Source organism: Procambarus clarkii, chromosome 10 (assembly GCF_040958095.1).
Source record: "Procambarus clarkii isolate CNS0578487 chromosome 10, FALCON_Pclarkii_2.0, whole genome shotgun sequence".
NCBI lineage: Eukaryota > Metazoa > Arthropoda > Malacostraca > Decapoda > Cambaridae > Procambarus > Procambarus clarkii.
Window position 1 is genome coordinate 44,908,451 of NC_091159.1, and position 144,179 is coordinate 45,052,629.

Here is a 144,179-nt window from a genome sequence, read left to right on the forward strand (position 1 = left end):
TCAGGTCTAGTGATGGGCTTCAGGTCTAGTGATGGGCTTCAGGTCTAGTGTTGGGCTTCAGGTCTAGTGCTGGGCTTCAGGTCTAGTGCTGGGCTTCAGGTCTAGTGTTGGGCTTCAGGTCTTGTCTTGGGCTTCAGGTCTCGTGTTGGGCTTCAGGTCTAGTGCTGGGCTTCAGGTGTAGTGCTGGGCTTCAGGTCTAGTGTTGGGCTTCAGGTCTAGTGCTGGGCTTCAGGTCTAGTGTTGGGCTTCAGGTCTAGTGTTGGGCTTCAGGTCTAGTGCTGGGCTTCAGGTCTAATGATGGGCTTCAGGTCTAGTGTTGGGCTTCAGGTCTAGTGCTGGGCTTCAGGTCTAGTGTTGGGCTTCAGGTCTAGTGCTGGGCTTCAGGTCTAGTGTTGGGCTTCTGGTCTAGTTTTGGGCTTCAGATCTAGTGTTGGGCTTCAGGTCTAATGCTGGGCTTCAGGTCTAGTGTTGGGCTTCAGGTCTAGTGATAGGCTTCAGATCTAGTGCTGGGTTTCAGGTCTAGTGTTGGGCTTCAGGTCTAGTGTTGGGCTTCAGGTCTAGAGTTGGGCTTCAGGTCTAATGCTGGGCTTCAGGTCTAGTGCTGGGCTTCAGGTCTAATGCTGGGCTTCAGGTCTAGTGCTGGGCTTCAGGTCTAATGCTGGGCTTCAGGTCTAGTGCTGGGCTTCAGGTCTAGTGTTGGGCTTCAGGTCTAATGCTGGGCTTCAGGTCTAGTGCTGGGCTTCAGGTCTAATGCTGGGCTTCAGGTCTAGTGCTGGGCTTCAGGTCTAATGCTGGGCTTCAGGTCTAGTGCTGGGCTTCAGGTCTAGGGCTGGGCTTCGGCACTTGTGTTGGGCTTCAGGTCTAGTGATGGATTTCAGGTCTAGTGCTGGGCTTCAGGTCTAGTGCTGGGCTTCGGCACTAGTGTTGGGCTTCAGGTCTAGTGCTGAGCTTCAGGTCTAGTGCTGGGCTTCAGGACTTCAGGACTTCAGGGCTTCAGGGCTTCAGGACAACCCACGTGGTCAAAAGATCCCTTGAAGTCAATAGACCTCACCCCCCTCTCTCAGGCCCGTGTAAAATATTCAAAGGGTTCGCGGAAATTCAATTTAATTTTTATTTATATTTTAGAAGACTTAAGAAAAATGTATTCCATTCTCCTGTTTTAATTTACACGCAGTTTTAACCTAGAATAACAATGCAAGACTTGTGATATGTGCGTGTATGAATCTATGGAGTTGTCGCAGCAAAGGCTATTGTGAACATTTGTAACTCGATCTGTTTTGTTCTTGGGGTCCATAGGTGAGCATGTGGTTGTATGGGTCCACAGGTGATCACGTGGTTGTAGGGGTCCACAGGTGAGAGTGTGGTTGTAGGAGTCCACAGGTGAGCACGTGGTTGTAGGGGTCCACAGGTGAGAGTGTGGTTGTAGGGGTCCACAGGTGAGAGTGTGGTTGTAGGGGTCCACAGGTGAGAGTGTGGTTGTAGGGGTCCACAGGTGAGAGTGTGGTTGTAGGGGTCCACAGGTGAGAGTGTGGTTGTAGGGGTCCACAAGAGAGAACAAGAAATCTGTTAGGCTTATCGAGGTCTCACTACACCAACTATTGACCTGCAACAAGCATGCATTCCACAACAGTTAACTTACTCCCTGGTATTTAATCACTGTTAGGTAAAATGAGGTTTCAGGTGTAATTAAACGTAGCCAAAAATCTTGACCTACGCGGGAATCGAACCCGGGATTATTTGGATGTGAGCCGATTGCATTAACCACTGCGCTTCAGGATATAGACAAATGGATCTTAGGTTAGTGTGGGGCTTAAAGCCTATGAACTTAAAGCCTATAAAGCCTTAAAGCCTAGGAAGGTTATCAATTAAGGCTAAAACAATAGCATATTGACCAACCAACAAGTTTTTTTTTGCTGTTCTCTGAAATTATCAAAAACCATTTCGTATTGTTTAAGAAAGAAACCTTATGCTCTTGTTCCATTATAGTTTCATCTCATTTACAACAAAACTAGAAGAAAGATTCGAATTTTCTTCAAAATCATTTGCAATATTAATTAATTTTTCTACAAAACTATTAGCAACGCTTCTCAGTCTCTATAAAACTGTAAACCTCGTTTCCCATTTTCTCAAGAGTTAAGGTCCCCCTTCCAATTTTTCTTTTAAACTAAGAACCATTTCTTATTTGCTCTGGAGCTAATAATATCCAGTCTGACGTGATTATCTGCACTGAAAGTCTCGGCCGCGGTTGATTACTTTCCTTGAACCAACCGCCAATGTGAGGGTATTATTTTATTGATGTTTTTCGGTCCAGTTTGCTATCCTAGGTAAGCTTGGTCAAGTGCGGCAGGTGTGGGGGGTCTGGCGGGTGTGGGGGTCTGGCGGGTGTGGGGGTCTGGCGGGTGTGGGTGTCTGGTGGGTGTGGGGGTATGGGGGGATGTCTTGCATCATCTCACCAGCGACCCCACAGATGTCTGCGTGGGGCGTGGGTGAGAATCGAAGACCTGCTGAACTAGTTCTGTAGCCGGGAGTGTCTCGGCTTCAATCCCTCCAGATAAACTCCTTCTCGGGGGCTTAGAAGGAGGAGGAGGAGAGGTGGCGAGTGAGGTGTGTGATGGTGTGTGACTGCTAGGGAATTGTGTGATGACAAAACTGAGTTTTCAGAATAGTGCTTCAGCTTCTGGGCCCCCGCCATTCTGTAATATAATGCATTACTCCCATTTGCTTCCTATGTCTGGTGTTCACACTGTGGATGGGATTAGCGTCAACTACTTCCCCTGATGGCTACTTCCACACTGGAGAAGTGTGTCTATTGATTTCTTAGTGGAGTCACTAGAGCCAGTGGTGCTCTATAGTGAGCGAGGAAGCTCTAGTGGGTCGGGAGGAGGCTGTGATCAATACGATGTCCAGATGATCCTCTTCGTTAGAGTATTAGCGGCTGAAGGCAGCGACACACACAAGGTTCTCCACTCTGCCATTGTCTCAACTGTGAGGAGTCCAGCACCTCAGTGGTGGCTCCCTGGCTGGTGGTGCTCGTCCAGCACCTCAGTGGTGGCTCCCTGGCTGGTGGTGCTCGTCCGGCACCTCAGTGGTGGCTCCCTGGCTGGTGGTGCTCATCCAGCACCTCAGTGGTGGCTCCCTGGCTGGTGGTGCTCGTCCAGCACCTCAGTGGTGGCTCCCTGGCTGGTGGTGCTCGTCCAGCACCTCAGTGGTGGCTCCCTGGCTGGTGGTGCTCGTCCGGCACCTCAGTGGTGGCTCCCTGGCTGGTGGTGCTCGTCCAGCACCTCAGTGGTGGCTCCCTGGCTGGTGGTGCTCGTCCGGCACCTCAGTGGTGGCTCCCTGGCTGGTGGTGCTCGTCCAGCACCTCAGTGGTGGCTCCCTGGCTGGTGGTGCTCGTCCAGCACCTCAGTGGTGGCTCCCTGGCTGGTGGTGCTCGTCCAGCACCTCAGTGGTGGCTCCCTGGCTGGTGGTGCTCGTCCGGCACCTCAGTGGTGGCTCCCTGGCTGGTGGTGCTCGTCCGGCACCTCAGTGGTGGCTCCCTGGCTGGTGGTGCTCGTCCAGCACCTCAGTGGTGGCTCCCTGGCTGGTGGTGCTCGTCCGGCACCTCAGTGGTGGCTCCCTGGCTGGTGGTGCTCGTCCAGCACCTCAGTGGTGGCTCCCTGGCTGGTGGTGCTCGTCCAGCACCTCAGTGGTGGCTCCCTGGCTGGTGGTGCTCGTCCAGCACCTCAGTGGTGGCTCCCTGGCTGGTGGTGCTCGTCCGGCACCTCAGTGGTGGCTCCGTGGCTGGTGGTGCTCGTCCAGCACCTCAGTGGTGGCTCCCTGGCTGGTGGTGCTCGTCCAGCACCTCAGTGGTGGCTCCCTGGCTGGTGGTGCTCGTCCAGCACCTCAGTGGTGGCTCCCTGGCTGGTGGTGCTCGTCCAGCACCTCAGTGGTGGCTCCCTGGCTGGTGGTGCTCGTCTTACGGTACTATCACCACCTTGTCTCCTCCCTCCTCGACGATACGACACAATGCACACATTGGGAGCGGGAACTGTCTTATTCTTCCTTAAGATCTTTGAGAACCATTCTTCCAGTTGTCAATCTAAATAATAATTTTACCGTTTAACACATGAATTACTAATTTATCTAATAAATTAATAATGTTAAAGTAACTTTGTTGCTTTTAGTTTACTTTTATATTAAATAATTATTTTTTTTTAATAGTATATTCATTTGGTAATACTTTTTCAATTAATTTATTGCATATATAAAACTAATGACGTCTTTTAAAGAACAGCACAATAACAAAAACTATATTTAATTTAATAGATTACCTATGATAATAATTAAAAAGTAATTCGTATTAAAATCAATGGACAATTCAATTAATGGTCGTTAACTATCGTCAGAGCTTGTTAAGGGCTTCATGACATCAAAAGCACCAGTATACCAATATAGCATCAAACACAAATGGCACCAGGACACCCACAATGGCACCAGGACACCCACAATGGCACCAGGGCATCCACAATGGCACTAGAACATCCACAATGGCACCAGGGCACCCACAATGGCACCAGGACACCCACAATGGCACCAGGGCACCCACAATGGCACCAGGACACCCACAATGGCACCAGGGCACCCACAATGGCACCAGGGCACCCACAATGGCACCAGGGCATCCACAATGGCACCAGGGCACCCACAATGGCACCAGGACACCCACAATGGCACCAGGACACCCACAATGGCACCAGGACACCCACAATGGCACCAGGATATCCGAAATCATATTGACCCATACAATGCAGGCCCTATTTATACCCGCGCAGAATTATTCGTATGGATGTCTGACCTGCGCTGGAAACACAACCCAAAGCTCTCACAACTATGCTGTTACCTGGTAATTTGTTCCCTAGAACAACAACTTTGTTTCCGAAACAGTATCTAGTCTTTGATACTCTTTTATCAATAAAACTACTTGTTGATAGATAGTTTTCTATCTTTTTTTTTCTAAAGATAGCTCTTCGACTATCTTTAGATAAATAAATTGATAGACTATATTGGTAAGATAGATCTTAAAGATCTATCTTTAGGTCTTTCTAAAGATAGGTCTTTCCTGTCTATCGAGTCTTTCCTAAATAAAACTTTCGCCGAGTTAAATTCGTTGCTTCTGGTTTTATTTTGTGTTGAAATGTATATATATATATATATATATATATATATATATATATATATATATATATATATATATATATATATATATATATATATATATATATAAAATACTACATTCTCTTTTTACATTCCCCGTTCATAACCTTCATATCTTGTTACCTCATTTTATTCCCCCTTTGTAGTAAATGGAAAATTAATATTTTTAATATCTTTTCATAAAGGAGGTTTCTTATGGCTAGTGTCTGGCGGTGATATCGTTCTCTCTGCGCGTTCGAGTATAGTTTGGTTATCTTCTCAGGTCTAGAGGTAGGTTATCTTCTTCTCGGGTCCAGAGGTAGGTTATCTTCTCGGGTCCAGAGGGAGGTTATCTTCTCGGGTCCAGAGGGAGGTTATCTTCTCAGGTCCAGAGGTAGGTTATCTTCTTCTCGGGTCCAGAGGTAGGTTATCTTCTCGGGTCCAGAGGTAGGTTATCTTCTCGGGTCCAGAGGGAGGTTATCTTCTCAGGTCCAGAGGGAGGTTATCTTCTCGGGTCCAGAGGTAGGTTATCTTCTTCTCGGGTCCAGAGGTAGGTTATCTTCTAAGGTCCAGAAGTAGGTTATCTTCTTCTCGGGTCCAGAGGTAGGTTATCTTCTCGGGTCCAGAGGGAGGTTATCTTCTCAGGTCCAGAGGTAGGTTATCTTCTTCTCGGGTCCAGAGGTAGGTTATCTTCTTCTCGGGTCCAGAGGTAGGTTATCTTCTCGGGTCCAGAGGTAGGTTATCTTCTTCTCGGGTCCAGAGGTAGGTTATCTTCTAAGGTCCAGAAGTAGGTTATCTTCTTCTCGGGTCCAGAGGTAGGTTATCTTCTCGGGTTCAGAGGTAGGTTATCTTCTCAGGTCCATAGTTAGGTTATCTTCTCAGGTCCATAGTTAGGATATCTTCTCAGGTCCATAGTTAGGTTATCTTCTCAGGTCCATAGTTAGGTTATCTTCTCAGGTCCATAGTTAGGTTATCTTCTCAGGTCCATAGTTAGGTTATCTTCTCAGCTCCATAGTTAGGTTATCTTCTCAGGTCCATAGTTAGGTTATCTTCTCACCTCCATAGTTAGGTTATCTTCTCAGGTCCATAAACCATAACTGAACTGCGTAAACTAAATGGTCAGGCCAGTTAAAAATATGTTTCAACTCAACTGAGTGTGTCTCTAACTGCGTGTCTCAGCTCACGGCCCCGGCTCCCATGATACAATGTTCTCAAAAAAACGTTAGCACTGTGATTGTAGTTACTGTAGAAGTGATTGTAGTAATCAATTGGTTGAAATAAAGCTTCCAAAAATAATCAGTTATTGCAACCCTGGAAACACAAACCGTAACTGTCTCTATTTTCCGCTTGTTACAACTTGTAATAAAGTTGTTACAACTTGGCTTAACATGTTTATGACGTATTAGAACGTTGTTACAACTTGCTATATTGGTTGTTATAACTGGTTAGGAGGTGTTACAACTTGTTCGAACGTTGTACCAACGTCGTAGTGTCGGTGTGTGTTTGGCGGGAATTTATCCCTTTATAAATACACTCGATGACTTTAACCTTTACTTCCCGGCTCCAGTAAAGCGGACAGATGTAAAAAAAATAAATAAAAAATGATCAAAGCTGATCAAAGCTCTAAATTAATAGCCATCGACATATCCTCAACTAGCACTTAGTAATATACTGTTAGGAGTATAACCTCGCTTCTCCACATCTTTATCAATGTTTCCTTATTAATCTTACACAACATCGGTGAATAAATGGGAATACAGAGGCACGGACGAACTAGCTGCATATTGCTTGCTCAAGTGCATTACGGGGTTGTGCAACACGGGTTCTGTGAGTCCGTGTCTGCGGTTCTGTGAGTCCGTGTCCGGGGTTCTGTGAGCCCGTGTCGGGGTTCTGTGAGCCCGTGTCTGGGGTTCTGTGAGCCCGTGTCTGGGGTTCTGTGAGTCCGTGTCCGGTGTTCTGTGAGTCCGTGTCCGGGGTTCTGTGAGTCCGTGTCTGGGGTTCTGTGAGCCCGTGTCTGGGGTTCTGTGAGTCCGTGTCTGGGGTTCTGTGAACCCGTGTCTGGGGTTCTGTGAGCCCGTGTCGGGGTTCTGTGAGCCCGTGTCTGGGGTTCTGTGAGTCCGTGTCTGGGGTTCTGTGAGTCCGTGTCTGGGATTCTATGAGCCCGTGTCTGGGGTTCTGTGAGTCCGTGTCTGGGGTTCTGTGAGCCCGTGTCTGGGGTTCTGTGAGTCCGTGTCCGGGGTTCTGTGAGTCCGTGTCCGGGGTTCTGTGAGTCCGTGTCTGGGGTTCTGTGAGCCCGTGTCTGGGGTTCTGTGAGCCCGTGTCTGGGGTTCTGTGAGCCCGTGTCTAGGGTTCTGTGAGTCCGTGCCTGGGGTTCTGTGAGTCCGTGCCTGGGGTTCTGTGAGCCCGTGTCTGGGGTTCTGTGAGTCCGTGTCTGGGGTTCTGTGAGTCCGTGTCTGGGGTTCTGTGAGTCCGTGTCTGGGGTTCTGTGAGCCCGTGTCTGGGGTTCTGTGAGTCCGTGTCTGGGGTTCTGTGAGTCCGTGTCTGGGGTTCTGTGAGCCCGTGTCCGGGGTTCTGTGAGTCCGTGTCCGGGGTTCTGCGAGCCCGTGTCTGGGGTTCTGTGAGTCCGTGTCTGGGGTTCTGTGAGTCCGTGTTTCGGGTTCTGTGAGTCCGTGTCCGGGGTTCTGTGAGCCCGTGTCTGGGGTTCTGTGAGCCCGTGTCTGGGGTTCTGTGAGCCCATGTCTGGGGTTCTGTGAGCCCGTGTCTGGGGTTCTGTGAGCCCGTGTCTGGGGTTCTGTGAGTCCGTGCCTGGGGTTCTGTGAGTCCGTGCCTGGGGTTCTGTGAGTCCGTGCCTGGGGTTCTGTGAGCCCGTGTCTGGGGTTCAGTGAGTCCGTGTCTGGGGTTCTGTGAGTCCGTGCCTGCAGTTCTGTGAGTCCGTGTCTGGGGTTCTGTGAGCCCATGTCTGGGGTTCTGTGAGCCCGTGTCTGGGGTTCTGTGAGCCCGTGTCTGGGGTTCTGTGAGTCCGTGCCTGGGGTTCTGTGAGTCCGTGTCCGGGGTTCTGTGAGCCCGTGTCTGGGGTTCTGTGAGTCCGTGTCTGGGGTTCTGTGAGTCCGTGCCTGCAGTTCTGTGAGTCCGTGTCTGGGGTTCTGTGAGTCCGTGTCTGGGGTTCTGTGAGTCCGTGTCTGGGGTTCTGTGAGCCCGTGTCTGGGGTTCTGTGAGCCCGTGTCTAGGGTTCTGCGAGTCCGTGTCTGGGGTTCTGTGAGTCCGTGCCTGGGGTTCTGTGAGCCCGTGTCTGGGGTTCTGTGAGTCCGTGCCTGGGGTTCTGTGAGCCCGTGTCTGGGGTTCTGTGAGCCCGTGTCTGGGGTTCTGTGAGTCCGTGTCTGGGGTTCTGTGAGCCCGTGTCTGGGGTTCTGTGAGCCCGTGTCTGGGGTTCTGTGAGTCCGTGTCTGGGGTTCTGTGAGCCCGCGTCCGGGGTTCTGTGAGCCCGTGTCTGACGTTCCGCTAGTATTTATCCGGTGTTTCGCAACAATTGCCAAAAGTCTGTGAAAAAATTACAACTTACCACTTTTTTGTAATTTAGTAAAAAATATATATATAATCATTACATTTTTATCATGACTTGGTCAATAAAACAATGAAGATACTACGAAGTTGTTGTGTTTATTAAACCAAGCCAAAGTTCCATATTCAATGAGGAGACAAATCGTATCAATACTATTCTAGTGAAATGTATTATTTTGGATCGTGAATGTATTGGCTATATAAAAATGGAATATCAACCTGTCTGTCTATTCGAGGCTGAAGCCCTAACGGCCTGGGGTCGGGGCCTCATGAGACTTTGCAGGGTGACTTGTGATTGAATGCCGAGTGTCATAGGGTGGTTGGGGTCGACCCCCCCCAATCTACTCATGCCTTTCTTTAAGAAGGAATATGTCCTATTCCCAATCCCAGCGACTCCCTTGAAGTGTGAAAGGGAAGTTGATTATCCAAAGACTGTTATACAAATTGTATGGCTGTTACTAACTCATAATGCATTCTTAATTTGCCAGTGCAGACTGTTTATCACATGCTTCTGTATGACTAACCATCCTGTGTGATGGGGAGTTTTAGCATCACGTAGCTAGTTCTTGACACACTCTGTACTTCCCTTCATATAGTCTAGGGCAGCTAGTTCTTGACACACACTGTACTTCCCTTCATATAGTCTAGGGCAGCTAGTTCTTGACACACACTGTACTCCCCTTCATATAGTCTAGGGCAGCTAGTTCTTGACACACACTGTACTTCCCTTCATATAGTCTAGGGCAGCTAGTTCTTGACACACACTGTACTTCCCTTCATATAGTCTAGGGCAGCTAGTTCTTGACACACTCTGTACTTCCCTTCATATAGTCTAGGGCAGCTAGTTCTTGACACACTCTGTACTTCCCTTCATATAGTCTAGGGTAGCTAGTTCTTGACACACTCTGTACTTCCCTTCATATAGTCTAGGGCAGCTAGTTCTTGACACACTCTGTACTCCCCTTCATATAGTCTAGGGCAGCTAGTTCTTGACACACACTGTACTCCCCTTCATATAGTCTAGGGCAGCTAGTTCTTGACACACACTGTACTTCCCTTCATATAGTCTAGGGCAGCTAGTTCTTGACACACATTGTACTCCCCTTCATATAGTCTAGGGCAGCTAGTTCTTGACACACACTGTACTTCCCTTCATATAGTCTAGGGCAGCTAGTTCTTGACACACACTGTACTTCCCTTCATATAGTCTAGGGCAGCTAGTTCTTGACACACTCTGTACTTCCCTTCATATAGTCTAGGGCAGCTAGTTCTTGACACACTCTGTACTTCCCTTCATATAGTCTAGGGCAGCTAGTTCTTGACACACTCTGTACTTCCCTTCATATAGTCTAGGGTAGCTAGTTCTTGACACACTCTGTACTTCCCTTCATATAGTCTAGGGCAGCTAGTTCTTGACACACACTGTACTCCCCTTCATATAGTCTAGGGCAGCTAGTTCTTGACACACACTGTACTTCCCTTCATATAGTCTAGGGCAGCTAGTTCTTGACACACACTGTACTCCCCTTCATATAGTCTAGGGCAGCTAGTTCTTGACACACACTGTACTTCCCTTCATATAGTCTAGGGCAGCTAGTTCTTGACACACACTGTACTTCCCTTCATATAGTCTAGGGCAGCTAGTTCTTGACACAATCTGTACTTCCCTTCATATAGTCTAGGGCAGCTAGTTCTTGACACACTCTGTACTTCCCTTCATATAGTCTAGGGTAGCTAGTTCTTGACACACTCTGTACTTCCCTTCATATAGTCTAGGGCAGCTAGTTCTTGACACACTCTGTACTCCCCTTCATATAGTCTAGGGCAGCTAGTTCTTGACACACACTGTACTCCCCTTCATATAGTCTAGGGCAGCTAGTTCTTGACACACACTGTACTTCCCTTCATATAGTCTAGGGCAGCTAGTTCTTGACACACATTGTACTCCCCTTCATATAGTCTAGGGCAGCTAGTTCTTGACACACACTGTACTTCCCTTCATATAGTCTAGGGCAGCTAGTTCTTGACACACACTGTACTTCCCTTCATATAGTCTAGGGCAGCTAGTTCTTGACACACTCTGTACTTCCCTTCATATAGTCTAGGGCAGCTAGTTCTTGACACACTCTGTATTTCCCTTCATATAGTCTAGGGCAGCTAGTTCTTGACACACTCTGTACTTCCCTTCATATAGTCTAGGGTAGCTAGTTCTTGACACACTCTGTACTTCCCTTCATATAGTCTAGGGCAGCTAGTTCTTGACACACACTGTACTCCCCTTCATATAGTCTAGGGCAGCTAGTTCTTGACACACACTGTACTTCCCTTCATATAGTCTAGGGCAGCTAGTTCTTGACACACATTGTACTCCCCTTCATATAGTCTAGGGCAGCTAGTTCTTGACACACACTGTACTTCCCTTCATATAGTCTAGGGCAGCTAGTTCTTGACACACACTGTACTTCCCTTCATATAGTCTAGGGTAGCTAGTTCTTGACACACACTGTACTCCCTTTCATATAGTCTAGGGCAGCTAGTTCTTGACACACACTGTACTCCCCTTCATATAGTCTAGGGTAGCTAGTTCTTGACACACACTGTACTTCCCTTCATATAGTCTAGGGCAGCTAGTTCTTGACACACATTGTACTCCCCTTCATATAGTCTAGGGCAGCTAGTTCTTGACACACACTGTACTTCCCTTCATATAGTCTAGGGCAGCTAGTTCTTGACACACACTGTACTTCCCTTCATATAGTCTAGGGTAGCTAGTTCTTGACACACACTGTACTCCCCTTCATATAGTCTAGGGCAGCTAGTTCTTGACACACACTGTACTTCCCTTCATATAGTCTAGGGCAGCTAGTTCTTGACACACACTGTACTTCCCTTCATATAGTCTAGGGTAGCTAGTTCTTGACACACACTGTACTCCCCTTCATATAGTCTAGGGCAGCTAGTTCTTGACACACACTGTACTCCCCTTCATATAGTCTAGGGTAGCTAGTTCTTGACACACACTGTACTTCCCTTCATATAGTCTAGGGCAGCTAGTTCTTGACACACATTGTACTCCCCTTCATATAGTCTAGGGCAGCTAGTTCTTGACACACACTGTACTTCCCTTCATATAGTCTAGGGCAGCTAGTTCTTGACACACACTGTACTTCCCTTCATATAGTCTAGGGTAGCTAGTTCTTGACACACACTGTACTCCCCTTCATATAGTCTAGGGTAGCTAGTTCTTGACACACACTGTACTTCCCTTCATATAGTCTAGGGCAGCTAGTTCTTGACACACATTGTACTCCCCTTCATATAGTCTAGGGCAGCTAGTTCTTGACACACACTGTACTCCCCTTCATATAGTCTAGGGTAGCTAGTTCTTGACACACACTGTACTTCCCTTCATATAGTCTAGGGCAGCTAGTTCTTGACACACACTGTACTTCCCTTCATATAGTCTAGGGCAGCTAGTTCTTGACACACACTGTACTTCCCTTCATATAGTCTAGGGTAGCTAGTTCTTTACACACACTGTACTCCCCTTCATATAGTCTAGGGCAGCTAGTTCTTGACACACACTGTACTCCCCTTCATATAGTCTAGGGCAGCTAGTTCTTGACACACACTGTACTCCCCTTCATATAGTCTAGGACAGCTAGTTCTTGACACACACTGTACTCCCCTTCATATAGTCTAGGACAGCTAGTTCTTGACACACACTGTACTCCCCTTCATATAGTCTAGGGCAGCTAGTTCTTGACACACACTGTACTCCCCTTCATATAGTCTAGGGCAGCTAGTTCTTGACACACACTGTACTCCCCTTCATATAGTCTAGGGTAGCTAGTTCTTGACACACACTGTACTCCCCTTCATATAGTCTAGGGTAGCTAGTTCTTGACACACACTGTACTCCCCTTCATATAGTCTAGGGCAGCTAGTTCTTGACACACACTGTACTCCCCTTCATATAGTCTAGGGTAGCTAGTTCTTGACACACACTGTACTCCCCTTCATATAGTCTAGGGTAGCTAGTTCTTGACACACACTGTACTCCCCTTCATATAGTCTAGGGCAGCTAGTTCTTGACACACACTGTACTCTCCTTCATATAGTCTAGGGCAGCTGCACAAATGCAGATGTACCTAAAATGTGTTAATAAAAAAAAGTTACTGTCATGAAAAAAGTTACTAACGTTGACTGAAAGTTACTCAAGTATCTTTTGTCTAATGGGGGAGAGAGAGAGAGAGAGAGAGAGAGAGAGAGAGAGAGAGAGAGAGAGAGAGAGAGAGAGAGAGAGAGAGAGAGAGAGAGAGAGAGAACGAGAGAGAGAACGAGAGAGAGTGTGTATGTGGTAAGGAATATGAGAAGGGATAGAAAGATGGGAAAGAAGAGAAGAGACAGTATCCGAATTTAGGAAGACAGTGAGAGAATGGAGGGGGCCTGGGCAGGAGCGAGGGGAGGGGGGGGGGAGCAGGTACTCTTCATCAATACTCTCGTTACAGGAATGTTACCTCACCTGGGCTGTTGTTGTTAAAGATTCGCTACTTGGAACAAGCAGTTCCAAGTAGCACGGGCTATGGTGAGCCCGTAGGTACTTCACCAGGGCTGCTCATGCAGTTATTGACGTGAAACATTCTCCACCTTGACCAGACCACACACTAGAAGGTGAAGGGACAATCGACTTGAGAATGGTCCAGGACGGACCGAGACGGCGTCGTCCCTTCACCTTCTAGTGTGTGGTCTGGTCAACATTCTTCAGCCACGTTATTGTGACTCATCGCTTGCATTCTCCACCTAGTTAAGGAGGTTAGGTTTGATTTTTGTTAGTTTTAATCAAAATTAAAAAATGATAACATTATATTTCATATAATGAAAGGTTAGATATCCCCGTTCTGAGCAGATTTACCATAATTAATTCCGGATTCAAATTAATCATCCAGATGTGGATGATCAAATTTAATATTAACTGCAAATATATTGTCTTTAACACCTAATTTAATCTGTAATAGGCAAGCTAAGATCCCTTGCATAACAGTATTGGTGTACTGGGCAAGTACACATTCATGTTGAAAGAATTCTATTGGGTCTTTTAATGACATGAAGTTGACATAAATATTTTATAAAAAAATCATAACATGAATTTCGGAGCAAGTTTGAAGTGGAAGTTCTGCCATATATAAGCTGAACAATTCGCGGCACTTTTATCAAAGATAATATTTTTATTAATTGCTGAACTATATACTCTTAACAACAACAGTTAAAAAAAGGACTCTGGTATTATAATATATTATTACAGGACACAAAGTATATTTAGAAAACTAAGTTTTTCTGTGTAAGCCAGTCTATCATAGACTCATGTGTAAGCCAGTCTATCATAGACTCATGTGTAAGCCATTCTATCACAGACTCATGTGTAAGCCAGTCTATCATAGAGTAATGTGTAAGCCATTCTATCACAGACTCATGTGTAAGCCAGTCTATCACAGACTCATGTGTAAGCCAGTCTATCACAGACTCATGTGTAAGCCTTCTATCATAGACTCATGTGTAAGCCATTCTATCATAGACTTGTAACGGGGGCCAGCCTTTAACCTCACTTACTGGTTAAATGCTGGTCGTTATTAAGTAAATATACCGAAACCAGAGCTCTACTGTGTAACCTTCAGTTCAACTCCTCAAGATTTAAACGTTTGATTATTTAGATATCACGGCTCAAGGATAGTGTACCTTCCGATACTACACTGCAAGCTCTGACTTACGCCGCCACCACCTGCTAAATTCTACCCCCTGAGTAATTCCCCCAATTGAAGGTGAAGCAGGATACCGCCAATGAGGTATAAACCCCGAAAATGGATCCCCAGCTATCGGAAAAGGAGGGGTAAGATTTACGTTAAAGTGTGGAAATTCAATCAAAGTAAAAAGGGATTATCTTAGGTATTAAATAAATGCTTGCTGGTTTGCAGGGGAAGCCCTAGTCTCATGCATAGAGACTAAGCCCTAGTCTTAAGCTTAAGCCCAACAACAACGTAAAATAAACGTTGGGGGAAATTTCACTAAACACCACAAAATTCTAAACAATATTTTTTATAAAATTCGTATCCTCCCTTCTAGTGAACTAAAACATTTATGTTAGATCTATGGTCTTCTGTATTACAGTTCGACTGTTACAGACTCACGTGTAAGCTATTCTATCATAGACTCATGTGTAAGCCATTCTATCATAGACTGACGTGTAAGCCATTCTATCATAGACTCATGTGTAAGCCATTCTATCATAGACTGACGTGTAAGCCATTCTATCATAGACTCATGTGTAAGCCATTCTATCATAGACTGACGTGTAAGCCATTCTATCATAGACTCATGTGTAAGCCATTCTATCATAGACTCATGTGTAAGCCATTCTATCATAGACTGACGTGTAAGCCATTCTATCATAGACTCATGTGTAAGCCATTCTATCATAGACTGACGTGTAAGCCATTCTATCATAGACTCACGTGTGAACCATTCTATCATAGATTCAAACAATTAGAATTTGAAGAAAAATACAAAGTACAGCTAATGTATGTGCCACATACGACTTCATGAAATGAGTTTTCTGAAGTCAGGGAATATAGTAATAATAAGCTCATGTTTAAGGGCCGCCATCCCAGCGTTCCCGGATCACAAAAGCAACACTGGGCTCACCAGGAGCCAGAGAGATAGGGTGCTGCGCCCCCCTCCCATTGTTATATGATTTCCTTGAGGCGCACAAACTTATTTTAATATTAACGATATTAATCTTCATTGTTGAGGAAGAAAGCCTCAACAATGAGGTTAGGTTAGAGGGATTCTGCGTGACGTGAGACATATGAATATAACCTTAATAATTATGTTATTATGGAAGTGTTTACAATTTACTGGTTGAGTTTCAGCTCCTGTGTCGCCGCTTTTAAACTTGCTGGTGGTCCGGTAGAATTACTTCCTGTTCTCTGGTCTTGGGTCGTCTATGCCCTGAAGACCAAGAAAGCAGTTGACCTCAACTTTCTATCTTGCTGCCTCGTTCCACTTCCCCACTACTCTCACACTCAAGAATTGTTTCTAAAAAAACGTTAGTTATCTGCATAATCTGCTAGTCCCTTTCATAATGTCCTTCCGCAAACTAAACTTTCTTTCATTGTAATTCTTAAATAACTCAGAAGAATCTTGAACGTCGGGATCATATCCTTTACCGTAAATCATTGTTTCCAATGAATATTCATTCTTAAGCATAGTTCATTTATTAGACACTATGCCAAACCTGTGATTTGTAGTAGACCCCATACCCAACATACGATTGGTTGTGGACCCCATACCCAAGCTATGATTGGTAGTGGACCCCATTCCTTTCCTGTGGGTGGCTGTGTACCCCCATACCCATCCTGGGCTCCAGGCCCCGCCACTGAGGCTCCAGGAGCACATCGCGGCTTTAAATGATGATATAAAGATCATCCTCTGTTGATATAGTCAGATGTGTTCTCCTTAGTATATTTACTGGAGTTCATATTCAGCTTGACAAATTGAAATTTCTATTTGAATTGTTTGTCGTCTGCAGGCATAATCCTCCTCAGGCTTTATACTGGGCCTGTGAGTAAATTGCCTCCTGCAGAGGTTAACAGGTTTATTCCCTGATATTGAGTATGGCTAATGATGAATTTGTTGTAATAGTCTGCACCTACAATGATTCGTATGTCAGTGATGTGATCAGACGTAATTTTATCTGCCTATTTTATTCATTTTCTTCTCAGGAATTTGGTAGTGGCTCCCAGACCTTGTACATGTAGGTTCATTGGAATCGTGTCCATCACGATGGCCTGTACTGGACGGACACAGCCGCCTAGACGTACTAACGGTTGCACCACCTGATAGACTTGAGGTCCTGTGTCAGTCAGGAACTACGATATATATAAATTTACCTGGGTTACAGGCTTTAATTGTAGATCATCTGCCACCTTTTGGGTGACAAATGTTCTCTGGGGACCCCAGGTCAAACAACCCTCGGGTTTGGACCCCTGGCGTCTTTAGTTTTAATGGTAAGTTAGGCAGTGGGTAAAGTCGCATTATTCTTGGTCTTTGTCGATAAGGACACTGACTTTTTGTCGCACCTTGCAGTACTGTACTGTGGTGGGAATGTTATCCTCCACCTTTGGGTTGAAGACTTTAATTTTGAATCCCCGCGCAATGCTGCGTGATGCTTACCCTTGTTACACCTATAACAGGTGTGTAATTGGATCTCACAGGTGCTGGCGTTGTGTGCTCTGAGGCACACCGCGTGCATAGTGACACGGGCATCACGATCAGGATAATTGTGGTGCAGTGGTATATTTATTGATCTTCTTGACAGAACAAACATGTCTCATAGCCTTCAGCATCTTTTGGAGTCACCGCCTTGGGTGACACAGTAACTGTAGGGTTCGAGGGTCCCACTACATATATGCCCACACTGCCATGGTTCCACTTTGGGGTGGAAGTAGTTTGTTTAGATTTTTTTGGAGTACTTGTTGTCCTCTGTGGTTTATTATTATTGGTTTCTGAAGGTTTATTTGGTGGTCTTTGTCGTGGGTGCGTAGTTGATGAATAACCCTCAGATATCTCACTTAAGGATAAAATACTTTTGCTATAGTGAGCACTCATTTGTCTCAGTATGTCCCTAGGTATTTTCTCCTGGACGATTATGTTTAAGACTCACTTAAACTCGGTTGTATAGGCCGAGTCTAAGTGAGAATTGTTCATTAGACTGAGGGCCTTGATCATGGATTCTCCCTCCAGCCTAAAGACTTGGAGTGAATCAGTTGTAGCTTCCGGAGGTGGGAAATGCAACAGGTCATGAACTTGGTGGGAAGTTTTTACTTTTGGATCAGCATAATTATCCTTAAGGAGTTGTACTGCGAGGTCATTGCCAGTGCTAGTCAACCTAAGATGGGAGAGTACTGATTTAGCTTCACGTGATAACTGACCACACATATAGGAAAATTTACTATCTTTTGGTAGTGAAGGTTTTGAGTCTACAAGGTCCACGAATTTGTTCCAAAATTTGTCCAAATCTTTCTCATCTGATCCTGAAAAAGTGGGTAAATTAATTGATGGAAGTCGAGCTTCAGCTTGACTCTGATTAGATGAAGCTGTTGAAGTTGTCTTGTTCTGCTCAATTAATTTGATGAAAGGATCCAACCTGACTTGAGTATCATCCTCATATTGAGCCAGATCTGCCATAATATATCATCTAATTCATCTGTGGGGAAATAGATTGGCAAGTTCAGCTAGATATTTTTCTAACTGGCGTTTGACTTGCTCAAATTGACTTGTTGCTCCTTGATAGTAAGTTTCCAGTTGAACATAATCAACAGGAGATTATTATGACAGATCGTGGCATTTATTGATCTGTCGAGTTAAGTGACCCGTAAATCTTATCAGGGGTACGTTTTAATTTTGTTTCTGTATCAGTCATGCTGGCTGCTGGGTTAAGCTTTGTTGAACCCATGATTTCAAAGTGGAAATAACTGGGATATTTACTCATAAATCTTCAGGAGGTTAATAATAATAGCCTAGTGTGATTTCCTTTCACAAGGCTATAAGCCTACCTCCATGGAGATTGGCAAATTAAATTGATAATTATATATAATTATATACAAACTTATTTGAGTGATAAGTATAGTGTCATTAAGGAATACCTCAAAGGTATAATAATTATAAATAAATTATATATAATAATATATGTGTAGTATAATTATGGGTACAATATAATTCGTGTTGTTATTAGTCCCACCCTATAATAAAGGTCTGCACATTAATTAAATAAGAAAGCTGTTCACTATTTAGTTCAACACTAGTCAATAGTAATATATCCTACCCTCATTCGGGTTGGCAACTAAATTAAATATATAATATTGTGCAATAAGACTAGGTGCAATATATTTTTATTTGATTTTTATTTTATATTAAATGTTTCTCTTATTTAGAGAAATATATGCATAAATTTAGTGTTGGTGGCCTTTCATTGACCTCTAGTAATGTTTGATAACGTTTATTAATTTATTAGTGACACTTCGCGAAATTAAACACCACACAATTATTTGATTACCGCTGTGAAAGTGCAGCCATTACTTGGTTGGATTTAATATATATACGTTAGCACTCCGCGAATATAATGCAAATTTGGTGATTAAACTCGGCGAAAACGCAGTAGTAAATTTTGGTGATATATTCTACTCACCTAATTTATTTCTTTAGCACGTAATTTAATTCCTTATTTCACTATTTTGTGGTTTGGAACAATAATAGTGCTGCGAAGTATTTCAATTTCAATAAAACTTGTGTGCACTCACAGATATTACTGAGGTTTAATGAGGCTACGCACCTGATTAATTTTAGCCGTCTGTTCTGACTGGCTGATTATTTATTTGATTAATTATTAATTGCACTGATGTATAATAGATCTCGTTCCTAGATCATGTAGGGTCGAATGAACATAATTTTATATAGGAAATCTAAATGATTAATTTAGTTCATTAATTAATTTAAAGTGGACTGTATTGTAACGTTATTTATTAATTATTTATAACTTTGGGCTGGACTGTATGTTTAATTTAATGTCACCAGTAAAAATTCCTTTTCCACAAATTGGAGGATATAATTATTACGTTTGGTTATACTGCAATTAAACGGTTAACATTATTAATTTCACTAAAGCATATTTAAACGGTTAGTGAATATTGATTGTTAGTATGAATGAATTATAGGTTCATCTGACTTGAAGGCTCAGACAGTCATCATGGAACCGGTGTAGTACGCGTGTAGGTCAGTCAGACACGTGGTCATGGCGTCCTTATGTGCAGGCGGGGACAAGATCGGTCACGTGGTCTCATGTCTCTGGGCGACACTCCACATAAGTAAACTCCACATCTCAGTTTACCTGCCAACGAGTTGTTACACCGTAACATCTACTACACACAACGTATTCAATTTCTATCTGAATAGATTAAATTATGAAATGAAGGATGATATTACATTTGCTCACCCTTGGTTGTTATGTATTATACGGGCATAACCACAACAACACATTAATAAATGAGAGAGCTCTAATCAACTCAAATACTGTACGGAGGCTATGCCTTCCCAGGAAACGATGGTGTCGATTTGCGCTGCATAACTCTTCGAGAATAACTTATTGACAAATACTCGGGATGACAACACGACACATTTTACCGTTCATGAAATTGAAACTGAAATTGAAATAGGTTTATTGAGGTAAAATACACACAAAGGGATGAGGTGTGTATTTTACCTCAATAAACTTATTTCAATTTCAATTTCATGAACGGTAAAATGTGTCGTGTTGTCACATTGTTTACAATGGCTACTCTCTTCCAGCCTCCCGTATCGGCGTCTTCGCCAGATACGTTTATATCAAGAAGTGGAAAGTTGGTTTACATTTAATTTATATTAGTATTGATAATTAAGTTCGTTCCTGGGGAAATGTTTTTACAATGTTTGCCGTCCAGAGACTGTTGTTTTTAAGATTAATTTACAATATTATTAGCTAGTGAATGTAATTTTACTGACGTGGCTATGCAATTCTCATTTACTAATGAATTGTCAGGTATGCAGTTTCTCCGAAGGAGAAACTTAATATTTTAATTAATAGAAAATCAGCAGCAATATTATTTTCTGCATATTGTATTAGAATTTAGTAAATGTTGTCGGAAATTTCCGACACGTGAGGCTAGCTGCAACTAACTGGCCTCCAACCACGAACAGAGACAAGTGAACATTCTCTGTTGTATATATACAGTTCTATCCTTCATTTCCCTGTTGTAATTTTTTTACAATTTATACTTACCACTATAATATATATGCAGGTATATTCAAATCACATTTCATATATATATATATATATATATATATATATATATATATATATATATATATATATATATATATATATATATATATATATATATATAGCTATACATTTATGCTGTGGCTCTCCACCCCGATCCACACCGAATACAGGTGTATTTGCGGCGAGGCAGTGGCCGACAGGTACGGACGGCATGGCTTTCTCTGCCAACGGACAGGAGGATGGTATGTAAGACACGGCGAGGTTAACGACATTATCAAGAGAAGCCTTACCACGGCCGGTTGTCCAGCAGAGAGAGAGCCCCGTTAACTAATGCCGCTCAACTCTGATGAGCCTGTCGGTCGCCCAGACGGGATCACGGTGAACCCCTGGAAGAATGGTAGACAGTTGGTGTGGGACTACACTTGCGTTTCAACTTTAACCAACACCTATGTTGCCTTCAGTGCTGCACAGGCAGTAGGTGCTGCCAATCACCGGGAAGCAGCCAAGTCACGTAAATACAGAGACCTTAATCACCACTACAATTTTGTCCCCATTGCCTCAGAGACACTTGGTGCCTGGGGTAAAAGTGCTGCTCGTTTTTGAAGGAGCTGGGGTCCAAGCTAAGTGAAACAACTAGAGACCCCTAGAGCCGCCAGTTTTCTCTTCCAGCACCTTAGTGTGGCGATCTAGAGAGGAAATGCTCACTGCATCCATGGTTCCTGCCCGCCATCTGAGGAGCTGGAGGAGCTCTACAACTTGTGACAAGTAGCCTTGTACCCTGCATGTAACCAATGTTGTAACCCTTTCTTGTGTATTGAAATTTTAAAATAAAGTTATATATATCTTTGTAAAGGTATATATTTTATTTTAAACACAATTGCAGTACAGATTTCCAATTGCAATCTAAATATTGTCTGAAAAGTTTGATAAATAATACAAAATATATTTCTGCTACACAACAAACACAGATTTAGATACATTTCACAAATATTTGTTACTTTTCAAACACCAAAATGGTTTCCTGTAGCATTTATTAACTAAAGCAACAAATCACGAGTGTACTCGCTCGTAAACCAACATTATCATGCGAATAATATTTCACTGTGATGCACGCAACTAATAATGTATTTCACGTCACACGGATACGAGGCTGCGTCAAACATGGCCGCTCGTTCTCCATCCTCACTCTTCTCCTACCATAAAATCATGTTACAGTGCCTGATGTATAGTGTTGAGGGAGGGTTATAAAATACAGTTACTTATAAAATGCTGTTGAATGAATTGTATCTGGTACTTTTTATGTCTTACTCATCTAATACATTAACTGTTAACTAGTGGTAAATATCGTTATGTGTAATTGAGTGGTTGAGTGATTAATGTCCTACTGGATTTCTCCCCAGAGTAGCAGCGAGTGAAGTGGCGCTATACGCCATGGCCCAGAGTGAAGCCGTGAGTGCAGGAGCACATCATGATGGCCAGTGTTAGAGGCTCGGCCCAGCGTGGGTGAGGCGCTCCGCCCGGCACGATGGACGACCCGGGGCCGCAGCTCGGCCTCAACGACTCCACACTCCACGACGACCTGAACCGCTTCGTGGTGGACCACCTTCCCACGGGGCCCACGGCGAGCGGCCCGGGCCAGGACTACCGCAACACGGCCCTGGCGGTGGTGGAGATCGTGGTGCTGGTGCTGATCCTGATCGTCGCCATGATCGGCAACGTGTTCGTGCTGATCGCCTTGTATCGCCACTCGCTGTTCCAGCCCATGTCGCGCTGCTACGTCTTCATGCTGCACCTCAGCTTGGCCGACCTGCTCGTCGCCCTCCTCAATATCCTGCCGCAGCTTATCTGGGAGATCACCTACCGCTTCAAGGGCTCCGACCTGCTCTGCCGCTTCGTCAAGTACGCCCAGGTGTTCGTGCTGTACGTGTCGACGTACATGCTGGTCTTCATGGCGGTGGACCGAGCCTGTGCCGTGCAGGGGAGCGGGCGGGGGTCCCTGAGGGCAGCGAAGCTGATGGTGGGCGGGGCGTGGGTGCTGGGGCTGATCCTGGCCACGCCCCAGACGCTGCTCTTCGCCGTGAGGGAGGTCAAACCCGGGGTCCACGACTGCTGGGTGGTGTTCGAGCTGGTGACCGAGCGCATGTACGTGACGTGGTTCGTGGTGTCCGTGTTCCTGGTGCCCCTGGCCATCATCGCCCTCTGCTACAGCTATATCTGCTGGGCGGTGTGGCGCAGCGCTGGCACCCCCTGGCCCCTGGCCGCCTTCGGCCGTCGGTGCCGCTGTTTCCGGTACCTGCGAGGCGGGGCCAGGGACACGGGCCTGGAGCTGGAGCCCATCCCCAGGAGAGACACCCACCTCGTCCGCCCCGCCTCGGCCTCCCTGGCCGTCGACAAGGTCTCGGCCGCTAAAATGAAGACGGTCCGCATGACCTTCACCATCGTTTTTGCCTTCACCATCTGCTGGGCGCCCTTCTGCATCGCCCAGCTCCTCAACGTCTACAACAAGCCCGAAGACCGTGAGTATTCTCTTCCCGTTCTTCTCATCTCTCCCTCTTCCTCATTCGTCCTCCTTCTCCCCTCCCCTCCCCTTTCGTCTTGACCATTAACCTCATTATTTACGACCAGCCAAAATATCACACGCTTATGCCTCGCTTCCCTAAAGCGTTGTCAAATAATGCTTGTTTTCATAAGCTACATAAATTATAAATTGTTATAAAACCATCAGCGGAACTCATCAACCTCATCCAGTTCCGATTCCTCCAGTTTATTTGATTAAAACTAAAGTCACTTATGATGCATTAGTTGTTTCACGTATTTGAGCGAGATATTTCTAACAAAAACATACCTGCCTCGAATTATGTCCAGGTTCAGTAGCCTGCGTACAACAATTAGGCTATTTCTCGTTTGTAATAGTTTGCTATTTGAAAACGCTGGGTGAAACTACGCACAGACGTGAGACAAAGGTTCAGCTCTCTTGCCATTGGCTGCCTGCCTTTTGAAATAAGCCAATAAGCCAATATGTTCAATATTTTGACTTTCCAGCCTCTAAGGCGTCGCTTTGAAATAATCCTTAGGGCTGTTATTGTTCTCACCATCACCAGACACCATAATGACCAGGGCTGTTATTGTTCTCACCATCACCAAGAAAACAATAATTATATCCTACTGTATTCCTCCTGCACAAGCCTCTTCACTCCTCCACCTTCAAGTACGTGTCCCTAACAATGTAACTGGAAACAACGACTAATATATTTTCACCTCTTGGCATCAAAATGCGCAGATTCCCCTTAGAACAAAAAACACATCTTATTACAACGAATGACGGTTCATTTCCCCCTGAAGGAGGCTCATGTCATTCCGGTAATGACATTACGCTTTGCAATGTTTGTGTAGCGCGAGTGTGAGTGTGTGTGAGCGTGTGTGAGTGTGTGTCGAGGTACTCGCACACGGAGAACACAAGTTGGCAACGTAGAGTATTGCCAGAGGGCTTAGACTTGCTCGCTCTGCTTGAAAAAGTATATATATATATTTTTTCTTTTCTTTTATATCGCTCTCCAATTACGGCACTGAAGATTACTTTTATAATACTAATTGTAAGTATTACTAGCGCTATCAACTGAGGCTTAATAACTAATAAAATTAGTACAATAATAGCGATACAAAAATAATTAACAAAAGCAATAAGAATAATATCTAATAAACACATCAATAATAATAATAATAATAATAATAATAATAATAATAATAATAATAATAATAATAATAATAATAATAATAATAATAATTGTAAACACAATTGTGTTTACAATGCCCCATCCAGCAGGTAGCATTGTTATGTTGTAAACTGTAATATTCGATGACAAATAAAATACTGAATACTGAACAATTTCCAACGTCAGACTCAACACGCACGCACCAAACTGAAAATATTTAATGCTCAAACAATTGTGAAATGTGATATTGTGTTTATCCCTTAACGCTGGAACCAGTAGCCCGGGTAGATACTTCATCGCTGGCACGGGGGGAGTCGGTATGACTCTTTCTTAGTGCTCGGGTCATACTGTGTGTACTCACCTAGTTGTGCTTGCGGGGGTTGAGCTTTGGCTCTTTGGTCCCGCCTCTCAACCGTAAATCTACTGGTGTACAGACTCTTGAGCTTCTCGAGCTCTATCATATCTACATTTGAAACTGTGTTTGGAGTCTGCCGCCACCACATCACTGCCTGATGCATTCCACCTGTTAACTACTCTGACACTGAAAAAATTCTTTCTAAAGGTCCTGTGGCTCATTTTGGTACTCAGTTTTCACCTGTGTCCCCTTGTTCGCGTCCCACCTGTGTTAAACAGTTTATCTTTATCTACCCTGTAAATTCTCTGATAATTTTGTGGGTAGTGATCATGTCTCCTCTTACTCTTCTGTCTTCCAGTGTCATGAAGTGCATTTCACGCAGCCTGTCCTCGCAACTCATGCCTCTTAGTTCTGGGACTACCCTAGTGGCATACCTTTGGACTTTTTCCAGTTTCGTCTTGTGCTTGACAAGGTACGGGCTCCATGCTGGGGCCGCATACTCCAGGATTGATCTTACATATGTGGTATACAAAGTTTTGAATAATTCCTTGCACAGGTTCCTGAAGGCTGTTCTGATGTTAGCCAGCCTTGCATACGCCGCAGATGTTATTCTTTTGATGTGGGCTTCAGGAGACAGGTTTGGTGTGATATCAACTCCTAGATCTTTCTCTCTGTTCGTTTCATGAAGGACTTCATTTCCCATTCTGTATCCTGTGTCTGGCCTCCTGTTTCCACTGCCTAGTTTCATTACCTTACATTTACTCGGGTTGGACTTTGGTAGCCATTTGTTGGACCATTTATTCAGTCTGTTTAGGTCATCTTGTAGCCTCATACTATCTTCCTCCGTCTTAATCCTCCTCATAATTTTCTCATCGTCAGCAAACAATGAGAGGAACGATTCTATACCCTCTGGTAGATCATTTACATATATCAGAAACAGTATAGGTCCAAGGACTGAACCCTGCGGGACTCCATTGGTGACGCCTCGCCAATCTGAGGCTTCACCCCTCACAGTGACACGCTGTTTTCTGTTACTTAGGTACTCCTTTATCCAATGGAGTACCTTCCCTTTCACTCCTGCCTGCATCTCCAGCTTTCGCACTAGTTTCTGGTGTGGTACTCTGTCAAAGGCTTTCTGGCAATCCAAAAATATGCAGTCTGCCCACCCCTCTCTTGCCTGATTCTTGTTGCCTGATCGTAGAATTCAATTAATCCTGTGAGGAATGACGTGCCATCCCTGAAACCATGTAGGTGTTGTGTCACAAAGTTCCTTCGCTCCAGATGTTCCACTAGCTTTTTTTCGCCCAATACTCCCCATTAGCTTGCATGGAATGCAAGTTAGGGACACTGGCCTGTAGTTCAATGCCTCCTGTATATCCCCCTTCTTGTATATCGGGACTACGTTTGCCGTCTTCGAAATTTTTGGCAGTTCACCTGTTATCAGTGATTTGTTATACACCATGGTGAGTGGCAGGCACAGTGCTTCTGCTCCTTTAGTATCCATGACGATATTCCATCCGGGCATAGAGTTGGCCTTTGTCACATCCAACTCTAGCAAAAGCTTCCTTACATCCCCACTGGTAACCTCAAACTCCTGTAATGGTACCTGTTTAACTATTCCTTCTCTTATCTCTGGAACTTCTCCTTGTTCTAATGTAAACACTTCCTGGAATTTATTACTGAGTTCCTCGTACACTTCTTTGTCGTTTGTAGTGAATCTGTCTGCCCCTATCCTTAGTTTCATTACCTGTTCCTTCACTGTTCTCTTTCTCCTGATGTGGCTGTGCAGCAATTTGGGTTGGGTCTTTGCCTTGTTTGCTATGTCGTTTTTATATTGCCCTTCTGCCTCTCTTCTCACCCTGACGTATTCATTCCTGGCTCTCTGGTATCCTTCTCTGCTCTCAAGTGTCCTCTTATTTCTATAGTTTCTCCACACTCTTTTGCTAAGTTGCTTAGCTAGCTTACATCTCTGATTAAACCATGGGTTTTTCATCTGCATGTCATTTGTTTCCTTTTGGTCCGGGATAAACTTATCTGTTGTCTCTTTACACTTCCGCGTGATGTATTCCATCATGTCTTGGGCCGTGTTTCCCCTGAGCTCTGTTTCCTATGTTATATCCGTTAGGAATTTTTCTTATCTCCTCATAGTTTCCCTTACGGAATGCCAGCTTCTTGTTTTCAGTTCCTTTCCTCGAGTACTTTAACCCTTCTTCGACAAGATACTCAAAAGTCAGTACACTGTGATCGCTCATTCCTACTTGGGGCCTCGAAGTCAATTTCCCTTATGTCGGAGTCATTCAGAGTGAAGACTAGGTCGAGTCTCGCTGGTTCATCGTTGCCCCTCATTCTTGTGGGTTCCCTGACACGCTGGCTTAAAAAGTTTTTTGTTGCAACCTCCAGTAGTTTAGCTTTCCATGTTTCCTCTCCTGCATGCGTTGCTTCGTTCTCCCAGTCTATCCTTCCGTGATTGAAGTCCTCCATGAAGAGCAGATGGGATAGAATTCTACAGGCAGCAGAGGCTGCCCTCTCAGTTATATTGTTAACTGCAATGTTGTTTCTGCTATACTCTTGCCTGGGTCTTCTGTCGTTTGTTGGAGGGATATATATCACTGCTACTACTAATCTTGGTCCTCCCATCGTCATGGTGCCTGCTTTGTAGTCTCTAAACCCTTCGTAGACTGGGAAAACCATCTCCTTGAAACTCCATTCCTTTTTCATGAGTAGGGAGACTCCGCCTCCTCCCCTACCCTCCCTCTCTTTCTTTATTACAGTGTAGTCCTGGGGGATCATCTCATTCGTTGTGTGTGTGTGTGTGTGTGTGTGTGTGTGTGTGAGTGTGTGTGTGTGTGTGTGTGTGTGTGTGTGTGTGTGTGTGTGTGTGTGTGTGTGTGTGTGTGTGTGTGTGTGCGCGCGTGTGTGTAAGTTTCTGGTGAAGAAGAGTGCAACATGGCTAACGCTGTATGATATATTTTATGACAGAACATTCTCGCTAACTGAACATGGGGTCTGGGAATTGTGGGTTTATTCCCAGTGTTTTTAAGCGTTTTTAGTGTTGGTTAAAGTCTGCGGGAAAGAGGAGCCGTGGTTCTCTACGATTATTGCCTGCTAAGATTTCCGCCTTAAACGGGCTTTGTTTATTTGTTGGAAGTAAACATAGCTGCAACCCCTTCCCATCCCCCCCCCTCATGCCTTTACGTGGCTGAGTGGGACCGTGTTCTACGGTCGCAACTTTAGTACTGTGGAATATATCTTAACTAGGATATATATTTAACTAGAGAGCCGGTAACTAGGGAGCCGGTAACTAGGGAGCCGGTAACTAGGGAGCCGGTATAACTTAATATATTTTAACTTGGGAGCCGGTCGGCCGAGAGGACAGCACGCTGGACTTGTGATCCTGTGGTCCTGGTTTCGATCCCGGGCGCCGGCGAGAAAACAATGGGCAGAGTTTCACCCTATGCCCCTGTCACCTAGCAGTAAAATAGGTACCTGGGTGTTAGTCAGCTGTCACGGGCTGCTTCCTGGGGGTGGAGGCCTGGTCGAGGACCGGGCCGCGGAGACACTAAAAAGCCCCGAAATCATCTCAAGATAACCTCAAGATAACGAGGAGGATGTGTGATTACCTAGTTGTACTCATCTGATTTTACCCTGGGGAATGAACTGCGGCTCTTGGGCCCAGTGCCTCCGCCCTCAATCGACTGGTGCATAGATGCCAGAGCCTGTTAGGCTTTGTCATTTCTTCATTTATAATTTGCCTCTATCTCTTCACTTTTAACGCATTCCTTTCGTTCACTTTCGTGACACTGGTTCTTTATTTCTAATGGCTCTGTGTCTCATTTGATTACTTAGTGTTTATCTATGCCCCTTGTTCATGTACTTCCCATGTACAACATGTCTACTCTTTTTCTTATCTCTTTAATGTGCTGTGAGATTTAATTCTTTTAGTATTTCCTAGTAACTAATATTTCTCAACTCTTGAACTCTTCTGGTCGCATACCTCTGAACACCTGAGCCCAGTACTCAGCTTTATTACTTTACACTTGCTTGAGATAAACTCTAGTAGCCACTTGAGGGACAATTTTTTAATTTTATTCGTCACATTGTAGTATGTTGCAGTGTGTTTCGCTCGTTAAGTCTACGTCCAAGTTCTCGCCCTGGAATGAACACAGATCAAGTTCCAATCCTGTCAACCCCTCAGGCCTGAGGGGGCCTGACGGCTGAGTGGACAGCGCTCGGGATTCGCAGTCCTAAGGTTCCGGTTTGATCCCCCGCGGAGGCGGCAACAAATGGGCAGAGCTTCTTTCACCCTGATGCCCCGGTTCACCTTGCAGTAAAATAGGTACCTGGGAGTTTGACAGCTGCTGCAGGCTGCTTCCAGGGGGGGGGAGGTGTAACAAAAAGGAGGCCTGGTCGAGGACCGGGCCGTGGGGACGCTAAGCCCCGAAATCATCTCAAGATAATCTCAAGACATCCCCATCTGCAGTGTTCCCAGCTCTCACTAACATCCACCAGCACGCCGCCCTTCCTGTCTCTCTCGACGCACGGTTAATGATGGCAGTAATTACAAGGACAGCTGGAGATGCCGCGGACATGTCTGGAGGCACAGATCACACGGATGCGATTGGTACATTATTGTAGACTGATTGCAACCCAAACTGTTTTATTTGTTCATCTGGCTACCCTCTTGTGTCGACTGGATGTTTAGAGGAAAGAAGCATGCCCGGAACGCTATGCGTATTAGTGGCTTTAGGTATTGCATGTACTTGCTCTATCTGTAAATCCAACATTATGTTTATAAATCATCTACGTATGTACTTTTCCTGAATAAAAATTTGAATGTGAATTTGATTCAAAGCTTTAGGTGTGTTAAGCTCACTTGCAGAAGTAAATCAAACCACGGAAGCGGGGTTTCTCTGTCTCTGTCTCTCTCTCTCTGTCCTTACACCGTCCAAACGGTTGGGCACCATTCCTTCATCCTGTCCCATACCAAATCTTTATCCTGAGCTCTTCCAAGTACTATATAGTCGTAATGGCTTGGCGTTTTCTCTTGATAGTTACCCTTCTCTCTGCTTCCTCCCTCCCTCCCTCTCTCTCTTCCTCTCTCTCTCTCCCTCTCCGTGTCTCTTTCTCTCTCTCACTCTCCTCTCCAATAACGTCTCCTATCTCTCGCACACAAGGATTCTCCACCGCCTTTCCACCAGCCTCTTTGATTGATCCAACTGTCATCACGGAACATTCTGCCTCTCTCTCTGCATACATGTGCTTTCACCACGAGGTAATTACAACAGGTAGAACGTATAACGTGTTTGGATACGCTGCAGTTACTATGCCAGAGATCACCAGGGTGGTGGTGAGACGCCCACAAGGGTCTACATGTGAGGGGTGGTTGTGAGAGTGGTACTGGTGATGCTGATGACTGGATACTGTGGGTGGTAGTGGTAGAGCAGGCAGTGGTGGTAGTGCAGGTTGTGGTTCTGTAGGTGGCATTGGTGACAGTACAAGTACTGGTAGGTTGTGGTGGTGGAGCAGTTGGTGGTACTGTGGTTGGTGGTAGTATATAGTTACCAGTAGTTATCAGTGTACATGGGGAGTGAGATGTGTCTCGCCCGCCTGTTGTATTTCTTGCGTTATCATTTAACTATTCTGACGTTGGAATTCTTTGACGATTCTGGTCCAAAAGTTGAGGATAGAGGTGACTTCCTTAACTTCTTTCTTCAGTGCTTTTCCCCTTGCTGGCAACCAGTTCAGCGTGCGACAATTTCCTTACATTTCTTCGATTCATTTGCGTTTCCAGCTTCCACCTGCGTCCTCTTATCCTGCTTCCTCTTAAAATTAAAGAGTTTTTTCCTTTTCCAACTAGTCTATTTCCTGCTGTATCTTGTATGCAGGGATCATTTTCCTTCAGTTTATTTTGTCTTCTAAGATTGTGAGATATAGATCTCTTGGCTCTGGTACTAATCTTCTCGTAAACATTTGTACTTTTGTAATTTTGGTTATATGTTTCTCAGGGTGCGGATTCCTGGCCGATGCTCCACATTTCAGTGTTGGTTCAATAAAAACGTGTAGACTGCACTGAAAGAGTCCTAATTTAGGTTTCTAAACGATGTTCTAATGTTTGTCAGGCCCTCATATCCTTCCTATGTTGCCCTCCTGTACTTGCGTGCCTCAGGTGCTGGAATGTCTCAGGTGTTCCCTTGCGTGCCTCAGGTGCTGGAATGTCTCAGGTGTTCCCTTGCGTGCCTCAGGTGCTGGAATGTCTCAGGTGTTCCCTTGCGTGCCTCAGGTGCTGGAATGTCTCAGGTGTTCCCTTGCGTGCTGGAATTATATCCATTTCCAGATCTTTCTCTCTCTCTGTCCGGTTCCTGTTATTTCCTTCCCCCTTATGGTGTTTATACCTCCAGGTGTTCTTCCTCCCTTTTCCATCTTCATTACTTAACACTTGTCGTGATGGAACTCCATCAACCCACTCCTGTAGTTTGTCAGGGTCTTCCTGTAACCTTACATTCTCTCTGTCTTTACACTGTTCATTAGCTCTGCGTTGTCTGTACATATTGACACGTATGAGCTCACTCTCTCGGGCAGGTCATTTAGGAACAGTAACAGTCCCAGGAGAGAGCCTTAGGGACCCCGCTTGTTACATTCCTCCAGCTCCAAACATCTCCGAGTGACTTATTGATTTTTTTCTTACAGGTTCTTCCTTACCTTGTTCGGTGTTTTCCCAGTTATCCCAAGTTGGGTTAACTGGGTTGATGGTGGTGGTAGTGATGGTGGTGGTGGTGGTGATGGTAGTGGTGATGGTGGTGGTGGTGGTGGTGCTGGTATAACGGTGGTGACTTAAGTGGTGTTAGTAATAATAATCAGGTTTTATTACTAACCTTGAAGAAGAGTTCTGGAAGAGTTCGAGGTTCGACGTAATAGAGAGTCAACGTTCTTGAAGAGTTGCGTTGTGCGAACTTTATGGCCAAAATATGTAGACTCGTAAGGGGCACTGGGTCACGTGTAAGAGATGGCGGGGTAAGAGGCAAAGGTAAGAGACAATGAGGTAAGAGGGAACGGAGATAAGAGGCACGGGGATAAGTGATGAGGATTACGGGGATAAGATGTAAGTGGATAAAGGGCGCGATGGCCAGGGGGGAGGGGAGAATAACTTGGACTTGGATAAGGGAAACGGAGCTGTAGGAAGCGTGTTGATTAGACGTAAACAAAAGAAACATTGATCCAGAGGATCAATGCTTCAGTGTACTAATGTACAATCGGGATTGTACAGTGTACAATCACAGTGTACTAATGAGCTTTTGACGTTACTTTAAGTAGCTTTAAGTTTAGCTAGCTTAGGCTAGGTTAAGCAATTTGGAGCTAGATTAGGTTATATGAAGCATGGTTAGACGATTTGAAGTTAGGTTTGGTAGTCTGATTCTTTGTTAGATAACGTGTGGCAAGGTTAGGTAGATTGCAGATAAGTTAGGAAGACTGAGAGGTTAGCTTTAAGACTAGGTTAGCATAAGGTAGCTTAACTTGCAGTAGGATTGGTTATGCTTAAAATAGGAAAGGCTAACCTAGGCCAAGTAACAATCTAAGACGTTCGAGGATGGAAGAACTCCAATTTTGAAAATCTTCCAAGTCAGTGAATTGATATGTGTGTGTGTGTGTGTGTGTGTGTGTGTGTGTGTGTGTGTGTATTCACCTAGTTGTGCTTGCGGGGGTTGAGCTCTGCTCTTTCGGCCCGCCTCTCAACTGTCAATTAACTGTTTCTACTACTACTATTTTATTTTTCATTTTTTTCTCACACACACACACACACACACACACCCCAGGAAGCAGCCCGTGACAGCTGACTAACTCCCAGGTACCTATTTACTGCTAGGTAACAGGGGCATAGGATGAAAGAAACTCTGCCCATTATTTCTCGCCGGCGCTCGGGATTGAACCCGGGACCACAGGATCACGTATCAAGCGTGCTGTCCGCTCGGCCGGCCGGCTCCCTGTGTGTGTGTGTGTGTGTGTTTGTGTGTGTGTGTGTTTGTGTGTGTGTGTGTGTGTACTCACCAGTTCTGTTTGCGGGGGTTGAGCTCTGGCTCTTTGGTCCCGCCTCTCAACCGTCAATCAACAGGTGTACAGGTTCCTGAGCCTATCGGGCTCTATCATATCTACACTTGAAACTGTGTATGGAGTCAGCATCCACCACATCACTTCCCAATGCATTCCATTTGTCAACCACTCTGACACTAAAAAAGTTCTTTCTAATATCTCTGTGGCTCATTTGGGCACTCAGTTTCCACCTGTGTCCCCTTGTGCGCGTGACTCGTGTGTTAAATAGCCTGTCTTTATCTACCCTATCAATTCCCTTCAGAATCTTGAATGTGGTGATCATGTCCCCCCTAACTCTTCTGTCTTCCAGTGAAGTGAAGTTTAATTTCCGTAGTCTCTCCTCGTAGCTCATACCTCTCAGCTCGGGTACTAGTCTGGTGGCAAACCTTTGAACCTTTTCCAGTTTAGTCTTATCCTTGACTAGATATGGACTCCATGCTGGGGCTGCATACACCAGGATTGGCCTGACATATGTGGTATACAAAGTTCTGAATGATTCTTTACACAAGTTTCTGAATGCCGTTCGTATGTTGGCCAGCCTGGCATATGCCGCTGATGTTATCCTCTTGATATGGGCTGCAGGAGACAGGTCTGGCGTGATATCAACCCCCAAGTCTTTTTCTTTCTCTGACTCCTGAAGAATTTCCTCTCTCAGATGATACCTTGTATCTGGCCTCCTGCTCCCTACACCTATGTTCATTACAGTACATTTGGTTGGGTTAAACTCTAACAACCATTTGTTCGACCATTCCTTCAGCTTGTCTAGGTCTTCTTGAAGCCTCAAACAGTCCTCTTCTGTCTTTATCCTTCTCATAATTTTGGCATCGTCCGCAAACATTGAGAGAAATGAATCTATACCCTCCGGGAGATCATTTACATATATCAGAAACAAGATAGGACCGAGTACAGAGCCCTGTGGGACTCCACTGGTGACTTCACGCCAATCCGAGGTCTCATCCCTCACCGTAACTCTCTGCTTCCTATTGCTTAGGTACTCCCTTATCCACTGGAGCACCTTACCAGCTACACCTGCCTGTCTCTCACACCTGCCTCTGTGTGTGTGTGTGTGTGTGTGTGTGTGTGTGTGTGTGTGTGTGTGTGTGTGTGTGTGTGTGTGTATGTGTGTGTGTGTGTGTGTGTGTGTGTGTGTGTGTGTATGTGTGTGTGTGTGTGTGTGTGTGTGTGTGTGTGTGTGTGTGTGTGTGTGTGTGTGTACTCACCTAATTGTGCTTGCGGGAGTTGAGCTCTGGCTCTTTGGTCCTGCCTCTCAAGTGTCAATCAACTAATGTACAGGTTCCTGAGCCTATTGGGCTCTATCATATCTACACTTGAAGCTGTGTATTGTGTTGTGTCAGCCTCCACCACATCATTTCCTAATGCATTCCATTTGTCTTTTGGTTGTCTCGACGTCTCCCCCCCCCCCAACACACACACAGTGTGTGTGTGTGTGTGAGTGTGTACTCACCTATTTGTGCTTGCGGGGGTTGAGCTTTGGCTCTTTGGTCCCGCCTCTCAACTGTCAATCAACTGGTATACAGATTCCTGACCTAGTATCACACACACATGTGTGATACTATAGAAATTATGAAAAATATACTATAGAAAAAAAAGATACTATACAAATTCAAAGATACTATATACTATAATAGTGTGTGTGTGTGTGTGTGTGTGTGTGTGTGTGTGTGTGTGTGTGTGTGTGTGTGTGTGTGTGTGTGTGTGTGTGTGTGTGTGTGTGTGTGTGTATCTCCCTCCCCCTCCCCAGCCTGCCTTCAGCCTCTGACAATCTATTAAATAATATTTCATATTTAACCAATGAAACCGAGGCAAGAAATAAAGTTTGATAAAGCTTGCTGTGATAAACAACAAACAAGATAAACTGTTTATTTTGATAAACAACCTTCCCTCATGACCCTGCCCCGCCCCCTCCCCCCTCACGTTGCAACAGACTGCCCCCCCCCCGCCCCCCCCCCCGGGCTGAACGATGACCTGAGGGTGATTACATGTGATGCAGGAGCTACGTAGCCAAAACCAAAGCAATCGAACACTCGCCTCCGGAGAGAGAGAATAATAAATGTTGCAACTTGGGGTCAAGCGTCACATATCATTTGATAGATAGACTGGTTCCGTCTGCAGACACATTTGGCACCTTCGGAACATCAGTAATCAGCGTGCTTCGTGTTCCCGAGGGGTTCAGGACGGGAAGGTCACGCTAGAGATATGTTAGGATTTTTATTGATTTATTTACATAACATGTTCTCGTGCATCACGTGGCCAGGTTCATGGTTGGTTAAGGAAGGGGGGGGGGGAGGATATTGTTTGTTGTGTGGTGCACACAGTGTGGTGTGGTGCACACAGTGTGGTGGGGTACACACAGTGTGGTGGGGGTACCTAGTGTGGTGGTGCACACAGCGTGGGAGTGCGACGAGCGTAGGTGTAGCCTATTTATATCATTTAATTGTTAAAAGTCCCACATATATCCCCAGCGTTTAATAAACACCGAGATTAGCTACGAAAGGCGGCATCTAAACAAAAGGACAGGTGAACGCGCGTTTAATCCCGCCTCAATTAGTCTCGTTTCCATTAGTTCCAACACACTCCTTTTGATCGAGGTTATTGACGGTGGAATCCTCTTTGACAAAAGAATATATACAAGAGCTCTATAACAAAAGCTCTTCTGGGAATATGTATTTGCCCAATTCATGTTGTGATTCCTGACCAATTTCGAGTTGTTTTAACCACCCCGCTTTGTTATAAATTAATCCCGTAGTTTTCAAAGTGTTTCAGAATTATTGCAAGGTCTTGTTTGCTCAAATTTTCCACCTTCTCCAGTAGGCTTCTTTAGAGACATCCGAGCCCTTCCTTGCCAGCCAATTTACGTCCCAGCCTAATGAGAAGAGGATTGAATAGCATTCAACCGTCTTCGAGGCAACTTGTTTTTTTTTTTAATTTATAAATTCCAGGGACTTTCATCATAAGGGATGTGAAGGAGCCAGCAACGACAACACCCACAACGATCACATCCGGCTGGCCGGATGTGATCGTTGTGGGATGTGGATCGTTCTTGTAAGTGCGCAAGCTGAATTCGCCTGCCGTCACGAACACCCAGGAATTGAATTTTGATCTCTGGAAGTTAAGGGAGATGGGTAATGAGTCCCTGAAGGTTAGGGAGGATCATGTTTGGAGAGGTAAAGGTAAAGAGATGAAATAGGATAACTGCATATTGCTCGATGAACACATTTAGCGATTAATAATGCCAATCCTGTAGTGCCCTTGTGCTCACAGTACTCAGGGTGTGTTGACGTGATAGTGTTGTGATATATGATCATATTGACCATGAGGACAAGCAGGGAGATATCAACGTTGGGTCGTGTACCTACATAATGATAACAGAATGACCAAATATATCAGCTGGACAATATTGAAAGTACAAAACCTGATTGCTACGAAAAAGATCTGCGAGTCTGATTAGTAAAGATCTAAATACAAAAGCAAAGAAAGGCATAAATCTATAGAATAAAGCGAATTAGATATTGGGATTTATTTCTAAAATCGTTAGAAATAAGACCAATTTTTTTTCTTCGTCTTATTTTTTTCTCTTAGGCCCCCATTTAGATTATGCAGTGAAAGGCCTTGTGACCATAATATTAAATATCTTGCCCCTTTGGCTTCCAGCCTGTAGGGTAAACACTCCCCCTTTGGCTTCCAGCCTGTAGGGTAAACACTCCCCCTTTGGCTTCCAGCCTGTAGGGTAAACACTCCCTAAATCAATGTCGCCAAAACACCTTACCCAACCTTACCTGGGCCTACCCATCACACTCCCACGACATAATAATATACTTAGTATGCAACAATGATCACAAAAACATTGTGATCTTCATTCTACATTGCTCTGATGAAGGCGAATTAGCCGAAAACGCGTTAAGCATTCTCTATTTTTCACATGTGGTTATTCTGCAATATACTTAGTATATATATATATTTGAGAAGAAAACAAAAATATCGTATGTAGTTCCACCGTATAAAAGATTCTTCACCATATTACTTTGTTGAAAGATATACAAGTCAAATACAGAATTATTAACATCGACCGGTAGTCAATATATGTACTATAGTGTGGGGGAGAGGGAGGCTGGATGGAATTATAAATAACTGATTAACAAACCCACTCTCACTGAGTGGTGGATATTGGATATAGGATATATAAATCTGTTCTCACTATGTGGTGGATATCGGATATAGGAAACATAACCCCCCCCCCCCCGCTCTCACTCCGTTTTCTACATTACTCTTCTTTTGTTTATTTGATGAACTCTACAGATCTATACTTGGTCGTCAACTTTACCTACTCCACTTCGGATACTATATTTCACACCCACAAAGTTCATATTCAGTTTGATGTTGAGATATGAACACAGATGTTTTCCAACCGTCTGGCACATCACCATTTTCTCGTGCTGCCTGGAATATGGTCCACAATCAATCTTGTGCTTCAGGTGTTAACATAACTGCATGTAACTCATCAATACCTTCAACCGTCATGTGTAGTTATCATTTCTAAGTATAACTTATTTGCAAATTCGTAAACTATAACAGTTTGCAAAGTCGTGTGAATTTGCAAACTTTTAAAAAATTTCTTGTTTTTTTATATTAATGTCTCTCATTCTGCCTCTTGCTCATTAACGTCTCTCGTTCTCTCTCTCTCTCTCTCTCTCTCTCTCTCTCTCTCTCTCTCTCTCTCTCTCTCTCTCTCTCTCTCTCTCTCTCTCTCTCTCTCTCTCTCTCTCTCTCTCTTCATAACTGATAACCTTGTATCAGTCATTATCTTTCAACGATTATCTTGTTAATTGGGCTGTAGGCTATCGTGTGATCGTCAATAATATTGTGCGTTCAAATATTTTATGTCAGACTCTTTTCGCGCATGTGGGAGGGGTAAGGGGGAGGGGTAAGGGGGAGGGGTAAGGGGGAGGGGTAAGAGGGGGAGGGGGAGATTAAGGTTGTCAGTGGGAGGCTCAATGTTGGCAGTGTATGGTAAGTCTTGTTGACCAGTGTTGACTTATTGATCACAACGTAGAGGTAGTCCTGTTGACCACAGTGTAGAGGTAAGTTTTGTATACCACAGTGTAGGGGTAAGTCTTCTACACCACAGTGCAGAAGACTTACACAAAAGACTTAAGGTAAGTTTTGTATACGACAGTGTAGGGGTAAGTCTTCCTGACCATAGTGTAATGGTAAGTTTTGTATACCACAGCAGTAACCACCTCTCCATACAGGAGCCACATCGAAACAGCTTCGTTACGATAACTTAATCACCACACCAAGCCATATGAACCTGGATAAATTTAAGAATAGATTCAAAGTTGAATCTAGAATAGACCTAGAAAAAGATGATTTCCTCTGGACGCATTAAAATTAGACAGTGACACGCAGAAGTTGGAGATCTACAAGAAACCTGCCTTCGAGAAGAATCTCATTCACTGTTACTCTCACAATATTAAAAATACAGAGGGAGGTAATGTTATAATTTTTTACTCCTAGCTTTTAGACCCTGTAGCCCGCAGTGTCTTGAAGACATCCGCCAATACGTCATGGATTCATTACTAAATCTTAGATGCTCTATATCATTAGTTAGGAAATGTGGAAAGGAAGGAAACCCATCAACAGTATCAAAATATCGCGAGGGACGGTTGATTCCCCCTGACAGGGCAGACAGTAAACCAAATGACCGTCTCTCGCAACAGAGCAAACACAGAGATTGTAAACAAAACGTTCGCTACAATCAATACTTTCGTCACAACCACAACAAAACAAGAACAACGTCACCACGACCTATTCTTTGTACACTTGACCCTGCACACTACACCCTATACACTACACCCTGTACACCACACCCTGTACACACTACACTACACCCTGTACACCACACCCTGCACACTGTACACCACACCCTGTACACACTACACCACACCCTGTACACTATACTTATCACTCTCACAAGGCGAACACAGGTGAAGCACTCGGAGGGTTAGACAGCCATCCGTGTTAACGTCACTCGAGTACCTCATAACGACCAGAGGCAGCACTCCATCAACTTATGAAACACTCGCCCCTCACAGAGGGAACACCATTAGGAGACAATGTATAGAGTCTACACCATCACACACTACAACACAATCAGTAGAGGATTGTGTATAAAGTCAACAACACTATCAAGGAAAATTGTATAATTACTATATACCTCTTTTTGCTAAGTTCATCTTTCTTTAATATAAAATTTAACAAATGATTCTTCCTCTCACTATGACATCATCTCTCGTGAAATATTATTATTATTATTATTATCAACGTTCAAAACATTGCAAGACGATACGTGATCTAACATTATGAGACCTGATATACTCTACTTTAACAATATAATGAGTTTGTGAAATTTATGTTAGGAATTTACACCAAGTCTTCCGTACTCTCCTGAGTGCTTTGTCAAGGTCTGAGTGCGTGATTAGGCCGAGACTTACGTCTCAATGACTAATGAGGCTACTATCCTTGTTGTTTTAGATTCAACTTCTCAGAACAAAAAGTTCCAAATAGCACGGGCTATGGTGAGCCCGTAATTGGAGGCTCTTTCGAGACATTACCTGTATTAATAGCTGATACTGGAGATCTGGTGATGGATGCGGGGTCATCATGGTGGTTTTCAGCCTCGGAGGGCTGGCTGTACCAGTTATGGAGCTGGTGGGTTTATTTCAACCCACCAGCTGTAGCAGTTTGTTCTGGGCACTTTTTGGAGAAGTGCTCATAACTGAAGCACTTGTAGTACAGCATCTCGTTTCAGAACTTTTCCATGGCGATCTGGTTTTGGGAAGGAGGTGATTCCAAAGCACTTGAAGCCGTTCTTCACTGCTTCCTGAGCCCGGTCTGCTGTTTCGAAGGTCATCTTCATCGAGGGCCGAGTGGCGTCGTTTGACTTGATGAGTAGAGCTGTCGTCGCTTTCAGAGTCATCGACTTTCAGTCGCTTTTCATCGTTCACTTGCCGGCTGCTATCCTGGGTCCAATCCTCTTATCCTTCTTGACCTCCTGACCATGTCACCTCTATCCCAGACTGCCGATGTCCCTGCGGTAATGTCTTGTATGGAATTATGGTCCGTCGTCCTTTCTGTAATGCTGCTATACAGGGAACTGGAGTTATTATTAATAGAGGTGATCATCTGGATGCTCTCCCTCGTATCCCTCTCCATACCCCAAGCAACGCGGCTAATTGGATTGCTTTCATTCATTTATTTATTGAGATTCAATTTTAATTCACTCAAAATAATTTTCCCAGTACAGTAAAGCTGTCCTCCGAGGTAACTTGGTGTAAATTTCATACATTAGTTTTTCAAATACACAAGTGTGTTTTTTTCTAATGTTATTATGTCTGTGAGACATAATATAGAAGACTTTACCATTTCTTAATATATTGTTTTCGAATATTTACCATTATTAAACCTATTTAAAATTAATATATAAATTTATTTGTGAACCAATTTAATTCATATATTAAAAATTTTTGAAACGATTTAATACACCAATTTAATATTTTCATATGAATTAATACAACAACTTAATAATAATGAACTGATTGAATAATTAAATTTATCATTTTTAACTGATTAATGCATAAATTTAACATTTCTAACCAATTTAATTCATAAATTCACCATTTATAACCAGTTTAATGCACATATTTCTAATAAATTTATACATAATCTTAACATTTGTGATCGATTTAATACATAAATGTTACATTTATAACCAATTTAATAAATGTATATTGCATTTATAATCGATTTAATACATAAAATTAAAATTTATAACTGATTTAATATACAAATTTAAAATTTATAACAAACTTAATACATAAATTTACAATTTACAGGCGATTTAATATATAAAAATAAAATTTATAGGCGATTTAATACATAAATATAAAATTTATAACCGATTTAATACATTTATAACGAATTTAATAGATACGTTTGTAACAGTGTAATACATATATTAAACATTTGTAACCAATTTAATACATTTAACATTCATAGCCCATTTATTACTTATATTTAACATTCGAAGCGGATTTAATACACACACATTCAACATTGTAAGTGATGTTTACCGAAACACATTTTTTTTTGTATAATTTGGAACAGAAAGTGTCAGTAACTGGAGAAGCAGAGGAAGTAAACGAGGCAAGACTTGAACTGAAGAGTGATTTGTTCAAGTGTGTGACTCGAATGAAGTCTAACGACCTTTTCAGTCATCGTGTGTTCCTCTCACCTTGCATCCTCTTCTCTGTCTACCCTTTTCGTGTCTCTCAGTCTCTCTTCTCACTACTCTATGTCGTAGAAGTGAGTTCTTAAAACAATCATCTCCATTTTTGCAACACCTTCCTTCTTCACAGAAGTAAGGTGATGGTGTCGACCTGGTGTCGGTGTCGACACAGTGCTTGTGTTGACCCGGCGTGAGGCGCCCAAATCGAGCTTCTTATGGCTGTCCTTATTCAACAAATCTAGGGACTCGACCAGCAACTTTCACTAAGTTTGCTATGCGAGCCGATCCGCTTTTAACAAGGTGAATGGGCCGCCGGACCTCTGACACGCCCATGTTTGGCACAAACCCCACAACAATCAAGGTGCAACGCCTTTTAAAAGCAGCCCCAAGCATCTGGGTTGTCAATCAACCAATTAACCAGGTAGCCTTAGACAGAGAGACAGACACTGTGTGTTATAACTGTACTATGGGGGAAGTGCCCAGTGGTGCACCAAATAGTCTGCCTTCCCCACTCTTTGGCCTTCTCCTCCCCCTTCTTTCTCACTCCTCTGCTTTTTTTCCTTCTATTTCCGCCATTTTCCTCTTCAATGTCCCCTCACTCCACATCTTCCTATCCTCCTCCTCTCTTTTTCTCCCTTCTCTCACCCGCCCCCTTATCTTTTCCCTGTCTCCCTCTCATCTTCCCCCCTTTCCTTTCATCTTACACCTTCCCTACTCACTGTCTTCATCACTGTAACCCGAATGAACTTACTTCATCATTTTCGAGCATAGCATGAAAATGCTAGGTAAACTCTACGGAAATCACATCCGCAATTTCATTTCAGCCCTCCCCCCCCCCCCATGAAAATCGTACTGGTTGGGAAGGGGTTAATAGATGATATTTCTTAAAGGATTTAAGTTTTAAGTTAGGCTTTCCCCGATTAGCCTATGTCAGTCCTGTACCTCAGACCCTTCCCTCATTTTCCTGCAAGTTAGGGTGAGGCTAGCACCAAGGGTCTGGCCTGCAACTTTGGACGGAGACCAAGAAACAGACAGACAGATAGACAGATGTTCTGTCTTATAAGGATAGATTAGATGGGGTACCCGGTGATGCCCGAGTCGACCCGGTCTCTCTCTGTCTTTATATATGTCTTCTGTCTGTCTATACATCTCTCTCTCTCTATGTATGTCTGTCTCCATGGCCTGTGTACCTCTGACCTTCAGCTCTTTATCTGTGAGTGTCTCTGTGTCACTCTGTCTCTCTCTATATCCAATATAATTCACAATAAATATATCTTAACGTTATATAGTACCTGACATAATTCAACATTATATTGTAATTTAAGTTTATCATGCCCGAAACGCTTTGCGTAATAGTGGCTTTAGGCATTGTATGTACTAGCTCTACCTATAAGTCAACAAATCCTTGTACAAATTTATTGTATGTATGTACCTTACCTAAATAAAATTGTATTGTATTGTATTGTATTGTATTGTATTTGAAAACATTTGATATAATATCATATAACCCTGCCCCCCCTCCCTCCATTTCTCCACAATATCATTTAACACGAGTCGCCCCCGACTGAAGACAAGTGAAGGTTTTAATTTTTGTTTTTAACCTGACATTGAAAATGTTACTTGTGCTTGCAGAGTCGAACATGAGCCCAGTGACGGTGGTGTGTCTGCTGCTGGGGTCGCTCAACAGCTGCACCAATCCCTGGATCTACCTCTGTTTCAGCGGCACTCTTCTTAACCAGCTAAGGGTATGTATGCTCGCTATACCTAGAGACCGTGCTCTTGTACTTCCGCGCCTGAATGTGGATATACCTCCCCACCATCTTGCATTGTCGCATGTTCAGACTTGCGCTTAATTTTAACACCAGGGGATGGAGTCAACACGCGTATACTTGCAGTGCAGTGCAGCGTTGAATTAACGTTAGCTCTATCCTAACAAACACACAACGTCACCAGAACGTTGTAAGCAACGTTATTACGCTGCTAGAACGTAAACAAATATTGTAGTAGTTAGGTTGTGTTTTTGTTTAGGGTGGGAGACATGAACGACTCTCAGAATACTCCAACATGTCTGGGAGAGTTGACCACTCAGTCCGTCACTCCACAGTTCCACATTATACTTAGAATATAATAACCAGGAGTGGATAAGACATAGCCAGTTGTGGATAAGATACCATGATTATGGACTTTACTGGTTTTGAACGAATATGTTCCCTAAGTTAGTCTTGTGTGGTGGTGCTGGATCAACTAGTCATAAGATCATAACATACAGAGTCACTGGAATCCGAAAGTCACAATTATATATTTTATAAAACACTCTATAGAAACAATTAAATCATCCTAAATAAAAAAATAAAGAGTCTTTTAAATATTAAATATTGTTTTAAATATTAAATATTATCAATTACATCCAATATTATGTACACATACGTCAGGTATTATTACAAAAATTCCTTCCATTTTATGAACCCTTTCACAGAGTAATACACACACTAAATTGGGGAAGGTTCAAAGGTATGCCACCAGACTAGTACCCGAACTGAGGGGTATATACGAGGAGAGACTATGGTAACTAAACCTCACGTCACTGGGAGACAGAAGAATTAGGAGAGACTTGATCACCACATACAAGATTCTCAGGAATTGATAGGGCAGATAAAGAGTTTATTTGGTACACACGCACAAACGGACACATGTGAAAATTGAGTACGCAAATGAGCCATAGAGACATTAGAAAGACCTTCTTTAGTGTCAGAGTAGTTAACAAATGGAATACATTAGGAAGTGATGTGGTGGAGGCAGATGTCGGAAAATCCGACACCATTTAATAATCATACAGATAATAACTGTATTACCAACAAGTTACCCATAGAAAACGTAACTTGTAGTGGAATTACCGTCTAAGAAAACGGGATATCATCACCACATACTATTATAATTCACCAGCTATTCTGCTGGGAATTATTCTTAAATACATTAGTCTTTGGACTTTACCATCATAAAAACATCTTATATAAATTAACTTAATTATCAATATTAAAGTAGAGTAAATGTAACCCTTCTATCACTTTCTGAAATGTGGACAATGTAAGCCAGGCGTCAGAGGAGGAGGAGGGCAGCCATTGTTGTTATACGAGACCAGAGGCTCACACGGGAGCAAATTCGGCTCCTGTTAAATTTACTTGGACGTAGTGTTATGGAACCCAAAGGTGTACCATTGTCAACACGCTGTCTACAAATACAAGTTAAGTGTCTATCCGAAACCCGTTTATCATTCATTTATGGCCATTAATGTCAGGATATAGGGTTAGCCGGTTAGAACGCGAAATCGCCTCAAACTAAAGGTAATTAAGCCAGGTCTTCATGTTCCATGTACTGTTTTCTCTGATATACTTGTCATATATAGGTATCTGGCTTCACAGCTAGCGCACTTTTGACAGGTCAAGACAAGGATGCAAGATTATGTGCACCAGTTACTGGGTGATAGAAGCTACCTCAAAGAGGATAATTTGGTGTCTACACTCTAGTTATACCTGGTGGACTAACCTGCTGTACTATAAGAGAAGGAACCTCATCAATGTATGTAGCTATTACTGTAATTTGATTGGCTGCATATGTGTAATATAAACCCCCCCTAATGTGTAGAGGATCGATTTGTGAGATTATGAGATTATTGCAGAAATACAGTCCACTTATCATTATACAAATTGCTATCGAAGTATATAAATTAACGTAAATATAAATTCATATAAATTAAATAAATATAAATCTCACAGGTCGGTTTCCACATTAATTGGTCCTTCGAAACCGAATTATTTGGACCTTCGGAACCGGAATATTCGGTCCTATGAACCCACATTTGGTCATCTTAGTACCGGATGAACCAGTTATCCAGTGGATTCATTAAATATACTAGTGCAGTGTTATTTAAACAAAGGCCAGCCAGTCAAAGACGGAAGCGTAGCCTCGAGGGAGCTCAGGAGCCTCCCTCAGTTCAGATCAGCCTTAGTCAGCGGTTTCATGCACACCCACAGAAATTTGGTGGTGTGTTATTTCGTGAAATGACAGCGCTAATAGAATCCAGCCAAATTAGTGACTGTGTCTTCGCGAGATTGTTCACGGATTTCGTGGTGTTACATTTCGCGAGAGATTATCTACGAATTTTGTGGAGTTTATTTCGCGAGGTCACTAATAATATTTAATACTTCTAGATAATATTAGAAGTTTCATAGAGGCTAATTAAGAGGCTATTATCAATAATTGTGTATATTATTTCTCCAAAATAGAGAATCATTTAATATAAATTGCACTAGTGTTCTCAATATAATATTAACTAATTGCCAACCCACAACAGGGTAGGATATTACCATTGACTAGTTGAACTATTATTGTTCATCCTAGTCCCATTATTACTATAGTCAGTTGTACTATATTGAACAACCTAACACCATTAATGCATGGTCCAGACCCTATTTTGGGTGTAATTTTTAACAACTCGAGTTGAGTTGTATATATAATAATTTACTTATGATCATTACACCTTTGAGTGATTAATTAGTGTCTCTACCATCCTAGGGTGATATAGAAGAGCTAACCTAAAGGTACTTCCAGTGACACTGGTTTATCACTCAAATCATTAGTGTGGATGATTGTATATATATATAATGTGTATTAATTTTAAGTGCTAACCTCTAGTAGAGGTAGGATTATTGCCTAGTGAGTTCAGAATTTACCCTAGGCTACCATCAGAGCTTGTTCAGTATTATGAGCAGCCCAAGTACAAGCCCCACAAGGCTTCACCAACGAGCCAGTATGGATAATGCAGGGAGAATGAAAAGAACCCTTGCAGGTCTTAAAGGCCACTTAACAAGACAGATCAAGAAATGTGAAGATTTGTCACAACAATCAACAGTTGATTATGCTGACCTGGAAAGCTATTATCAAGCAGCTGCAGGTAAATTTGAGCAAATCAAATGTCAAATAGCAACATATGTGGCTGAACTTGCCAACACTAATTTATCAGAAACAGAAATAGACGACATTATGGTTGATCTTGCGAATTATGAAGATCACACTCAGGCCACGTTACAGCCTTATGTCAAATTAATTGCCCAGAACAAGGCAACAGCAACAACAACAACAGTTGCATCTAATACGAGTCAAGCGGAAGCTCGACTCCCTCCAATTAATTTACCCACTTTCTCAGGGAAAGATGAGGAAGATTGGGACGAATTTTGGAACAAATTCGTTGACCTTGTAGACTCAAAACAATCTTTACCAAAGAGTAGTAAATTCTCTTATTTGCAAGGCCAATTATCAGGTGAGGCTAAAACAGTAGTATCCCATCTGAGATTAACTAATGACGGCTATGATCTGGCAGTAAAACTCCTCAAGGATAATTATGCTGATCCAGAAGTAAGAACATCACATTTAGTTCATGAGCTGTTGCATTTACCCCCACCGGAGGCTTCAGCTGATTCACTCCAAGTCTTCAAGCTGGAGGTAGAATCATTGATCAATGCCCTCAGCCTGACAGCAGATACAAACGGGGCTGAGTGGGTCTTGAAAATAATTGTCCAGGAGAAAATACCTAGGGACATATTGAGACAAATGAGTGCTCATTACAATAAAAGTATCTTATCCATGAATGAAATATCTGAAGGTTTAAAGTCAGTAGTTCATCAATTACGAACACATGACAAATTAAAACCACCAAGTAAACCCTCAGAAACCAATAATAGTAAACCACAGAGTACCAAAGGTACTCCAAATCAATCTAGACAATATAATTCAACACCAAAGTGGAACAGTGGCAGTGTGGGCGTATATGCAGTTGGACCCTCCAAGCCTATAGTTACTGTGTCACCCAAGAACGTGACACCAAAGGGTACTGGAAGCTATGGAACATGTTTGTTCTGCAATGAGAAACATTCAATGTACCACTGCCCTAATTTTCCTGATAGTGACGCCCGTGTTGAGCGACTCAAAGATTTGCAACATTGCACGAGGTGCCTCAGGAAACATAACATCAACGACTGTGAGACCCAATTACACACCTGTAATAGGTGTAACAAAGGTCAGCACCATGCAGCATTATGCAGAGACACCAAAACAACGTCTCCAAACCCCAAGGTGGAAGATAGCATTCCCACCTCAGTACAGTACTGCAAGGTGCAACCAACAAAGAGTGTCCATTCGGCAAAGTCTAAAGGTAATACGACTTTGCCTACTGCCCAAATTACCATCCTGAATAAGAGGGCCAAGGTCCATACCCGTGGGTTGTTTGACCAAGGATCCCAGAGAACATATATTACTAAAAAGCTGGCAGATGAATTACAATTAAGGCCTGTAGCCCAGATGTCATTCAACATCTCAGGGTTTGTAACAGATGCAGGACCTCAAGTCTACCAGGTGGTACAACCATCAGTACGCTTAGGCAGGTACGTCTGTCGAGTACAAGCCATTGTGGTGGACAAAATACCAGTAGACCTACAAGTTCAAGGTCTGAGAGCAACAGCCAAATTCCTGAGAAATAGAGGAATAAAATTGGCAGATAATATTAAGTCTGATCACCTCACCGACTTCGGTCTCCTTGTAGGGACAGACTATTGTCATCGATTCATCGGTAGCCCTACTAAATATCAGGGTATAACCATGTTAAACTCTGCAGGAGGTAAATTACTCTCAGGCCCAGTATCAAGCCTGAGGAGACCTATGCCTGCAGATAAACAATACCAGTAGAAATCTAAATTTGTCAGCTGATTATATTTCTCCAGTAGCATTATACTAAGGAGATTACAGCTGACTATAGTAACAGAGGTTGATGTTAGTATCATCATTTGAAGCTGAAGATGAGTTCATGAGGCCTCAGTGGCAAATCAGTGAACAGTAGCCTAAACCAGCTACAAGTCACTGCGACCAATGTCACTGAACCCACTGCAGTCTCAGAACCATACTTTGCTTTAATGATGAGCTATTCAATCTTCTGAATCAATTAACTAAATTAAACCCCAATAAATCTGATGACTGATTTGATACATTTATTATTTAATCAAGATGTATTCCATGGGCCTCAGTGTTTATATATCAGTGACCAGTTACCTGAAGAAACTTCAAGTTATATCTAATGTCACTGATCTCACTGCAGTCCCTGAATCATACTTGACTGTAGTACTTGATCACATCCAGTCTTCTGGGTTAAATAATATGTAATAAGGCTTGAATATTAGCCTTTCAAGAGTTGACAGGGAAATGAAATCGCATTAGACTTCTAACCCCTGCAACTCTAGTACGGGACATCCGTCCTGTACGAACAGACGCACAAATGTGTGATTACTAACTACTAACATCAAATTAATCTAATAATTCGAAGGAGGAGTATCGGTGTTCGTCTGTTCTAAATAGGACTTCGACCCGTGAGCAGCCCCCTGGGGAATTATGTCGGAAAATCCGACACCATTTAATAATCATACAGATAATAACTGTATTACCAACAAGTTACCCATAGAAAACGTAACTTGTAGTGGAATTACCGTCTAAGAAAACGGGATATCATCACCACATACTATTATAATTCACCAGCTATTCTGCTGGGAATTATTCTTAAATACATTAGTCTTTGGACTTTACCATCATAAAAACATCTTATATAAATTAACTTAATTATCAATATTAAAGTAGAGTAAATGTAACCCTTCTATCACTTTCTGAAATGTGGACAATGTAAGCCAGGCGTCAGAGGAGGAGGAGGGCAGCCATTGTTGTTATACGAGACCAGAGGCTCACACGGGAGCAAATTCGGCTCCTGTTAAATTTACTTGGACGTAGTGTTATGGAACCCAAAGGTGTACCATTGTCAACACGCTGTCTACAAATACAAGTTAAGTGTCTATCCGAAACCCGTTTATCATTCATTTATGGCCATTAATGTCAGGATATAGGGTTAGCCGGTTAGAACGCGAAATCGCCTCAAACTAAAGGTAATTAAGCCAGGTCTTCATGTTCCATGTACTGTTTTCTCTGATATACTTGTCATATATAGGTATCTGGCTTCACAGCTAGCGCACTTTTGACAGGTCAAGACAAGGATGCAAGATTATGTGCACCAGTTACTGGGTGATAGAAGCTACCTCAAAGAGGATAATTTGGTGTCTACACTCTAGTTATACCTGGTGGACTAACCTGCTGTACTATAAGAGAAGGAACCTCATCAATGTATGTAGCTATTACTGTAATTTGATTGGCTGCATATGTGTAATATAAACCCCCCCTAATGTGTAGAGGATCGATTTGTGAGATTATGAGATTATTGCAGAAATACAGTCCACTTAACATTATACAAATTGCTATCGAAGTATATAAATTAACGTAAATATAAATTCATATAAATTAAATAAATATAAATCTCACAGGTCGGTTCCCACAGCAGACTCCATACACAGTTTCAAGTGTAGATTTGATAGAGCTCAGTAGGCTCAGGAACATGTACACCAGTTGATTGACAGTTGAGAGGCGGGGCCAAAGAGCCAGAGCTCAACCCCCGCAAGCACAATTAGGCGAGTACAATCCCTCTAGCCCCCACAGCATGTTGTCATGTATCACTACGGGAAAAAGAGTCGTCATTCCACCTTTAAACAACAGTCAATAAATCACTCCAATCCAATTTCAGTGGAAGCAGACTAAACAAATTACTACTGCCATTGTAGCACTTCAAAAGCACTCTCATGTAAACCCAAACGCGACTAGTCTATCACCAACCATAACTATAATGGGTGATTCGTATGTTATAGTGTATGACACCACCCAGTTAACTAAATAAATCAACCAAAAATAGGTGGGTAAAATACCACTTGAGAGTTGCAGAGCAAAAAAACTAAATAACTAATTTATTCAAGGACATTAATTTAAATAAATATCCCAGCACACTGCACACTGCACTGAATTATTCTGCCCAACCTTCCCACTCTTCTAAAAAAACTGTTTACAAGCACCTGTTAAACATTTTATTACTCACATTCACGTTCTATTTTGACTCTTCCTTCAATGTAAAGAAGCTAAATATCCATTACCCAGCTTTACTGCAAGTCTTCCCGGATTGGTGGCTTCTTTTGATAATTATATACACAGCTGTCGTTCATTCACCTCGTCGTTGCCTCCACACAAACGACAGGTTGAGGTAAGCAATCCACCCTCCCCCCCCGCCTTCACGGGCCAATTTGGGAAAATGTTAACTCAGTTGGGTTGTTGATTTAACGTTACCTACCAACCTCCAAAGGGAAGCAACGGGCAGCTACCACCACCAGTCAGGGAAGACACTCCAATTAACTTAATCTCTTCCAAAAACCTCCCTCAAGCGATCACTGCGACATCTGCCAGAACAATACCAGACAACCCGAATGCGACTCGTTCCAGTGACGCAAACTCTCTAATCTTCTTAAAAGGGTCAATGACGCTCCAGAAACTATTCAAACATGGCATAATATCCTTTTGTTTGGCAATGCTTGTCACTTCAAGGAGAGACAATTCATTTGTTCATGTTCTGTCATTAGGGTGAAAACGAATACCCAAGAGAGGATGACCTAGTTCGCTTGTCTCCTCGAGCAAAACACACTGATCGCAGAAATGGTAGATAGAACACATCGGAAACGTACAAAATCAGAGCACAAATCACCAAGAAAATTGTAGAGGGAAATACAGCAGGTGCTATTTGATTCCTCACCAGTGACGACAATATTATTCCTAGAAACTCTGCCACAGCACAAGCCCTGCAAAGCAGACACCCACCCAGAACCCAACGAGTCGACAATATCACACTGCCACCAGCCTAGACCAGTTCACACCCATTAACTGTTGGTGAAGCTCAGGTCTACAAAGCAGCTTTTTCTTTTCCAACTTGGTAAGCAGGCGGCTTTACAGGATTAAAACCTCAACACCTCCAGCATATACTAAATCCTGCACTTGGTGATGCTGCACAAGATCTTCTTACGGAACTCACCAGGTTCGTCTATACGTGCCTGGCTTGTGGAATACCTGAGATCATCAGGCTCCTCTTTTATGGTATTTCTCTCGTTACACTCAACGAGAAGGATGGAGGAATCAGGCCAATTGCTGTTGGCAACACTCTCCGACGCCTGGTTGACACGGCTGCCACAAGGGTTAGCACGTCGAGCGTACATCGCCAACATCTCAGATCAAAAGGCTCTAATCAAACTGGACTTTAAAAATGTTTTTAACATGGTCAGAAGAGATGTAATACTATATGCTTTATGTCGTCATTTCCGGCCCTTCTACCCATTCATTTTATCTTGCTACAGTGGTGAATCAAAACTGCTCTTTATCGAACACGAAATCAGATCAGATCACGTGAAGGTGTTCAGCAAAAGTGATCCTCTAGCTCCTCTTTTTTCTGATTAGTCTTACAAGAAATCACCAAAAGCTTGTCCAACGAATTAAACGCCTTGTTTTTGGGCGATGGCACTATAGCTAGCCTCGTAGATCCCTTCTTGGAAGACATGAGAAAAATATAAGATCAAGGAGTTTTCCTGGGTTTCTCCATGAACCCCTCCGAGAGCGAAGTAGTCTCCTCAAAAACCGACATCATAGAGTAAAACCCGTCTTCTCGAGTCCGTGTAATCAGGCATGCAGAAAGAACTCTCCTAGGGGCCTCTCTCGCCACTAACGAGAAACTATGTTTGGGACTATAGTATACTTGCTGGTTGCTCAGTAGGTTAGTGTAGAAGCCTTAGTCTCCAGATGGTGATGAACCTTAACCCTATCACCATCCCTCATTAGACGACACCTCGAGTTAACAGCCACCGCCAATAAGGAATGTGTATGCACTGAAAGATGGTAATTAATTTGAATTAAAAACGAAAGGAACAAAACAGCTAGTTGATATATATATATATATATATATATATATATATATATATATATATATATATATATATATATATATATTATTAAATATGACCGAAAAAGTAAGATTAATAATTCTAACACGAATTTTCTCAATCTTTCGTACATTACGCTTCACTGTTGGAGGTAAATCAAAAATCAATTCTCCAAAATTCATTTTTATTTCTAGTCTGACGCGACACGGGCGCGTTTCGTAAAACTTATTACATTTTCAAAGACTTTAGTTCACAAATACACAACTGATTAGAACTTACGTATCTCCGATTTTATATCTACATTTGAGTGAGGTGGGAGGGGTGATGTGGCATTAACACAAGACAGAACAAGAGGGGATATTAATAGGGTATTAAAAGTATCAACACAAGACAGAACACAAACAATGGGTATTGAATAGAAGTGTTTGTTGAAAGCCTATTGGTCCATATTTCTTGATGCTTCTATATTGGAGCGGAGTCTTGAGGTGGGTAGAATATAGTTGTGCAATAATTGGCTGTTGATTGCTGGTGTTGACTTCTTGATGTGTAGTGCCTCGCAAACGTCAAGCCGCCTGCTATCGCTGTATCTATCGATGAGTTCTGTGTTGTTTACTAGGATTTCTCTGGCGATGGTTTGGTTGTGGGAAGAGATTATATGTTCCTTAATGGAGCCCTGTTGCTTATGCATCGTTAAACGCCTAGAAAGAGATGTTGTTGTCTTGCCTATATACTGGGTTTTTTGGAGCTTACAGTCCCCAAGTGGGCATTTGAAGGCATAGACGACGTTAGTCTCTTTTAAAGCGTTCTGTTTTGTGTCTGGAGAGTTTCTCATGAGAAGGCTGGCCGTTTTTCTGGTATGTATATATATATATATATATATATATATATATATATATATATATATATATATATATATATATATATATATATATATATATATATATATATAAAAGGAAGGGGGTGGTAGGAGAAAAGCACACAGAAACTGTATTGGAGGGGTTCTAAACATTCCCTCTAATGCGTTATGCGTGGTTTCCTCCGAGGCTATTGGTCCCCCTTCTTCCAGCTAGAGGTGGTACTCCCTTCCTATATATATATATATATATATATATATATATATATATATATATATATATATATATATATATATATATATATATATATATATATATATATATACACATTAATTCCTTATAGTAACAGCCATGAAATACTCGTATCATCAGTATAGACTTAAATATGACTCTCATATTCACACCTGACTAAGAATCAGACGAAGAGGCAAGCCGGATAAGCGAAACGGAAAAAAGTAACCAACAAATTTGTATGACCATACTGAGAACTTAACGAGAATCTAGTGGGAAACTGTGATAAAAGCGAATCAGTACTCAATGGAACACATGAAATTGGAATATGTAGAGGCAGAATCAATTTTTCAATAAATCTTACCGAAGTAGGAGGAAAGTCCTTGACTCACTTTGTACACATGTAAACCTTTTAAGCTCATGAGAAAATTTTGTTTATTTCCATTAAATTTCAACGCAGGAAAGCTAAAGGCATAAGGACTACAATGACAAGAGTACATGACACCAAGATAGAGGAGTATATAGAGAGAGGCGCAACAGAAACTATGCACGAGAAGAGAACACGGGGAAACAATATGAGAACGACACAGCTCCTAAAGTCAAGGATGAATCCAGATTCCTACAAAATCTTCTCAAAGAGTAAATCTCAATAAACAATCGAGGAACGAGGTGTAAAGGAAGAAATGGAAAAGTTAATATTATATTTCTTGAACAAATCCACCAGGGCCTTAATCAAGGCTCGAACCTATGTTCATCATATGGATCTTGTTCCCTTGTGGATTTGTTCATTTGATAAATCACATTACTGTGATTTCTGTGTATAACATATTTCTTATCGCTATGTAATAAGGAAATATTTGTTGAGTGAGAGGGTCCAAGAGAACTTTTACACAGAGCCCAGACAAAAACAAGATATACGTGGAAGACCACTACTGAAGAACGTGATATAGACCTTAGAAGGGCTACAATACTTCAACATCTTGATATCAAATATTTATATCAAATAAGCGAGAAAGTCGATTCCGGGTTGGAACCATAAGCAGATGCTTAGGGCTAGTCTCATACAACTCTGCAGATTGTGTCTGTAAGGGGAGTATCATAGGATGGTCGGGGTCTACCCCCCTCATGCCCTTCCTCAAGCAGGATCGGCTCCTATTCTAAATCCAAGTAACTCCTACGAAGTATGAAATGTGGGTTTGATTATCCAGAGTGTTACAGCTGTTCGCCACGTTGAATCAACATCAATAACGTTGATTCAAGGACGGTAACGTTAACTGATCGTTGATTCAACCTCGATAATGTTGATTGTATGTTACACCAGCAGCTTTGGTCGAATGGGAATATGAACAGCTGCGAGGTAGATAAGCAGAGTGAATGAGGGAGAGAGGGTGAATGAGAGAGAGAGAGAGAGAGAGAGAGAGAGAGAGAGAGAGAGAGAGAGAGAGAGAGAGAGAGAGAGAGAGAGAGAGAGAGAGAGAGAGAGAGAGAATGAGAGAAAGAGAGAAAGAGAGAGAGACCCGGGCACCACCGGATAGCCCCTCTAATAACACCATAGCTCAGTCGATTGAGCTTCGGCCTCACACGCGTTCGGGCCGCTGTTCGAGTCTCCTACAGCCCAGGCGAGTGAAATATATATCCAAGAACATTAAAAAGCTTTGAATTAGAAACGTTAAGTTTCTTCTTGCGTTACCTGATCAACCTGGCTTTAATGGCTATATGTAACGGTGCAGACTACGAACACAAACAGCCTCCTCGATCAAACACCATAAAAGGTAGGCAGCAGCATTATGTTCCGGGGAAAGAAACATGAAGCACCAGATTCCGGGACTTGATGAAACAGAGACTGTTGGACCTGACAGTGTAGGACCTGACAGTGTTGGACCTGACAGTGTAGGACCTGACAGTCTAGGACCTGACAGTCTAGGACCTGACAGTCTAGGACCTGACAGTCTAGGACCTGACAGTGTAGAACCAGACAGTGTAGGACATGACAGTGTAGAACCTGACAGTGTAGGACCAGACAGTGTAGGACCTGACAGTGTAGAACCTGACAGTGTGGGAACCTGAGAGTGTAGAACCTGACAGTGTAGGACCTGACAGTGTAGAACCTGACAGTGTAGAACCTGACAGTGTGGGAACCTGAGAGTGTAGAACCTGACAGTGTAGGACCTGACAGTGTAGAACCTGACAGTGTAGGACCTGACAGTGTAGAACTTGATAGTATAGGACCAGACAGTGTGGGACCTGACAGTGTAGGACCAGACAGTGTAGGACCTGACAGTGTAGGACCTGACAGTGTAGGACCAGACAGTGTGGGACCTGACAGTGTGGGACCTGACAGTGTAGGACCTGACAGTGTGGGACCTGACAGTGCAATACCTGACAGTGTGGGACCTGACAGTGCAATACCTGACAGTGTGGGACCTGACAGTGTAGGACCAGACAGTGTAGGACCTGACAGTGTAGGACCTGACAGTGTAGGACCAGACAGTGTGGGACCTGACAGTGCAATACCTGACAGTGTGGGACCTGACAGTGCAATACCTGACAGTGTGGGACCTGACAGTGTAGGACCAGACAGTGTAGGACCTGACAGTGTAGGACCTGACAGTGTAGGACCTGACAGTGTAGGACCAGACAGTGTGGGACCTGACAGTGTAGGACCAGACAGTGTAGGACCTGACAGTGTGGGACCTGACAGTGTAGGACCTGACAGTGTGGGACCTGACAGTGCAATACCTGACAGTGTGGGACCTGACAGTGCAATACCTGACAGTGTGGGACCTGACAGTGTAGAACCTGACAGTGTAGGACCTGACAGTGTAGAACTTGATAGTATAGGACCAGACAGTGTGGGACCTGACAGTGTAGGACCAGACAGTGTAGGACCTGACAGTGTGGGACCTGACAGTGTAGGACCAGACAGTGTAGGACCTGACAGTGTAGAACCTGACAGTGTAGGACCAGACAGTGTAGAACCTGACAGTGTGGGACCTGACAGTGTAGGACCAGACAGTGTAGGACCTGACAGTGTGGGACCAGACAGTGTAGGACCTGACAGTGTAGAACCTGACAGTGTAGGACCTGACAGTGTGGGACCTGACAGTGTAGGACCAGACAGTGTAGGACCTGACAGTGTGGGACCTGACAGTGCAATACCTGACAGTGTGGGACTTGACCTAACTTCATGCAGATTTAATTCAGCAGACAAACGGGATCGGGAGCTACCGATAACTGGTAAGGCGGGGCCCAGAAACTGAAGCTCTGTTTTGGAAACTGTTAGGTAAGGTCTGTTAAGAGAGAATACAACCATTAACACAGCTCCAGCCGTCTCCAGTGTCCACGGTAACACAATAACGCGACACTGGCCATTTGTACGATATAGACGACTCTTCTTTCTTGTTCCATTTTCTATGAGGAAGGGAATAAAGGAATAAAGGATGTCTTTAGTATAGTGGGGGTTCAGGGGTGAATTCTCTCTCTCTATCCCTTGTACACTCTATCGCTTTCTTGCATGCTGTATTTGTCTGTCTGTCTGTCTGTCTGTCTGTCTGTCTGTCTGTCTGTCTGTCTGTCTGTCTGTCTGTCTGTCTGTCTCTCTATCTGTTTCTCTGTCTCTCTGTCTGTCTCTCTCTCTCTCTCTCTCTCTTTGTCTCTTTCTCTATGTCTTCAACTAATGTCAGTCGACCAACTCACGCCAATATCCGTTTTCCAAACCATTTACCCAAATCCATTCTGGATTTTTCGGTAATATGCATATTGTGTGTGATGTGTGTCTATATATGTATGAACACGTTGTGCTGAACGGGCTGAGAATAGCTTGAGCTACCTCATCCCTTTGTGTGTATTTTACCTCAATAAACGTAATTTCAATTTCAAGATTCTGGATTTAAACTCAGAAAGATACCTTGGCAAATACTTGTGAAGTATTCATACCACCCAACCACGTCTGCCAGATAGCACGTCGTATTTTGACGTATAATTTACCTACTACCAAAAATTGTCCCTACTAGAAAATGGCAGCGGGTCGCAAAATTGATACTCTGTACCGTTTTCTATTCGTAGGTCCTCTGGAAGGTTAGGATAAGGGCATTTTAGTACGACAGTTTCTGGGCGTTAGGAACGCTGGCGAGAATTGGCTCCATCGTTAGAGTCACGGAGAGTTGACGACTCGTTGAAAGCCGCGAATCTGGTGCTGATATGTAAGAATTGTCAGGCATCGTTAGCTTCGAACTATCGGCCAATCAGCTTCACGTTTATTGAAGTAATTTGTAAATATCTTGTAAATAGATCTTATATGGGAACATTGGTGTATGACGCTTGTATAAGGTGGTGGTATACCTGGTGGTGTCAGGCGGTGGTATACCAGGGTGGTGTCAGGCGGTGGTATACCTGGGTTGTGTCAGGCAGGTGGTATACCTGGGTGGTGTCAGGTTAGTGGTATACCAGGGTGGTGTCAGGTTAGTGGTATACCTGGGTGGTGTCAGGTTAGTGGTATACCTGGGTGGTGTCAGGCGGGTGGTACACCCGGGTGGTGTCAGGCGGGTGGTATACCTGGATGGTGTCAGGCGGTGGTATACCTGGGTGGTGTCAGGCGGGTGGTATACCTGGGTGGTGTCAGGTTAGTGGTATACCTGGGTGGTGTCAGGCGGGTGGTATACCTGGGTGGTGTCAGGCGGGTGGTTTACCTGGGTGGTGTCAGGCGGGTGGTATACCTGAGTGGTGTCAGGCGGGTGGTATACCTGGATGGTATCAGGCAGGTGGTATACCTGGGTGGTGTCAGGCGGGTGGTATACCTGGATGGTGTCAGGCGGGTGGTATACCTGGGTGGTGTCAGGCGGGTGGTATACCAGGGTGGTGTCAGGCGGGTGGTATACCTGGATGGTGTCAGGCGGGTGGTATACCTGGATGGTGTCAGGCGGGTGGTATACCTAGATGGTGTCAGGCAAGATGAAAGATAAATTCGCCAAGCCTAAAAAGTAGTTCCATTTTCATTTTGAAACTTAATAGACGTCCACAGCGCCGGAAGAATTTAATGAGCCTAAACCCAAACAAAAAGCCCACAGCGATAATTTCCAGTGGGATTTTGGGATCATAATCCTCCAGTCACACTTATCACAACCCCTATAACTCTCCTCCTGTAGTTTTCCTCTTGTAGCTTTTCTCCTGTAGCTTTTCCCCACTGTAGAGATCTCCTCCTCCCCCTGTAGAGAACTCCTCTCCCCCTGTAGAGAACTCCTTCCCCCCTGTAAAGAACTCCTCTCCCCCTGTAGAGAACTCCTTCCCCCCTGTAGAGAACTCCTCTCCCCCTGTAGAGAACTCCTCCCCCCCTGTAGAGAACTCCTCCCCCCCTGTAGAGAACTCCTCCCCCCCTGTAGAGAACTGATACCAAACAGTGGTGTCACTGCTTGGTATCAGTACCTGTAGATCCTCTCGCAGTGTTCAGGAGAGAGAACTTGATAAGCACCTCCATAGGATACCTGATCAACCAGGCTGTGATTCATAAGTCAGGCTGCTGTGAGCAGCCGCGTCCAACAGCCTGGTTGACTAGTCCAGCAACGAGGGGGCGGGCCTACTCGAGGACCGGGTCGCGGGGACGTTGAGCCCCGAAATCATCATCGCAAAGAAACCGCAAGGTAAGGTAAGGTAACGTCCTCTTAGAGTTCAATTCTGAACCTGTTTATTTATTTGATTATGCCAGTCTAAATATACTAAATAATAATACTAAAATGTACTAAGTAAAAAAGGATACAAATGTTAATAATATTGCTGTTGTAATTTCTAGGCGCAATTCCGTCACTGATACTACAGCCGTTGTGATCAATACTACTCTGTGTTTTACCCATATATATGTCACGACTCAAAACTGTAAGCTGGACGTTTATAAAGTGATGTATACAGATGTATGTATGATTTATACAGCTGTATACCTGTTCAGTTCAGCCTAGTGCCGATTTGTATATTTACGGGATATTCATGCCTATGCCACCTTTTGGGTGGCAAAATTTTTATCAATCAATCAATCGATTCTTACGAACAATGTCTGTAATCAAATCCCCGAAATTATTGTTTTAAATAAAATATTTTTAGTTTATATAATTATTATAATAAAAATGGGGTCACATGTAAGCACCGTTTTATCACATTTTACTTAAACAAAAAATTATAAAATAAAATAAAGTCAAACAAAATACATTATTTATAATCAAAACGACGCAGCATAAATGTTTTATTCCCCCCTGCAACAAACACTTCAACATACTCATGTTGCTAGCGTGTGACAAACCTTACTCTCAAAAGATGCAAACATAACTTTACAACTTCCTGCTTTTTTTTTAGGGATATGTATACCGAGTATACATATCCATATGATATGTATACCACCCCCTTTTCTCGGAGTATACATACTGAGTTTACTTTTCTTCTGGGCTCTCTTCAGAACTGCAGTATACCTGCAACTTGGTCAACGAGGAACACTTGTGTTGGTCTTAATAGTCCTCCACACGTTAATAGGGCTTAAGCCCAACATCAAACCAAATGGCTTCATCCAGTTTGATATACAGATATATATATATATATATATATATATATATATATATATATATATATATATATATATATATATATATATATATATATAAATAAATAAAAAAAATAGAAGGGAGTACCACCTCTAGCTGGAAGAAGGGGGACCCATAGCCTCGGAGGAAACCACGCATAACGCATTAGAGGGAATGTTTAGATCCCCTCCAATACAGTTTCTGTGTGCTTTTCTCCTACCACCCCTTTCCTTTTTTATTTTTTGTGCTTTATTATGCATTTGATTATTATGCATTTGCATTATATATATATATATATATATATATATATATATATATATATATATATATATATATATATATATATATATATATATATATATATATAATTTCATTGAATATGACCGCATATTCTGTATTTATTATTTTCTGGTTTAGGGCTTCTATCCCTCTAACTATTTTCTTAGCATCAGGGCTTAATTGAAATAGGAGTTCTCCAAAACTCATTTTCGTACTTTTAAGGTGAAGAAAAGAAGTGATTTACTATAGAGTGTATTACACTTATTTGTATAATTTGCACGACGTTTCGAACCTCCATGGTTCATTCTCAAGTGAACAGATCTTACAATACTTGTTGATTTTATACCCGCATTAGGTCAGGTGATAATACAATGAAGGTGAAAACATGGAGGGATACATAAGGGATAAATGTGAGGTGAAACATAGAGGCTGCAGAAGGCTTATTGGCCCATACGAGGCATCTCCTATCTAAACACAAAGATTAATCCAGTGTAATTGGCCTGTTATGTTGGACATTGTCTTCTGTGTTGGCATCGATATGTTCTTGTCTTGACCTTAGTCTCATGGTGGGTAGAGTAAATAGTTCCGTGATTTGGGTGTTCATGGTAGGTCGCTCTATTCATATGTGAATTGCCTCAAAACTAGGCAAAAATTGCCTAGGCAATTCACATAAGAATAGAGCGACCTACCATGAACACCAAAATCACGGAACTATTTACTCTACCCACCATGAGAGTAAGGTCAAGACAAGAACATATCGATGCCAACACAGAAGACAATGTCCAACATAACAGGCCAATTACACTGGATTAATCTTTGTGTTTAAATAGGAGATGCCTCGTATGGGCCAATAAGCCTTCTGCAGCCTCTATGTTTCACCTCACATTTATCCCTTATGTATCCCCCCATGTTTTCACCTTCATTGTATTATCACCTGACCTAATGCGGGTATAAAATCAACTAGTATTGTAAGATCTGTTCACTTGAGAATGAACCATGGAGGTTCGAAACGTCGTGCAAATTATACAAATAAGTGTAATACACTCTATAGTAAATCACTTCTTTTCTTCACCTTAAAAGTACGAAAATGAGTTTTGGAGAACTCCTATTTCAATTAAGCCCTGATGCTAAGAAAATAGTTAGAGGGATAGAAGCCCTAAACCAGAAAATAATAAATACAGAATATGCGGTCATATTCAATGAAACATGTTTGAAAGAAAACCTGCTGCCAGTATATACCAATATATATATATATATATATATATATATATATATATATATATATATATATATATATATATATATATATATATATATATATATATATATATATATATATATTAGTATATTTTGGTAGCAGTCTTTCCTGTAGACATATATTATTAAATATGACCGAAAAAGTAAGATTAATAATTCTAACACGAATTTTCTCAATCTTTCGTACATTATGCTTCACTGTTGGAGGTAAATCAAAAATCACTTCTCCAAAATTCATTTTTATTTCTAGTCTGACGCGACACGGGCGCGTTTCGTAAAACTTATTACATTTTCAAAGACTTCACAAATACACAACTGATTAGAACTTGCGTTTCCCTGATTTTATATCTACATTTGAGTGAGGTGGGAAGGGTGATGTGGCATTACATTTGAGTGAGGTGGGAAGGATGATGTGGCATTAACACAAGACAGAACACTAGAGGATATTAATAGGGTATTAAAAGTATCAACACAAGACAGAACAGAAACAATGGGTATTGAATAGAAGTGTTTGTAGAAAGCCTATTGGTCCATATTTCTTGATGCTTCTATATTGGAGCGGAGTCTTGAGGTGGGTAGAATATAGTTGTGCAATAATTGGCTGTTGATTGCTGGTGTTGACTTCTTGATGTGTAGTGCCTCGCAAACGTCAAGCCGCCTGCTATCGCTGCATCTATCGATGATTTCTGTGTTGTTTACTAGGATTTCTCTGGCGATGGTTTGGTTATGGGAAGAGATTATATGTTCCTTAATGGAGCCCTGTTGTTTATGCATCGTTAAACGCCTAGAAAGAGATGTTGTTGTCTTGCCTATATACTGGGTTTTTTGGAGCTTACAGTCCCCAAGTGGGCATTTGAAGGCATAGACGACGTTAGTCTCTTTTAAAGCGTTCTGTTTCGTGTCTGGAGAGTTTCTCATGAGTAGGCTGGCCGTTTTTCTGGTTTTATAGTAAATCGTCAGTTGTATCCTCTGATTTTTGTCTGTAGGGATAACGTTTCTATTAACAATATCTTTCAGGACCCTTTCCTCTGTTTTATGAGCTGTGGAAAAGAAGTTCCTGTAAAATAGTCTAATAGGGGGTATAGGTGTTGTGTTAGTTGTCTCTTCGGAGGTTGCATGGCTTTTCACTTTCCTTCTTATGATGTCTTCGATGAAACCATTGGAGAAGCCGTTATTGACTAGAACCTGCCTTACCCTACAGAGTTCTTCGTCGACTTGCTTCCATTCTGAGCTGTGGCTGAGAGCACGGTCGACGTATGCGTTAACAACACTCCTCTTGTACCTGTCAGGGCAGTCGCTGTTGGCATTTAGGCACATTCCTATGTTTGTTTCCTTTGTGTAGACTGCAGTGTGGAAACCTCCGCCCTTTTCCATGACTGTTACATCTAGAAAAGGCAGCTTCCCATCCTTTTCCGTCTCGTAAGTGAAACGCAGCACGGAACTCTGCTCAAATGCCTCCTTCAGCTCCTGCAGATGTCTGACATCAGGTACCTGTGTAAAAATGTCGTCAACATACCTGCAGTATATGGCCGGTTTCAAGTTCATGTCGACTAAGACTTTTTGCTCGATGGTACCCATGTAGAAGTTTGCAAACAGGACACCTAGGGGAGAACCCATGGCGACCCCATCTACTTGTTTATACATGTGCCCATCCGGGCTCAAGAAGGGTGCCTCTTTAGTACAAGCTTGGAGTAGTTTCCTCAGAATACTTTCTGGCATGTCAAGAGGAGTACAGGCTGGATCACGATACACTCTGTCGGCTATCATTCCGATTGTCTCGTCCACAGGTACGTTGGTAAACAGCGACTCTACGTCCAACGAGGCTCTTATCCCTGTGGCCCGTGCGCCCCGCAGTAAGTCCACAAATTCCTTTGGAGACTTCAGGCTGAAGGCGCAAGGAACATAAGGAGTCAGCAGGCCGTTGAGTCGCTTCGCCAATCTGTACGTGGGTGTGGGTATCTGGCTAATGATTGGCCGAAGATACCTTACAAGCAGAACTTATTGCAGAAGGAGGAAAGAATCGAGGCAACTACAGAAGCACCATACTGTCCCCCGAGCTTAGAGCGGCAGCTAAAAGCCTTCGTGAGAACAAGGAGATAGTTGTCAGGAGAGGTGACAAGTCGCCAATATATGTCATTCTTAAAAAAGACGAATATCTGGCGAAAATGAACATCATACTCTCTGACCAAACTAAGTTCCAAAGGGTAACGAAGGACACTACAGCCGAATTAAAAGCAAAGGTCAACAAACTGATCGAAACTGTGAACGCCAAGAAATCCGGACTCCACCTGCCAAAGATCATTGGGGAATATAAACCTGGATATGCGTATGGAAATGTCAAGACGCACAAGCCTGGAAACCCACTTCGGCCAATCATTAGCCAGATACCCACACCCACGTACAGATTGGCGAAGCGACTCAACGGCCTGCTGACTCCTTATGTTCCTTGCGCCTTCAGCCTGAAGTCTCCAAAGGAATTTGTGGACTTACTGCGGGGCGCACGGGCCACAGGGATAAGAGCCTCGTTGGACGTAGAGTCGCTGTTTACCAACGTACCTGTGGACGAGACAATCGGAATGATAGCCGACAGAGTGTATCGTGATCCAGCCTGTACTCCTCTTGACATGCCAGAAAGTATTCTGAGGAAACTACTCCAAGCTTGTACTAAAGAGGCACCCTTCTTGAGCCCGGATGGGCACATGTATAAACAAGTAGATGGGGTCGCCATGGGTTCTCCCCTAGGTGTCCTGTTTGCAAACTTCTACATGGGTACCATCGAGCAAAAAGTCTTAGTCGACATGAACTTGAAACCGGCCATATACTGCAGGTATGTTGACGACATTTTTACACAGGTACCTGATGTCAGACATCTGCAGGAGCTGAAGGAGGCATTTGAGCAGAGTTCCGTGCTGCGTTTCACTTACGAGACGGAAAAGGATGGGAAGCTGCCTTTTCTAGATGTAACAGTCATGGAAAAGGGCGGAGGTTTCCACACTGCAGTCTACACAAAGGAAACAAACATAGGAATGTGCCTAAATGCCAACAGCGACTGCCCTGACAGGTACAAGAGGAGTGTTGTTAACGCATACGTCGACCGTGCTCTCAGCCACAGCTCAGAATGGAAGCAAGTCGACGAAGAACTCTGTAGGGTAAGGCAGGTTCTAGTCAATAACGGCTTCTCCAATGGTTTCATCGAAGACATCATAAGAAGGAAAGTGAAAAGCCATGCAACCTCCGAAGAGACAACTAACACAACACCTATACCCCCTATTAGACTATTTTACAGGAACTTCTTTTCCACAGCTCATAAAACAGAGGAAAGGGTCCTGAAAGATATTGTTAATAGAAACGTTATCCCTACAGACAAAAATCAGAGGATACAACTGACGATTTACTATAAAACCAGAAAAACGGCCAGCCTACTCATGAGAAACTCTCCAGACACGAAACAGAACGCTTTAAAAGAGACTAACGTCGTCTATGCCTTCAAATGCCCACTTGGGGACTGTAAGCTCCAAAAAACCCAGTATATAGGCAAGACAACAACATCTCTTTCTAGGCGTTTAACGATGCATAAACAACAGGGCTCCATTAAGGAACATATAATCTCTTCCCATAACCAAACCATCGCCAGAGAAATCCTAGTAAACAACACAGAAATCATCGATAGATACAGCGATAGCAGGCGGCTTGACGTTTGCGAGGCACTACACATCAAGAAGTCAACACCAGCAATCAACAGCCAATTATTGCACAACTATATTCTACCCACCTCAAGACTCCGCTCCAATATAGAAGCATCAAGAAATATGGACCAATAGGCTTTCTACAAACACTTCTATTCAATACCCATTGTTTCTGTTCTGTCTTGTGTTGATACTTTTAATACCCTATTAATATCCTCTAGTGTTCTGTCTTGTGTTAATGCCACATCATCCTTCCCACCTCACTCAAATGTAATGCCACATCACCCTTCCCACCTCACTCAAATGTAGATATAAAATCAGGGAAACGCAAGTTCTAATCAGTTGTGTATTTGTGAAGTCTTTGAAAATGTAATAAGTTTTACGAAACGCGCCCGTGTCGCGTCAGACTAGAAATAAAAATGAATTTTGGAGAAGTGATTTTTGATTTACCTCCAACAGTGAAGCATAATGTACGAAAGATTGAGAAAATTCGTGTTAGAATTATTAATCTTACTTTTTCGGTCATATTTAATAATATATATATATATATATATATATATATATATATATATATATATATATATATATATATATATATATATATATATATATATATATATATATATTGTGTACACTTTAATCTACGTATGGGTATGTTCAATAGTGTTCTTGTTCACAATTCATCTAATGAAATCTTTATCCTGCTCACAGTTGATTATAGTCTTAGTGAAATATGTTTGCTGTTCCTCCCTGTTCATTTTATAACCTGTTAGTTGTTCTTCTTTTTCACACTGAAACCTGTTTGTTATTTCTCCTCATCACTATTCTTTGTTCAATTAGTTTCACAAAAAATATTGACTGTCATCTGGGCTAACTGCTCACTATATCCTATTCACTATACAAGTGTTTAACTCTTTTAAACTGTTCACTGCTCAATCTGCTTACCAAATGCGTACCATCTTCATATAAACTGCTCCATACCCATTTTGCTTACCATTCGTGGCTTGTTTAAAACTGTTCACTGTTGACCTGTTCAAGCTTACCAATTAACATGTTCACCGTTTTGAGGGTACGCAAATTTCCCTGGCTAGCATGTTCCTTGTCACTTTATCTTGTTGCCTGGTGTATCTTTAAGCCTATGTTTTGCTGTTCATGTTCAGAGTTCTGACTTGTTATTCACTTCCCTACGTGTTCATGGTCTGTCTTATGCATTTTGCGTTGGTTCCGGAAATCGATGTCCAGCGGCACGTTCTCTGACAAGAGTCCTCCCGGTTGGTGGTCTGATCAACCAGGCTGTTGTTTTGTATTATTATTACTGTCTACCACAGACGTGGCCATACATCTACAATGCTAATCAGCATATATACATTTTATTCTTTCCTTCATGGACAGGGTTAAAGATTTGTTAAACATATAGTTCAATCAGGCTGTAAGAGGCCACTGCTCACAGCCTGGCTGACGTATTAAATCACAGCATGATTTATGCTTTGGTATGATCAGGTATGCTTTGGTATGATCAGGTATGCTTTGGTATGATCAGGTATGCTTTGGAGATGTTTTTTCAAGTTTACTTTTAAACGTCGTGGGACCAAATAGAGGTAATTAGAAAGTCCTGTCCCTTAATGTTGATTGAGTTCTCTCTCAGTATACCTATTGCTTTTTAACCAGTGTATTTTCGCCTTCCTGCCATACCTTGTGGTCTCAGGACGAGTCATTTCCGTGTCCTGATTTCCCTCTAATATTTTCCTAGTGTAAATTATTATTTATAATAACGTATAACGCCTACGATCTAGGGAATACAGATTTATCAATTTTAGGCGGTCTCAATAATTTTTGATGTTTTAATGAATTAATTCGGGCAATAAAAGTTTTCTGTATGTATTCCAAGTCAACAATTTTCCTCACTTTGAATGAGGCTGTTAGTGTGCAACAACACCACACCATAAAGAGCACTTAAAATGTCTTATAATGTACCATAATTGATCTGGCATCTCTTATCTGAAATGTTCTTGTTATCCAGCCTGTCATTTTTATTGCAGTTGTGACAACTACTTTATTATGTTCTTCAAAAGAAACATTTCCAATATTATTATTCTCAATCAATTCATGTTACTTTTTCTTAGAACAGTGTGCCTTGACTACGTTTTATATGTACTTCCTGTTTTGATATTTTCCTTTTTCCCATAATAAAGGTGCTAGAAGTTATTTTCAATAACCTCATGTTGTTTTCTAAGGCACATTGGAAGACTTGATTTACATCAGTTTGGAGGTATGTTGTGTCCACAATATTTATCTTCTCTCATAAAAATCCAAGTGTTATCGGCCAAGGACGATACGGTACTAGCAGCCGTGTTCTCTTCACTGTTCATATTACATTCAGTTTTCTTCAACATCATTCCATTCCTCTGGACAATCCCAAATCGTTACCATCCTATCCCTTCCGAGTGCTTTATAGTCGTACTGGCTTGGCGTTTTCTCCTAATAAATACCTTATCTGTTCCACTGCTATTGAACCTGATCACTGTTCATCAGATCAGCTGTTTAGTCAACAGAATATTTATCTGTTTAATCTTCACTTCGACAGGTGTCGCTTGGCTTCGGACCCAGCCGCTCGGGCGACAACATCTCCATCGGGGACCAAGAACCCGGCCACGGACGGGGCCTTGAACCCAGCAAGCGACCCACCACACGCTCCAACATGGTCTAGGAACGCCACCACACGCTCCAACATGGTCTAGGAACGCCACCACATGCTCCAACATTCTCTAGGAACGCCACCACACGCTCCAACATGGTCTAGGAACGCCACCACACGCTCCAACATGGTCTAGGAACGCCACCACACGCTCCAACATGGTCTAGGAGCGCCATCACACACTCCAACATGGTCTAGGAACGCCACCACACGCTCCAACATGGTCTAGGAACGCCACCACACGCTCCAACATGGTCTAGGAACGCCATCACACACTCCAACATGGTCTAGGAACGCCATCACACGTTCCAACATGGTCTAGGAGCGCCACCACACGTTCCAACATGGTCTAGGAGCGCCACCACACGTTCCAACATGGTCTAGGAACGCCACCACACGTTCCAACATGGTCTAGGAACGTCACACACACGTTCCACCATGATCTAGAAATGCCATGACACGCTCCAACATAATCTAAGGACGTCACTATATTCTTATCTACGTTTCAGGGACGCCATTTCACGGTCCTCTACCTCTTGGGACGCAACCATGGGCAATAACATGCTCAGAGGACGCCATAAAACATCCAACATGCTCAGAGGACGTCATAAAACAGCCAACATGCTACGAGGACGCCATAAAACAGCCAACATGCTCAGAGGACGTCATAAAACAGCCAACATGTTCAGAGGACGACATAAAACAGCCAACATGCTCAGAGGACGCCATAAAACAGCCAACATGCTCAGAGGACGCCATAAAACAGCCAACATGCTCAGAGGACGCCATAAAACAGCCAACATGCTCAGAGGACGTCATAAAACAGTCAACATGCTCAGAGGACGCCATAAAACAGCCAACATGCTCAGAGGACGCCATAAAACAGTCAACATGCTCAGAGGACGCCATAAAACAGCCAACATGCTCAGAGGACGCCATAAAACAGCCAACATGCTCAAAGGACGTCATAATGCAGTCAGACGTGCCAACGAAGCTTCGTGTTCTCACATCATGCTTATCGTCGATTTTAGCTGTTCTTCTCTAAACAAATCTTCCTGTTCGATGTAGGATAGACATGAGGGATAGATAGCTCTGGTCGCTTCAACAGATTCTGTATAGGTAAAAACATGAGAAATCTTTGGCTTAAAGATTACACAACCTATGTTTCAGTGGACCGTCCAACTGTGGTGTTTATATGTGAAAAAAATAACATTACCAAGTTTAGAAGCTAAATGAGAAACACAATAATATTTACTAGTGCTCATGGCTATTCCTGTATTCAAGAAACATGTTGAATAATGTTGAACATATACATCAATGTTTCCCGTATTCAAGAACGCCCTTTATATATTTTTAAATGAAAAGGCGAAAGTTTTGTCTTCGGTGTTAAGTGTTGGGTGTGTATATTGATGTGTTTATGGACATAATTGTATAGCTAATGTCTGTGTGTCTTGTGGTGCTTCGTGTGTGTGTGTGTGTGAGTGTGTGTGTGTGTGTGTGTGTGTGTGTGTGTGTGTGTGTGTGTGTGTGTGTGTGTGTGTGTGTGTGTCCCACAATACCTCATTCCCAGTTTTTGTATTGTCAAGTTGCTTGATTTCGACGCATCAATAAGAGAGACTTACTAGTCTCAAGACATAGATAACTACAGTATTTGTGGTGAATATGTTCCTGGAGTTTGTGAAGAAAAAATGCATGCTGATATTTGAGCACTGAAAAGTTGATTAAATGTGTGAGCATTGAAGAACCCGCAGAACACCCTTCCATTGGCCAGTGCTAGCCAGTGCTAAGGCAGCTAATATTTGCTCCCAACAATACACACTTATATATTTGTATAACCTCCGCTTGAAACTGTCTGGTGTCTCCCCGCATCTATTACCTCACCCGGCACACTTTTCTAGGAAATACAGAGATGGGTTTGTGGTAAATATACTGGTAAAAATACAGAAATACAGAGATGAGTTTGTGGTAAATATACTGGTAAAAATACAGAAATACAGAGATGAGTTTGTGGTAAATATACTGATTACTGATTGAAGAATCGAAGTGATTTACAGAGGGTGTTGTTTCTCTGTAGTTAGTGACTTAGACTAGTTACCTTAACAACTGAATTATATGTAAATGAACTAGGTGTATTTAGTTCTGTAATGGATGACCCCCGAGGTCGGGTTGCGCCCAAACAGCCGATGTGTCTGTAAATACGTCCGTATTTCACTACAGAACTGTTAATAGTTTGAATGTAAAGCTGAGATTTGTGACGGATTTACTGGTATCTCATCTTTATTTTGTTATAAATATACTGCATATAATGAGATAATAATTATATTGCATATAATGATATAATAAATATATTATATATAGTGATATAATAAATATATTGAATATACTATAATAAAAATACTGAACATGAAATAACAAATATAATTCTATAACAAAGACACAGAACATATTGAGAATATATCTGAATGTTTCTGAGAGAAATATATCGGGATAAACCCAGGTGATATTTGTGGTGAATATAATGACATTGCACATTGACGTTTAAGGTGAATGTATTGACAAATCCAACTTATGTGCGTGGGAAAATATATCCGTCACGTGCTTGAGTTCTTGGAGCACATATTAATGTGTAGCGAGTTCTTGGTGCACATATTAATGTGTAGCGAGTTCTTGGTGCACATATTAATGTGTAGCGAGTTCTTGGTGCACATATTAATGTGTAGCGAGTTCTTGGTGCACATATTAATGTGTAGCGAGTTCTTGGTGCACATATTAATGTGTAGCGAGTTCTTGGTGCACATATTAATGTGTAGCGAGTTCTTGGTGCACATATTAATGTGTAGCGAGTTCTTGGTGCACATATTAATGTGTAGCGAGTGAAGTATATGACGAATAACCTGACGCCATACTGAAGTAGGCGTTGAATACACTAACATGGTACCCTTCTCATATATACATATTTCCAAGACTACGCGAGGCTCTACTAATTACTCAACTACCCCCTTCCCCCCTTAGCGTATGGGTATACGTCCCTGGGGAAGGGGGGCAGGGGGGCATCGATATCAGCCTAACGTGTACTGTATATATAAACTGCCTACCTGTCCCCAGACTCATAGAATTATATTATATCCATCGGAACATGTCCACACTTTCACTATAGGACCGTCTCGGTGTCTTCTCTACCACGCCTTAATTTCAAGGTCAAGATGATGCCTCATCTTCGTCTGTCCTCTGCTGTCTTTATTGTTATTTATTTGTTGATATTGTATTATTAATATTTTCATGGACATTATTCATATTTTATCAGATTTACTAATATTATTGAACTGTTCGTTCTTCGTTCCTCCATCCCGGAAATACACTCCAGCATGATGGTGAACCAGCACCACCATACTCCAGCATGATGGTGAACCAGCACCACCATACTCCAGCATGATGGTGAACCAGCACCACCATACTCCAGCATGATGGTGAACCAGCACCACCATACTCCAGCATGATGGTGAACCAGCACCACCATACTCCAGCATGATGGTGAACCAGCACCACCATACTCCAGCATGATGGTGAACCAGCACCACCATACTCCAGCATGATGGTGAACCAGCACCACCATACTCTACCATCATGGTGAACCAGCACCACCATACTCCAGCATGATGGTGAACCAGCACCACCATACTCCACCATCATGGTGAACCAGCACCACCATACTCCACCATCATGGTGAACCAGCACCACCATACTCCACCATCATGGTGAACCAGCACCACCATACTCCAGCATGATGGTGAACCAGCACCACCATACTCCACCATCATGGTGAACCAGCACCACCATACTCCACCATCATGGTGAACCAGCACCACCATACTCCACCATCATGGTGAACCAGCACCACCATACTCCACCATCATGGTGAACCAGCACCACCATACTCCAGCATGATGGTGAACCAGCACCACCATACTCCACCATCATGGTGAACCAGCCATCGGAGGAGAGATTCCTCGCCTGACATTTTGGAACCGCAGTTTGAACTGCCTCATGTTGGCGCCGGCGCACAGACACCCACAGACACCCGCACGCCCTCCCCCCCCCTCCCCTCCACAGACACCCGCCCGCACCCCCCACAGACCTCACCCACATCCCCTTACATCCACATATCCTACTTTGGGACAGCCAGGCAATCGGCTAATGTGACCCACTATCCAGTTCAGCCGTCTCCTGGAACAAAGCTCGCAGCAGCACATCACAAACGCCTACGGGCACCGCTACCCACGTTTCATTTAGTATTTGTTAAAAAAACAACTTTCATTTTGGTGTTGTAGTGCAAGAAAGGAAGAGAAAGAGATGAATAGAAGAGATAAAGAGAGAGAGGGAGCTGGGAAGTGGGCTCACACTGTGGCAGCTCTTTCCCAGAAGCACACAGGTGTATTTTACAAGGGATATAAGGGAAATGAGTCAGATTCCCAGATGATTTCTTAAGGAAACCTCCGCTCCTGCGGTAAGAACTCTTCCAAGTTGCTGATAATGGCAGGTCGCCGACCACGACACCCTAATCTATCTCACTGTGTATTCAATAATAATTAATATTCGTCTATTTTATATTTATAATCTCCTATTAGCCTATTTGTAAAAAATAATTATATTTTAGTTTTATGCGTCTTATTACTGTCAGCGCACACGGACATAGGCAGCCAGACACTTTTAGACAGGCCACCCAAAATATTTCTTATATAAACCAGATTCTTATTTGAATAACTATAGCAATATAGCATTTAAAACAGACAGACGAGCAGAGAAGAAAGCAACTATTCAGAGAGACAGACAAACAAGCAGACAGAAAGCCAGGTAGCACAAATAACTCAGATTCCCAAACAATAACAGATAAACACAAATAATACATTTCGACATACAAACATAAACTATCTGAACCCAACCAGACCTAACCTATCTTATTTCAGACTGGCTGCGTCAGTTGCTGCGTGTGTTCTATTTTGACTCTTCATTTCTTACCCACTTCACCAGACCACAGTCATCCATTCCTGCCCCATGACCAAATTAACTCAGTGCACTTTCCTCAGGATTAATGTTTGTGTTTCTGGGGTCGGAGGGGGTGAGGGGAGGTGAAGGGAGTGAAGGGGGTGAAGGGGGTAAAAGGGGTGGAGGGAGAGCAATCATCCTTTCAATACGTGTTAATGTACTAATGTATCTATTATCTTTCCAAAATACATTCTTCTCCCAGTGTTCATTAAAACTGCAGAAGCATTAATCGTCCATATAAATCATATTTTCTTTTTTAGATTAATAACCTATGTATAATTATTATTCACAGATGGAAATTAAAATGACGTGATATGTCTATGGGGGAAAAAATCATTGGACCAAGACGGGCTCGAAGCAGGGTCACGAGTGTTCCCAGTCGTGCGTCGTACCGCTACGCCACGAAATGCAGAGCAGGCTATTTGACCCGGGACCCTTCTGAGTCGACGAGAAAGTCTGGAGGCACCGAGCTGATGCCTTTATCATGTCGTGGCCTGGGGAGTATGACGCGTGTCTGATGTCAACCAGGACGCTGGTTCGATCCTCACTCTGTTCCAATGATTTTATTATTATTATTATTATTCTTAAATACACATAGAAGTCACGTTATCATAATATATCAATGAGGAAATTTTCTCTGTGTATTGAAAGAGATCAGAGGAAGACTTACTGGATGACAAAGCCAGAGTGCATGAGGATGGGGGGGTGGGAAGACCCTGTTTCGGCTTCATTCGAAGCCTCGGGAATCCTCGAGGGTTCAGTAGTAACCCAGGTTGCAAATCCTTTGACCATGTCGTGGCGCAGTCGATTGGAACATGCATCTGGGAACACCCAGTGCATAGGTTCGAATCCACATCACGGCTCCTGTGGATCTTCTCATTATTATTGTTATTATTATTATTATTTTTAATATTTTATTTTATAAATTATGATATTGTTATTCTTATTGTATTCATCATATAAATTATATTATTTATATTATAATTATCTTCATCACTGCAATTATTATGACTCACCTTATTTTAGAATTATTATCGTGATTATTTTTTAATGATTTAAATAATAACTTGAATCATTACTTTGTTTTAGTTTAGATAATTTTGTTTTAATATATATATATATATATATATATATATATATATATATATATATATATATATATATATATATATATATATATATTTATTTATTTTTTCACCATATATAAGCACATGCGCCTTCTAGGGTAAATTGTAACTGTAAAACTGATTTGTAACTGTAATTGTTTACTGCCTCTGAAATCTTCAATATTGTATCCGTCTGCATGGCCTGGAGATCCAGCTCTTATCTGCCGCTCGTGGAGGTCCAGAGTTCGAATCTTCCCAGGGGCCCAAGTGGCTGAAATTTGTAACTGTGCTTTGTTTTTTCAACGTGGTGAATTTTAATCCTAAGACAAAATTGCTATCCACCCTTGGATGTAATTGTATTCTTAACTTGGACAGAATTGCATTCCTCAAGTGGATATATTTGTATTTCTGACTGAACCAAAAAATGTATTCCTCAATAAAATTGGATATAATTTTATTACACACCTGAACGGAATTATGTCCCTTACTAGGATATAATAACATTCTTCATTAGGACAGAATTGTTAGTTTGGTTAGAAAAATTTGGTTAGAAAACGCCGCCAGAGAGTACCTTTGTTGTGGCCGCCATAAATACCTTTGTGACGCGAGTCTATACAAGATCATTCGTACATGCGCGACACTTCGTGTGTCCCCTTTTTCGTATAATGTAGTTCGTCTCACACACATTAGTGTAGCCTGACGTACACCTTGCCCGGGGGGCTACTGAAGCATGCAGCACCACATTAGCTTCCCGGACACTGCTTGTACGTTCAGCCATTCATTCGGCTATCCTAATCCGAATCCGTAAATGGGGGAGAAAAATCCGGATTAAGATAGCAGAACGATTTTTCTTGTACAAGTATTTGTGTGGAAATTTTTGTATCTATCTACTTGTTTGCCTGTCTGCGTGTGTTATATATATATATATATATATATATATATATATATATATATATATATATATATATATATATATATATATATATATATATATATATTTAAAGCTTAATGATAATTGTAATAATAAATATGTTATTAACGATAATAACAAATTGAGATAATGCTGTGTCCTTAACCACTTATAATTTGTTCACTTATAATGTTTTGTAGAGGAAGGAGAGAGAGATAGAGAGAGAGAGAGAGAGAGAGAGAGAGAGAGAGAGAGAGAGAGAGAGAGAGAGAGAGAGAGAGAGAGAGAGAGAGAGAGAGAGAAAAAGAGAGAGAGAGAGAGAGAGAGAGAGAGAGAGAGAGAGAGAGAGAGAGAGAGAGAGAGAGAGAGAGAGAGAGAGAGAGAGAGAGAGAGCGAGACCGAGAGAGAGAGAGAGAGAGAGTGAGAGAGCGAAAAAAGAGGGAGAAAGAGTCAACTGTGAGTGAGAGAAAGGAAAGAGGCAGGTACCTATTTCCTTCTAAGTGAAGATTGACAGGACGTAACAAGACCCTCTGTCCAATTGTTTCTCTATTGGCCGGAAAATGGATCCTGGGTCCCTCCATTGTGAGTGACGTCCACTAACCAGTGCATGAAGGGGTGAGAGGGCAGGGGTGTATTGTTGATAGGGTGTGTGGGTGTTGGCGGGGAGGATAGGGGGAGGGGTCATGGGGTGTGTGGGTGATAGGGGACAAGGGAGGAATGAGTGTGGGTGCTTTGAGGGAAGGGGGAATAGGTGTAGGTGAAAAGAGTGATGGGGAGGGGGAATATGAGAATGGGGTGTGGGTACTAAGGAGAGGGTGAATGGGTGTGAGATTATGAGTGTATAATAGAGAGGGATGAAAGACTACGTTGTGGGTCACAAGAGGGCAACACCCCACATCTCCACATCCCTTCCCCCCACACATCCATCCACACACACACCTTCACATCCCCCACATAGGCACACAGCCGCACACACCCACTCTCTCTCTCTCTCTCTCTCTCTCTCTCTCTCTCTCTCTCTCTCTCTCTCTCTCTCCCACATCCCCTCCCCTCTCTCTCACAAACCAACACACCCCACCACACCATAACCAACATATACACACAAATATGCCGCGCCATCATGGAGCCCCCACCTGAAGAAACACATAAAGAAACTGGAGAAGGTTCAGAGGTTTGCGACGAGGCTTGTCCCAGAGTTACGAGGGATGGGATATGAAGAGCGGCTGAAGGAACTGAACCTAACGACACTAGAGAAAAGAAGGGAGAGAGGAGATATGATAGGGACATATAAAATACTCAGGGGAATTGATAAAGTGGAAATAGATGAAATGTTCACACGTAATAATAACAGAACGAGGGGACATGGGTGGAAACTGGAAACTCAGATGAGTCACAGAGATGTTAGGAAGTTTTCTTTTAGCGTGAGAGTAGTAGAAAAATGGAATGCACTTGGGGAACAGGTTGTGGAAGCAAATACTATTCATACTTTTAAAACTAGGTATGATAGGGAAATGGGACAGGAGTCATTGCTGTAAACAACCGATAGCTAGAAAGGCGGGATCCAAGAGTCAATGCTCGATCCTGCAAGCACATATAGGTGAGTACACACCTCCCTAATTTACCCTCTCCCTTCGCCACCTTGCCCCTCGCTCCCTCTCCCCCCCGTTACTCCCACCAACTCCACTACCCCCCCCCCCTCGCCGTTGGCATTCCTACAGACAGACCAAACTCCCCTACGCTGGCACACGCTTACACAAACGCACTCGTGCTCTCTCAAACACTCACAATCGATAAGAATATGTGTATATATATAGTAGGTCATTGAATATGGTAGGTCACTGGAGACGGGAGACCTACCAGAAATATGGAAGACGGCTAATGTAGTACCAATATACAAAAATGGCGACAGACAAGAGGCACTGAACTACAGGCCTGTGTCCTTAACTTATATACCATGCAAGGTGATGGAGAAGATCGTGAGAAAAAACTTAGTAACACATTTGGAGAGAAGGGACTTCGTGACAACCCATCAACATGGCTTCAGGGAGGGTAAATCTTGTCTTACAGGCTTAATAGAATACTACGATCAGGTGACAAAGATTAAGCAAGAAAGAGAAGGATGAGCAGATTGCATCTACTTGGACTGTTGGAAAGCCTTTGACGCAGTACCCCATAAGAGGCTGGTACATAAACTAGAGAAACAGGCAAGAGTAACTGGTAGCGTGCTCTAGTGGAAAGGGAATATCTAAGCAATAGAAAGCAGAGTTACAGTGAGGGGTGAGACCTCAGATTAGCATGAAGTCACCAGCGGAGTCCCACAGGGTTCTGTACTCGGACCTGTCCTGTTTCTGATATATATAAAGGAACTTCCAGAGGGAGTTCCAGACTCATTCTTCTCAATGTTTGCTGATGAAGCCAAACTTATGAGAAGGATTAAGACAGAGGAAGACAGCATTAGGCTTCACAAAAAGACCTTGACAAATTGAAGGAAAGGTCCAACAAATGATTGTTTTAGTTTAACCCAAACAAATATAATGTAATGAAGATAGGGGTGGGGAGCAGGAGAGCAGATACAAGGTACCATTTTGGAGATGAAATTCGTCTAGAATCAGAGAGAGCAAGAAGTGGGGTAGATATCACGCCAGACCTGTCCCTTGAAGCCCATATACAGAGGATAACCTCAGAGGCATATGCCATGATGGGCAACATTAGAACGGCTTTTAAAAATTTGTGTAAGGAATCATTCAGAACCTTGTATACCACGTATGTCAGACCAGTCCTGGAGTATGCAGCTCCAGCATGTAGTCCATATCTCGTCAAGCATAAGATTAAATTGGAGAAGGTTCCGAGGTTTGCCACCAGACTAGTGCCCGAACTAAGGGGCATGAGCTATGAGGAGAGACAACGGGAATTAAACCTTACATCGCTGGAAGACAGAAGAGTTAAGGGGGGACATGATAACCACATACAAGATTCTCAAAGGAATTGATAGGGTTGATAATGATAAACGTTTTAAAACGGGTGGTACGCGAACAAGGAGACACAGGTGGAGACTGAGTTCCCAAATGAGCCACAGGGACGTTAGAAAGAACTTTTTCAGTGTCAGTGTAGTTAGTAAATGGAATGCACTAGGAAGTGATGTGGTGGAGGCTGACTCCATACACAATTTCAAATGCAGATATGACAGAGCCCAGTAGGCTCAGGAATCTGTACACCAGTTGATTGACTGTTAAGAGGCGAGACCAAAGAGCCAATGCTCAACCCCCGTAAGCACAACTAGGTGAGCACACACACACACACACACACACACACACACACACACACACACACACACGCGCGCACACACACACACACACACACACACACACACACACACACACACACACACACACACACACACACACACACACACACAAAACACACACACACACACACACACACACACACACACACACACACACACACACACACACACACACACACACACACACACACACACAAACACACACACACACACACACATAACATCCACACACATCCCTAACCTGCATACCATGCAAGCTGATGGAGAAGATTGTGCGAAAAAAACTAGTGGAGCATCTGGAGCGAAGGAACTTTGTAACACAGCATCAACATGGGTTCAGGGATGGCAGGTCCTGCCTCACAGGGTTACTTGAATTCTACGACCAGGCAACAAAAATAAGGCAAGAAAGAGAAGGGTGGGCAGACTGCATATTTTTGGATTGTCAGAAAGCCTTTGATACAGTGCCACACAAGAGGCTAGTGCGAAAGTTGGAGATGCAGGCTGGAGTGAGAGGGAAGGTACTCCGGTGGATAGAGGAATACCTAAGCAACAGGAGACAACGAGTCTGTGTGAGGGGTGAGGTCTCAGATTGGCGAGACGTCACAAGTGGAGTCCCGCAGGGGTCAGTCCTTGGACCTATACTGTTTCTGGTATATGTAAATGATCTCCCAGAGGGTATAGATTCGTTCCTCTCAATGTTTGCCGACGATGCAAAAATTATGAGGAGGATTGAAACAGAGGATGATAGTAGGAGGCTACAAGATGACCTGGATAGACTGAGTGAATGGTCCAACAAATGGCTGTTGAAGTTCAACCCGAGTAAATGCAAAGTAATGAAACTAGGCAGTGGAAACAGGAGGCCAGGCACAGGATACAGAATAGGAGATGAAGTACTTAATGAAACAGACAGAGAGAAAGATCTAGGAGTTGATATCACACCAAACCTGTCTCCTGAAGCCCACATAAAGAGAATAACGTCTGCGGCATATGCGAGGCTGGCTAACATCAGAACGGCGTTCAGGAACCTGTGTAAGGAATCATTCAGAATCTTGTACACCACATATGTAAGACCAATCCTGGAGTATGCGGCCCCAGCATGGAGCCCGTACCTTGTCAAGCACAAGACGAAGCTGGAAAAAGTCCAAAGGTATGCTACTAGACTAGTCCCAGAACTAAGAGGCATGAGTTATGAGGAAAGGCTGCGGGAAATGCACCTCACGACACTGGAAGACAGAAGAGTAAGGGGGGACATGATCACAACCTACAAAATCCTCAGGGGAATCGACCGGGTAAACAAGGATGAACTTTTCAACACTGGTGGGACGCGAACAAGGGGACACAGGTGGAAGCTGAGTACCCAAATGAGCCACAGAGACGTTAGAAAGAACTTTTTCAGTGTCAGAGTAGTTAGCAAATGGAATGCATTAGGAAGTGATGTGGTGGAGGCTGACTCCATTCACAGTTTCAAATGTAGATATGATAGAGCCCAATAGGCTCAGGAATCTGTACACCAGTTGATTGACGGTTGAGAGGCGGGACCAAAGAGCCAGAGCTCAACCCCCGCAAGCACAATTAGGTGAGTACACACACACACACACACACACAAACGATGGGAAAATGACATGGGACAGGAGATAACACCAAGCTTGACTGCAAAGGTATACGAAAATACGATCTCACCATCAGCATACTGCACACTGACAAAAGTCAGATGACCATTCAGAAAACTTGATAATGCCTCTAGATCTGTAGACTCACGCCTACGAGAGAGAGAGAGAGAGAGAGAGAGAGAGAGAGAGAGAGAGAGAGAGAGAGAGAGAGAGAGAGAGAGAGAGAGAGACAGACAGACAGACAGAGAGAGAGAGAGAGAGAGAGAGAGAGAGAGAGAGAGAGAGAGAGAGAGAGAGAGAGAGAAATAGAAAAATATGAAAAATAGACGCTTAAAAGTTTGCTTTTATTGTACGAGAAGCGGGAAAATGGAATAAACGATAGGAACAGGTAACTGAGAAATAGGTCACGAGTCATTTCATGAGGCAACCCGGGGCCCCCAAAAAAGGCGGGGGTCCAAGAGCTAAGCTCTTCAACCCCGCCAAGAATAAAATTATGTAAGGGGCATCAAAATCACCGTTCCATTTAACAACCCAATTATCTCGCCTAATTGTCAATAAGAGCGAAATGACCTGCTGTTGGAAAATTTAATTAGCGTTGATGACTCCTGATTTGCTGCGTTTGAGGTCAATGTGCCGTAGGTCACGTGATGTTGCGTAGGTCATGCAGTGTTGCGTAGGTCACGGGATGTTGCGTAGGTCATGCAGTGTTGCGTAGGTCATGCAAAGTTGCGTTGGTTATGCAATGTTGCGTTGGTTATGCAAAGTTGCGTAGGTCATGCAAAGTTGCGTAGGTCATGCAAAGTCGCGTAGGTCATGCAAAGTTGCGAAGGTCATGCAAAGTTGCAAAGTTGTATAGGTCATGCAAAGTTGCATAGGTCATGCAAAGTTGCATAGGTCATGCAAAGTTGCCTAGGTCACGCAAAAATGCATAGGTCATGCAAAGTTGTGTAGATCATGCAAAGTTGCGTAGGTCATGCAATGTTGCGTAGGTCACGCAAAGTTGCATAGGTCATGCAAAGTTGCATAGGCCATGCAAAGTTGCATAGGTCATGCAAAGTTGCGTTGGTTATGCAAAGTTGCGTAGGTCATGCAAAGTCGCGTAGGTCATGCAAAGTTGCGAAGGTCATGCAAAGTTGTATAGGTCATGCAAAGTTGTATAGGTCATGCAAAGTTGCATAGGTCATGCAAAGTTGCATAGGTCATGCAAAGTTGCATAGGTCATGCAAAGTTGCATAGGTCATGCAAAGTTGCATAGGTCAGATGCATGAGAGATGAGTTAGGTGTGTGAGAGCGGAGTGAGGCCTGTGAGGGATGAGGAATGAAGAATGTGACAGCTGCATGAGGGATGAAACACACACGGACTACCATAGAACCAAATATGACCTGATGGTATTTAAAACACGTATTGATCCTGGCCCCCAACCCAGGAGGGCCCCCTCGAACATCCCATTTTGACGTCTAACTCAAAATGTGATGTGGGGCCCCCAACCCCCTAGGCCCAAAAAGCCGTTACGCAAAATTGGCGTAATGTCCCGTTTTCCATTGGTAGACCCCTCGGTTACCTTCTGGCAATTTTAGGACATCGGTTTAGTAACGTTGTGTACGGACGAGAGGACAGGCTGCTCATCCAGCCTCTCAAGTAATTTGAACAACCTTTCCATCTATAAACAGCATCAAATGGTACAATAACTGTTGTGTCTTGAGAACTATTAAATTCACCTAAATGAAGTAAACATTATTCATAGTTCTATATATTATTAATAGCGTCATGTATTAGTTCCAAAAATAGTTCAATAAATGAATGTGGCCAACTAGGAGGGAAAAGGTTAACGACCTCCTGTTTTAGACGGAGGAGAATAGAGAGAGAGAGAGAGAGAGAGAGAGAGAGAGAGAGAGAGAGAGAGAGAGAGAGAGAGAGAGAGAGAGAGAGAGAGAGAGAGAGAGAGAGAGAGAGAGAGATACGGGCTATGAACGTACAAAAATATCCCTGCAAAAAACCACTTATACACTTCACTCTAATTCACTTCTTATCCACGCCGAAATAGATTTGACTTTTAAAAAGCTCGCTACGCTGTGGCAGCTTTTGTTGCTTGTGTTATACTGTTCCCAGGTGAGAATAGCAGCAGCAGCAGGCAACAGCTGACTGCTCGCGGCCTCACAGCTCTCCCTCCCCCCTTGGTTAAGCCTTATCCTGCCAGTTTTCCCAGAAATACGCTAATCGGTTTACAAGTTCCTCGTCGATTACGACAGCGGCTGGTGAAGACTTCCATTGTGGTGCGGGAGATTCTCCATCTCGCTGCCCCAGCCGTCTGGCGTGTCACTAAGTCATCAGTGTGTCATGCTCGGCTATACAATATTACTGGTGAAAAAGACTGTCACGCTGTTCTGTGTAATGTTACCGATGATAAAGACTAAGTCACCACACGTTTGTATATAATATTGATGGTGATAAAGGTGCGATGTCACGCAGTAATGGTTGCGTCTTGCAGGTTCGTATGTTGCAAAGTATTGCTTCCTGCTCCTACACATGTTGCAGAGTATTGCTTCCTGCTCCTACACATGTTGCAGAGTATTTCTTCCTGCTCCTACACATGTTGCAGAGTATTGCTTCCTGCTCCTACACATGTTGCAGAGTATTTCTTCCTGTTCCTACACATGTTGCAGAACGTGATGCTGCCACAAGAGAGGACGATGAGACGCGCCTTTCATCTACTTCCTTTGATCTCTTGCACCATCTTGCTTTGTTTTCATTTAGTTATAAAACCAGATAAATGGTTACAAATATGCTTCTGTTTTTTCTGGGTCAGATATTGGTCGCAACACCACCGTGGCTGCGACCTTATGACTTGTGTTGGGATTTATTGTCCTATGTGTAAGGGGCCTCTGGTAGGTCTGGATTGGTTAATAGGTTAGATTGATGAGGTGGGGCTGCTGAAGCTGATGTTGGGGTCCTGGAGCTGAGGCTGGGCTGCTGAAGCTGATGTTGGAGTCCTGGAGCTGAGGCTGGGCTCCTGGAGCTGAGGCTGGGCTCCTGGAGCTGAGGCTGGGCTCCTGGAGCTGAGGCTGGGCTCCGGGAGTCATGATTAAGCTCCTGGTAACAAGAAAAAATGCACTGCAAAATAATTCATATTATTTCCAGTGATATAATTTACCTAAATTTGCTTCTATTCCGCAGTAAGTTGCAAATCTGAAGTCACCCGATACTTCCGTCAAGTCTAAAGCCTTTTGCAAAAGTTGATACAAAGTTCTCTGTAGCACAGCTAATCCTCTTGGCACTCGATGAGAAATATTATTTTGCGGTTAAAAGGTTAAAAGCATTTCCTTCAACACCAACGGGAATATTGCCCGTTGGGAATTACTATATTATAACCAGTTGAGAATAACTATAAAATGAGACGATAGAGCCTCCAAAAAATTCATCATTTGGCCTGTAACTCATTGGTCAGAATGCCAACAGAGGGGAGCCAGGTTGATCAGATTCCCAACTAGGAGGCCTCGTCAGAGACAATAAGTAGTCTTCAGGGTCACTAAACCTTCAGAACCACCTCAAGGTAACCTCAGGGTAACCTCAAGGTAACATCAAGGTTAAATCGAGGTAACATCAAGGTAACCTCAAGGTAACCTCAAGGTAACCTCGTGGACCCATTCATGGTACTAGACACAATATAAACATTTAAAAACACAGCAATGATGAACTTAGTTATGTACTTCCCCATCCTTGAGGAATGGTGAACCAAAATAACCAATACTAAGACCTGCGTTATTCTCCTCGTGCTAAACAACACAAGAAGTCTTAGGGCCGGCAACATGGTACAAGGGTGAGGGCAGCGTGCCGGCCGGCGGGTCTCGGGCCCTGAGCTTTAATCCCTGCTTGTGAGGACTCACGGGGGAGGAGGATGGGGGGGGGGGAGGTTGTGAGTTGGCGGGGGTGTGTCATGGAACCTTAGGGGGGGGGGGTTATGAGGGAGCCGTGTGGGGAGACTTGTGTACTTGTGTTTAAACCGTGTGAGGTTACTGCATGTGTGAGGTAACCGTATGAGGTAACTGTACGAGATAATCCTGATAATCCTGTGCGGGTAATCGCAATGCATGGCAACTCATATTGACCCATGTGAGGCAGCTCCTACTGACCCATGTGAGGCAGCTCCTACTGACCCATGTGAGGCAGCTCCAACTGACCCATGTGAGGCAGCTCCTACTGACCCATGTGAGGCAGCTCCTACTGACCCATGTGAGGCAGCTCCTACTGACCCATGTGAGGCAGCTCCTACTGACCCATGTGAGACAGCTCCTACTGACCCATGTGAGGCAGCTCCTACTGACCCACGTGAGGCAGCTCCTACTGACCCATGTGAGGCAGCTCCAACTGACCCATGTGAGGCAGCTCCTACTGACCCATGTGAGGCAGCTCCTACTGACCCATGTGAGGCAGCTCCTACTGACCCATGTGAGGCAGCTCCTACTGACCCACGTGAGGCAGCTCCTACTGACCCATGTGAGGCAGCTCCTACTGACCCACGTGAGGCAGCTCCTACTGACCCATGTGAGGCAGCTCCTACTGACCCATGTGAGACAGCTCCTACTGACCCATGTGACGCAGCTCCTACTGACCCATGTGAGGCAGCTCCTACTGACCCATGTGAGGCAGCTCCTACTGACCCATGTGAGGCAGCTCCTACTGACCCATGTGAGGCAGCTCCTACTGACCCATGTGAGGCAGCTCCTACTGACCCATGTGAGGCAGCTCCTACTGACCCATGTGAGGCAGCTCCTACTGACCCATGTGAGGCAGCTCCTACTGCAATCAGCAATCAACTGCCAATTAATGCACAACTATATTCTCCCCACTTCAAGGACTCCGAACCAATATAGAAGCATCAAGAGGAAGTATGGGCCAATAGGCCTTCTGCAGTTACTTCCATTCTTATGCTCTCATATCCAATTAATACCCATAGTTTCGTGTTCTGTCTTGTATTTGTCACAAGTTTGTTCACCTCATCCAAAACTTTGCACCATATCACCTTACCCACATATATGTAAATGTATATATGTATATATATGTATATATGTATATATATATATATATATATATATATATATATATATATATATATATATATATATATATATATATATATATATATATATATATATATATGTATAACTGAAAACTCACACCCCAGAAGTGACTCGAACCCATACTGCCAAGAGCACTCTGCTAGCGTACAGGACCCCTTAACCGGTCGACCAACACGACCGGACAAAAGAGGATGGTAGCCGAGGCTATTTCCATCCCCTCGCCGGCACTCGGTTGGTAATCTTGGGCATGGTATTTTATCAAATCACCTCATTCTTTGAGGCACACGTGAGGAACACAAATGCGAACAAGCCTCAATGGTCCCCATCAGGACTATATGCAACTGAAAACTCACACCCCAGAAGTGACTCGAACCAATTCCGCCAGGAGCACTCTGCTGGCGTACAGGATCCCTTAACCGCTCGATCAACACGTGTTCCTCACGTGTGCCCCAAAGAATAAGGTGATTTGATAAAATACCATGCCCAAGATTACCAACCGAGTGCCGGCGGGGGTATGGAAATGGCCTCGGCTACCATCCTCTTTTGTCCGGTTATGTTGGTCGAGTGGTTAAGGCTTCCTATACGCCAGATTGCAGAGTGCTCCTGGCAGTATGGGTTCGAGTCACTTCTGGGGTGTGAGTTTTCAGTGATTATATATGTATATATGTATATATATATATATATATATATATATATATATATATATATATATATATATATATAGTACCTAGTAGCCAGAACGCACTTCTCAGCCTACTATGCAAGGCCCAATTTGCCTAATAAGCCAAGTTTTCATGAATTAATGTTTTTCGACTACCTAACCTACCTAACCTAACGTAACCTAACTTTTTCGGCTACCTAACCTAACCTAACCTAACCTATAAAGATAGGTTAGGTTAGATTAGGTAGGGTTGGTTAGGTTTGGTCATATATCTACGTTAATTTTAACTCCAATAAAAAAAATGACCTCATACATAATGAAATGGGTAGCTTTATCATTTCATAAGAAAAAAATTAGAGAAAATATATTAATTCAGGAAAACTTGGGTTATTAGGCAAAATCGAGCCTTGCATAGTAGGCTGAGAAGTGCGTTCTGGCTACTAGGTACGACATATATATATATATATATATATATATGTATATATATATATATATATATATATATATATATATATATATATATATATATATATATATATATATATATATAGATAGATAGATAAACACACACATACAAGAGTTCTTACACTCTTGTTCAGCCAGTAGCACGCATAGCATTTCGGGCAGGTCCTTAATCCTAATTTTCCCTGGAACACGACCCGCCAAATCGTTTAACAACCAGGTAAGTTTAGGATCGCCGCCCAGTCAATCCTCCCCGGCCAGGATACGAATCGCTCGCGAAGCGCGGGACGAGTGTCTTACCACTGCGCCACGAAGACTTTTACACAGGTGTGTAAAGGAACACAAGACTTCCGATTCTATCTGAGCTCTTCTTTAATTCAATAACAGATTACGCTTTGTAACAGTCTTTTTGCCCCCTGGGGTATCAAGCGATATTGCCAACTTGCTAATGTCTCCAAAGTATAGAATTTTGTTATAATTCCCTTCAGACTTTGCCTTGAGCTTTGCCTTAACTTAGGGAAGACGTCTTGAAGGTTCCTAAAGGCTGTCAGGTCCTTCTCTGGAGCTGTGAAAGTTTCTCAATGACCAAAGCCAAGAGAATAGAATAATAATAAGAATAGAATTGAAGAGAATAATAACCCGTTTTCTATACTTTGGAGGCTTAAGCAACTAAGGAATAACACTCACTATACTCAGGGACAAAAATAGTGTTACATATTCTGGGACGACCTCTCCCGCCCCCCCCCCCTCCTCACACGTCACCTCACCCGTCTCAGACGTGGTTTACATTCGACAGGAGAACAGGGACAGGAAGCCTGCTACAGTCATCGAGGTCTCCCTGACCCAACTACTGACCTTTGCCAATATACGCCCTCAACAGTTGCCTAATTCCTGTGTTCCTATTTACGGCTCGATGAACAGCAACATCAGGTGAAAGGAAACGTAACCAAAAGTTTCTGTCCTGCAACGGGAATCGAACCAGGGGGACCTTTTCGGTTGCGACCCCCGGCTGTGTTACAGTGACCACACGTATAAAGAGAACCTTTACTTGTACACAATTCCCCCCATGTATAAAGAACGTCTCCATACACAGCCAGATCTCAACACCACTCAAGAAGTCACTCAGTGATCCGGAGAGTTCTTAAAATCAACCAAGTGTTAATGGTAGATTATCTACGGTTAGAGTAGACTAACCCCTTCATCATCCACAGGTGAAGGGTTCCTTCCCCCCTGGTAATCTACTCTTATAACAAGCCTCGACACTGACAGAAATTTTGGAAACACCAACCTTCCATGGAAGACCTCAGTGGTATGGCAGCCGTCCCCCCTCCTCCTGTGCAGTGGCCATGACACTCTTCCTCCTGTGCAGTGGCCATGGCACTCTTCCTCCTGTGCAGTGGCCATGGCACTCTTCCTCCTGTGCAGTGGCCATGACACTCTTGCTTCATTTAGGAAGTTGCCTTACACTTCTCACCATTTTCACTATAGCTTTACCATGCACTATTAGCGATGGCTCATGCGTGATTCTCACTACCACTCTCCTCACCATCAATTGTCAGGTTCTGCACTCTGTGTTTCACTATATTTCTCTAGCTCACCATCTATAGTCACTATATTCTATCATCATATCAATTAAATTAATCATATTTTAGAATTCACATTTCACTCTGACACATATTCACCGCAAGTCACAACAGCTTCACTATCACCAAGAGTGTGCACCAATTCACTATGAGTCACTAAAGAACTTCACTGTGACTGGAAGAGTGCAGCAATTCACTATCGATATAAATAAACATTATGTCACTGTAAGTCACTATAAACAGCTTCACTGTGACTGCAAGAGTGCAACAATTCACTATAACCACTTTACAGTATCAACAACTTTTCAATACCGACTGGTGCTGTTATCACAGTCATATGGGGGGCTAAAACAAATTTCTCACCAAATTGCCGAAGAATATATGACTAACTTCTTATAGTAATCTTAAAGTAATCTCATTGTGCTCAAATCAGGGTTTGAGCACCAAACAAGTCCAGCGAGACCTTAGGCCCGAAGACACCGCTCGCTAACAACGACACCTGCCATAAGACCATTTGGTGATAGTAGACAATCGGTATATAACCCTGCCTAAGACGTCGCGCCGAGCCCTGTGATTGGCTGACTAGCGTGGCTACTGAATTTGAGTCAAACTGGAAATATCCAGATCACCAGTAACGTCGCCTTGGCTGTTATTCCCGCCAAAACTAGGTGGCGTCACGACCCCCTCTTTCGCTTCCGGGGCTCGCCTGGACCTCCCCAGCGCCATCTTTTGAGTGTAATCGATCCTAAATCCAGTCATTATATTAGGTAACAGGGTTCCAACAGTCTCAGGAGACTATGGAGTTGCGGTCTGGTTGATGGTCTGGAGTGGCCTTTCCAGGGCGCAAAGCCAGGATAGGTTGATACCCATGCAGGGTATCTAAGAGCTAGAGTTTCCTCTCCTAATGTAGTTACTTCCTCTAAGGTGTGAACATGACGCCAGGCACTAAGCCTAGGTGTGAACATGAGGCCAGGCACTGAGTGTAGGAATGAGCATAAGGCCAGACACTAAGCGTAAGTTTGAAAATGAGGCCAGGCACTGAGCCTAGATGTGAATATGAAGTCAAACACTAAGCCTAGGTGTGAACATGAGGCCAGGCAGCAACCGCAGGTCCGCTGTCCAATCAGAGACAGCAATAAATATTTAGCCATGGTTCCCACATAATCAAAATTATTTATTATAATAAATCATTATTATATTAATAATTTTAATTACCAGACGATATTACGTGAACAAGATACGAATCAAGATCATTTCACAGAACACACACACTCACTCTCTCTCTCTCTCTCTCTCTCTCTCTCTCTCTCTCTCTCTCTCTCTCTCTCTCTCTCTCTCTCTCTAATTATTTGTTCAGACGCTTATTGAACGAGTCTTGCGTGTTCAAAACCTCCACGGCAAATGCCATGGTTGAAAGTGAACTTGTTCTCTATATCGGAGCTTTCAATATATTTATGTTAATATATTCGTTGCATCTCAGGTAGGAGTAAATAAAACTACACCAAATGCATTCAGGAAAGAAGATTTAAATTCATATTTCCAAAGGAATTATGAATATATAATTACTAACGTCATTACATACACACCGAGCTCAACAGGTTGGGGAAAATTTTCCTTTGCCTCAACACGGTTTAATGAACCCAATACAGGAAGGATAGACTTGTCTATCGTAATATTCAATAATTAATTATTTATATACTGTATTTGCCGGCGGAGAGGGGCTCGAGCTCTTGGTTCCCCACTGGCCAGGGTTTATCTTCTGGTTATCTTGAGATGATTTCGGGGCTTAGCGTCCCCGAGGCCCGGTCCTTGACCAGGATACATTGTATTTACGCACAAAATTATCTCTTCCCCTTACAAAATCACTTGACAATTACTTTCAGTAAATGTATGGTGATGCACTGTAAATGTATAGTGATGCACTGTAAATGTATGGTGATGCGCTGTAAATGTATGGTGATCCACTGTAAATGTATGGTGATGCACTGTAAATGTATGGTGATCCACTGTAAATGTATGGTGATGCCCTGTAAATGTATGGTGAGACACTGTAAATGTATGGTGATGCGCTGTAAATGTATGGTAATGCACTGTAAATGTATGGTGATGCACTGTAAATGTATGGTGAGACACTGTAAATGTATGGTGATACACTGTAAATGTATGGTGATTCACTGGAAAAAAAAAGGATGCATCTCATACATATTAAGATATATCCACTAGACCACTGAGGTGATGCGAACCCGCGACCAAGGAGTTGCCCAGCCGTTTACTATACCACTGTACCACCACAACTGACTTCATAAAACTAATTCAACTGGACTTCTTCTGAAATCACACAGAGTCTGAGTGTCCTGAAGACAGTCCCAGTTGTGGGAATGACCCCCCCCCCCCCCCTCCCCGAGCCCTCGGGGGCCGGCAAAGTAGCGCAACGGCTGCATATTTTTTGACAAACACGGACACGTCGTAGAGTCAAACATACAAATGGAAAAAAATAATGAAGAATCCAGGGGACTCTGTCAATCCGCTGGATTCCTGTCCCGTTCGAAGTCACTAAAGATGGCGACCTTCAGGCGCATTCAGGAAAGCACATAAGCATTTTATATATTTTTTACATGTATTCTTAATTCTTGTACAGCCACTGGCACGCATAGTATTTCGGGCAGGTTCTTAATTCGAATTTTTCGTCGGAATACGACCCGTTAATTCGTTTAACAACCAGTTAACCATTCACTGCTGGGTGAACAGAGGCGTATAGTTAAGGATTGGCGCCCAGTCAATCCTCCTCAGCCAGGATACGAACCCAGGCCAAAGCCCTCGCGAAGCGCCGGACGAGTGCTTTACCACTGTGCCACGCGGACCCAAAGAAGAACTAAAGCTAGAAACCAAAGTTACATGTTCCTAGGCCTAGTATAGCACAAATATGTACTATATTAGGCCTAAGATAGCGCGTATTAGGCCTTGGAGTGCTAGGAGAGGTTAGGTTACATCTTATCTGTACCTAAAGCCTATTAATTCCACTGACGTCAATGAAATAATCCTTTCCCTTAAAACCAAGTCTAGTGCCCTTGAGGAGATACCAACTTTAATTTACAAAAAAGCCTCCAGATCTTTAGCCCCTGCTATTGCTTTGCTCTTCAACAAGTCACTTGAACTCCAAACCTTTCCAGATATTCTAAAAAAAGCGAGAGTAACGCCTGTCCACAAATGTGGTGATCTCACAGATGTTAACAACTACATACCTATATCAATCCTGCCAAACTTGTCAAAATTTTTTGAAAAACTAATCTATAAGCAGCTTTACTCATATCTAGCCAAACACACTATACTTAGCCCTTGCCAATATGGCTTCAGACCCCAAAAAAGCACTAACGATGCACTTATTAGTATGCTTAGCTCGATTCATACAGCTCTTGAGAAAAATGAGTTCCCTGTTGGGTTATTTGTGGACCTGCGTAAAGCTTTTGACACTGTCAACCACCAAAACCTTCTTCTTGAATTACATCATTATGGAGTCAGAGGACACTCCCTGCAATACCTCAAATCCTACCTTACTGACAGGCTCAGTATGTTTCTGTGAATAATACAATTTCTCCCACCCTACCCATCAACATTGGTGTTCCTCAGGGCAGCATACTTGGCCCTCTCCTCTTTCTCATCTACATTAATGACCTTCCAAATGCCTCCCAACACCTCAAACCAATTCTATTTGCTAACGACACAACCTTCATTTACTCCAGTCCTGACCCCCCTTGCTCTAAATGCCACAGTAAATACTGAGCTAAATAAAGTCCATCTTTGGCTAACTGCCAACAAACTCACCCTTAACATTGACAAAACTTTCTATATTCTGTTTGGCAATAAATCCTCTAATCAAATAAATCTCAAAATAAACAATACCCAAATTTGTAACAAATTAGATGGCAAATTCCTTGGCATTCTCATTGACCACAAGCTGAATTTCCAGGGACACATTCTAAATATATCAAAAAAAGTTTAAAAAACTGTGGGCATTCTTTCTAAGATCAGATATTATGTACCCCGCCCTGCCCTGGTGACTCTCTATTACTCCCTTATCTATCCATATCTCAACTATGGTATTTGTGCTTGGGGCTCTACTACCCAAAATCACTTACGTCCTCTAATTACTCAACACAAAGCTGCTATTAGGACAATATCCAACTCTGGCCCCAGACATCACTCGGTACCCCTACTCAAATCTCTGAATATGTTAGACATTAAGTCACTGCACATTCTCTCATGTGTATTATACATATATAAAACGCTAAACTATAATGCCAATCCTGACCTCAAAAGCTTCATAGAAGGTTGTAACAGAACCCATGAGCACCACACCAGAAATAAATACAGTTTTGATATTCCTAGAGTACGACTTAATCAAACTAGAAATGCTCTACAAATCAAGGGGCACAGAATGTGGAATGATCTTCCCAACCATGTTAAAGACTGTACCTCTCTCAACCACTTTAAGATAAAAACGAAGCTATACCTAATAAATTCCCTGTAACCTACCTTGCCCTTCTATTGTCAACCAATGTCTGTTTATTTTAAAGAGCGCTGTTTGTCGACATAATTGTATTTGTGCTGCTTTTTCAGCTATGTTTTCATTTCTTGTTTTCATTTTACTCTTTATGCTCAATTAGTATTAAGCTTGTCATTTAAGTTTTTCATGCCCGAAACGCTTTGCGTAATAGTGGCTTTAGGCATTGTATGTACTAGCTCTACCTATAAGTCAACCAATCTTTGTAAAAATTTCTTGTATGTATATACCTTACCTAAATAAACATTTATTTATTTATTTATTTATTATTTATTGTTATATTTATGCTTTGGATATAAAAAAATCAGTTTGTCTAAATACAATAATATAAAAGTCTACTTTTTGGCGGTTCATCAGTACCCGTTGGTACGGTCCACGAAATAGTTACTATAAGTACTGCCATTTGAGGAGGATGGACAGTAATTACACTATTAACTGATGCCAGGAACTCTCCTGCGCACTAGAGTTTAATTAAAAAACTATAGAGTTTAATTTCAGAATATAAACTGCAATAATAAGATCTTTGTTTTACTTTTGCTCAGTTCATTGCCTGAACACAAAGGATTTTCTTTATAGTTCAGGAATAAATCAGTTAAATAATTCATGATTTTAAATTATTATTAATTTTGTAACTTTTTTATTAAGTAACATTTACATATGTTTACAATGAAACCATTTTCTTTGATGTAATAGTGGTTTCATTTTCTAATTTTTTAAAAGCAGTAACTATGCCCTTATGTATTTCGCGCTCTGTAATATTCAAAATAATTTGTTTTGTTGGGGACATGACACGTGTGTTTATATACTATAGGTCTGTATCGAGGTCCCCTCCCCCCCCCACCCGAAGGTTGAACTACTGGCCCTCTCATGAATGATCCGCACAAAATTTGTCAAACTCCCAGGTACCTATTTACCGCTATGATGAACAGAGAATGTGGCTAAACGAAAGGGAGGAAAAACAGAAACCATTAAACTAGAGACGCGTATCACCAACAAAGTATCCCCCTGCAAGTTGCTAGAGGGACAGATCCGAAGCAGGCGAGTAGAACATTTAAAACAGCTGAATTTTGTCTCAAGACACCAGCACGGTTTTCTTAAAGGAAAATCCTGCTTGACAGACTTGCTGGAGTTCTATCACAAGTTGACAGAAATCATACAATAGAGAGAAGGATGAGCAGCCTGCTTATTATTGACATCCATAAAGCATTTGATACGCTCACTCATGAAAGGCTCCTACTCAAACTAAAGAAGCCAGGCTGGCGTATCGAGCAGTCCTATATGTAATTCCAGTGGCGCAGTGGTAAAACACTCGCCAGCCACTTCGCAAGCGTTTTGACCTGGGTTCGTATCCTGGTCGTGGTTGAGTGACCGGGTGCCAATCCTTTTGGATTGGCTAAACAAATTAGAATTGAGGACCTTCCCGAAACGTTATGCGTACTAGTAACTAATGTACATCTTGTAACCTTTAAATATCCAATAAAGTACAACAAAACACAAAAGGAAGCGGGTGGTAGAAGACAAGTACACAGAAACTGTATTGGAGGGAACCTATATATTCCCTCTAATGCGTTATGTGTGCTTTCCTCCGAGGTTAAGGGTCCCCCTTCTTCCAGCCAGAGGTGGTACTCCCTTCCATATTATATATATATATATATATATATATATATATATATATATATATATATATATATATATATATATATATATATATATATATATATATATATATATATATATATATATATATATATATATATATATATATATATATATATATATTATTAAATATGACCGAAAAAGTAAGATTAATAATTCTAACACGAATTTTCTCGATCTTTCGTACGTTTCTTTTCACTGTTGGTGGTAATTCAAAAATCAATTCTCCAAAATTCATTTTTATTTCTAGTCCGACGCGGCACTTGAGCGCGTTTCGTAAAACTTATTACATTTTCAAAGACTTTAGTTTACACATACACAACTGAATAGAACTTACACATCTTCGATTTGTTTATATCTACATTTGAGTGAGGTGGATGGGGTGAGGTGGTATTAATAGGGTATTAAATTCCTAAATACAAGACAGAACATGAAACCATGGGTATTGAATGGAAGTGATTGTAGAAAGCCTATTGGTCCATATTTCTTGATGCTTCTATATTGGAGCGGAGTCTTGAGGTGGGTAGAATATAGTTGTGCATTAATTGGCTGTTGATTGCTGGTGTTGACTTCTTGATGTGTAGTGCCTCGCAGACGTCAAGCCGCCTGCTATCGCTGTATCTATCGATGATTTCTGTGTTGTTTACTAGGTTTTCTCTGGCGATGGTTTGGTTGTGGGAAGAGATTATATGTTCCTTAATGGAGCCCTGTTGCTTATGCATCGTTAAACACCTAGAAAGAGATGTTGTTGTCTTGCCTATATACTGGGTTTTTTGGAGCTTACAGTCCCCAAGAGGGCATTTGAAGGCATAGACGACGTTGGTCTCTTTTAAAGCGTTCTGCTTTGTGTCTGGAGAGTTTCTCATGAGTAGGCTGGCCGTTTTTCTGGTTTTATAGTAAATCGTCAGTTGTATCCTCTGATTTTTGTCTGTAGGGATAACGTTTCTATTAACAATATCTTTCAGGACCCTTTCCTCCGTTTTATGAGCTGTGGAAAAGAAGTTCCTGTAAAATAGTCTAATAGGGGGTATAGGTGTTGTGTTAGTTGTCTCTTCAGAGGTTGCATGGCGTTTCACTTTCCTTCTTATGATGTCTTCGACGAAACCATTGGAAAAGCCGTTTCGTCGAAACCTGTTGCGATGCCCCTGAAAAAAGATGCCCCTGTTACCTAGCAGTAAAATAGGTACCTGGGTGTTAGTCAGCTATCACGGGCTGCTTCCTGGGGGTGGAGGCCTGGTCGAGGACCGGGCCGCGGGGATACTAAAGCCCCGAAATCATCTCAAGATAACCTCAAGAAAAGTGAGAGACCAACACTTGCATGGGCATCCCCAGCATGGAATCCTAATCTGATAAAATACAAAGAAACTAGAAAATGTCCAAATATATGCAACGAGACTAATTCCTGAGCTAAATATTTTGAGCTATGAGCAGAGACTGATAGACCTGGCTCTTCACACATTGAAGGAAGGGAGAAAGAGAGAGAGGGGACATGATAACAACATATAAGATCCTAAAGGGGAATTTACAAAGTAGACGAAGCAGCGTTGTTCAAGGCTTGGAACAACAGAACAAAAGGTCATAGATGGAAACTGGAGATGAGTCATAGTGACATTAGGATGAACGTTTCAAGTGTTAGAGCTGTCAATGAATGGAACAGGATGGATTCAGTAGTCGTTGAACTAATTAAATTACAAATTGTAAATGTAAATATCATAAAGCGAGATAAATGAGTTATTGCATTAATCTAAGTACGTTCGGAAGGCGGGGCCAGGAGCCTAGCTCGACCCTACAAGTACATCTAGGTGAGTACACAACCACGTACAGGGTGTCAGGAGAGAGGAGACGAGGAGTGCGGTAATAAACAGTGAAGGTGTGCAGGTAAACATCATACACAGCTTGACCTGCATTTATCTGGGATCCCCTATAGGTTCCGGAACCTATTCACCACTCCACTAAGCGTTGACAGTCGGAACCCTTCAGCCATTACTCATTTCCTTGTAAGTACAACTAGCTAAGTACAACTAGGTGAGCACTAAACTTTCTAAGTCCCTAATTTCCTATTTACTCTGGGGAGTTACCCCCCCCCCACACACACCCCCTACACCCCGACACCCACACCATTCTCCCCCACCACCACCACCCCTCCCCCATCTACCCCTCTTTCCAGACGCCTGTGAGTGGGCCCCTGACCTCCTGGTTCACAAAACCTTCGCTACTCACCACCACAACACGTCGGTTGCCATATTGTATGCAAATCTGATGGCCTGAGTACCGGAGATGAGCGAGACGCAGATCACCTGTAGACCACTAGACTACGGGAATGCTTTATATTCAGTTGGCAATGCGTGCGACTTAGGGCTCCTATTTATTTCTATTTGGATTTCTTGAGCTACATTAATCTGTTTCTGATTCTCTTCGCTTCTTTCGTCTGTGGTTACAGCTGTCGGTTCGCAACCCATTGCAGTTCGAACCCCAGACACGGCGAGACGTTTGGTCACAATTGTTTCCACCCAACGAGTCAGTTTACTTAGCAGTAAACAGTGCCAAATAGTATCCTAGGGATGGTCAGTAGTTGGCCGGAAGGTACCTCGATAAAGCGTCATGACTCCTAAACTGGGATATTTTCGCTTCATATGTTTCAATATTTATCTCAATGTTTTAATTTATTTGCTTAATATTTTTTTTTAAGCGTCTTGTGTTGTGGTTGCCGACTTCTGGTTGTCCACGCAGTTGGGCCAGATGGGGAACCACGAGAACACTGACCTTACACACAACACTGAAGCTTTCACCAATGATTGATTGATTGATAAAGATTAAGCCACCCAAAAGGTGGCACGGGCATGAATAGCCCGTAAGTGGTGGCCCTTTTGAGCCATTACCAGTATCATTAGCTGATACTGGAGATCTGTGGAGGTGCGACTGCGCCCTGCGTGACGGGAGATGTCTCAACACTGAAGCTTTCACCAGCGAGGAAAGCTCTGATGTACTAGCCAGTCAACCACAATGGATCAAGACACGAGATGAGTCTTCTGGCTCATATGTCTCCTTCATCCAGAAGCTTGTAAATTAGGGGGTAGAGACGCAGGCCATCCTTGAACGTAATCCATAAATGAACTTGGAGTAAATGTGTGCTTCACATAAGGTTTTGCAACCACTGCTGGTGAGAGGTCATGAGTTGCTCAGCTGCCTTGCTTGCAAGGTTCATCATGCGGCGCTTCATGTCACTGAAAAGTCATACGTCTTACTCCAGATGTCAACGTTATTACTCAACGTTATTACGATGTTATCACTCATTAGTATATATGTTTAAAATACAATATCATTCTGACTTGTTTTCATCAGTGTCTCTTTCTCCCTCTCTCTCTCTCTCTAGCTCTCTCTCTCTCTCTCTCTCTCTCGCTCTCTCTCTCTCGCTCTCTCTCTCTCTCTCTCGCTCTCTCTCTCTCGCTCTCTCTCTCTCTCTCTCTCTCTCTCTCTCTCTCTCTCTCTCTCTCTCTCTCTCTCTCTCTCTCTCTCTCTCTCTCTCTCTCTCTCTCTCTCTCTCTCTCTCTCTCTCTCTCTCTCTCTCTCTCTCTCTCTCTCTCTCATATAAGTATCAACGTTTTCTGTGTTAAATATGGTCATAGAAAACTGCACCAAATTGTCTTCTGAGTTGAGGGTGTGGCTATTGTATTCTGGGAGACCCTGTTATATCAAGGCGCCGTGTGGTAGCGACCACCACCCACCATTGCACGACCGCAACCACCATAACCACCAACACCACAACCATCAACAACACCACGACCACCATCATCACCATAACCACAACCACCACCACAACTACAGCAATACGACCACCACCTTCAACACAATCACCTTCAGCTCCACGACCACCACGACCACCACGACCACCACGACCACCACGACCACAGTACGAGGATGACAACCACCTTACATAAATAAAAATGCCCCTAAATATGCTTACACAAAAGTATAAAAGTCTACTACCACAACCACAACCACCATCACTACCACAATCACCATAATTACCACACCAAACCATTACCACAACCACGATGATGTCATGGGTAAGAATAGTGAAGGATTAGGGGGAGGAGGACTTGTAGAAAGAGGAGGAGGAGGAAGACAATGAGAAGGAGGAGGGCAAGGAGGAGGAGGAGAAGGAGGAGGAGGAGAAGGAAGAGGAGAAAAGAAATAAGAATGTCATAAATGTGTTATAATTAGGGTTCAGAAGTGACTCGACGACCTTCTGACAGATCTCTGCAAGAGTAGTTTTTAATTGTCCTGTTGAAGACGTCTTCTGGACGTCTCTTTGAAGACGTCGTCTGGACGTCTCTTTGAAGACGTCATCTGGACGTCCCTTTCAAGACGTGGTCTGGACGTCTCTTTGAAGACGTCGTCTGGACGTCTCTTTGAAGACGTCGTCTGGACGTCTCTTTGAAGACGTCGTCTGAACGTCTCTTTGAAGACGTCATCTGGACGTCCCTTTGAAGACGTGGTCTGGACGTCTCTTTGAAGACGTCGTCTGGACGTCCCTTTGAAGACGTGGTCTGGACGTCTCTTTGAAGACGTCATCTGGACGTCCCTTTGAAGACGTGGTCTGGACGTCTCTTTGAAGACGTCGTCTGGACGTCTCTTTGAAGACGTCTTCTGAACGTCCATTTTAAGACGTCGTCTGGATGTCCCTTTGAAGACGTCGTCTGGACGTCGCTTTGAAGACGTCGTCAGGACGTCTTTTTGAAGACGTCGTCTGGACGTCTCTTTGAAGAACAAAAAAACAAAAAAACAAACACAAAAAAACACACTGAAACATACCGCAGAAACTAAGCAATTAGAGGTCACCTAATAGTCACTAAACTACCGAGGCGATCTTTTAATGGACCTAAATAATTAGCGATGATGCAATTTGTACAGATTTGTGATTAAAATAATGAACCTAAGTAGTGGTTGGCGGGTGATCGCTAAGGTGGTTGTGGTACGATAATTACCGTGTGAACCATTTGGAGGACTGAGGGATTGTTAGGAGGGGGGGGGGGGTGAGGAAGGATTCGTGGAGATGATTAGGGGGCGATTAGAGAGGGGGTGATTAGAGGGAGGGGGGTGAAGGAAGATGGGGGGGTGGGGTGGTTATAGGTCTAAGATGATTTCTCTCTCTCTATCTTTCTCTCTCTCTCTCTCTCTCTCTCTCTCTCTCTCTCTCTCTCTCTCTCTCTCTCTCTCTCTCTTTATCTATCTATCTATCTATCTCAATATGTCTAGAATCTATAAACAGTTGTATAGTTCCAAAATACAGAACAGTTTTAAAGATGTCAACAGTGATTACAGAAAATTCAATCTTTTTAATTAAGTGTTGAACAAGGCTGCGTAAGTTCTCAGTGGGCGTCATACAACAACAAAATAAGTAAAGTAACTACATAAAATGTTACTTAAAACAAGGTATCTTCTCTGTAATTAAACAATATTGAAGGAAATATATTTAAACTTAAAACGAGCTTAACTTAAAATCTTTTTACCTATTATTTTTTTCTGTAATTGCTCACCATTATTATTAATAACATTGCAGAAAACTAATTATTACCAATATAATTATTGTAAGATATAGTGAGTTTAATTGTAATTGTTCTCAATTTACTCTCATAAATGGCTTTATATTATAAGTTATTTCACAAATATAATTCGATATGAAATTGATTACCTGTGTACAATGTGTACAATATGCCTGTGTACAATGTCGAGAGATATTCGACTCCCACACCCTGGCCGGTGGCGGACCTTCCCTGTTGAGCGACTGGTCTGTGAGGCTGTTAGTCTCCACAGCACGCAGACCCACGCACAGCCATCACAGCCAGGCTGATCCGCTAACTCCAGCAACATGTAGATGGGTTCATAGTGAACCCATGTGTGTGAAATATATATATATATACATATATATATATATATATATATATATATATATATATATATATATATATATATATATATATATATATATATATATATATATATAAGAATAGTTGATTGACAGTTGAGAGGCGGGCCCAAAGAGCCAGAACTCAACCCCCGCAAGCACAACTAGGTGAATACAGGTGATTGAATCCTTCACCTGCCATATATTTGACTATTTTCACCATATATCAGAAATTATTTCAAACTATAATATTCTGCGAAATAATTCCAAATGTGTCCCCCGTTTTTCTGTAATTAAACAAAATATTTTAAAATTATTAATCTGAAAATGTCTTGGTAATTAGAGACATGGAAATACAAAAAAAATCTACTTATGTAATTTTGTAAGGGCAGATGAGAGAGAGTTAGTTACAGTCAGTTATACAGGAGCAGGGGGCGGGGGGGGGGTCATTCTTGTTACAGTTACTAACAACACAGTGATGGCGTCTATAATGTTATCACAATGACATCATATTGCTAGAAGGAACTGTATTCTGGCTATTTTAAGGTGAAACTGTATTCTGGGAAGTTACAAGACTGAACTGTAACATCGAACTGATGAGGATTCGAACCTATGTTCAGGGTAATCCCAGATGCAAGCTCTGGACGTCTCCGTCACGACATGGGGTCAAAACAACTTGTGTGAAACTCTGGGCCCAGGCTTCAGTGGAAGCCTCGGGAATCCTCGAGGGTTCAGTAGTATCCTCCAGGTTGCAAAGCTTTTGATCATGTCGTGGTGCAGTTGTTAAGAGCGTGTATCTGGGAACACCTAGTGCATAAGTTCGAATCCTTATCACGGCTCCTGTGGATCTTCTCATTATTATTATTATTATTATTATTATTATTATCTTTAATGTTAATATTTTTAGTGTTCTCTTCAGAGTAAGAATAACATATTTTCCATTTTCCATTGAAGAACAAGTTCTCTACCGTGCCCAACACACAGTTATCTCCTCGTCACGGGTTATGTTCAAGTGTTCACGGGAAGAACAGGAAGTTGTGAGGAGGCGCGGAAGGAGGTGTGGGTTGTGGGGGGGGGGGGTGTTGTCCCCCCTGGTCCTGTGGGGTGTGGAGGTGTGGGTTGTGGGGGGGGGGGAGTTGCCCCCCCTGGTCCTGTGGGGTGTGGAGGTGTGGGTTGTGGGGGGAGTTGTCCCCCCTGGTCCTGTGGGGTGTGGAGGTGTGGGTTGTGGGGGGAGTTTTCCCCCCTGGTCCTGTGGGGTGTGGTGTGGGTTGTGGGGGGGGGGGAGTTGCCCCCCCTGGTCCTGAGGGGTGTGGAGGTGTGTGGGGGTCCCCTGTGGGGCGCCCCACACCAGGAGAGACGAGCCTCTCGCCAGACCGTCAGCACCCGGACACCAGGTGGTCACCTGGCAAGTTTTGATGTGAGAATTCTAAAAGAAAAACTTAATTTTATTTCTCCAACGAAGTGTTGCTTTTGTTTATTACCTGAATTTACCGACTCATGCAACAGTGTTTTTTTTTCTGTGGGTTTGTGGTTTATTCTGATGAGTCGCTGTTTGTGTTCTGTCCTCGTCCTGTCCGGTCAGTTAAGTATTACGTATGTGGTAATCATGTCTCCACTGATTCTTCTCTCTTCGAGCAACGTGAGGTTTATTTATTATATTTTTTCCTTGTATCTCATGCCTCTCTGATGTTGTGACATACATCTTACCATTCTCCATCATTGATTTGAGTTTAACGCGATAATGACTCCACACAGTTGCTGCATAGTCCAAAATTGGTCTGACGTGTGTCATGTTGGCCACATTTGTACATGATTCGTATGTCACGTGATGCGGGCCTTCATCCCCAAGATTTTTTTTCCGGCTGATTCCATTAACGTTTCCTGTTCCATTTTGTAAGTTGAGTCCTACTTCATGATTGCACTTGCTTGAATTAAACTCTAGCAGCCACTTGTTGGTCTTTTCGTTCAGATTGTCAAGGTCATTCTGTGGTTTCCTGTAACCTACTTTGTATTTATCGTCCTCATATTTTTCGTATCGTCAGTAAACATTGAGAGGACAGATCGGTCTTTTCTGGGAGCAGAGAGACTGTGTGCGTGCGCGCGTGTGTACTCACCTAATTGTGCTTGCAGGGGTTGAGCTTTGGCTCTTTGGTCCCGCCTCTCAACTGTCAATCAACTGGTGTACAGATTCCTGAGCCTACTGGGCTCTATCATATCTACATTTGAAACTGTGTATGGAGTCAGCCTCCACCACATTACTGCCTAATGGATTCTATCTGTTAACTACTGATACTGAAAAAGTTCCTTCTAACGTCCCGTGGCTCATGTGGGTACTCAGTTTCCACCTGTGTCCCCTTGTTCGCGTCCCGCCAGTGTTGAATAGTTTATCCTTGTTTACCCGGTCGATTCCCCTGAGGATTTTGTAGGTTGTGATCATGTCTCCCCTTACTCTTCTGTCTTCCAGTGTCGTAAGGTGCATTTCCCGCAGCCTTTCCTCGTAACTCATGCCTCTTAGTTCTGGGACTAGTCTAGTGGCATACCTTTGGACTTTTTCCAGCTTCGTCTTGTGCTTGACAAGGTACGGGCTCCATGCTGGGGCCGCAAACTCCAGGATTGGTCTTACATATGTGGTGTACAAGATTCTGAATGATTCCTTACACAGGTTCCTGAACGCTGTTCTGATGTTAGCCAGTCTCGCATATGCCGCTGACGTTACTCTTTTTATGTGGGCTTCAGGAGACAGGTTTGGTGTGATATCAACTCCTAGATCTTTCTCTCTGTCCGTTTCATTAAGTACTTCATCTCCTATTCTGTATCCTGTGTCTGGCCTCCTGTTTCCACTGCCTAGTTTCATTACTGTTGTTACGGCCCTATTGGGTCGTAACTGGGGTTCTTCTCTGATGTTATTAGAGATTGGGTATCCGGCCCCAAGTTAGTAGTGGCTTTCAAGGGGTGTGTTCCGTAACACAAGTAAATTAAAGGGGAAGGGATACAAATACACTAATTTAAATATATATATTAACCACCACCATAAATAAATATCTCACAGTCACTCGCTGGGGCTATAACTACACTTATATACAATAACTTGTCTTCCTCCGAAGACACAGGATGCTCTACGGTGCTCAAGATGAGTAGCCCTGGTTCTCTTCTCGTGGCCTCACGATGAATCCTTTGATTCTCTAGGCGAATCTACCCTGGCCACAGGCTAGCCAAATCACAGTCCCACTGGGTGCACCGTCGTGGAGGCCTTCAACCACAAATCCAGCCTGTAGCTGGCAGGTTCCAATCAGCTCCGCTGAGTAGGCCACTCCACGACCGATACTAGGGTGGCGAGCCCTAGGCAGGAGCCTCGTGTGATTCCACAGATCACTCTCCTCACCACAGTGGTTAGTCTCTTCCACCAGCCAGCCCCCAGATACGACGATTCCTGGTACTGCCACCTCACAGGCAGGCTAACACACTCAACAGTGTTCGTCCGGGAGCACCTACCTTGAGGCTACCTTGAGGTGCTTCCGGGGCTTAGTGTCCCCGCGGCCCGGTCGTCGACCAGGCCTCCTGGTTGCTGGACTGATCAACCAGGCTGTTAGACGCGGCTGCTCGCAGCCTGACGTATGAGTCACAGCCTGGTTGATCAGGTATCCTTTGGAGGTGCTTATCCAGTTCTCTCTTGAACACTGTGAGGGGTTTGCCAGTTATGCCCCTTATGTGTAGTGGAAGCGTGTTGAACAGTCTCGGGCCTCTGATGTTGATAGAGTTGATAGCAACTCACAGCTTCTGCAGCAAACACGTGGAGAGACTTTGGCTGCCTTGGGTAGACTGCCCCATCGTCCAATACAGCAGTCCCAGGTCGACTCTGTAATCAGACACGTCATCAGTACTAGTTACACTCTAGGGCACCTCACTTACCGGCTTAGACACAAACGTCCACCTATCTACTCCATAGATGGCGTTGCTGTCTAAGCGCCACCTCACCAGAGGTCAGCAGCGTCTATGTCACGAGCTGATTAAGACGGGAATCCAGCCCCTGTGGCCGGTATACCCTGTCCTCACTAGATGGCGTCGTTCATTTGAAGGGGGTTTCGGGAGCTGACCCACAGATGGCGTTGTCGTCACCGCTCCGTGCTACGACGCTGGGCTCGGGTCCGTAACAACTGTTGAACTTCAACAGCCATTTGTTGCACCATTCACTCAGTTTGTCTAGGTCATCTTGTAGCCTCCTATTATCATCCTCTGTTTCAATGCTCCTCATAATTTTTGCATCAGCAGACATTTGAGAGAAACGATTCTATACCCTCTGGGAGATCATTTACATATACCAGAAACAGTATAGGTCCAAGGACTGACCCCTGCGGGACTCCACTTGTAGTGGAGTCCCGCAGGGGTCAATCTAAGACCACTCGCCAATCTAAGACATCACCCATCACACTGACATCACACTCTAGCTTTTTCACTAGCCTCTTGTGTGGTACTGTATCAAAGGCTTTCTAACAATCCAAAAATATGCAGTCTGCCCACCCTTCTCTTTCTTGCCTTATTTTTGTTGCCTGGTCGTAGAATTCAAGTAACCTTGTGAGGCAGGACCTGCCATCCCTGACCCCATGTTGTGTGTGTGTACTCACCTAGTTGTGCTTGCGGGGGTTGAGCTCTGGCTCTTTGGTCCCGCCTCTCAACTGTCAATCTACAGGTGTACAGGTTCCTGAGCCTATTGGACTCTATCATATCTACACTTGAAACTGTGTATGGAGTCAGCCTCCACCACATCACTTCCTAGTGCATTCCATTTATTAACTACTCTGACACTGAAAAAATTCTTTCTAACGTCTCTGTGGCTCATCTGGGTACTAAGTTTCCACCTTTGTCCCCTAGTGCGTGTGCCCCTTGTGTTAAATAGCCTGTCTTTATCAACCCTGTCGATTCCCTTGAGAATCTTGAATGTGGTGATCATGTCCCTCCTAACTCTTCTGTCTTCCAGCGAAGTGAGGTTTAATTCCCGTAGTCTCTCCTCGTAGTTCATACCTCTCAGCTCGGGTACTAGTCTGGTGGCAAACCTTCGAACCTTTTCCAGTTTAGTCTTATGCTTGACTAGATATGGACTCCATGCTGGAGCCGCATACTCCAGGATTGGTCTGACATATGTGGTATATAATATTCGGAAAGATTCCTTACACAAGTTTCTAAAGGCCGTTCTTATGTTAGCCAACCTGGCATATGCCGCTGATGTCATCCTCTTGATATAAGCTTCATGGGACAGGACTGGCGTGATATCAACCCCCAGGTCTTTCTCTCTCTGTGACTCCTGAAGTATTTCATCTCCCAAATGATACCTTGTATCTGGTCTCCTGCTTCCTACCCTTATCTTCATTACATTACATTTGCTTGGGTTAAATTTTAACAACCATTTGTTCGACCATTCCTGCAGCTTGTCCAGGTCTTCTTGAAGCCTCAAGCTGTCCTCCTCTGTCTTAATCCTTCTCATAGGGATTGATGTGTGTGTGTGTTGTGTGTGTGTGCGCGTGTGCGTGCGTGTGCGTGTGTGTGTGCGTGTGTGTTTATTATTCACTCAAAGATGTAATAAATTTTAAGTAAGACTTAGACTGTTCCTTCTGTGTATCTCAACCGGGAACCGATGTCTGACTGTAGCAGAGTTCATCCTGTCTGTCTGTCTGTCTGTCTGTCTGTCTGTCTGTCTGTCTGTCTGTCTGTCTGTCTGTCTGTCTGTCTGTCTGTCTGTCTGTCTGTCTGTCTGTCTGTCTGTCTGTCTGTCTGTCAGTCTGTCTGTGTGTCTGTCTGTCTGTCTGTCTGTCTGTCTGTCTGTCTGTCTGTCTGTCTGTCTGTCTGTCTGTCTGTCTGTCTGTCTGTCTGTCTGTCTGTCTGTCTGTCTGCCTGTCTGTCTGTCTACTCAGAATCCGACTCCAGAACTAATTCTTCCTGAGGACGGTTGACCTGCCTTATTGCTCTGTCTACTAAATCAAATTGTTCTCGCTTCTCTCTCGTTATGGCGAGAGCTTTGTAAGTTTTAACCAAAGAAGGAAGAATCTTAGGTTCCCAGACCTGAGCATAACAGGCTCAGCTCTTCATGTGTTTAATCGCCAACATCCTTCCTCTGAACGGTCTCAACAAGCACCCGGGTGCTGCAGGCTTCCCGTTCACCCCCTCCCCCCCCTAAACAGGTTCTGGAGGGGGGGGGGGGGGGGAAGGAGGGTTCGGTGTTCGTAAAAACGGCTGACAGCGGGAGCAGTTCTGTCATTAACCCGTACTATACCCCCTCGTTATCTCCTGTGAGTTTCCGGTATCCTGGAATACCTGTTTTATTTCCTTAATTGCGGTCGATATCAAATTGACGAGTTGGAAAATGGGGGGGTGGGGGGGGGGGGGAGGGGTGGGGGCAGTTTACCTGGCCGGACCTCTGCGTCGGTCCATGAGGCAGCAGCAGACACACACGGTAAGTGTCTGCTGCGTTTTGATGTCAGTTCGCCGCTTGCTTTCCATAGGGCAAGGTGGCCCCCATTCTGTCCGTCTGTACGGGTGGTGACGTCATTACCCTCGTGTGAGCCCGCCACTGTGATTGGCCTAGCGCAACAGCTGTCTGCAGTGACGTCATTCTCGGCGCGTGATCTCTCCCCTGTGATTGGCCCGGAGCCGTACCCAAGTGAATGGGGGTTGAGACAGGTCTCCTCTGCCGGCAGCTGAGAGGCATGATATCAAAGGGGCTATCGCGATGAGGTGATAATCAAACTGGTTATCTTTGTGGCTATCGTGTAGATGAGGAGTGGTCTCTCTACGACTGTGTTTGATGACAGAGGTGAACAGTCTGCTTTAAGGTGTTGTGGGTGTAAGTGTTTGAGTGTACACCGGTGCCCCTGGGGTGTACACCGGTGCCCCTGGGGTGTACACCGGTGCTCTGGGGTGTACACCGGTGCCCTGGGGCGTACACCGGTGCTCTGGGGTGTACACCGGTGCCCTGGGGTGTACACCGGTGCCCCTGGGGTGTACACCGGTGCTCTGGGGTGTACACCGGTGCCCTGGGGTGTACACCGGTGCCCCTAGGGTGTACACCGGTGCCCCTGGGGTGTACACCGGTGCCCCTGGGGGTGTACACCAGTGCCCTGGGGGTGTACACCGGTGCCCTGGGGGTGTACACCGGTGCCCTGGGGGTGTACACCGGTGCCCTGGGGTGTACACCGGTGCCCCTGGGGTGTACACCGGTGCTCTGGGGTGTACACCGGTGCCCTGGGGTGTACACCGGTGCCCCTAGGGTGTACACCGGTGCCCCTGGGGTGTACACCGGTGCCCCTGGGGGTGTACACCAGTGCCCTGGGGGTGTACACCGGTGCCCTGGGGGTGTACACCGGTGCCCTGGGGGTGTACACCGGTGCCCCTGGGGGTGTACACCGGTGCCCTGGGGTGTACACCGGTGCCCTGGGGTGTACACCGGTGTCCTGGGTGTGTACACTGGTGCCCCTGGGAGTGTACACCGGTGCCCTGGGTGTGTACACTGGTGCCCCTGGGAGTGTACACCGGTGCCCTGAGGTGTACACCTGTGCCCCTGGGGTGTACACCGGTGCCCATGGGGGTGTACACCGGTGCCCTGGGGTGTACACCGGTGCCCTGGGGTGTACACCGGTGCCCTGGGTGTGTACACCGGTGCCCCTGGGAGTGTACACCGGTGCCCTGAGGTGTACACCTGTGCCCCTGGGGTGTACACCGGTGCCCATGGGGGTGTACATCGGTGCCCTGGGGGTGTACACCGGTGCCCCTGGGGTGTACACAGGTGCCCCTGGGGGTGTACATCGGTGCCCTTGGGGTGTACACCGGTGCCCTGGGAGTGTACACAGGTGCCCCTGGGGGTGTACACCGGTGCCCTGGGAGTGTACACAGGTGCCCCTGGGGGTGTACACCGGTGCCCTGGGAGTGTACACAGGTGCCCCTGGGGGTGTACACCGGTGCCCTGGGAGTGTACACAGGTGCCCCTGGGGGTGTACACCGGTGCCCTGGGAGTGTACACAGGTACCCCTGGGGGTGTACACCGGTGCCCTGGGAGTGTACACAGGTGCCCCTGGGGGTGTACACCGGTGCCCTGGGAGTGTACACAGGTGCCCCTGGGGGTGTACACCGGTGCCCTGGGAGTGTACACAGGTGCCCCTGGGGGTGTACACCGGTGCCCTGGGGGTGTACACCGGTGCCCCTGGGGATGTACACCGGTGCCCTTTAGGACCAGACCGACAAGTCAGGCTGGGGTTGTGGTGAATATTATGTTGGGGTGAGGGAGGGCGGGGGTGAGGGAGGGCGGGGGTGAGGGAGAGCGGGGGTGAGGGAGGGCGGGGGTGAGGGAGAGCGGGGGTGAGGGAGGGCGGGGGTGAGGGAGAGCGGGGGTGAGGGAGAGCGGGGGTGAGGGAGGGCGGGGGTGAGGGAGGGCGGGGGTGAGGGAGGGCGGGGGTGAGGGAGGGCTGGGGTGAGGGAGGGCGGGGGTGAGGGAGGGAGGGGGTGAGGGAGGGAAGGGTGAGGGAGGGCGGGGGTGAGGGAGGGCGGGGGTGAGGGAGGGCTGGGGTGAGGGAGGGCTGGGGTGAGGGAGGGAAGGGTGAGGGAGACATTAAAGACATTAAGAGAGACAGAAAAAGTAGTCAAATATTTGTCGGAATTAAGAAATTTAGAGAGAAAAGGAAGAGTAGAAGGAAGGGATAGACGACGTGAGGCCAGGGAGGGCTGGAGGGAGAGAAGAAGGGAAGGGAGATAGGGAAGAGGGGGGAGGAGAGAGAGAAAGAGAGAGGCAGGTAAGGAAGGAAGGAGAGAGCACCACGAATTACCCCGTCGGAATCCTTGCAGCAAACAGGTGCCGCGGGGAGTCACACAACTGTTGTGGGTTGGATCCCGCGGAAGATCAACAGTGGAAGGATTTCCCCAGGCTCCAAGAGATCAGTGAGCCTATCAGACCGCCTGTCACCCCAGCTAGGAGGCACCAGATGGGGGGATCAGACTGTCCGTCGTAAGCGGACGCCCACTCTGGCCACACCGAAGTGTACATAAGGTTATGTACACCGGTGCCCTGAGGGTGTACACCGGTGCCCTGAGGGTGTACACCGGTGCCCTGAGGGTGTACACCGGTGCCCTGAGGGTGTACACCGGTGCCCTGAGGGTGTACACCGGTGCCCTGAGGGTGTACACCGGTGCCCTGAGGGTGTACACCGGTGCCCTGAGGGTGTACACCGGTGCCCTGAGGGTGTACACCGGTGCCCTGAGGGTGTACACCGGAGCCCTGAGGGTGTACACCGGTGCCCTGAGGGTGTACACCGGTGCCCTGGGGGTGTACACCGGTGCCCTGAGGGTGTACACCGGTGCCCTGAGGGTGTACACCGGTGCCCTGGGGGTGTACACCGGTGCCCTGAGGGTGTACACCGGTGCCCTGGGGGTGTACACCGGTGCCCTGTGTACACAAGGTTATGTACACGTGGGGTAAGAAATACTGCAGTAAAAAAGCTGTTTCGTATTTGTTTTCGTGCAAAACAAGTACAAAACACTGTTTGCTGGTCCATAGCGTGCCTTCGTTTTCTTCAGCAGGTCTGCTGGCACTGCTATAGGCTTCCTGGTCACTCAGCAGGTCTGCTGGCACTGCTATAGGCTTCCTGGTCACTCAGCAGGTCTGCTGGCACTGCTGTAGGCTTCCTGGTCATTCAGCAGGTCTGCTGGCACTGCTGTAGGCTTCCTGGTCACTCAGCAGGTCTGCTGGCACTGCTGTAGGCTTCCTGGTCACTCAGCAGGTCTGCTGGCACTGCTGTAGGCTTCCTGGTCACTCAGCAGGTCTCCTGGCACTGCTGTAGGCTTCCTGGTCACTCAGCAGGTCTGCTGGCACTGCTGTAGGCTTCCTGGTCACTCAGCAGGTCTGCTGGCACTGCTATAGGCTTCCTGGTCACTCAGCAGGTCTGCTGGCACTGCTATAGGCTTCCTGGTCACTCAGCAGGTCTGCTGGCACTGCTATAGGCTTCCTGGTCACTCAGCAGGTCTGCTGGCACTGTTATTGGTCCAAACGATCCAGGGCAGACATAGACCTTAAGTAAATCCTGTGTGTTAGTTAGAGATTATGCAAATCCAAGTTTAATTTTGGTTTGATTCACGTCAAACGACGGCACATCAAAAGGGGGCTTGACGGCTAAGTAGACAGCGCTCGGGATTCGTAATCATAAGGTTCCGGGTTCGATTCCCGGCGGAGGCAGAAACAAATGGACAGAGTTTCTTTCACCCTGATAATGTTCACCTAGCAGTACCTGGGAGTTAGACAGCTGCTACAGGCTGCTTCCTGGGGTGTGTGTAACAAAAAAGAGGCCTGGTCGAGGACCGGGCCGCAGGGACGCTAAGCCCCGAAATCATCTCAAGATAACCTCGAAGATAATCACATCCCACATAGTCTTATTTATATTTCCCAAACGGTATTCCTGAATCTAAATTTTCATTCATTTAGTTGAAACAAAACTGGAAGTCATTTAGAGATAGTAATAAGTGGTTTGACGTTCATTGTGAAGAAAATTAAATAAAAACTTGAACTGTACTCGTTGAACTTAGCAGAAACATACATTCTTCCGTGCAGTGAACTGTTTTCATATAAGAACATAAGAACAAAGGTAACTGCAGAAGGCATATTGGCCCATAAGAGGCAGCTCCTGTTTATAACCACCCAATCCCACTCATATACATGTCCAACTCACGTTCGAAATATCATCTAAATATCATCTAACAATCTAGAAATCTCAGTGTCATGTTAGAACCAAACTTTTCCGCACTAGTCATAGTGATAGAAGCTTATTGCTTGGTGGTTGAACACATCCATATATCAGGTACTCCACATTATATCATGCTCCCAGGCAACAATGTATATAATGTGCATATAATGTAATATTCCACCTTACATTGTCGACATTATCTACTTGGATTTGGAAACATCTGTTGTTATTCTCTGAAACATGGAATGTAAATTGAATTAATAAACAAAAATAGTTATTAGTTCCAAGTAAAAAAAAAACTAAGAAAAGGTGAAGAAAAATGAAAGGCGTACTTAATAAAACTGGAAAAAAACATAAGGAATATATTAATACGTTTCAATATGAACCGAGCTGAAAAAAATGCCTGAAATATACATTTGCAAATGCAGACACACGTTTATATAAAATCCTGGCACTACACATTATACATAATGTATACACTCACACATGCCAGTCATGACCTGGGGCTTTACTAACGCTCAAGTGGCCTCGCCGGAGACAGGAAGCCGGCGGCTTGTCAAATGTCCTCCTCACATTGTTCCTAATGATATATAATATGTATATATATATTTTTCCGACTGTATTCATGTCCTGGCGGACTTGCAGCTTGGGCGGGTAGGGGGTTCCATGGATGAATATGACGCCCTGTGGGTGCAAAAACATGAAGATAAGAATGAAGATAAGAATATAATGAAGATAAGGGTAGGAAGCTGGAGACCAGATACAAGGTATCAATTGGGAGATGAAATACTTCAGGAGTCACAGAGAGAGAAAGACCTGGGGGTTGATATCACGCCAGTCCTGTCCCATGAAGCTTATATCAAGAGGATAACATCAGCGGCATATGTTTCGTGTCCACGATTGTGGCTTGTTGAGCTTGAAGTATGTTGAGCCCCTTGTGTGTGTGTGTGTGTTACTTATGACCTTATGAAGAAGTGGTCTGGATTAATATCCTCCTCCACAGTGGATGGGTCGCAGTTTACCTTCCCAGTTCAAGTGATATTAAGCTAATAATTAGAAATGGAAACAGAGTGGTTCATACCATATAATATTGTTCATGAACAAATCCACAAGGGCTGTGACGAGGATTTGTTCATTTGATGCATCACGTTAGTGTGATCTCTGTGTGTAATGTTGTTCATATGTTCACCGGTTCAAGAGCCCCGGCACCAACAAAACCACAAACACCATCAACTGTTGGGATCAGTTCCCCCAACCCAATATGTCACCCTTTCCCCCACCGCCCACGGGATGGGTATAGGGTGCATAATAAGTAAATCAATCAATCAATCATTCAATATTAAATGTGGACCGACGAGACGAAGCTACGGTGAAGAGTGGTCAGTTGTGACATTTGTGTGGTCACTGGTTCGCGCCGCTTCTCCCGTCTGCCCCTAGGTGCCCCACCACGTGCCCCGGGCGCCCCCTGGGTAGGGGTAGCGCCAACTTTGCGGAACATTGGCCTAGAGAGCCCTGGATAAGCCTAAATAGGCCTCCTGATCCCGGTAAAAATACAATACTTCGAACTTTTCTCTCTAAACCATTATGAAAATCAACCAAAATGAGGAAACAAAAAAAAAGAGAATAAGTAGAAAGATTAATAATAATAAATAACAATAATAATAATAAATAATAATAATAATAATAATAATAATAATTAATAATATTAATAAATTAATAATAATAAAATATTATTATAATAATAGTAATAAGATATTGTTATAATAACAGTAATAAGATATTATTATAATAATAGTAATAAGATATTAAAATAATATTACAAATAAAGATAATAATAAAAATAATTAAAAATAAAGACAATAAAAAATAAAGACAATAAAAAAATAATTAAAACTAATAATTACAATATTCAAAATAAAGATAATAGGATAGAATAAAAACTTATACAATTTAATGTATACACAATACATTAAATTGTGTTTTTGTGAAGTTTATGTCAAGAAATTACACCAATTATCTCGCACTCACCTGAGTGATTTGTCAAGGTCTGAGTGTGTGGTTAAGACGAGACTCGTATCTCAACGTCTAATGAGGCTGTTAACAGTTGTTGTTTAAGATTCAGCTACTGGGAACAAAACGTTCCAAGTAGCACGGGCTATGGTGAGCCCGTAAGGTGCCGATGTCCCTGCGGTAATGTCTTGTATGGAATTATGGTCAGTCGTCCTTTCTGTAATGCTGCTATACAGGGAACTGGAGTTATTATTAATAGAGGTGATCATCTGGATGCTCTCCCTCGTATCCCTCTCCATACCCCAAGCAACGCGGCTAATTGGATTGCTTTCATTCATCCATTTATTGAGATCTAATTTTAATCCACTCAGAATCATTTTCCCAGTAAAGCTATCCTCCCAAGTAAAGCTTTTGCTGCCAGTGAAAGTATTCAGAGGATTTATTAGAACCCCTTCCACTAGCCTTCTAGTTTTAATATTATTAGTTTTATAGATTATTTCACATTTCTTAAAATCAACACTGTGATCCATTTCCCAACTGTAGTGTGCTACAGCAAATTCTTGTGTTCTTCAATTCTGATCTCAAGTTTCCGTCCTGTTTCCTCCTACATAGACTTCATTACCATCTCTACATTTAGACAATATACAAACCCCGCCTGGATTACTATCCTTTCTATTATATTCTATTATAACTCTAATTATATTTGGGTAATTGAAAACGATTCTATGTCTTGTATCTGCTGCGTTATGAGTCAGTTTACTTAAAAGAGGGTTATAGGGCACTCGCAGAACTATATTGTTAACAGGATTCCAACTGCGTCTCTCAGTATTAGTGTAAATGATGCGTTTGCTATCTGCTTATTCAATGAACCACGAGGAGGAACCTAAATCCAAAATAACTCTTATATGTGTATTAAGGTTCGGCTTCTTGGTAAGACGGGTCACAAATACTGTGTACTCTTAGATAAAGACGGGTGAGTACACTCTATTACTATTTTACCCTTAACGTAAATACTCTTAAGTTAAATACCCTTAACGTTACCCAGCACAACAATCTAGCATCTTTCCTGAGAAGGGTTGCCTTTGGTATATATGAAAAGGAATATTTATAAAATTTATTAAATTTTAACAATTATCACTATTATTAGTGATAATTATTTATTATCACCCACTTCAAAACTCCGTACCAGTATAGAAGCATCAAAAGGAAGTACGGGCCAATAGGCCCTTTGCAGTAACTTCCATTCTTCATTCTCATTTATCCAATTTATACCCATTTCACCGTGTTCTGTCTTGTGTTGGTCAAAAGTTTGTTCACCTCATCCAAAAAAATTTATTACCGAACAGGTTAATGAAAATTTTAGTTGATCTTAGAAAACTAAAATACATGAGGGTTATGAAGGCAGATAAGGATGGTTCCACTGTTATTATGAATACTAATGATTATATGAACAAAATGAATAACTCGCTCTCTGAGCGTAGGGTCTCTGATAGATTAATTAAACTCCCCCCCCCCAGCTTATCACAATTACAAATTCAATTCAATAGTAAGATTAAAAAGATCAGCAATAGGTTAGACGTTGATGTTAAAAAATGATTTATTTAACATTCTGATTCCTGGTAAACTGGCGGAAATGCCCTACATCTATGCTAGCCCAAAAATCCATATGGAAGGCTGCCCTCTTAGACCAGTCGTTTTAGAACTTAGAAAATAACTTAGCTATTTGGTTAGAGAATATTTTAGGTGGAAACTTAGGCAAATTCTCGAGAACACATATTATTCATTCTTAGGATTTGACTGAGAAAGTAAAGAATAAAGACCCCACAGAAAAAAAAAATACAAATGGTTAGTTTTTAGGTTACCTCATTTTTTACCAATGTACCTTTACATAAAATATTACATTTCCTTAAAGCACAAGAGGTAGCAGGTAATGTTGATACTCCGATCCCTAGCGGCTTATTCTTCGAGCTGATTAATGTTTGTGTAGACAACACTTATTTTAGTTTTGATGAATTGGTTTATAAACAAAAGTTCGGGGAGATTATAGGGTCTCTTGCCCCTATTCTTGCAAATTTATATTTGGAAATTTTTGAAGCACAATTACTCCACACAGTAATAATAGATGGGAAAGGTCCCAGAACTTCGTTAAAATATGTTGATGATGTTTTCGCTATATTTGACGAAGATTTTGAGAATCTAGATTGGGGCTTAGATAGGTCTTGATAACCTAGAGCATTCCATAGTTTACTCTGAAAAAAATAAGTTAATAAAGAACTCCCCTTTTTGGATTGCATTGCAGGTAGAAGCAACAATCAATTTACATACAGTATTTACAGGAAAAGGACACATACAAATTCATATATTTAATTTGTTGACCAAACCACACACTAGAAAGTGAAGGGACGACGACGTTTCGGGCCGTCCTGGACCATTCTTAAGTCACAATCGATTTGAAAATGGTCCAGGACGGACCGAAACGTCGTCGTCCCTTCACTCTCTAGCATGTAGTTTGGTCAACATATTTCAGCCACGTTATTGTGACTCCTCGTGTCATATATTTAATTGTTTTCTAATATCATTCTAAATTCAGTTAAGCAGTATACTCACCGGTCTTTATCTAAGAGCATAAAGGATTTGTGACCCGTCTTACCTATAGAAGCCCAACTTGGATACTTATATAAAAGTGTCTTGGATTTAGGTCATCCTTCGTCCTCACCACACACTCAGACCTTGACAAAGTACTCAGGAGAGTGCGAAGGACTTGGTGAAAATTCTTTACATAAATTTCACAAATAAACAAATGTGGGTTGTTATTCTAAATAATAATAATAATATTACTATTATTATCCCTATTATAATAATACTAATAATAATATCAATACTAATTTAGTATTAAATATAAATATTTTTATTATTGTTAATATTCCTAATGCTGGAAATGTCATGATGACATCAATAATGTTATACAATATTACCGATAAAATAATACACAATAATTGATACAAGAGTTTACACTATCACCGAAAAAGTATATTTAGTCGATAATAGTATACAATACAGAGTTTCCCAATTAAACATGGTTGTGCAGTTAGTAAAGGGTGTCTTTGAAGGGGTTTAAAGGGTAAAGGGACTAAGTAAAGGGTGTTATTATGTGTAGTTGATATTTTCCCGGAAACCCTGGACAATGTGAGTCTTCATCTGGACACTTCCAGCGTGTGAGCGCCTGGACACTTCCAGCGTTGTGAGAGCCTGGGAGAGCAGAGTTCCAATCTTCTGATTGTCTCCTGCTGGACTCTCACTACGAGGTGACCTCTCAAGCACAACCTATCAGAACGTTCTCACAAAATCACCCTTTAGCTAATATTTGGTATAATTTGTTATATATTTGCAAGACAGATGTAAATATACAATTTATTCCAAATTTACCCATAAATCTCTAACAATCTTGGCTCGCTCGAAAATAATAATAATAATGTATTTGATTTAAGCGTGAAAAATGCTATTGAAAACCTGCATTACTCCATTTGAGACAATTCAAGAAAAAATGATTTTGGAGGCCTGTGATAATTTAAAATTCAGTATTTATAAATTCAATTAATAAATTGAATATTATATTACAAATAGTAAATTGTAAATATAAAATTATATTATTCAGATATCAATTTTAGCTGCCTTGTATGGGCCAATACGCCTTCTGCAGTTGCCTTGATTCTTAGGTTATTATGTTCTTATAATTACAAAAAAAATGTCACATTAACACTATATAAAAATTTTGTAATAAAAAAATCTGATTGTAGATATAAATTCAGAGCAAAAATATTCATAAAATTCAATATAACTGTTTCATGGGGGGGGGAACTATCTAGTGTAATAATAATAATAATAATATTATAATAATAACTATTGACAATTATTATTAATTGTCAATAATAATTATTATAATAAACATATTATACTATATAATAATAATAATAATTATTATTATTTATTGATAATAGTTATTATAATAATATTATTATATTAAAATAATAATTATTATTAACATTATTATTAAAATATTTCATATATTCTTTATAGTATTAATAATAATAACTATTGACAATTATTATTATTAAATGTTAGTAATAATTATGATGATAACAATATTATATTATAATACAATAATAATTATTATTAGTACTAATTATTAATAATAATTATTGTAATAATGATATTTTAAAATAATAATAATTATTATTGACATTATTATAAGATAAAATATATTCTTAATATTATTAATAATAATAAAAACAATATTAATAATAATAATAATTATTATTATCTGTCTTTTAGAAGGCGCAAGAAAAATAATGTTGAGTTCAACAAAATAATGTTTAAAAATAACGCAAAGTAGCGAGTGCGGAGGACGGCGCAGCACGGCCGAGGGGAGCTGTCTCCATCTCTCACCTCAAGTCTATAATGGAGTTGACCAGACCACACACTAGAAGGTGAAGGGACGACGACGTTTCGGTCCGTTCTGGACTGAAACGACGTCGTCCCTTCACCTTCTAGTGTGTGGTCTGGTCAACTTACTTTAGCCACGTTACTGCGACTCATCGCCTCTATAATGGAGTGCTCACCCCTAGCTCGGGAGTCCTGTCCACAGTCTAACCTTCAGAAGTTAGACAGGAGAGAAGACAGGGAGGGCCGCCCTGAGGAGCAGAGTTACTGTGCTTGACACCGAGACTCTCCAACACAGGAGAGTGTGCCACGGCTACTCTGTGTGGTATTCTATAGTTTACATTAAGTATCTGCCATCTGTTTACCTTCCCTCAAGAACATTAGGCTAGCAAACAAGAGGTGCGACCTGTGACGACCACACAGATATGGTGCCTCACCGCCGCCACAACAGTCTCCTGGCTCTAACCACACCAATTACCCACAAATATGCAAGATATGGCATTAGTTATCACAGGTGGTATTGTCCTTACTGCTCTTATTCAATGATATATTGGCGATAACATTTCTGGGGCCGGCTTTATTAACACGTCCCGTGTTAATAAAGGCAATAATGGAGAAGTGATCGTAATGACGGATGAGTAACTATGAAATATTTATTAGTAAATACAATTATTAACCGGGTCTCTATTGATTGTATCTGGAGATAATAATATAACTTTGTTTTAATTTATTTTAACTTTACAATTTTGGTTAATAACTTTGTGATTATTGCAATAATATTTTACAAGAGTAATTATTATCGTAAGGTCTCCTTTACTGTTACCACAAGTAAACCTTTTTATTAATTAAATACATTATACAATCTTCGCATTTGATAAATTAGTTAGAATAAAAAATAAATATTGCATAAGTGTCAGGTTACAAGAGGCGCATTTATCCGAATATAAAAATGTTCTCAACCTAGATGAAAATCTTTGCAAAATAAAATAAATAAATTCACCATTAAACAATATGATAAACTATATTCATAGACCCCAATTTAAAAAAAAAATCTTATTGCTTGTAAAACTACTGTTCAATGACACGTTGACAGAGTCGCCCGTCTCTGTAGCCTCGGAGACGGGCCATTGTCATCTGGGCAGCGGTTACCTCTCTCAGGATTCTTCTGTTTTAAGGCTGAAGCCCCCATGGTGCAGGTGGTGGGGCGTCCGCCCATCACGTCAGGTCGGCCCTCAGAGAGCAGCGCAGGGGCCGTCGGTGGCCAGGTCGGCCCTCAGAGAGCAGCGCACGGGCCGATGGTGGCCAGGTCGGCCCTCAGAGAGCAGCGCACGGGCCGTCGGTGGCCAAGTCGGACCTCAGAGAGCAGCGCAGGGGCCGTCGGTGGCCAGGTCGGCCCTCAGAGAGCAGCGCAGGGGCCGTCGGTGGCCAAGTCGGACCTCAGAGAGCAGCGCACGGGCCGATGGTGGCCAGGTCGGCCCTCAGAGAGCAACGCAGGGGCCGTCGGTGGCCAGGTCGGACCTCAGAGAGCAGCGCAGGGGCCGTCGGTGGCCAGGTCGGCCCTCAGAGAGCAGCGCAGGGGCCGTCGGTGGCCATGTCGGCCCTCAGAGAGCAGCGCAGGGGCCGTCGGTGGCCATGTCGGCCCTCAGAGAGCAGCGCAGGGGCCGTCGGTGGCCATGTCGGCCCTCAGAGAGCAACGCAGGGGCCGTCGGTAGCCAGGTCTGACCTCAGAGAGCAGCGCAGGGGCCGACGGAGGCCAGGTCGGACCTCAGAGAGCAGCGCAGGGGCCGTCGGTGGCCAGGTCGGCCCTCGGAGAGCAGCGCAGGGGCCGTCGGTGGCCAGGTTCCGGCCAAGTCGGCCTTCGGAGAAATGGGAGAGTGAAACATCTGATTTATCGGGAAGTAAATTTTCATTCACTCTGTATTAAAAGTGAATGTACTCTAATTGGGCTCTAGGTAAACGTGTAATTATCACTAGGTAATTTACTACCACAATTTATATTAATTATAACGAGTTATTATGTTAAATATCTCGTTATATGAATTATAAGTTTGAATGTTGTTTTTCTTATTATATTAATTATAACAACTTAGTACGTTAATTACCAAAAGTTATATTAATGATCCCATTCTAAATTAATTATAACAAGTTAGTATGTTAATTATCACAAGTTAATAAATTAATTATCCCAATTTAACGTAAATTATCGCAAATAATATAATATTTATCACTCGATAATATAATAATTAACAGAAGGAAAGTTCTTATCACAAAGACAAGTTTATCACAAAGCAAACGTTTAGTAATCGTAAGGCAAACGTTTGACGGACTCTACTATATTTTCTCAACAGAAACATTTGTTAAGAAAATATCAACATATAAATATAATCAATTCCTCAGTAAAATATATATTTAACTATCTTCTTCTCGCATCATTCCTCCCCCCCCCCCCCCCAGTCTCCCTAACCTCATTCCAAACCGAACAGACAGACATTCTCTTTTCTCCCTCCCCCCCCTCGAAGTAATTCAGTTGAATTACTTTGACTTTGAAGCAATTCAGTTCGAATTACTTCGACTTGACCGAGGAAGTAATTTTCTCTATTTCAACAGAATACAGATAAAGTAAAATATTTTTTTGCCTCAGATGTTTCTTTGAACATAAGAACATAAGAACAAGGTAACTGCAGAAGGCCTATTGGCCCATACGATGCAGCTCCTATCTATAACCACTCAATCCCACTCATAAACATGTCCAACCCACGCTTGAAACAATCGAGGGACCCCACCTCCACCACGTTACGCGGTAATTGGTTCCACAAATCAACAACCCTGTTACCGAACCAGTATTTACCCAGGTTCAACAGCGTGTGCATCGCAGAGCAACTAATGCGGGGAACCTGCACTATTACTACTACTGAACGTATCCACAGGAGCCAAGATGAGGGTTCGAACCTATGAGCTGGGTGTTCCCAAATGCACGCTCTATAGTCAACTGCGTCACAACATGGGCAGAAGAATTGTAACCTGGGATACTACTGCACCCACCACCACTACTACTACTACTATTATACTACTACTGCTGCTACTACCACTACCACCACTGTACTCACTAGTCATACAGGTAACTGTAAAGAACACTACAGTCCCAGCTTGCAACAACATAACCAACTAATAACTAACACTCACATAACAAATAATTATCAATGTTCTAAAATTTATTGTGTCATTTCTATTATTATTATTATTATTATTATTATTATTATTATTATTAAGTAATATTGTTGTGTAATTACATAATAATAATAATATTAATAATAATATTTAAATTATTATTGTTTTTATCTTTACCACAAATGTTTCAGTGATTTCAAACACTGTGAGTATTATAAATACCTGTATTTTCTAGGGTAACTTTTCCACTTTACCCCTCATAATACTGCTAAGTGTTTCTGTACTTCTCTGTGTCCTGGACGGTATGGGAGCCTGTGTCTCAGGCTGTGTCTCCCTCTCCCCTAAATAGTTTAATATTAAGGTGAATAGTAAATAGTAAATAGTGAGGTAAACACCTTGCCTTGCCTCTTGTTGCATGTCTCTGGGCCATTCGTAATTTTTTTTCATAATGGTGCTGCATTCTCACAAGGTGGTCTCACGTTGGTTGTTTATATCGTTCTTTCAAACTTCCATTTGCCAAAATACACCCTCCTGTCTCTATCCCAAGAGTAGGAGTCTGTTGTATTGGACAGGCCCGAATAGATTTAAGTAGCCGAGGAAAACGAAGTCTATGCAGATTTTGTTTTTTTCTCTGATTAGTTTATACTAATTGTCCTTTAAATTGTTTTCAAATATTGTAATATAAATTGTGCCAGTATCTGTCTATCAACTATTGTGGTGAAATACATATTAATTTTCAATTTGTATCACCTTTCAAATTGTCAGCTAAATGCTACTCACTTTATGCCAAAAATGGAGGTTTGATTTAGACTGTTGTTCAAGTGTTTAGTTCAACCATTATGGTAATGTCTGCACCAGCATTTATGCCGGCCAATGTATCTATACCGGCACACGTATCTACATTGTTGTTGTTGTTATAGATTCAGCTACTCGGATCAAGTTCCAAGTAGCACGGGCTATGGTGAGCCCGTAACTTACCTGGCACAGGAGCGGGGCAAGAAGCACGGGCTATGGTTAGCCTCGTGGACGGGAGATGTCTCCCGACGTATCTACACCTGCACAGGTATCTATATACTTCCACACATACGTCATCTACACGTGCACAGGTATCTCTATACTTCCACACATAAGTCATCTACACGTGCACAGGTATCTCTATACTTCCACACATAAGTCATCTACACGTGCACAGGTATCTATATACTTCCACACATACGTCATCTACACGTGCACAGGTATCTCTATACTTCCACACATAAGTCATCTACACCTGCACAGGTATCTATATACTTCCACACATACGTCATCTACACGTGCACAGGTATCTCTATACTTCCACACATACGTCATCTACACGTGCACAGGTATCTCTATACTTCCACACATACGTCATCTACACGTGCACAGGTATCTCTATACTTCCACACATAAGTCATCTACACCTGCACAGGTATCTCTATACTTCCACACATACGTCATCTACACCTGCACAGGTATCTCTATACTTCCACACATAAGTCATCTACACGTGCACACAGCCACACACCACGGAGTAACATTTCCAAGCATAATTACCACGACCAACGAGACACAGAGCCTCGCCCTGAAAGCTGCTTGTCATTTCTCGCAAAATTTGCTTAGAAAATTCCTTCACAACTGGAAAAGCAAACACCATCATTTCTCAGGGCTTCGTTACTGCCGACGCGAGACTGTTGAATATTATCATCATTAAGGAATATAACATTATCTTCCATGCTAATGATATCGTTAATGCCGGTAATTGGCGAATATTACCTCCGCTCGCATGGGCCTCGCTGGCTCACCCCACAATTATAATTTATATTACTTCTGCCAGCTGGTTCGTCGAATGAAGATTCCATTCGTCGTTTTGGTGGGAAATGGAGTTGATATATTTATTTTCTGACGGTTTCTGTTGGTTTTGGCTGAGAGAGAGGTATTGTGCGTGTGTACTCACCTATTTGCGTGCCTGCAGGATCGAGTTTTAGCTCTTGGACCCCCGCTTTTATAGCCGTTGGTTGTCTAATGTAATGACTCCAGGCCTATTTTCCTATCATACCTGTTGTTAAAGTTATGAATGGAGTTAGCCTCTACAATCTGCTCCTTTAGGTCATTACTTTAATTAACCACTCTTACGCTAAAAGAAAACTTTCTAACATCTCTATGACACATCTGAGTTTCTGTTTTAATGTGAGTTTGTGTCTTCGCGACTGTATCTTTTTTATGTGTCTATGTACTTTTGTGTATCCTTGACTCTGAATTACCTAAGTGTAGTTACAGGATGAGCTACGCTCGTGGTGTCCCGTCTTCCCAGTACTCTTTGTCGTATAACGCTTTGAAACTACTGACGGTTTTGGCCTCCACCACCTTCTCACTTCACTTGTTCCAACCGTCTACCACTCTGTTTGCAAAAGAAAACTTTCTAATATTTGTTGGGGCAGCTGTGTTTCCCCTAGTTTGAACCATCGTCCTCTTGTTAATCAATCAAATAAGAACTCTATGACCCGACCAGGGTTCGAACCTGTCGATCACTCCGCCAGGAATCGAACTTGAGCAGCTGACCACAGCACCACAGAGCTGTGTGTGCTCCTGACACCATTACTACACAGAGGGTCACAAGGGAGGGGGGACCTGTAAGGGAGGCTCCTGTGGTCCCAGGTCAAAGGTCAGCTTCACAAACAGAGGTCAGAGAAGGTCACCCCGACGACCGTTCACTTGACCCTGCGTGGCTGCCTCTATTTTTGTTATGATTTATTTTTAAAATTTCGTTGTGAATTAAGAGCCAGAGAAAATTTCTCCAGGTTTTATGAAGCACATATTTTTCTTAATATAAATATTATATTTGTAGCATCTCAGACTCGTGGAAAAAAGCTTTATTTAATTAGGAATAATTTAATGTACCTTTATATATATATATATATATATATATATATATATATATATATATATATATATATATATATATATATATATATATATATATATATATATATATATATATATATATATATATATATATATATATATATATATATATATATATATATATATCAAGTCTTATGTATCCTCTGTGCTTTAAACGTACAGTACATTACAGTATACTGTATGCTATACACATAGCACAACGTACAGTACACTGTATGCTATACACATAGCACAACGTACAGTACACTGTATGCTATACATACAGTAATAAGATACCGTATACTGTATGTTATACACTCAGTATAACATACAGTACACCAATTCTGTCTCTATTCTCAAGTCAATTCTCGGAAAATTAATAAGATCTTGCAATGAGGAAATTAATTACATGTGGTTTGACAGAATTACACATGAAGACATGAGGCGTCCGTCATGACTCTATCCTGCTGAGTCATCCCACGAGAGGGATTGGGGAAGGGGGGGGGGAAGGAATAGGAGAGTGAGGGAAGGGAGATGGGAAAGGTTGGAAGGCAACGGGAGAGGGAATAATATGGAAGCAGATATAGAAACGGAATTCGTGGAGGTAAATATTTTTTGGGTGGAGAATGATTGAAGGGGGAGGGGGGGGGGAAAGGAACAGAGGTGACGAGGGAAGAGATATGGGAAGGGAGTGGATGGGAAAATTGATGAGGTATAGTATGCTACTGGTGAGAGAATAGACGGAATATGTATTCACCTAGTTGCATTCATCTAGTTGTATTCACCTAGTTGCATTCACCTAGTTGTATTCACCTAGTTGCATTCATCTAGTTGTATTCACCTAGTTGCATTCATCTAGTTGTATTCACCTAGTTGCATTCACCTAGTTGTATTCACCTAGTTGCATTCACCTAGTTGTATTCACCTATTTGCATTCACCTAGTTGCATTCATCTAGTTGCATTCACCTATTTGCATTCACCTAGTTGCATTCATCTAGTTGCATTCATCTAGTTGCATTCACCTAGTTGCATTCACTTAGTTGCATTCATCTAGTTGTATTCACCTAGTTGTATTCACCTAGTTGTATTCATCTAGTTGTATTCACCTAGTTGCATTCACTTAGTTGCATTCATCTAGTTGCATTCACCTAGTTGTATTCACCTAGTTGCATTCATCTAGTTGCATTCACCTAGTTGCATTCACTTAGTTGCATTCATCTAGTTATATACTCCTAATTGTATTCACCTAGTTGCATTCACCTAGTTGCATTCATCTAGTTGCATTCACCTAGTTGCATTCATCTAGTTGCATTCACCTAGTTGTATTCACTTAGTTGCATTCACCTAGTTGCATTCACCTAGTTATATACTCCTAATTGTATTCACCTAGTTGTATTTACCTAGTTGTATTCACCTAGTTGTATTCACCTAGTTGTATTCACCTAGTTGTATTCACTTAGATATATTCACCTAGTTGTACTCACCTAGTTGTGTTTGCGGGGGTTGATCTCTGCTCTTTCGCCCGCCTCTCACTGTCAATCAATCAACTGTTACTAACTACTAACTACTTTTTTTTCCACACATACGCACACACACCCAGGAAGCAGCCCGTAACAGCTGTCTAATTCCCAGGTACCTATTTACTGCTAGGTGACAGGGCTATCAGGGTGAAAGGAACTCTGCCCATTTTGTTTCTCGCCGGAGCCAGGAAGCGAACCCCGGTCCACAGGATTAGGTGCCCAGCGTGATGTCTATTCAGCCACTAGCGCCCTGTCATCGAGCGTGATGGCCGTAGTAGGTTCTGGTGCTGTTTAAGGCTGGCACAAGCTCAGCCCTGTGTCAGGGCTTCTGACACAGTCCTTGTGGCTCCTGACACAGTTATCTGGGCTCCTGACACAGTCCTTGTGGCTCCTGACACAGTCCTCTTGGCTCCTGACACAGTTCTCTATTAATATTGTGGACACGATATATTTCTGAGTGTCAGGACAGCCTTGAAAACATTAGAAATGTTTTAAGTTTCTCCAAATAATTAACTTCTCAGTTCAGCACACGAGGTCTCTTTTGTCTTAGCTAAGACAACTGCTCTCACGTCCTGAGACAGTTCTGTCTCTCCACCAAGACCCTGGACGAAGACCCTTCTGACCAAGACCCTGGACGAAGACCCTTCTGACCAAGACCCTGGACGAAGACCCCTTCAGACTAAGACCCTGGACGAAGACCCCTTCAGACCAAGACCCTGGACGAAGACCCCTTCAGACCAAGACCCTGGACGAAGACCCTTCTGACCAAGACCCTGGACAAAGACCCTCCTGACCAAGACCCTGGACAAAGACCCTCCTGACCAAGACCCTGGACGAAGACCCTCCTGACCAAGACCCTGGACGAAGACCCTTCTGACCCAGACCCTGGACGAAGACCCTCCTGACCAAGACCCTGGACGAAGACCCTCCTGACCAAGACCCTGGACGAAGACTCTTCTGACCAAGACCCTGGACGAAGACCCTACTGACCAAGACCCTGGACGAAGACTCTTCTGACCAAGACCCTGGACGAAGACCCTTCTGACCCAGACCCTGGACACAACGTTGAGAGCAGCTGCTGGCCAAGAGCCCACAGCCCCCAGCCACACCCGCACCTTCGAGAGACCGGCAGGGGGAGCCAGCGAGCTTCAGGGAGAAGAGGGAAGGAAAAGCCACTGTGAAGAAGCAGGAGAGGCTAATATGACCCCCATTAGACCTCAGCCTCAGGGTTCTCGCTTGCTCTTTGAGGTGCTTCTGAGGATTTCCTTCTTCATGTGTGAACTCATATATACACCAGGCATTGTGAGCTGCCTCATAAACATACTCACTGAATCTAAGTCGGACTCTGTCACGTTGTTCTATGCCACAGATATCCTGTGGCACAAAACACCACCACAGAGCATGATCCCGACATCTCTGATAACCAGTTATTTAAGATTTTTTTTTTTTGAGTGCAGTCTTTCTTGACGTAATATAGTAACCGAGACCTTTTTTTTTTACCCTTTCTTCCTGTGAATCATTACTGAGTGGGCAACCACTTCCTCTCCCGTGACGTGTTCTTCAAGAAAAAGATCAATGGGAAATGAGTTAATAAAAAAGGAAGATTAATTTGCATTTTTACTTGTCTCTTTCCTTGTTATTATTAGAGATGATGATTCTGCACCAGGTAGACGCCTCAGTGGTCGACACCATGGAAGGTCGACGCCTCAGTGGTCGACACCATGGGAGGGTGACGCCTCAGTGGTCGACACCATGGGAGGGTGACGCCTCAGTGGTCGACACCATGGGAGGTCGACGCCTTAGTGGTCGACACCATGGGAGGGTGACACCTCAGTGGTCGACACCATGGGAGGGTGACGCCTCAGTGGTCGACACCATGGGAGGTCGACGCCTTAGTGGTCGACACCATGGGAGGGTGACGCCTCAGTGGTCGACACCATGGGAGGTCGACGCCTCAGTGGTCGACACCATGGGAGGGTGACGCCTCAGTGGTCGACACCATGGGAGGGTGACGCCTCAGTGGTCGACACCATGGGAGGTCGACGCCTTAGTGGTCGACACCATGGGAGGGTGACACCTCAGTGGTCGACACCATGGGAGGTTGACACCTCAGTGGTCGACACCATGGGAGGTTGACGCCTCAGTGGTCGACACCATGGGAGGGTGACGCCTCAGTGGTCGACGCTTCAGTGGTCGACACCATGGGAGGGTGACGCCTCAGTGGTCGACACCATGGGAGGTCGACGCTTCAGTGGTCGACACCATGGGAGGGTGACGCCTCAGTGGTCGACACCATGGGAGGGTGACGCCTCAGTGGTCGACACCATGGGAGGGTGACGCCTCAGTAGTCGACACCATGGGAGGGGTGACGCCTCAGTGGTCGACACCATGGGAGGGTGACGCCTCAGTGGTCGACACCATGAGAGGGTGACGCCACAGTGGTCGACACCATGGGAGGGTGACGCCTCAGTGGTCGACACCATGGGAGGGGTGACGCCTCAGTAGTCGACACCATGGGAGGGTGACGCCTCAGTGGTCGACACCATGGGAGGTCGACGCTTCAGTGGTCGACACCATGGGAGGGTGACGCCTCAGTGGTCGACACCATGGGAGGTCGACGCCTTAGTGGTCGACACCATGGGAGGGTGACACCTCAGTGGTCGACACCATGGGAGGGTGACGCCTCAGTGGTCGACACCATGGGAGGTCGACGCCTTAGTGGTCGACACCATGGGAGGGTGACACCTCAGTGGTCGACACCATGGGAGGTCGACGCCTCAGTGGTCGACACCATGGGAGGGTGACGCCTCAGTGGTCGACACCATGGGAGGGTGACGCCTCAGTGGTCGACACCATGGGAGGTCGACGCCTTAGTGGTCGACACCATGGGAGGGTGACACCTCAGTGGTCGACACCATGGGAGGTTGACACCTCAGTGGTCGACACCATGGGAGGTTGACGCCTCAGTGGTCGACACCATGGGAGGGTGACGCCTCAGTGGTCGACGCTTCAGTGGTCGACACCATGGGAGGGTGACGCCTCAGTGGTCGACACCATGGGAGGTCGACGCTTCAGTGGTCGACACCATGGGAGGGTGACGCCTCAGTGGTCGACACCATGGGAGGGTGACGCCTCAGTGGTCGACACCATGGGAGGGTGACGCCTCGGTAGTCGACACCATGGGAGGGGTGACGGCTCAGTGGTCGACACCATGGGAGGGTGACGCCTCAGTGGTCGACACCATGGGAGGGTGACGCCTCAGTGGTCAACACCATGGAAGGGTGACGCCTCAGTAGTCGACACCATGGGAGGGGTGACGCCTCAGTGGTCGACACCATGGGAGGGTGACGCCTCAGTGGTCGACACCATGAGAGGGTGACGCCACAGTGGTCGACACCATGGGAGGGTGACGCCTCAGTGGTCGACACCATGGGAGGGGTGACGCCTCAGTAGTCGACACCATGGGAGGGTGACGCCTCAGTGGTCGACACCATGGGAGGTCGACGCTTCAGTGGTCGACACCATGGGAGGGTGACGCCTCAGTGGTCGACACCATGGGAGGTCGACGCTTCAGTGGTCGACACCATGTTAGGGTGACGCCTCAGTGGTCGACACCATGGGAGGGTGACGCCTCAGTGGTCGACACCATGGGAGGTCGACGCTTCAGTGGTCGACACCATGGGAGGGTGACGCCTCAGTGGTCGACACCATGGGAGGGTGACGCCTCAGTGGTCGACACCATGGGAAGGTGACGCCTCAGTGGTCGACACCATGGGAGGGTGACGCCTCAGTGGTCGACACCATGGGAGGTCGACGCCTCAGTGGTCGACACCATGGGAAGGTGACGCCTCAGTGGTCGACACCATGGGAGGGTGACGCCACAGTGGTCGACACCATGGGAAGGTGACGCCTCAATGGTCGACACCATGGGAGGGTGACGCCTCAGTGGTCGACACCATGGGAGAGTGACGCCTCAGTGGTCGACACCATGGGAGAGTGACGCCTCAGTGGTCGACACCATGGGAGAGTGACGCCTCAGTGGTCGACACCATGGGAGGGTGACGCCTCAGTGGTCGACACCATGGGAGGGTGACGCCTCAGTGGTCGACACCATGGGAGGTCGACGCCTCAGTGGTCGACACCATGGGAGGGTTACGCCTCAGTGGTCGACACCATGGGAGGGTTACGCCTCAGTGGTCGACACCATGGGAGGGTGACGCCATTGAAGGCGACTCCACGAGAGATCGACTTCGCGAACGAATTGAAGAGTCGATGCCAAGACAGTCGACGCCAGGAAGTGACGTGGGCAACGGCGACGTATGAACGAACCCGTACGTCACCAGAGACGTCACTGTTGATGTCGTAACGGAGCCGTGCTCGTGAACGATCCAATGCCAACAGTGCCAACAGAACCATTCCCTGAATTCAGTAACAGAACTGTTCCTATTAATTCATCAGGAGAATCCGGTGAATCCGGTAACAAGAACGGGTTCTGGTAAGCCCAGTGACGCAGTCGTTCCTGTGAATCCTCAACAAGATGTGTCCATCCTATAAATTAACCAGCCCCTCCAACTCCCTCCCTCCCTCCCTCCAAACCACTCCCTCCCTTTTTCGGCGCTGCGACATAGATCGCTCTTGCCCCAAGTGAGTGTTATTGTAATGTAGATTACCCGGAGTCCGCCTCAACTCATGGCTTCCCGGGCTAGAGGGTAATATAGTGGTATTCACTTCTAACTGGCGTCTTCACTCAGATCAAACCCACAGACAGAACCTGCCTGTCTCATACGGGCCATCAGACCATCCACGCGTATACAGATCATCACCGGAAACGGACAGCGTAGACGGGTTATAAATAGACTGGATAAATAGACGGGATAGTAAACAGAGAGGTGCATTGGACGGCGTGACACATGTGGCCTCGATCCCTCCCTCCTGGAGGGTGATTGGCTGCCGCCCCTGACAAGCGCCAACCCCGTCGGCCAATCACGGGCCGTATCGACCCAGAGGTGTGTTTTGCCCTCTTGTGCTTTGTTTATCTCGTGTTTTGTTTGTGATCTGCGCTTCTTGTTTGGTCAGTCCCCCCCCATACGTGCCTCCACGGTATGCCCCTCATACGCGCCTCCACGGTACGCACCCCCAGTACGCACCCCGACTTTCCGCCCTCATACACACTCCGACGGCCGCCCCCATACGCACCCCGACGGCCGCCCCCATACGCACTCCGACGGCCGCCCCCCCATATGCACCCCGACAGCCGCCTTCCCATACGCACTCCGACGACCGCCCTCATACGCACTCCGACGGCCATCCCCATACGCACTCCGACAGCCGCCCCCATACGCACTCCGACGGCCATCCCCATACGCACTCCGACAGCCGCCCCCATACGCACTCCGACGGCCATCCCCATACGCACTCCGACAGCCGCCCCCATACGCACTCCGACGGCCATCCCCATACGCACTCCGACAGCCGCCCCCATACGCACTCCGACGGCCATCCCCATACGCACTCCGACAGCCGCCCCCATACTCACCCCGACGGCCGCCCCCATACGCACTCCGACGGCCATCCCCATACGCACCCCGACAGCCGCCCCCATACTCACCCCGACGGCCGCCCCCATACGCACCCCGACAGCCGCCTTCCCATACGCACTCCGACGACCGCCCCCATACTCACCCCGACGACCGCCCCCATACGCACTCCGACGACCGCCCTCATACGCACTCCGACGGCCATCCCCATACGCACTCCGACAGCCGCCCCCATACTCACCCCGACGGCCGCCCCCATACGCACTCTGACGACCGCCCTCATACGCACCCCGACAGCCGCCCCCATACTCACCCCGACGGCCGCCCCCATACGCACCCCGACAGCCGCCTTCCCATACGCACTCCGACGACCGCCCCCATACTCACCCCGACGGCCGCCCCCATACGCACTCCGACGACCGCCCTCATACGCACTCCGACGGCCATCCCCATACGCACTCCGACAGCCGTCCCCATACTCACCCCGACGGCCGCTCCCATACGCACTCTGACGACCGCCCTCATACGCACCCCGACGGCCGCCCCCATACGCACCCCGACGGCCGCCCCCATACGCACTCCGACAGCCGCCCATATACGCACTCCGATTGCCGCCCCCATACGCACTCCGACGGCCGCCCCCCATACGCACCCCGACGGCCGCCCCCCTCATACGCACTCCGACGGCCGCCCCCCATACGCATTCCGACGGCCGCCCCTCATACACACTTCGACGGCCGCCCCCATACACACCCCGACGGCCGCCCCCCATACGCACTCCGATGGCCGCCCCCCATACGCACTCCGACGGCCGCCCCCCCATACGCACTCCGACGGCCGCCCCCCATACGCACTCCGACGGCCGCCCCCCATACGCACTCCGACGGCCGCCCCCATACGCACCCCGACGGCCGCCCCCCATACGCACTCCGACGGCCGCCCCCCATACGCACTCCGACGGCCGCCCCCCATACGCACTCCGACGGCCGCCCCCCATACGCACCCCGACGGCCGCCCCCCATACGCACCCCGACGGCCGCCCCCCATACGCACCCCGACGGCCGCCCCCCATACGCACTCCGACGGCCGCCCCCCATACGCACCCCGACGGCCGCCCCCCATACGCACCCCGACGGCCGCCCCCCATACGCACTCCGACGGCCGCCCCCCATACGCACTCCGACGGCCGCCCCCCATACGCACTCCGACGGCCATCCCCATACGCACCCCGACAGCCGCCTTCCCATACGCACCCCGACGGCCGCCCCCCATACGCACCCCGACGGCCGCCCCCCATACGCACTCCGACGGCCATCCCCATACGCACCCCGACAGCCGCCTTCCCATACGCACCCCGACGGCCGCCCCCATACGCACCCCGACGGCCGCCTCCATACGCACCCCGACGGCGCTATATATGATTGTTATATATGATTGTTATATATGATTGTTATATATGATTGTTACATATGATTGTTATATATGATTGTTATATATGATTGTTATATATGATTGTTACATATGATTGTTATATATGATTGTTATATATGATTGTTATATATGATTGTTATATATGATTGTTATATATGATTGTTATATATGATTGTTATATATGATTGTTATATATGATTGTTATATATGATTGTTATATATGATTGTTATATATGATTGTTATATATGATTGTTATATATGATTGTTATATATGATTGTTATATATGATTGTTATATATGATTGTTATATATGATTGTTATATATGATTGTTATATATGATTGCTACCTAATGTTGTTAATGAATAAACTTTATTCATATGATATTCATATCACAGGGTTAATATTATTTATAAAAGTCATTTATTCTTATGGCTCACGAAACTAATGTCTCTCTAGGAATAGGTTTCAATTGAGTTGAAGTAGGATAACAACTCTTGCTGGGTGAACCACCCATACCCCCTCCCCCCCCCACTTCCCCGCAGTATACATATAATATATTTAAACACATGATTGAATGCATCAACACAAAATGAAATACGAAACAATGCCCACAATTTGAACCGATTTATATCAAGAAATAACCTGGATAAATACTTAATTTCGAAACAGGGTTCTTGATTGATGGTAAATAGAAAACTTATATATTCCTCTTAGTTTTATCCGACAAGACGAGAAGTAAATGACATAGAAATAAGGGAAGGGGGGTTATCTTGAGATGATTTCGGAGCTTTAGTGTCCCCGCGGCCCGGTCCTCGACCAGGCCTCCACCCCCAGGAAGCAGCCCGTGACAGCTGACTAACACCCAGGTACCTATTTTACTGCTAGGTAACAGGGGCATAGGGTGAAAGAAAGTCTGCCCATTCTTTCTCGCCGGCGCCCGGGATCGAACCCGGGACCACAGGATCACGCGCCCAGCGTGCTGTCCGCTCGGCTCCTGGTGGGGGGGGGAGGGGTAAAGAGTTAGGGAACAGTGATTACAAGAAAACTCCATTGAACGTATAACGAAATATACATATGAGAGAAAATTCTGTTAATTAAGATGACACATATCCGAAAGGTGATTTTGAAGGACTTTGCCTTTTCTTAAGAAGGTCAGCTTGGACAGCCCTAAAGATAGGAAGGGACAGGGCCGGTCTTGGAAGGTGACGGGAACATGACGGAGCTACATCATCGGACAGCGATGATGTAGCATCAAGTTATAACTTATTGAACAACTTCTTGGCAAAGTCCGGGAGATATCTGTTTATCTTATGAATTGTTTACACCGAATGATAATGATCCTTAGTGGATAGCCATTACAAGTCGCCTGGGACGGAGACTTGTTTACCTTCACAAGGGCCGGAGACCTGTTTACCTTCACAAGGGCCGCGGAGACCTGTTTACCTTCACCAGGGCCGGAGACCTGTTTACCTTCACCAGGGCCGGAGACCTGTTTACCTTCACCAGGGCCGGAGACCTGTTTACCTTCACCACGGCCGGAGACCTGTTTACCTTCACAAGGGCCGGAGACCTGTTTACCTTCACCAGGGCCGGAGACCTGTTTACCTTCACCAGGGCCGGAGACCTGTTTACCTTCACCAGGGCCGGAGACCTGTTTACCTTCACCAGGGCCGGAGACCAGTTTACCTTCACCACGGCCGGAGACCTGTTTACCTTCACAAGGGCCGGAGACCTGTTTACCTTCACCAGGGCCGGAGACCTGTTTACCTTCACCAGGGCCGGAGACCTGTTTACCTTCACAAGGGCCGGAGACCTGTTTACCTTCACCAGGGCCGGAGACCTGTTTACCTTCACCAGGGCCGGAGACCTGTTTACCTTCACAAGGGCCGGAGACCTGTTTACCTTCACCAGGGCCGGAGACCTGTTTACCTTCACCAGGGCCGGAGACCTGTTTACCTTCAACAAGGCCGGAGACCAGTTTACCTTCAACAAGGCCGGAGACCAGTTTACCTTCAACAAGGCCGGTGACCTGTTTACCTTCAACAAGGCCGGTGACCTGTTTACCTTCAACAAGGCCGGTGACCTGTTTACCTTCAACAAGGCCGGTGACCTGTTTACCTTCACCAAGGCCGGTGACCTGTTTACCTTCACCAAGGCCGGTGACCAGTTTACCTTCAACAAGGCCGGTGACCTGTTTACCTTCACCAAGGCCGGTGACCTGTTTACCTTCAACAAGGCCGGTGACCAGTTTACCTTCAACAAGGCCGGTGACCTGTTTACCTTCAACAAGGCCGGTGACCAGTTTACCTTCAACAAGGCCGGTGACCTGTTTACCTTCAACAAGGCCGGTGACCAGTTTACCTTCAACAAGGCCGGTGACCTGTTTACCTTCAACAAGGCCGGTGACCTGTTTACCTTCAACAAGGCCGGTGACCTGTTTACCTTCACCAAGGCCGGAGACCAGTTTACCTTCAACAAGGCCGGTGACCTGTTTACCTTCAACAAGGCCGGAGACCAGTTTACCTTCAACAAGGCCGGTGACCTGTTTACCTTCAACAAGGCCGGTGACCTGTTTACCTTCAACAAGGCCGGTGACCTGTTTACCTTCAACAAGGCCGGTGACCTGTTTACCTTCACCAAGGCCGGTGACCTGTTTACCTTCACCAAGGCCGGTGATGGCCAGGTTGCTTACAAATGTAAACAAGGAGCCTCATGAACCCATGTTTTGCATATTCAATAAATTATTGAAGCCAGGCACATAGTACTGGAGTCATGGAGGGCTGCTAACGTGGTACATATTTTCAAGAAGGCTCGAACTATCGGCCAATTAGCTTAACGTCTATTAGGAACATTTCCTCTATAATTGCAAAAGCCATTACTCTTAAACCTGAACCTTGAAAAAAAACATAGATTATCTTGAGGTTATCTTGAGATGATTTCGAGGCTTTTTAGTGTCCCCGCGGCCCGGTCCTCGACCAGGCCTCCACCCCCAGGAAGCAGCCCGTGACAGCTGACTAACACCCAGGTACCTATTTTACTGCTAGGTAACAGGGGCATAGGGTGAAAGAAACTCTGCCCATTGTTTCTCGCCGGCGCCCGGGATCGAACCCGGGACCACAGGATCACAAGTCCAGCGTGCTGTCCGCTCGGCCGACCGGTTCGCCTATAGATTAACAAATTTCGAAAATGCTTTTACAATGGGCCGTTCATGCTTGACAAACTTGCTTGCATTCTACTCCAGCATACTTGAGGCAGTTGACGGTGGAGAGGATTGTGACCTTGCCTTCACAATCCTTGACTTCGTTGACTTCACAATCCTTGACTTCGTTGACTTCACAATCCTTGACTTCGTTGACTTCACAATCCTTGACTTCGTTGACTTCACAATCCTTGACTTCGTTGACTTCACAATCCTTGACTTCGTTGACTTCACAATCCTTGACTTCGTTGACTTCACAATCCTTGACTTCGTTGACTTCACAATCCTTGACTTCGTTGACTTCACAATCCTTGACTTCGTTGACTTCACAATCCTTGACTTCGTTGACTTCACAATCCTTGACTTCGTTGACTTCACAATCCTTGACTTTGTTGACTTCACAATCCTTGACTTCTTGACTTCATCGAAGCCTTTGTTACGGTGCCGCCCGACAGACCGAACAGAACGACAGGGGCTCACCGTACTGGGTGTTGCTATCTTAATAAGCAAGATAACGGCCTCAGGTTATGGCCAGAGTAAACCAAGAGTTAGTATAAGTGGAGTTAACTCAGAGCGGGGGAGACTGTTGTGAGTGGAGTGCCTCAAGGCTCTGTCTCGGGACCTCGACGTGTAACCGGTGAATACTTCGTTAGATGGTGCAATAAATTGTTAGATGTTGCAATAAATTGTTAGAAGTTGCAGTAAGTTGTTAGATGTTGCAATAAATTGTTAGATGTTGCAATAAATTGTTAGATGTTGCAGTAAGTTGTTAGATGTTGCAACAAATTGTTAGATGTTGCAATAAATTGTTAGATGTTGCAATAAATTGTTAGATGTTGCAATAAATTGTTAGATGTTGCAATAAATTGTTAGATGTTGCAATAAATTGTTAGATGTTGCAATAAATTGTTAGGTGTTGCAGTAAATTATATGATGTTGCATTGAAAGGGAAAGTATGATCAAGAAAGTATGATCAACTGGCTTCACTGATCACTACCTTGACTTGGTAACAGTGTGAAAAAATGTTCCCAGATCCCGCTCTGGTCTGTACCCTCTGGCTCAGGCGTGACCTGCACATCTGTCTATTCACCTATTTCAACTCACCTATTTGAGCCTGCAGGATCGAACATTGACTCTTGGATCCCGCCTTTCGAGGTATCGGCTGTTTGCAGCAATGACTCCGGTCCTATTTCCCTATCATTTCTAGTTTTAAAATTATGAATGGAATTTGCCTCCACAACCTGCTCCTTAAGTGCATTCCATTTTTCCACTACTCTCACGCTAAAAGAAAACTTCCTAACATCTCTGTGACTCATCTGAGTTTTCCAACTTCCACCCATGTCCCCTCGTTCTGTTACTATTCCGTGTGAACATTTCGTCTATTTCCACTCTGTCAATCCCCCTGAGTATTTTATAAGTTCCTGTCATAACCCCCCCCCCTCTCCCTTCTTTTTTCTAGTGTCGTAAGGCTCAGTTCCTTTAGGCGCTCTTCATATCCCATCCCTCGTAACGCTGGGACGAGTCTCGTTGCAAACTTCTGAACCTTTTCCAGTTTTCTTATGTGTTTCTTCAGGCGGGGACTCTATGATGGGGCAGCATACTCTAAGACTGACCTCACGTATGCAGTGTAAAGTGCCTTAAATGCCTCCTTACTTAGGTTTCTGAATGATGTTCTAACTTTTGGCAGCGTAGAGTACGCTGCTGTCGATATCCTATTTATATGTGCCTCAGGAGATAGATTAGGTGTTACGTCCTCGCCCAGGTTTCTTTCTCCTGTCGTTACAGGTAGGCAGTTCCTCTTCATTGTGTACTGTCCCTTTGGTCTCCTGGTACCTAATCCCATTTCCATAGCTTTACATTTGCTCGTGTTGAACTCCAGTAGCCATTTCTCTGACCATCTCTGCAACCTGTTCAAGTCCTCTTGGGGGATCCTACAATCCTCATCTGTCACAACTCTTCTCATCAACGATGAGAAGACGATGACGTATGACGATGGCGGATGACGCGATGTTCGCGTCATCCGCGAACATCGACATGTTGGATTCTACTCCTGTAAACATGTAATTAACGTATATTAGAAATAGAATTGGTCCCAGCACCGATCCTTGAGGTACTCCACTCGTTACTGTTCGCCAGTCCGACTTCTCGCCCCTTACCGTAACTCTTTGGCTCCCTGTTAGGTAGTTCTTTACCCATGCTAGGGTCTTTCCGCTTACTCCCGCCTGCCTCTCAAGATTGAATAGCAGTCTCATGTGCGGTACTGTAATACAATTGAGAATAATTTATATGATGTCATCATTCATACCGACTCTAAATCTTTGCTCAAGGCATTGTTATCCAGTCAACACAGAGATAATATACAACTCCTCACAGAAATCCAACATATAGAAAAAGAAGCCCATAATCTAGGGCTGTCAGTCACCCTAAATTGGATACCAAGTCACATTGGCATAGATGGTAATGAAAAGGCAGACTCACTAGCAAAAACTGCCACTGCTCTACCTGTTGTACAGGTTCAAATACCTCCAAGTTTTTCACAGATTAAGGAGCAAATCAAGAAGAAAATACTCTGAACTATCAGAAGTCGCCACAGAGCTAAAGTAGCGGAAGGAAGATCCACTGCGATATGGCACGAACAAGCCACTGGGTACTACTCTTTCAAGCCTGACAAAAAGATATCCAGAGAGGTAATAAACCCAATAGTTAAAGAGTGTCACATCTGTGGAACAGAAGCAGAGACGCCACTATTGCACTACTTACTAGAATGTGATGGTATTGAAGCCCTGCGCATCCCTGTGTGTGTGTGTGTGTGTGTGTGCGTGTGTGTGTGTGCGTGTGTGTGTGTGTGTGTGTGTGTGTGTGTGTGTGTGTGTGTGTGTGTGTGTGTGTGTGTGTGTGTGTGTGTGTGTGTGTGTGTGTGTGTGTGTGTGTGTGTGCGCGCGCGTGCGTGTGTGTGTGTGTTGTATGACCCATGAATTAACCTGGCTTCTAACTATTTAATCAACTCCTTTTATTTTGAGTTCTATTGAATGAACTTGGTTTTATATTACTTATCATTGTCATAGAAAAGATAAAGATTCAGTTATCAATTAAGATTAAATAGTATGCCATTATAACTGTATTAGACGCATGTTGTATTATACAACCACTGTATTCCATTATACCAACGGGGAGGTGGTCAAGCGTGCAGCAACAGGTACTGGACGTGTTCAACTCTCGTCTCGCCGGCATCAGGCGTACCAACTGTAACCAGTTCGCGACATGTATTATTTTGCCCTGAAGTGTTAATATGATTTTGATATTATATGTCTATTAGTACTTCATTTAATTATTACTGGTTATATGCTGTATGGAAGGGTTGGCCAGAGGGATTACATGGGGATTATGTTGTATTAAGAGCCACGACAGGTTGGCGGCATTTGTGTAGGAGGTCGTACCAGAGGGGGTCGTCCGGACGACACAGGTAGTGGAGCCTGGGGACTGGAAGACAGAGGTTGTCAACCGCTCTCAGGTAAGTGGTGTTTTAGTCCAATTAAAAATGTGTTCATCTATGGCTTCAGACATAGATGAAGCCAGACATAGATAACGTTAAGATTGTTATCAGTGTACTATATTACTGTGTATCGAAACTTCAGTGGTTGTGATAATATTATTGTGTGTTATGTTTTATCAGTGTGTAAGTTTCTGTTCATGTTGCGTTTATTTGTTATTTTGTTTGTGCTCTCTATGGATTAAACTGGTGTTCTTCATTTTTTATGAATAGTTGTTGAAGTAATTAATCCTGTTGTTAGAACTGGTGGGACAGGCCAATAAGGAGTTTAGAAACGGCTTACAAGAACATGACCGAGCGGGAAAAGCTTGGAGGAAGGAAGAAAGAGAGGAAGTGAGAAGGGTGAGACAGACAAAGAGACCCGGGTAACGCCGGAGAACCCTTCGTCCACCCGTCCCATTACCCTCTTCTTTTTCTCTCAAAAAAAGTATTATTTAAGAAGCATTGAATCATTTGGATGATCTCCTTATCTCCCCTACTAACCACTTGGAATGGACGGTAGAGCGACGGTCTCGCTTCATGCAGGTCGGAGTTCAATCCCCGACCGTCCAAGTGGTTGGGCACCATTCCTTCCTCCGTCCCATCCCAAATCCTTATCCTGACCCCTTCCCAGTGCTATATAGTCGTGATGGCTTGGCGCTTTCTCCCCTGACAGTTCCCTTCTCTTCTTGGTCCCCTATTCCACCTCCCCATCCTTCCTCTTCTGCCTTACCCATTTACCTTTCCCTGTCCTTCATCTTTGCCTCCACCGAATCACCTTCTGTGGTTGAGTGTTCAATAAACCCGTGAACTATATGTTTAACACATCTCTAACCCTGTCCATGGAGGACAGAAGAAAATGTATATATTTTGATTAGCATTGTAAATGTGTGGGCACGTCTGTGGTAAAAAAGAAATCTTTGCCTCCCTTTCCCTTTTCTCAGAAAATATATTAATATGAAGCAGTGAAACTACTGTATGGGTCTCTCAGAATCAGTTTCTTAATGACCAAGAAAAACTTTTGGTGCATCACAACACATGTTTCACTCTTGACCACACTTCACCGTCAAAATAGGATGGGAAGAATGTCAATTATTACTAATATTTCTAAAATCACTTAACTTAGACCTACCTAGACTAGCCTTTACCCGTCCCATACTCCAGTACATTTCTACAAGTTTGGGTGAAGCTATCCTCCCCCCCCCCAGCGTGTGGCCTGCAACAGGATGAACAACCCAGCGGGTTTTCTTCCTATTGGGGAGTGTTGTACATGCTGCTATGGCGGTGTGTCCACTCACAAGATGAATGGCGCTGCCCAATAAATTCGTCCCTCGGGGCAAAATTTAAAAAATTAAAGATTTAATTTGGACAGACAGAACTCAAGTACTTACGAGTACTTAAGAAATTCTATTTAGATTCATAATCCCAAGTTCACTGAAGGAGCCAGACAGTCTGACATTCTTGTAAGCTCTTTTCCCTGACCCACTTCTCCAAATAACTGCAAGCTTACCAACTGGGATAACTCCATAGTGGAGATCACTGCTTCGACAATAATGGAGGTAACTTCTGAAAAACAAATATCAGATCTTTGCTGTGCAAGCCCCTTATTCTGGGGACTTACAATTGGCTGTAAGTAAATCCTCCCTAAGCAGGACCATCGAGCCTTATGTAGGTATTACCTTTTGCCTTGTCAGGGAGCCGGTCGGCCGAGCGGACAGCACGCTGAACTTGTGATCCTGTAGTCCCGGGTTCGATCCCGGGCGCCGGCGAGAAACAATGGGCAGAGTTTCTTTCACCCTATGCCCCTGTTACCTCGCAGTAAAATAGGTACCTGGGTGTTAGTCAGCTCTCACGGGCTGCTACCTGGGGGTGGAGGCCTGGTCGAGGACCGGGCCGCGGGGACACTAAAGCCCCGAAATCATCTCAAGATAACCTCAAGATAACCGCCACCACTATCTCCACCGACCACTAGTGTAGCTGCGGCACAACAACCACATCAAATTTTTGTTCGTTCGAAAATATTTGTTGCAATTTTTTTGTTCTAGAATTCCAAATGCTTTATATTATATATAATTTTATCTGGACATGTTTTCTGCCACTCATTGGCTTCAATAATACTGAATTAAATTTATTCTTACATGAAACCCAAATCTATTTATTTCAACTAAACATTGATTATTTTAAGAGTATAAAGTTTTCGACAATAATTATTATCTTATAAATTTAGCTGTTTTTATGTTGATTAAATAAATACCTATAAAAATATTACAATCTCTAGAAAGACGAAGATTAGGCAATAGATGAAAGGGGATAAGAAGATAGATACAGCTGTACAATGAAAATATAAACTCAATATAAAACATGAAATATAAACCAAAATTCTATTTACTTTAATATAGAAAAGATCGAAGGAAAAGCTTTCTTTTCCGAAATAGGGTTATGGATTTACGGAACAGGTTACATAATAGGCTTGTGGGGGTTTCACTGGATAGTTTCTAGCGAAGTTCAGACATATATTTGAGAATTGGTGTTGTTGGGCATCAGTAGGAGCCGCCTGGCATAGGACAGTATGATATAATATCTGTGCATTTTATTATGCTCAATTCAGTTATGTATGTCGAGGAAGGATTTATTTAAGGTCATCCAGTTGGGAGAATTAGAAGGGAAAAAAGTTACTGTGATACTGTGATATAGACGAGGCAAAGAACACGTACGGTGCTGAGTATTTCAACTTGTAGATAAATAAGATAGATGGATAGAGATGGACATGTGGAACAGGGACACAGACTCTAATTTCAGCTATTTAAGAAACAACAAATCATCAAAATTTAAATAAATAGGTGGCTTAACTATTTAAATAAATAGATGGCTAGACTATTTACCTCAATTGTAGGCTAGATTATCAGTCTCGATGATTTACAAACTATGGGTCAGCTGCTAAGTTTAAGCTGTTACTCCTAAATTTAGCCTGCTAAGAGGTGTATATATATATATATATAAGAACCCGCCGCTGAAACCCGCTAGACTCTAGCGGCTTTATAGACCAAACCTGCTAGCGGCCGGCCAAGAGGAGCGAGGAGGCGGGAACCCCGAGCTATTACGAGAAGCTCAGGTTACCGGGAATATATGTAAATATGTGTGAGTGCGTGTGGAGGCGGTCGTGTGTGTACCGAGCCTGGCCCAGGTGGTGGCTGGAACACCGCGCCAACTACCGCCCACTTTGCAAGGTAAGAGATGCGTTTACGGAGCCTCTCTTAAAGTCTCTTCGCTGGGGAGATGATGATTACGAAGTGTCTCGTTACAGCGATGATGGCTGCGGAGTATTTCAACGCCTCTTCGTTGGGAGATGATGTAGGGGATAGGATAGGGGATGTTTCTTCACATCTCTTTCACCGACCGAGAGATTAGGCGAGAAGGTGCTGACGGACTTCCAAGAATCCCTGACGAATCCTTGGAATATATGACACATAATTAGGGTCGTAGTGAGGGAGGTGAGTGCTCATTACCATCCGGTAGACGGAGTCGTCAGTTGTTTTAAAATGGCGTCCCTTGTTTCAACTATCGCGCGCGCGCGCACACATATACACACACGGTCTGGTTCTCGCGGCTCAGTGGACAGCGCTCTGGGGTCGTAGTCCTAAGGGCGCGGGTTCAATCCCCGGCAAAGAAAGAAACAAATGGACAACGTTTCTTCCACCCTGGTACACCTGTTCACCTAGCAGTAAATAGGTACATGGGAGTTAGACAGCTGCTACGAGCTGCTTCCTGAAGATGTGTGTTTGTGTTAAAGAGAAATATATGTAGTAGACATATTAGACGACAAATAAATTGGTTAGAAAGGCGGGGTCCAAGAGCTAATAGCTCGAATCCGCAGATACAAATAGTAAATATATACACACACAAGACGTTTTTTCCTTAATCCAGTGCCCTACCAGGACGCTTAAATCCCACTAAGGAGAGATTATTGTCGACTAAGTAGGTTCCTGAAGCGTTTGTTTACACTGCGTTGTTCACATCCGGGAAAAGCCTCCTATACAGCAGCTATTTTTATTAAGACTGTCGAATAGTTATCAGTGGTGGCTGGTACAGCTTCACAGTCGCGAGTATCATTGGCGTCTGGTACAGCTTCACAGTCGCGAGTATCAGTGGCGTCTGGTACAGCTTCACTGTCGTGAGTATCAGTGGCGTCTGGTACAGCTTCACAGTCGTGAGTATCAGTGGCGTCTGGTACAGCTTCACAGTCGTGAGTACCAGTGGCGTCTGGTACAGCTTCACAGTCGTGAGTATCAGTGGTATCAGGTACAGCTTCCCAGTCTCCAGTATCAGTGGTGTAAGGACCAGCTTCCCAGGGGTCGGTACACGAAGGTGGAAATAAGTGAATTACCATAAACATGTAAATTACGGGACGTTGAAACTGGTTCTGCCATAAATTTCAGAAAGGTAAGTACAGTTCTGTTAAAATATGGGGGTCAGAAGGGGACGGAGTGGCTGCTGTCTTCCCTTTTATGCCACTAGTTAACCCCTGACCTCCCCCCTAGTTACTTCTGTCCCAATAGTTACTCGTGACCCCCTTTCTTACACCCTTGCCCCCTAGATTTCCCCCCCTAGCTGAACCCCCAATAGTTACATCTAACACCCCTAGTTACCTCTGACATTCTATTTTGCCATGACCCATCTAGCTACCCTTGACCCCTAGTTAACCCCTGACCCCCTAGGAATCCCTGACACCTCTATTTACCCCCTTGACCTAATGGTAATTTTTTTTATATAGGAACAGGCGACTGATGACGTCTGTTAGCAGGCTGAGAGCTTTCCCTTCCCTAACCTTAGGGTAAGCCTTACCCACTGGCGGTTTCCCCCTGGAATACGACCCGGCTGTCATTTAACAACCAGATACTCAATTACTGCCGGGTGAACAGAGGCGTACAGTTAAGGGTTGGTGTCTAGTCAATCCTCCCTGGCCAGGATACGAACCCGGGCCAAATCGTCGGTGAGGCGCCTGACGAGCTTGTTGTCACTACGCCACTAGGGGAACAAGTTCTTGTTCCGGTAGTTAAAGTCTAATGACTCGTGAATACTGGCCTAATTGCCTCATTAACTCACTCTTTCTCTTTCTCGCTGCTGCTGCTTCTAATAGAAGCAGCAGCAGCGGCGGCGGCAGCAGGAGCAGTAGTAGCAGGAAAAGTAGCAGCAGTAGCAGTACTAGCAACAAAAGTAGCAACAGATGTAGCAGCAAAATTAGCAGCAGTAGCAGTTGAAGCAAGTGTGCTAGTAGCAACAGGTGCAGCAGTTGCAGCAGCAGGAGCTACAGCATTAGCAGTAACAGCAGCAGGAGCAACAGCAACAGCTGCATTAGTCCCCGTGGCTCACCCAGCGCTTCGCTAGCGCTTAGGCCTGGGTTCGTATCCATCCTGACCGGGGAGGATTGACTGGGCGCCAGTCCTTAACTGCAGCACGCCTCTGTTCACCCAGCAGTGAATGGGTACCTGGTTGTCAATTAAAACGATTTGGCGGGTCTTGTTCTTGGTGAAACTTAGAATTAAGGACCTGCCCGAACCGCTTCGCGTGCTACTGCTCTACAACAATGTAAGAACTCTTGTATATATAAATAAAATAAATTAAAAAATAGTAACAGTAGCAGTAGCACCAACTGCCTGATCTGCGTTGAAAGAGCGTAGGGCTCCAGCTCCAGGCCCCCCCTCCCAGACTGGCTGAGATAGACGCTAAGAGGAGGAGGAGGAGGAGGAAGATATTGAGGAAGATAATGAGGAGGAGATAAAGTCCAAGAGGAAGAGAATGAAGGCCAGAAGAATGAGGACGAGGACCAGGAAGAAGAAGGGGATGAGGACCCGAAGGACGAGGAGGAGAACTAAGAAGAGGAAGAGGCCACCCAGCTGAAAGAGGAGGAGGAGGAGGAGGAGGAGGCCAGCCAGGTGGAGGCAGTATTCATGGCCCTGTAACACCAGTAGCCAGGATGGCGGGCAATAAAGGCGGGAGTTTGGCCAGGTCGGCGCCACAGTGTTGACGGTGGCCACCCTTACCTCTGGACGTTTATGGCTTCTTCAACACTTATGTGTCCGCCCACTTGCCCCCTCGACCCCCCACCAGCCTGCCCGGGAGGGAGGGGGGAAGGCAAGGGAAAGGGAGGGGGAGAGGGAGAGAGAGGAAGGAAAGGTGGGAGGGACACTGGCAGAATACTGGGACTCAAGATAAATAGAACAGGGATACAAATTCATGTAAGGGACCGACTAAACAAAGCCAAAGCAGTCTTAGGAAAACTGAGGAGATTTCGAAGCCTCAGTACAAACATT

At 44.1% G+C, this 144,179-nt stretch overlaps 2 protein-coding genes across 2 annotated transcripts; one reads left to right on the forward strand and one right to left on the reverse strand.

Moving 5' to 3' along the window:
- Positions 1–17,445: 17,445 nt before the first annotated feature.
- LOC138363344 (uncharacterized) lies at positions 17,446–17,973 on the reverse strand. Its single transcript, XM_069322369.1, has one exon. It carries the CDS (start codon positions 17,971–17,973, stop codon positions 17,446–17,448), a length of 528 nt encoding a protein of 175 aa, XP_069178470.1.
- Positions 17,974–21,958: 3,985 nt separating this feature from the next.
- On the forward strand, positions 21,959–71,038 carry LOC123773370 (oxytocin receptor-like). The gene is made up of 3 exons (XM_045767073.2): positions 21,959–23,118; positions 42,693–42,805; positions 67,401–71,038. Exons 1-3 carry the CDS (start codon positions 22,128–22,130, stop codon positions 67,521–67,523), a joined length of 1,227 nt encoding a protein of 408 aa, XP_045623029.2. The 5' UTR covers positions 21,959–22,127; the 3' UTR covers positions 67,524–71,038.
- Positions 71,039–144,179: the final 73,141 nt, after the last annotated feature.

Bases quoted from the DNA above. Each gene is read 5' to 3' on its own strand.
- LOC138363344 (XM_069322369.1), bottom strand. From the start codon at position 17,973: ATGGCAGATCTGGCTCAATATGAGGATGATACTCAAGTCAGGTTGGAT.
- LOC123773370 (XM_045767073.2), top strand. From the start codon at position 22,128: ATGGACGACCCGGGGCCGCAGCTCGGCCTCAACGACTCCACACTCCAC. The intron at 23,119-42,692 runs GTGAGTATTCTC...TTGTGCTTGCAG, and splicing joins CTACAACAAGCCCGAAGACC to AGTCGAACATGAGCCCAGTG. The intron at 42,806-67,400 runs GTATGTATGCTC...TCACTTCGACAG, and splicing joins CTCTTCTTAACCAGCTAAGG to GTGTCGCTTGGCTTCGGACC.